General features: G+C 41.8%; 7 protein-coding genes and 1 non-coding gene across 12 annotated transcripts; 3 read left to right on the top strand and 5 right to left on the bottom strand.

The window, feature by feature from the left end:
- Positions 1–6,447: 6,447 nt before the first annotated feature.
- On the bottom strand, positions 6,448–8,956 carry LOC108872472 (bifunctional protein GlmU). The gene is made up of 3 exons (XM_018660155.2): positions 8,826–8,956; positions 7,132–7,326; positions 6,448–6,821 (listed from the first exon to the last, which is right to left on the bottom strand). Exons 1-3 carry the CDS (start codon positions 8,826–8,828, stop codon positions 6,573–6,575), a joined length of 447 nt encoding a protein of 148 aa, XP_018515671.1. The 5' UTR covers positions 8,829–8,956; the 3' UTR covers positions 6,448–6,572.
- A 30,515-nt stretch (positions 8,957–39,471) lies between these two features.
- On the bottom strand, positions 39,472–45,024 carry insm1a (insulinoma-associated 1a). Its single transcript, XM_018660138.2, has one exon. It carries the CDS (start codon positions 42,161–42,163, stop codon positions 40,787–40,789), a length of 1,377 nt encoding a protein of 458 aa, XP_018515654.1. The 5' UTR covers positions 42,164–45,024; the 3' UTR covers positions 39,472–40,786.
- Positions 45,025–45,036: 12 nt separating this feature from the next.
- cfap61 (cilia and flagella associated protein 61) lies at positions 45,037–72,729 on the bottom strand. Of its 2 annotated transcripts, none has more exons than XM_018660144.2 (25): positions 72,590–72,729; positions 72,323–72,465; positions 71,745–71,895; positions 71,468–71,544; positions 71,171–71,238; positions 70,971–71,091; positions 70,536–70,668; positions 69,507–69,701; positions 69,264–69,361; positions 67,749–67,788; positions 67,336–67,472; positions 66,721–66,847; positions 65,672–65,749; positions 64,604–64,810; positions 63,439–63,567; positions 60,274–60,401; positions 57,020–57,112; positions 56,658–56,826; positions 55,850–56,027; positions 53,330–53,622; positions 52,221–52,548; positions 50,513–50,595; positions 49,909–50,120; positions 45,810–45,903; positions 45,037–45,271 (listed from the first exon to the last, which is right to left on the bottom strand). In XM_018660144.2, the coding sequence occupies exons 2-25, from the start codon at positions 72,463–72,465 to the stop codon at positions 45,092–45,094; spliced, it is 3,462 nt and encodes a 1,153-aa protein (XP_018515660.1). In that variant the 5' UTR covers positions 72,590–72,729; the 3' UTR covers positions 45,037–45,091. The 2 variants fall into 2 exon arrangements, with proteins under 2 accessions (XP_018515660.1, XP_050927611.1); XM_051071654.1 differs by having other exon boundaries at positions 69,264–69,358.
- Positions 72,730–72,786: 57 nt separating this feature from the next.
- On the top strand, positions 72,787–82,000 carry crnkl1 (crooked neck pre-mRNA splicing factor 1). Of its 4 annotated transcripts, none has more exons than XM_051071657.1 (14): positions 72,787–72,959; positions 73,644–73,796; positions 73,966–74,057; positions 74,153–74,311; positions 74,419–74,585; positions 74,743–74,921; positions 75,069–75,239; positions 75,320–75,511; positions 75,602–75,661; positions 75,773–75,853; positions 75,993–76,232; positions 80,774–80,875; positions 81,085–81,333; positions 81,456–82,000. In XM_051071657.1, the coding sequence occupies exons 1-14, from the start codon at positions 72,912–72,914 to the stop codon at positions 81,843–81,845; spliced, it is 2,283 nt and encodes a 760-aa protein (XP_050927614.1). In that variant the 5' UTR covers positions 72,787–72,911; the 3' UTR covers positions 81,846–82,000. The 4 variants fall into 4 exon arrangements, with proteins under 4 accessions (XP_050927614.1, XP_050927613.1, XP_050927612.1 ...); XM_051071656.1 differs by lacking the exon at positions 80,774–80,875 and adding an exon at positions 76,476–76,577; XM_051071655.1 differs by lacking the exons at positions 80,774–80,875; positions 81,085–81,333 and adding exons at positions 76,476–76,577; positions 76,787–77,035.
- On the bottom strand, positions 77,629–80,436 carry naa20 (N-alpha-acetyltransferase 20, NatB catalytic subunit). Its single transcript, XM_018660149.2, has 6 exons — positions 80,340–80,436; positions 79,648–79,672; positions 79,255–79,345; positions 78,833–78,968; positions 78,463–78,608; positions 77,629–78,048 (listed from the first exon to the last, which is right to left on the bottom strand). Exons 1-6 carry the CDS (start codon positions 80,390–80,392, stop codon positions 77,963–77,965), a joined length of 537 nt encoding a protein of 178 aa, XP_018515665.1. The 5' UTR covers positions 80,393–80,436; the 3' UTR covers positions 77,629–77,962.
- Positions 81,927–84,734, bottom strand: LOC108872466 (N-alpha-acetyltransferase 20). The gene is made up of 6 exons (XM_018660148.2): positions 84,638–84,734; positions 83,946–83,970; positions 83,553–83,643; positions 83,131–83,266; positions 82,761–82,906; positions 81,927–82,346 (listed from the first exon to the last, which is right to left on the bottom strand). The coding sequence occupies exons 1-6, from the start codon at positions 84,688–84,690 to the stop codon at positions 82,261–82,263; spliced, it is 537 nt and encodes a 178-aa protein (XP_018515664.1). The 5' UTR covers positions 84,691–84,734; the 3' UTR covers positions 81,927–82,260.
- A 662-nt stretch (positions 84,735–85,396) lies between these two features.
- trnag-ucc (transfer RNA glycine (anticodon UCC)) lies at positions 85,397–85,468 on the top strand. Its single transcript has one exon. It is a non-coding gene; the product is annotated as a tRNA-Gly (tRNA).
- Positions 85,469–86,961: 1,493 nt separating this feature from the next.
- On the top strand, positions 86,962–107,675 carry cd109 (CD109 molecule). The gene is made up of 33 exons (XM_051072064.1): positions 86,962–87,032; positions 87,579–87,745; positions 87,840–87,868; positions 89,694–89,957; positions 90,207–90,332; positions 90,728–90,767; positions 90,893–90,974; positions 91,079–91,172; positions 91,349–91,490; positions 92,238–92,347; positions 92,620–92,898; positions 94,033–94,134; positions 94,210–94,272; positions 94,593–94,766; positions 95,121–95,273; positions 95,784–95,873; positions 96,060–96,129; positions 96,242–96,359; positions 97,049–97,166; positions 97,330–97,443; positions 98,787–99,005; positions 99,985–100,126; positions 101,459–101,635; positions 101,812–101,893; positions 101,975–102,203; positions 102,728–102,899; positions 103,138–103,328; positions 104,215–104,370; positions 104,545–104,610; positions 105,320–105,453; positions 105,583–105,739; positions 105,819–105,921; positions 106,721–107,675. The coding sequence occupies exons 1-33, from the start codon at positions 86,962–86,964 to the stop codon at positions 106,906–106,908; spliced, it is 4,422 nt and encodes a 1,473-aa protein (XP_050928021.1). The 3' UTR covers positions 106,909–107,675.
- Positions 107,676–128,051: the final 20,376 nt, after the last annotated feature.

Here is a 128,051-nt window from a genome sequence, read left to right as displayed (position 1 = left end):
GCTGCACCTTCTGTATCTTTACAGGCAAGTCTCTCGCATTTTCATGTTCTATATTCGCCAGTAATGCCATGAATGTGGGAACAAAGGAAAGCTTCCTTCTGATGCTTTTGCACCTTTTGCACATAATTTGCTCGTCGATCATCTTGTTAAGATAAACTTGTCTTTGTCGTCCTTCAAAAAGACTGGTTGTTTCTGCTGTAATAAGTGAAATATCTGCTGTTCCTCCACCACGTATCAGCTCTATTAACACGTCCATGTAACAAACCCTTATTTGGCAGCGACTCAGCCTTTTGTCTGGTGCCTCCATTAGGACAAATTTTTTGTTTGCTCCATTATCAGACTGTGTCCTGAGCAATCAAAAGAGTTCTAGAGAATGAGTTAACAGATCGGTCATACTTCAGACTATACTAGAATTTCTTCTCATAAATGTAAGAATTGAATTTATTTCACGACCTTGAGCGCGCTACGTTTAACATTCTCTCCATTTCCCAGAACTCATTTCATCGCTCTGCCCTTGGAAACATCGGCAGCAGAGTCGATTCGATGTCCTTTTGTCCCTTTTTTTTCTGTTGGCATTGCTCAAAATAACTGCCTACAGGATTTAATGATGAAAAGTAATTTAGAGCTGACGGCACTTCAATCTACATCCCATTGATAACAGTTTGCCAAACAGCAGAGCTGCTCAGACCTTGGAAATACAGTTAAAGAGGAGCAAGGGAAGGCCACTTGAAGAAAGTGTTTTCATAAAAAACATCGGAGAGTTAGTTTTTATTTGTTAATACTTGGATTTGTATGCACTCAGTCTGCCCTGGTTATCTTATTAAAGACGTACACTCTCCAGCCTGTATAGAAAAAGAAATCATACAGCAAAAAAATACACATTTAAAAAAGACTAGGAGATATTTTTCATATTTTTTAAAACAGTGTGCAACCATTATGTGGATTGGAAAAAAAGTTGGTACAGAAATTCATGGTCCACAGAGGACGAACCCTGCCAGCTTTGGTGGTTCCCTGACTTTTCATCAAAAGGTCAAAATCTTCCTCTTCCAGTGTCTCCTCTGCTAAAGGAGATGAGATAGGAAACACTGAAGCTCTTTTCCTTAACATTTAGAGACCTGGACCAGCTCTGATCATGGCTGACACTCAGATACTTCAGGGTCACTTCACTCAGTCAGGAACCTTCCTAAGCAAAATAAACTATAATAATTAAATTTGCTGATGAAAAAAGTCGCCGGCTCAGATTTGATCATCTGGCTGCTTGTATTCTGTGTCCCATGTTTCAGTCAGTGTCTGGTGTTTTATGTTTGCACCACAGAGTGTTAGCTTTTATTTAGTTGTACGCACCTACATTGACAATAAAGGCATTTCTTAAAGTTCAGTTTGGTCATTTATTTATCCAACATGGTTAAGTTGGATTGCAGTCAGGTGATGATGATAAAAGACGTGGTGGTCATTATTACCACCTGTCCATGTCCTTGGGCAGGTAAATCTCCACAGGTGCTCTCCTCACTGCAAACACTGGTTTTACTCTGCACAGGGTCAAAGCTCTGAAATCTCAGAGAGACTGATGAGAGCTGAGTCAGCTCTTCCTCTGGCTCCACCCTGAGGATAAACAAGATCTGAGACGTCTCTTCACTTTTCATCCATAGATTTTGTTGCCTGATAAGTGATGGATGTCGACGAATGTTGAATAAAATAAACATGTTCCATATGATCTGACCCCCATACAGTTAAGTTTTATATTTCCCATTAATTCCCATCAATTTCCATATATTCCTGTTAATTCCTCTGGAATTTTGCAGCCCCATCCTCAGATAAGATTACACTTGCTCATGCACGATCTGTTTCCACTGTGTCACTGCTGGAGTGTGATATGAACAGTGTTTATTGAGTTAAAATGTAAATTCCCTGTCACTACAGAAACATTACCTCCTGCTCTCCTCTTCCTCTGAGACTTCTTGACTCATGCTGCCCCCTGGTGGTGAAAAGCAGCAGGACCAGAGACCCAGAGGCCCAGAGGCTGCTCTGGATCTGTCCCCAAACGTCATAAATCTAGAGCTGAGTCAGACGGATTTGGTGTTTTTATCAGTCAGCTGGTTGGACATGACTTTGTTTGAACGGAAGCTTGTGTTCCTGTCAGTTCTGGTATGTTCTCGGTACATTTCAGAAATTTGGCTGAATAATATATATATATATATATATATATATATATGAACCTGTGCATGTTTGTTTCCTCTTTAACAGTGAGAGAAATGAGATGCAACAGTTGTGGTTTTTGTGGTTATGTAACCCCACGTTTATCCTCTTGTTTATCCATGAGTTTATGTTCAACCTTCTCTACCAATATTCAGCTGCAGTGACGAGACGTTGTGGAGTTAACTCCTTTTATCAGGCTGTCCTGATGTAACTGTATAAATGGGTGATAATAACTATACTGTACTATAAACAACAGATGAAGTCTGGGAAAGTCTCTTATTTAAGCTGCATTACAACACACTCACATATTGGCCATTAATACATGTAAACTGCTTCATAAAGATCCTTTAAATGATTTCACCCCCATTTTTTCTTCCTCCGCCTCCTTTTCTTTTCTTTCAGTCATTTGATGAAAACCTTGTAACAGAGTATTTTTGTTGTTGTATTGACACTTTAGTAAAAGATGTGTTTTTTTTTCTTACGTCTGAAGAGAAACTTTCTCATTTGGAAACAGATCTGAGCGGAGTCAGTCTGATCCTGTATGTGGGTCTCAGTGTCTCTGCGTGTCTCTAAATGTTAAAACCAGCACATTGTTGGTAGAAAAACTCACTGAACTTGTGATAACTTCCCTCGGCAGCGACAGCCGAGGCTCTGATGTTTTCATCTGTGTGTATTATTCGTCCGGCCCTCTGCCTCATGCTGCGACATTCAAACAGAGCTCCATGTCATTAGCCTGAGAGATCTTTGGCTGCCACATGAAAGCTGGGTGAACGGCAGTGGCGGCTCCCCGGGGGGGCCGGAGGACGTCGCCGAGCTTCTCTTGTTTAACCCAAACAGGAGGCCGTTTAGCAGCCGACTCACAAATGACCTGGGCTGGTCTCGTTAGAAGTGAGGCGGAGAGGGGGCGGCTTAACAACAGCAGAGTCCCTGCGCCGCTCACACGGCTCATTACTCAAACGGATGATACAGCCAGAGGGACGACAGGCGACAGGGGGAGGTCACTAATGAGAAAAAGAGCAGATACTACAGGGAGGAATTATGAGCCTCCTCAGCAGCGTTTCTGCTCTAATGCTGCAGGAGGAGGTTCACCTGAGCAGAGAGGAAACAGACCTGCCTCACTCAAAGGTGGAGTTAAACGCTGGCTGTCAGAGACAGCCGGGGGATGAGATCTAGATAATAACTGCACACATTTCCACACAGTCTCTCCTGGAAGACATTTCACTCTGCTGTTCACATGAAAATGAAAGAAACAGTTGTGTACAGAGTGAAAAACACAGCAAAGACCAGAAGACCACGTCAGGTTCCACTCGACCAAGAGCAGAAATCTGAGGCTGCACAGGCTCAACAAGTCTGGTCTGATGGATCTGGATTTCTGCTGAGGCAGCAGATAGTCGGGTCAGAAACATGCCTTGTATCAACAGTCCAGGCTGGTTGTGGTGTAATGGTGTGGAGTCAACAGATCTGAACCCAGTGGAAGACCTGGATGTGGTAGAACAGGAGATCTGTGCATCTGATAAATCAGCAGAAATGATGAGAATCTCAGAGGAAAGTTTCCAACATCTGGAGGAAGCCAGAGCAAACAAGAACTATCCAGTCAGTAAAAAAACTCTAATTCAGCTCGACAGTCAACGCAACAAGTTTATCAGTCACTGCTGATCAAAACAAATCTGCTCCACCTGAAGAACACCTCAGTGGTTAACGATAGATTTTAATGTAAAAACTTCAGAACTTTGTTAAAAACTTTTTCAAATTTAACTGTTCAAGAAAAAAACATAATGTGAACGTGAACCGATTCGAACGTATCCCAGACTAGCCGTTGTCATTCTAATCATTGTTAGCAATACCAGTTGATAACAACGCTCTACAAACAGCGTAGCAACATGTCCACAGGTAAAAACTGAACAGTACTATGTGTATGACTGACTTAATGTGAAACTAATAAGACAGAACTGCTATAAACAGTAACACTGGCAGAGTGTTCACTACTATTAATGTGAGTAGCAGCCATCTTGAATTCCTATGTTGGGGTTGCTTCAACTGTAAATCCGACTTCAAGGGTCGTTCCAGTTGAAACTTCCAACTAAGAACTCGGAAATCCTGACTTTTGAGTATGACTGGAACGCACCATTAGATCAGGCCACTGTGTTATATTACAAATATTTGTCTCATAATATGAAATCAAATCAGAAAGAGGAAGATTTTATTACTGTGAACATTTCTATTTTCATGTTTGTTTCATATGAAACCTCAGAGCAGGGACTCACTGAGCAGCCACTGGGGTCTTTAACTCTACAGCTGTACAGAGTTTAAAGTCAACTCTTTGTCAAGCAAAGAGCTTCACAGTAAAACATAATTGGTGCCTCACAGCAGGACGTCGACTGCAGACGCTGCTGTGAAACATTAATAAACAACAAACATTACTTCTACACTTGTTATTCACACACATTTCAAATGAGGACAACTCACATGTTTACTGTGAGAATCTAAAAGTGTATGTGAGCGCAGGAAAACCAGCACTGTGAAAACTGTGTTTAATTACCTCTGCTTGACGAATATGTCATTTAAAGAGAAGAAGGGAAAAAAAAGATGAGAGTTGAGAATGGTCTTTAGATCAAAAGCTACATTTCAAATCCAGAACATCCGCTTTGGGCTGCTGCGTTTCCTTCTAATTTGTCAGGAACGAGAACTGAGACGCTTTGGTTGGATGTCTAAAACTGCCTCCCAGGAGGCACTGGGGCAGACCACCAACGCTTTTCGGCCACCATGCTGCGTCAACACAACAAAACAAAAGCACAAAGCTGCAGCGGGGACGCTTTGTAGCTCAGCTTTAATGTGGCGGCCGGGCCGGCTGCCCCGCTGACGTGCGGCCTCGTCCTCCTGGAGGCAACACAAACACCGCAAAGACCCGCAAAGCTTCACTGTGCTGAGGCAGAAACCAGCAGTCGAGTTTCATTGTTTTTACCACACGGTTTTCCACCATCTGAGTTTTAACTGAAGCTTCTTTAATAACATCTTGCTGCTGTGTTCTGAACTCCAGCAACTTTTTATCTTGATGTCCTCAACTTCTAATTTTCTCATAGTTGATTGAAAACTGTATTAATTTGCTTTTTCTTTTATAGATTTTATGGAAATTTGGTTAAAATTAATTCTACATTTGGATGAAAACTTTTTTTTATTAACAATATTTAAATCTTTAGACCTTGATCAAGTGAATCTTGAAGCCTGTTGATATCATGATATATTGTGGTGCTGGAAAACACTTTAAATTACCTTGCGTTGAGTAATGACACTTTGACACTTTCCCCAGTCTTGCAGGCTGGAAACAGTCAGTCAGGAGGTCCCGTCGAACTCCATTAGAAGGCTGTTAACACTTCCCCACCCCACCCCCTTCCTTTTCTTCACCGTGGTCATGGTTAATCCTCAGGAGGGGTTCTCGCTTTGTTGTGTCACAACCGGGGGGGGTCAGAGGCTCAGTTTAACATCAATTAGCAGAAAGCTGCGACCCCGCAGAGTAAACGATAAACGAGGCTGCACTTTACACTTTTATTGATATACTGCACGTTTTAATGTAGTTCTCAGACGTAGAAGTAAAAACTGAAGCTCAGCTGAATTTATCTGCTGACAGTTTGACGCAGGGTTTTGAGAAAAAAGAATTCAACATCAATTTCTGGCCGCTAATGTAGCTGCTAATGCTAATGTGCAGCTAGCTGCTTCTGATCAATATTTATCTTGCCATAAACTTGTGTGGTTGTAAATATTGCTTTTGGTGTTGTTCACTTACAACAAATAACGTTGCATCACAGAAGTTGCAGTGTTGTATTGAAGATTATGTGTTTTTTGTGTAGTTAGTTGTAGCTTTGGGAAGCTCAGAGCTAAAGCTAACGAACTGGTGACTCCGTATAAATTCCTCTTTATGTGTTGTGTTGTGTTGTTGTGATCAGGACAGACACGTGTCTGTGCAGCTTCCAAACAAAAACAAATAACTCACAAAGAACATAATACAGTGTCTGTAGCCTGATAAGATGCTATGATGCTAACAAGGCTACGGATAAACAGGCTAGTTGTCGGTTTGTTCTTTCATTTGTAACACGACTGTAAATTCATTCTTATGAACGCGATAGCTCAAAGGTCAAAGGTCAGCCTCACTGTGGCATCATAATGTTTTATTATACGTTATATTTAACGCCATAACTCAGGGACAGAGGTGGTAACTCTGCAGCAGGTTGGTTTATCATAGAAGACACAGGCAGCTTTATGGTGAATCTGTTTTTACTCCCTCAGCTCTCTGACATTTTTTTAAAGATCAAACAACCACAGAAGGTAACAAACCATCACTTTAACTAACAGGCTCCATGAGGCAGGTGTGGTCACTGACATCAGGCTGACTTTTCCACCTGAACCACAAGCTCAGGGAAACCCGTGTCCTCGTCCATCTCTCTGGTGAACCGCAGGTCGACCGCCTCGCCGACCACCACCTCGGCTGTGGTGAACACCTCCAGGTCCCCCAGCACGTGACCACCGACTGTCCTGCCCGTCGCATCCGACAGGCAGATGTGGAGGTGGGCGTCCGGGTTCAGCGTGCCGACCAAGGAGACGATCTCAAAGCGCCCACTGAGGTGGATCACCTGAGGGAGAAAAATGAATTATGTATATTTTCAGTGATTAATAGTCACATACAAACTCTTTACATTTCTTAATATTTTCCGCTGGATTTGTGTGTTTAAACAGTGAAACAATGATTTTTAGACCTGTGCATGAATCTATAATAATATTTTGATGGGTTACCTTAAGTATTTCACACCCTGCATAAAGGTGCTGAACAAGAACAAAAATCAATGCACAGAAACTCTGCCAAAGAACCTGGACTCTGAGTCCGGACTAATCATCTCTCTTTCATCTGCAGTGACACATCTCAGGCCTTCCTGCTCTAAGCACCTCGTTTGTGTTTGTTGCCGTGGCGTTTGCCAGCCGGAGCGTTGCCTTGGTGACGCTGCCCACGCAGGTGATGATGAACGGCGCTCGCAGGCGTCTCTCCTCCACGAACGCCTGCAGAGATCCCAGCAGCTCCTGACCTGGACTGAACCGGACTGCGTGGACCTGCAGCGCTGACCCTCCTCCTCCAGCTGAACTCTGGAGAAAAAACAGATTTAATATGTTAGTTTGAGCTCTTTGTTTTTTTTTTTTTAAATCCTTCTTTATTTAAGTTTCTTTAACTATTCAGTTTTAGCCTGTTCTCAAATCTGAGTCCAGTCCCAGTTTGTCCTGGTTCTGCTCGAGAAGCACAAACTGGTTCTGTGTAAAACTGGTTGCAGCAAAGTAACACAAACGTGTGTTGTTGTTCCCGTCTTTTTTGTTCAGTGTGTGTGTGTGTGTGTGTGTGTGTGTGTGTGTGTGTGTGTGTGTGTGTGGTCCATTCAGATCTCTAACAGGATCACTGTGCTAAACCAAACACCAGCCTGACCTCTGACCCCATGGGAGGGGGGAGAGGAGGGAGTCATGTGACCCGACATTAATGGAGCTCAAACTGATCCGCAGTTTGAAAAAGAGCTTTTAGAAAACGGAGAACAGGAGGAGGAGAGGAGGAGGAGGAGGAGGAGGAGGAGGAGAGGAGGAGGAGAGGAGGAGGAGCAAACATCACATCACTCTACATGAATTAACTCCACATGTTGAGTCAATGTCTGAACTAACAGCTTTAATAATCAAAACATTTGATCACTGAAAGAGTCAGATATCAGTATATATCTCTACCAGACTCCACTGAGAAAAACAGGAATTTAACACAAGAGCTGCTGGAATAACAACGGCCTCCATCTGTTAGTTTGCTGGTGTTGTTGTGTGGTATTTTTACTTCTGAAAAGTATCTGAATACTTCCTCCACCACTGAAAGTCACACAGTAGGGCAGAGGTATTCCAGCAACTACTGTGTTCTGCTCAGTAAAATTCTGTCTGATAAAACAGCGGTTTCTGGTTTGACAGATTTTTCAGTCATTTACACCAAAAACATGGGGAAATAAGGCCCAGGTTAAAAAACACCAGAGTTATTCTTTAAGTAAACATATACCCAAACACAGTGTAACAGTCCTGCGTCCAAGTATCACCAGAGTTTTAAAGACTGTGCTGTGGAAACCAGAAACCTTTTGGCAGCAGGTTCACTCTGAAAACTCTCAGCAACTGGATGAGAGACTTCACCTCGATGACACTGTAATTATATTAATGGGCTGCATGAAATGAAAGTGAACAAGGTCTAATTTCTGTGTTTGTGAGCGGTGCAGGTGGCTGCAGGTCTTTAGTTAAAACGGCTCGTGAGACACTTCACAGTCATTTGTCAGAGATTGGTTGTAGAGTCAGTCTGAGCGTCTGAACAGCTCTCTGACAGGACAAAGACCCAGCAATAAATCAGCTTTAATGGGATCTTCATTGTTTCCTCTGCTAACACTGCATTCTTCCTCAGGTTTATTGTTTATGTTGAATGCAGCACAGAAAACGAAAGAAAGTCTTTTTAAATGTCTCTCTGTAAGTCAGAGGGAAACAAACCTGCAGAGTGGATTCCTAACGTGTTTTCTGTCTCTGCTGTGAACATGGTGTAAATGTTCTTTTTAAAAATCAAAAGGAACAAAGTGTAAACTCACCATCGTGCATGAGGTTCCTGAAGAACTAAAGTCTGACAAACACAAACACAGAGTTAAACATTTACAGTACAAACTGACACTTCCTGCAGTTGTCTGGGTTCTTTATTCCTGGTCTCTTACTGCCGCCTGCTGGTGATTTAAAACTCTGCAACTGTGTTATACGTGTGTACAACAGCAAAATAATAATAATGTATATATAAATACAGTCATTATAAAAGATGTTATATGTGTACAAACAGATGCATTAATTTTTCTCTCTGATTATGTATCTGACCTTGTGTTGCTCATGTATCTGTTTTTTCTTTTCGTGTTAGGTCCTTTGTGACTTTGTTTTTAAAATAAACTCATTCATTTATCAGGAAGTTTAGGGTGTTTTTTTTTTAGGTTAAAGTTAAGATTAAAACATTAAATACAGATTAGATATGTTCACATTAATCCACACTGATAAAACCTGCAGTTATCTTTAGACAAGAAGATGATGAATAATTAATATTAATCAATGTGTGCAGCAACAGAAACCTGAGACTTCATGATAAACAATAATGTTGTTAGTCTGTGATTAACACCAAAGATGTTTGTTGTTAAACACATTTGAAATAAAGTTTTCTTTCACCCTTTTCGATTCTTTTGTTCTTCAGACAAAGTTTTGTAGTTTTTGGAATCTTGTGATGTGTGGGCTAATTATTTTCATATTTTTTGAAGGGGTAGTGCAGTAAATTAGTGTCACACTTTGATAGTTAAAGAAACTCTAAAGAAACAGAGACAGACCTGATTTAAGAGTCAATCACCAAAACTGAGATATTTTCTCAGATGTTAGAAAACTGATTAAAAGGCCTCAGAAGACAAAAAGTCAACCATGACACATTATCCACCAGCTCAAGAAACCTGTGAAGAAAACTATTAATTAAAGATCAAACCTGAAGATATTTGACCTCTGACCTTCTGCTGAGGACCAAATCTCTTTCCATGAACTTCCATGTTTTGAACTCCAGGTGGCGCTGTGGTGTGAAAAATGAGTTTCATCCCTGACATCACCTGCTGGCTGCAGCATAACTACACACAGAGTTAAAGATCCACAGAACAAACAACATGTTGATCCAAACATCACATCACTGTGTTAAAGTTTTTAACAAAAATCTACGTTTGACATTGAACCATTTATTACAACAAACATGTTTGTATAAATTAGACAGGATTATAACATTTTTTATGTTCATTTGAAAAGTAGTGGATGAAAAACAGATGATAGATGAAGATATTTCCAGTCAGAATGATGGACTTAAAGACATCGACAGATGTCTGTTGTTGTTTTGGTTTTTTGTTGAAATGAAAACCATCAGCTCAGTGATGATCTCCTCCCTCTTTATTTATTCACCCGCCTGGAAACTAATTTAACCTCCAGGTGCAGAAAGACGACCTGATGTTGACTCACTGAAGAAGCTGTTGAGGAATTTAAACTTGTGTTTACAGAGGAACTGCAGTGACTCCACCCGTCAGATACAGAGATAAATCACCAACTAAATCCTGCAGGGACTCGGGTTTTCTTCACAATCCTCTCAGGGTTTTGTACAAAGATTAATTAAGACACAGTCACAGACTTGACCACTGAGTTGGAGAGTGACTTTCCATCAGAGAAACAACGGAAAAACAAAAATAATCCAACAAACACTGAAGGAAAATTAAGAAAAATGTAGAAGTTTTCACCACTATAGAATAGAAAAGTCATGTGTTTTCATTCAACCACCAGAGTTGTGTGTTTTTTTAAATAGCTGACAGGTGAAGCGTGTATTTTCCAGAGGGGGTTTTAAAAAGCAGAATGCAAATCATCCAGATAAATCCCAGACCTGCTGATGTATTTTTGTCAGTATTTTTCCGTGTAATAATGAGCAGATTAAATCAGGGCTGTGGCGGAGTCGAGGCTCCTGGGAGCCAACGAGGCCACGCTCTGGCGATTATTTCGAGTAGAGGCGCTCGCAGGTATTCCCCCTGCGAAGCCCTGATTATTATCAGGTTACAGCGTCCATGACGACGGCCTGCAGCTTAAAGCAACAGGACTTCACTGAGAGGGAGTTCAGAGCAGGAGATCAGTCAAATTCAGCAGCGATAAGTTGATTCAGCTCATTTTGTTCGGTGCATTTTCTGATCAGAACTTCCAGTTTAATTTTATTAAAAAAGAAGAGTTCAAACATGTTGAAACGTGTGTTCACAGCCTGGTTACGTCTTTTATCAGTGGAGTAGAAGCTATTTCTGTCTCAGTTTTTGTGTTTTAAAACGCAGATATGCATCATCAGTGAACAGTTTTTAAACCTCTGAGGAGGAGGTTGCATTTAAGAAGTGATCCTCCACAGCTCGTCCTCGTCCATGAAGCCTCTTCTCTTGTAAAAGTGAAACATAACTCAGTGTGGAGGTTCATTTGTACGGAGCCTGTGAATGGACATGGAGGAAAAAAACATCTGAAGGTTGAGATAAAAAGATGTACTTTTGCGAGATCACGAGGATCTCAAGAAAGTTTCTCCAGCTCTCGTTAAAGTACATCTTTTTATTCAACCTTCAGATTTTTGTTTCCTCCATGTCCCCTCCCAGGCTCCGTACATTTGTAACTCTGGGAAACACATCTGTGATTAAATATTCTCAACTCAAAGTTCATCCGCAGCTTTTTCTTCCTCTGAGCTTTTGACCAAATCCCATGATCTTCAGGTGGCTCAGACATTAAACCCGGGGGATCAGCTCACTGCAGAGGACTGATGGATGCAACCACACAAAGTAACTGTTACAAGACACGTAACAGAACAGAAACTTTACTTTTGTGCAGTTTCCAATAATGTTTTCGACTGTGGCCTCAACACCAGATCTGATCCCTGAGGCACAGAGGCAGTGGAAGCACCAGGCAGCGTTTGTGTTTTTAGTATAATTAGCAATTTAATTTGACTCAAGAACCCACTTACGTGCTTTTTCTGCAGCTTTAAACAGCATCTCCTGGTCTTCATCAGCAGGTGGAGTTTGCTCAGTTGAGGTCACGTGATCACAGGTGCAGCGTGTCAGGTGGAGGTGTTACAGTCTCGATATGCAGATGATGTAATGAACAGTCGTCCCCCCATTAACAGGCTGGACTGGAGGAGTTGCAGCAGGGGCTGCTGGGAGTCTGACAGCTCCGGGAGGAGGTGGGGGTTGAAGGGAGGGCGGGGTGGGGGTGGAGGGTTGCTAAGGCTGAGGCAGCAGGGGCTGCTGGGAGCTGCCGGTGCCGTGGAACGATGCCTGAGCTGCCAGCAGCGCTCCTCCACTTCTACTGCATCGGACACAAGCTGACCCCCCCCCCAACACACACACACACACACACACACACACGCTCGGCCAGCCGTGCCTTTGTCTGGCATGTCCACATGCATCTGTTATGCATGGCAGCGCTGGCACTGACAGCCTGCTATTGTTGCCCCCCACCCCCACCCAAAAACCCCTCCGTTCAACACCCCCCCTCAGCAGGAGACACAGCCACAGTTTGGGGTAATTGCTGGTCCTAATTAGTTCACACACATAAGGACACACACACACACACACTCACATAAACACACACATATTTGCCAAAAACACTGATTAAAAGCCTGAATCCTATTAAATGGAAGCTTCACTAAAACAATGAAATCTCTAAAGCGTCATTGTTCATTTCTACAGTGATACAGGAGGAAGATTTATGTCTTAACTCTGTATTTAACAGCACCGCTCTGATGATGAGAGGCTGGACACACACTTTCCTTCACTCTGCTGAGGTCAGTAAACAAAGCAACTGTTCAGTTTTGACTAATTATGAAAATACAAACACTGATTATTAGAAGATGTGGAGCGATAACAGATTTAATTATGAATTTAAAATCCGGCTGTGACATTACTTGACTTTGCAGTAAATTAAAAATGCATGTATTCGCATCAACAACTTGTAAAACTAATTCTGGAACTTTTAAGCTGCTGTAAGTGACATTTTAAAGGCGTGGTGTTTCTGTAGTCCAATGAAGTTTTTCATTGTTTTGGATTATTCCACAAAATAAAACCTTCAGGTTTAGTTGATCAGATCATCTTCACAGATGAACACCACTGTTCTGATGTTTGAAGCCTAAATCCAACCTCCAGTTTGTTCATAGTTTGAATAGAAACACTTGGAGAAAACAATCATTAATTTCCACTTGTAGAAATGATCTAAAATAATGACTCTGATCATGTGTGAATCCTCAAAGGTCACTGTTTCCCTCTAAGATAAACAAATAAACCAACAACATGCCAAGCACACACACACACACACACCACACACACCAAGTCCTTAATTGGGTTGGAGTTTATTCAACAAGCTCATTAGTGCTTTCGGCCAGAATCTGTCCCCCTGCTGCTTCTTGTTAATTCAACTCGTCCTGGCACGGTTCGGCCTCAGTCGTTAACTTTTTCTAATGATAGTGGAATTAGATCTGAATGATCTAATTAAAAGAAACGGTTTGTTTATTTCAAGGTCAACATCACATCATCAGACGCTGCTCAGAGAGATCAGCAGCGACGCGTTAAACATAAAAAAACAACGTACAACACATGAAGAAGAAAGATGGAGGTATAAGAGGAGGTTGTGGTCGTGGACCTTCACATTTTACCTGCACATTATTTCAGGTTCACACCTGAGAATCAGCGTCATTACAGAGAAGGTTTCTGTCTGAGCTGCTGAAGGTCGATGAGCTGAGATGTTTCCACATGCAGCAGTGTGTGTGTGTGTGTGTGTGTGTGTGTGTGTGTTGCCACTCAGCAGCATGTTGGAATGACATGTAAGAACATGTCAGAGCCACAGGCAGCTGCATGTGTCAGGTGCCTCATGGGAAATGTGTGTGTGTGTGTGTGTGTGCCTATACAGTGTGTGAAGTAATTAGAACAGGTCTGCAGGAGTGTGTAGTGTATGTGCATGTACATGTATGTATAGTATCTGTGGAGATGTACATGTGTTGATGTTCTCTATCTTTCTGAGGACATAACTGAGCTCAGTTTATTTTGTCAAGTCAGGACAAAGTGTAAAGACATTTTGAAAAGTGAGGACATTTTGAAAAGTGAGGACATTTTTAAGAGACAGGAGAAATGTGCATATTTTTTACAGTGAGATTTTTTTTTGTGGAGACATTTTGGACAGTGAATATATTATTGAAAAGATGGCATTTGTTGGAGAATGAGCACAGTTTCATAGTGAGAGAAAAATTTTAAAAGTGGGGACATTTTTTCACAGTGAGGACATTTTCTAAAGTTCAGGAGAATTTTGAAAAATGATGATATTTTTGGAAAGTGAGGACGTTGTTGGAGACTGATGAGAAAATTTAGGATTTAATGACATTTTTGGACGGCGAAGACGTTTTATTAATTTTTTTGGGGGCCATTTTTCTGCTTTATTTTCATAGCAAGAGAGGCAGGAAAAGCAGGGGAGAGAGAGGTTAAAAAAAAATCTAACATTGATTGGAAAGTTAGGGGAAATATTTCTGAGGTGAATATCCAGACTGTTATTGAAAATCTGGGATTTTTTTTTTATGGCAGAATGTTTTTGGAAGGTGAGAATGTTTTGAGCAATTTTGGAAAATTAGGACATTTTTTGAGTGTGTGCAGCTTTTAGACACTTTTTGTTGAACTTTTAATCCAACACCAGGACAAAACTGTTGGTTTTAAAGCTTTAAAATGTAACTTTCACATATTTAGAACAGTTTTCAGTCCATCACCAAGACAGATCCTTGAGGAATCTATTGCTCTCAGTCCCTCCTGAAATGTCTCTTATTTTGAAATTTCAGTTGGCTTCAGATTCTTTTGAGGAGGGCCAAAGGCTGCCGGACGAATCTCAGTTCTGATTAAAGACTGGGGTTAAGGAGCGGTGACCTTTTTGTTATCATGGATTCATCCTGCATGTCATCTGAAATCAATAGGCAGCTCTGTAGGCTTTCACACATCCATCTACTCTCACAGATCAATCCCCCTGCAATCCTCTCCAGCCCTCAGCAGGAGTGTCGGGGGCTTTTAGGGGCGAAATTACGTGATAGTACTTCTGCTGCTGCTGCTGCTGCTGCTGGTGGTTTAGAGGAAGTAATATGTCGACTTCAGGGCTTTCTCATCACACCAAAATTGCTGTTCGTATTGATGCCGCTATTAGCGCTCCCCTCGGCAAAGACTTCAGCCATTAAAGCCTGCGGTCGGCGCAGCACAAGATGAAGCTGCAAGCTAGCGAGATTGGCTATGATAATAGAGCTGCTGCGAGCCTATTAGAGCCCAGTGTGGTTCAACCGCCTCCACTGCAGGTGAGCTGAGGGGTGGAGAGTGCACGCTGCAAAAAATATCTGAACTGACAGAGAAAAGAGTGAAGGAGGAGTTTGACTGAGAGAAAGCTTTAAATAACCTGGATCACTTCACTTTCTTAAGAACAATGTTTAACAAATTAACTATGAAGTGAAGCTGCTTTTTGGTGAGGAACACCAACGCTCAAAAAAGAAAAGATCCAACTGTAATTGTAATTTATTTATTCAAACAGGGACAGCGCACAATAAAACAAAGAGAGATGCTTTGTTTCAGGTTTTAGAAATGGCTAACTTCCACCTGTAGTCTCTGAGCAGGTTGACAGAACAATAAATTAATGATAGAAAAAGATGCAAACAGAGAACAAAACACCAGGTCGTAAAATATTACAAACATATTACGACCTGGTGCAAAGAACTCTCTCGATAAAAAGTTAAAAAGACTTTAATCAGACAATGATGAAAAAAGTGCTTTCACAAGATTCCGAAAAACTTTCTCGAGAACGTGAGAAAGTTTCGCAAGCTGTACGAGATGTTGTGAGATCTTGAGAAATTTTTGTGAGAAAGCTCGAAAAACATTTTATTGCTTCTGTCACTGTCCTCGCACTCACTGCAGCTGAGCAGCGTCCCTCCGTCTCTGCTGCTTCTGTTATTTTACCTGTAGTTTTAAAACAGGAAACTAACTTCCTGAATGAGAGGTTTTAAACTGGAAAACTTTATAATCACGGCTCAATCAGACTGAACTCTGGGCAAAGTGAAAACCATTACTCTGCTGATTAACTCCTGCCAATGCTGTTTAAATGTAATTTTAAATGTGCATGATGTACAGACTGAAAAAAGGACCTCGAGACAATCAATAAATATAATTTGTGGGTGACAGGATATCATCAGAACGTCTGCTCTGCTGTGATTTGAACATTGATTGTCTTGACGTGTAACATTCATTTTTAAACAGGCGCCTTGAAATAGAAAAGAAACTCATCTGGCTCTGCTGAAAGCTTTGCTGTGCTGATCTTAGCGTGACCAATTCTCCTCCATTCATCTGCTAAATGCTGATAAGAAGAAGAAGAAACTTGACTGACATACCTGCAGTATCCAGACCCTGCAGAGTGCAGTTATGGGTTTCAGGATTTTTCTGGGGTTTAAGTGAATCCTGTGTTGTGTGTTTACAGTGGCGATTGCCCCCCCCCCCCCCCCCCCCTGCAATAACTGCCCACTCCTCCCTTCACCCCCCCACTCCTCCCCTCTCTGCTTTCTCTGCTGCCTGGCTTAAGCTAATCCCATTATCAGTGAGGCGGCCTGACGCTGATGTGGCCTGCTAACTGACCAGCTGCTCCGAGTCTGGCCACCACACACACACTGCAAAAAATGTCGGCTAAAATCACATCTTCAGTCACAGAGCTGCAGAGACCTGTAAAAAATACAAAAGTGTTAGTTTTCATAGTACAATTAAAATTTATGAGTCTGGTTTTGAGATGCAGCGCTGATGGGAAGTACTGAGGTGACTTCTGTGCCTAAATATTGCAGTTTTTCTAAATGCAATAAAGTTTTTTTTCAAAGAGTGCATACATTTATTTGGACTTGGCGCCTGGAAAAGAAAGATTTGCTTGATTATCGCTGGAAAACAAAGTCCCAGTGAGCAAAATCAAATCCAAAAACCAAATGTTTCTACAAAGCCTATTTGGCAAAACCACTTATAAATATATAAATGTAACTGGAGACAGGGTTTGCTGCAGGATGTGGGTTGCATCCCCATGAGGCTCTGACTATAATACATTATTAAAAAGGAGAAAATTCCTCTTGGAAGCCTCCTGAATGTGATGTGTTCATGTAGAAAATACATTCACACTCACTGGGAGAAATTTCTGTTCTGAGCATTATCTGTCAAAACTGAAAATAATTGCATCTTATTTCATTTTCTTGTATTTTCCTTCACTTTTCCAGTGTGTTATTTTTTACAGTGTGCCCTGGCTCTGAAGCCCAGCAGCCTGCCAGCCTATCAGCCTCCACACCGGCTCTGCTGCCTGCTAGCTAGTGCGCTAGCCTGGACAGCATGTGGCGTGGATCCCTGTGGAAAGTCGGCGTTGGAGTTCCACAACGCAACACAATAATGCCGAGTCACTCGGAGCGACGCTAATCCAGCTTCACCAAACAATGTGAGAGGCCCTGCAGAGTCTGAGGGCAGGTAGAGGGAGATTAGTGCAACCTGGAGACGTCTCTTTGTGTTCAGTGTGACAAACGAGCAGGAAAGAGTCTGTTTTAATGAGCAATTTCATCTTAATTTCATTCTCAGACAAGTGAGAGGCACCGAGGGGATGACTGAGCATTTTTAAGACGTTTGAATTTATTTGTTTTCTTTTTCACAGATTTTCTTCAGAGCAGAGAACATAATGAACACAAACTGGGTTCAATTTGCTCAGTTTGTTCGCCGAGAAAAAAAAAGTGTTTGAGACGTTTTGAGACAAATCTGAGAAAAGGCAGATTAGAGGCAGATGGACAGTTTCACTTAAAGTTTCCTCAGTGTCCTGTTGCATCTCGTTACTTTTTAGCCTCTTAAACTCCACTGATCCTCTAGTGAGTTTATTGTGTTGTTTAAAGAAACCAAACACCTCATGCTGAGAAATGTATATAAAATGATGCAGAAGGCAGCATAAAGTCTTCTGTTTGAATATTTCTCTCTCAGTGTAAATATTACCTGAGGTGATTTTTCCAACGTCAAAGCTGCTTAAAGGGAAATAAAAAGAGGAAAATTGGATGTTTCAAAACTAAAACCCCAAAAATCCCAGTTTCATCTGATGCTTCTTCTGCATTATAAGAGGCTACACCACATCACAACAGTGAAAGTGAACATTATCATTCATGTGAGTGGTGTTTGTGTCTCTTTTAGCTCTGTTTTTGGTCTCCACCACCTCCTGAGGGAAATATCTTCAGCTGCTAAATGTTCACCAGCTGGACTCTAACTGTGTCTGTCACTGGGTAGGAAGGTCTTTTTAACTGATTGATTTGTTTATGCAAAAATATTGTTTTCACATCTGTATCCATGACTTTTTTCACTGTGATGAAATCATTAGGAAATTGATTTTTAATTACTTGTTAGATTAAGATTACTATGGAAGGCACAGGAATTATTTTCTTCTATTTTCGTCTGATAAATTCTTTATAAAAAAAGACAGTTATTGCATTATAACCTCCTGACTGTGTGTCCTCTGTCTTCTGATACCCTTGTTAATAAAACAATAATCTTAAAACATTTTTACCAAATCTTGTTAAAACTCATTTAAAGATGAAAAAACTAAAACAAATCTGTGTATTTTTACAGTTCTGTTTGTTAACTTTTCTTTCTGCAGTAACGTGTGTTTTCTGTCGACAGCAGGAGGAAAAAAAATCATTTCTTCGTCGGGTTTCTTGTGCAGCAGTGATGTCAGCCGTCCTCTGGGTTCAGCTCTAAACCAACACTGATTAATAATTTATGGATCATCCCATTATGCCACTTTACACAGTTCAAAGGCTGCACATTTGCATCCCAATTTGTTCACTCTGGTATAAAGACACGCTCAGCCTTTTTGCATCAGTATTTCTCTTATAAATGGAATTTGGGACGGTCTGTCCTCACATCAGCGGATAAAGAAGATTAAAGTGTGGGCATCCTGCGCTCCCTCCCTCCTCCTCCTCCTCACCTCCTCCTCCTCCTCCTCTCTCCTTCCATCTCCAGCTCAGCCTCGGGGCTTTGATGTGTCTCGTGATGCTTCTGAGAAAGACAGACATGAAATACAGTCGAGTAACATCCAGGGAAAATACGTGTAGCATCAGGGTTTTTATTCTGCTGATGACAAAGAAACAAACAAAAGGCTGACAGCAGGTTTTAACAGATGGTTTTTACAAATCGTTTCTTTATTTTAACACAAAACTCTCGGCCAGTGGCTTTTTATACTCTGAGTAATGTAGGAATTTTTAGATTAGCTTCTAACATGGATGAGCGTTATTATGACTCACAATTAAATTATCTAATATATAATAAATACATTTCACCAGAGGGGAATTGGAGACAATAAGAAATAAATTTTGTACGTTTCCTGTTGCATCTTACAACCAAAAAAAAAAAAACAACAAAAAAGAAAGTTTGTTGTTAGTTTTTAGCCTCATAAACTCCACTGATCCTCTCATGAGTTTCAAACTCTGCTGTTTAAAAAATGTTAGAAATTGTTGAATCTTAAAGTTTCCAATGATATAAGTATGAAATGATGCAGAAGGCAGCATAAAGTCTTGGGTTGATATTTGATATTGATATTTTACTCAAAGTAAACATTATATATCTTCATTTTAGAGAATATATATACGACTGTCAGACCGTTTTCTAACATCAAAGCTGCTTACAGGGAAGAAAAAATGAAAAAACTGTATGTTAAAGGGCTAAAAACCTCAAAATCCCAGTTTCTTCTGATGCCTCAGCCTTAACTTCAACACTAAACGTATATTTGAGTTTTTTAACTCAAACACATAAAGTAGCTGTAACAAACGTGTTGCCCAAACCTGCAGACATCAGTTTTTTTGTGAACGAACAAACAAAAGGCGTCTTCCTTTGCTGAGAGAAAACAGTAAAAGTGAAAAGGACAAAACTTTTTCCCCTGAAAGTAAGAAAATCAACAACAACAACAAAGCAACAGGAGGTAAGTTGAGAAACGTACCATTAACATCCCGCTGAAAGGAGGCTGAGCTGCTTTAAATGTCACCGCATACATCTGCTTTCTGTGCTTACAAATGACTATTGATTGTGAGCCTGACACATTCGGCCCCAACTCCTTTATTTACAGGTTTTGGTTTTCAAGCTGTTTTTAGTGTGATAACGCTTCGAGCGGCGGGGGACAAACAAAAGCTGAGCGGAGCCGCCACCGCCGTCGCTCGCTCGCTGCTGCTGCTGCTGTTGGCTCGCCACTTGTTTTTGTTGAATCCCTCCACATTCGCCAGTATCTGGGCAGATATGTACAGTCTCCCTGCCTGTCTCATTTCAATTGGCCTCCATCTGTTTTGTCTATCCATGAAAAGGTCTATTATGATCCTCTGCTCTTTGTACAAATGGACTACTAAGCGGATAGGGACCCCCACCACCACCACCACCACCTCCCACTCCCTCCCTATCATGGCTCCCCCTTCCTGAAACATTAGCCCCGGATTCCAAGGAGCTCGTCCTGCCCCTGCTTTAATTACCCAGCGCCGGCGGAGGGATCTTAATTTTAACGAGTTTTAAAATGCTCCATCTTTAGATTTGCTGCAGAAAAGAAGCAGAGAGGGTGGAGGGAAGGGCGAGCAGGCTCTTTATTAACCCTACAGTGACTAGCTAATGTGATTGAAGTGGAACCACCTGGCAGGGGGAACTGTATAGTCAGCTGCCACTGAAGGCCAGCGAACTGGGAGGACCAGGTGCTGCGCTCCAGCCTCTTAATTGGTGCCATGTAATAGCTTGCTTCAGTGCACAGTACGGCTTGGGGCTAGGATTAAAAAAAGCTGTTGCTGCTAGCAAGCACACAGAAGTCCATTTTCTTTCACTACAGCTCACCCCCTCCCCCACCCTCTCACACCCACTACAACACACACAGACACACACACACACACACACACACACTCATTCAGTTGTAGAGGAGGCCAGGAGGGCTATTTTTATTTGGTTACGTGGCTTGAGGAGGCTATCTGAGGTGAACAGCCACCGTCTCCAGGGGTTTTTGGATGCATCTCTATCTGTTCCTGGATGACAGTGAAGCTCGAGAGCTGCTGGATGGAGCAAAAATCAGCCTTCAGCGACTCTTGAAGCCTGGGAAGCAGCAACAGCGGCGGCAGCCTGAGCCACTGGGGTTCGAATCTCAGCCAGGAAAGTGCAAAACAAGATCATCCAAACCTCTGCCAAGCCGGGACCATCGTATGAATTGTTTTTCTTTTAATAACTCAAGAAAGTTTAGAATAAAAAGAGTTTCTGAATCTGGTCTGCATTAAAATACACACAGAAAAACACCTTCTTCATTCTAGATCGTATAATTTATGTATGTAATCTGCACTAAAAGATAATCACTTCCTTCTTGATTTATGGCCAAATTCTTCTGAAATCTCATAAGTAGCTTTTTTTAAAACAACTTAAGAAACAGAACCGGAGACTCAGAGTTTAGCGCTGTGCTAAAGATCCTGCGTTTGGAGCCTTTTTCATGAGGCGTTTATATAATTTACCCTGTCGTTATGGGGTACTGGTTCCTGTTTCCTATGACCTTTGAGCAAAGACGTGGACTGAACACTGGAGAAAGTCGTTGGGTACTCCTACGTAGTTCAGACGGCTTAAATCCATCTATATTCACCAAATAATATACAGGATTCTTTATCTGCTGTCCTATTGATGATTGTTCTGATGCACATCCACATAACGTACATTTCGAGTCCACAACAGCTCGAAATTCGTGACCTAATCAACTGTAGGTGCTACAGTCAATCAGCCACAACTTTAAAACCAGTTACCGTCGGTCGTGTGAATGAAGAGGTGTAAAATAAGATCAGAGAGAAAAAGGAAGAGCAGATAGAGAGAGCCAGTCCGAAGCATCACAACTACATCGGTTTAGGAAAATCAGAGCAGTTTAAAGCGGTGTCGTCGACGTCTTCTTCATCATCAGCTGTCACCTCGTTAATAAACTACATTTACAAATAAAGATTAAAATCTCTTCGCCAGAGGTAAAACTTTTACAGACGTCAGCTTCAAGAACAAAAACAAAGCTTTGAACTTCGTACTCTAATTTCCTTCTCTTGTTATTTTATTCACTCCTGCACCTCACAGGCCACAGCACCGACATCCCTCCCATTTAAAAGTCATCATATATTTTTAACCGCTACCTTTATGAATCAGTGAATCTCCTCTTTGAGCTGAGATTCGTCCTCGTTAGTCTCTGAAACACGAGTGAGTTGTGAGACAGACTGTAGCTGCAACATAATCTCCCTCTGTGTGACGGTGGCCACAGATGGAGGCGAAGCAAAGAGGAGGATCAGTGAGGAGGAGGCTGAGTGCTGCTGCGTTCAGGGACCTCCAGCCTCCCCCCGCTGCACCGGCTGCCAGGTAACCGTCCACAGGGCCTGACCGCCTGATCTCCTCCTGGGCCCGGGGGCCGGGAGGAGCTGGCAGGCGGCTGGGACTGAAGCAGCAGCAGGATTATTGTACTTAGAGACAACAGAACAACACACTGGATGTTAGCCTGCATGTTGTGAAAGAGTAGAATAGTTTATGTCATTTAATCACAGTGATTGAGCAGCTTTTCCATGTGTTTGTACTTCCTAAACTTTAAGATCGTGTCGTCGCCGTAACAAACACCAAACTCTGCTTCTAATTCTTGATATTTCCGTCAGTTTCCTGGCTGGATGTCAGAGATGAACGATCGTATTTTTAACTGATCTACAGTTCAGTGTTACTCTGAACTCTCTGGGCCTGATTAGAGGGAGATTGAACCTGAAAAACCAAAGATACACAGAGCAACAACAGGTGATCAGGGAGCAGAGAGGGAAAATGATTCTGAAGCTGTTTGAGATAAAATAGTCGCATAAACATGATAACTGCAGCTGAAAAAGAGCCATGTTTTACTCAAGTCCAGTGTTTTCTCCTTGTTGAGAAATATTTAAATCACTGAAACACTGGTATGAAAACGTGGTGAGCCTTGACGGAGCAGAAGATGAAAATGTCAGCCTGACACACAAAACTGCATTTCAAATTTAACGCAGCTCTTTTTCAGAGCAGCTCTCCTCCTGAGGAACATTTACAGAACCAAAACTCTGAAGTTTTAAGTGCTCTCCGAACCGACTCTGTCGTGTCGCGCCAAAGAGTAATAAGGAATTAATTCCCTCGTCTGCTGTATCTTTGTACGACACACGTGAGAGCATTTAATCAGAAAGAGCAGGAAAACCCAGGAGAGGAGGGAGAACTGAAAGAACAAAGAACAAGAACAAGGATGAAACTGAACTTCAAATCCTCTCGTACGACCTCTGAGTCGTCCGTCAGTCATATCCGTCCATGTTTACAAATGGATGAATGGGATACTTGCAGCTTTAATACTCTCTGAGCCCGCTTCATCCTGCCGGTGCTCAGCTGCCTTTGAGGGGAATGTATCTATAAAATGTCTCAGGGAGCTGTCTCTCCATTTGACAGCCCTTCGGGAGAACAAAGGCTCAGCACTAATGCAGCACAGATCAACCGCCTGCTTTTCTATTGAGCAAGGTGCCAAGATGCACAGGCTTTTAATGCCGGAGCGCCCGACGCCGGCCACCAGGGACCGTCCTCAAAGCCTAATGCAAAGTGAGTCATCCACCACCCGTCTCATAATAAGTCCCCCTTTAATTCAGCCCCCTTTGGTTAATTATTTGCCATTGTGTGTTATCCATCTGAGCCTATGTCAACAATCAAAAAATTAGTTTAAAAAAGGGCGGTTTAGTGATTGCAGACGACCTAGAAGCACAGCAGCCCCAGAAAAATGTGGGGCAGTGTTGGGGGGGGAGTGTGGCCATCTGTGACCCCCGCGCCTCGCCAAACATTGACAACTAGCAGGTCCCATATGGCCGACCGGGTTCTGCCGGGTGTCACCCTCTTGTTGCTATTTTGTTGTTGTTATTTATTTACAGAAGCAGTCAGATGAGATGAGTGAGGAGAGAGCTCTGCCAGGGACTCACTGGAGGCGAGTTTTTTTTTTCTTTTTTTTTCCTGGAGATGATTTGGCACCGACGTGGCGTCCAGCGGAGAGTCGGTCGAGCCAGCGGACAGAGGGAGAGCGGGGCCGGGCCATCTGTGGGACAGACATGGTAGACGTCCCCCCAGCTTGTCTGTCTCTGTCTCTAGCGGTGCCAGGAAGTGATGGCACCGACGCTCATTTCCATCTTGACCGGATCCACATTTAGTCACACGTTGGTTCACACCTATTCTCCTGAATACCTTTTCCACCACTGAAAGTCGCACAACACAAACACACTAACAGATGGAGGCAGTGGTATTCCAGCAGCTCCCAGTAAAATTCCTGCTTTTGTTCATTGGATTACACTGCAGCAGCTGTTTGTGGTGGCCAGGTACATTGTTCTTTATCAATCAGTTACACACAAAAAGATGTGACGTTTCAAAAATACCAGAGTTATCCTTTAAACAGCACCTGGATGAGGTGCTTACAGGCCACCGTAGCTCCATTTCTGTCCAAGCACTACAGCCTGAACATCCAGGTTTTTCAAACCCAGGATAAGATGGTAACAAGACTATATTCTGGAAACCCTGATCATAACCAGAATACTCATGTGCAGGTAAATAAACTCACCGATTGTTTTGTTTGCTGCATCCAAGTCTACGGAAGTAAAGGTTAAAATATCTGCATTTTATTGGGGCTGTCAACATCATCACATTTATGCTCGCAATTCATCCAGAAACTGTTTTTGTTTTTAAACGTAAATTAACCATATTAACAAGTTTGATCACAACAACAACAACTAAGCTAACTGATGCTATCGCACAATGGATCGCCAGAGGATACAGACCCATCAACACCTTAGATCATTATATCCCCACATAGTACAAGTAAATTCTAGTATTTTACACTTTAATCATGAATCGTGATTTTTTTCATGTAATCTGATCCCTGTGGAACGAGCATCGGAAACAAGAAGTCAAAGCCCAGGAGCTGAAATGTGATAAATGAGCTTCTTCCACTGTCACCAGTTTATGGAGTCAACACGTCTCTTACATTTCACATTTACTTTAAGACAAAAATCAAGATCGTCTGCATCTTCATTTTCCTACAGTTTTATGCGTCACCGTTGCTGTTGAGTTCGTGACCACGTCACATTCAGTCAACTGTGAGGCGATCCCCTCCCCACAAAGCAACACAGTGCCTTTGTCCTGCACATTAACCAGTCCCTGAGCAGCAGTATGAAAGTGAGTGTAACTTCAGGAGAGCAGAATGCTGATGTAGAGTGAGAGAATGTCCCCGAGGTTCAATTACTGAGCCGCCACAGGTCCTCTCAGCCTTCATTAGCTGCCTGCTGGAGCAGACACTCCTTCCACAGACCCGGTGTGGTTGTTGCATTGTGTCGAACCTCGGGGAGATGCCTTTCTCTCCTCCCTGCTCTCTAATGATCACACGAAAAAGCTTTCTCAGAACTCGGAGGTGCTGCTGTGTGCTGTTATGTGGTTTGTTAATGCAGCGGGGAGGGGTCTCGTCAGCCACCTCTGCGTCGTCCTGCCGCCTCGGCACACACTGTTCCTGCCGCTCCCACCAGAACAGTTAACTAGACGCTCGGGTGTTGGCATGCCCAGACAGGGTGGAGGCTGATCAGCGCTCAGCAGGAAAGAGACAATCACACACTCCTCAGCTCTAAGTCTCAGATTTTGTTTTTGAAAAGAGAGAAAGAACAAATTCACAGCTGAATACATCAGAAGTCCAGTAGTTCCTCCTGGTGATCATTTTGTAACACCCTCTTGTGGCTGGTGGTTCTGCTGCCGGTGAAGTGATGAACATTTCTGTTGACTTTTGCATCATCTCTACTCTGTTGTTACTGGGAGTTTTATTCTCCTGGAACCTGATTTAAAAGTGAAACAACAAAGAGGCAGCAGCAGACTGACAGCATGTTACAAACAACCTGAGCAAAAGGAGCAAACATTTAGATTTAGTTCTTCTTTCAGTGTCACAAAACATAATGTAGTTTTTTCCATCTTTACAGTTGTGATCTCTGCTTTCTAAAGCCGCTCTGTCCACAGCTTCTATCACAAACACGTCTGAACTAACGTCCACTCACTTCGCTCATGGACTCACTTCTTCGAGAACAGAATTGTATTCACATTCACATTCACACTCACACTCATAAACAGACGCATAGTTAAAAACACAAAACACATTTTAAACCCAGAGCAGCTCTGAAGTGCAAGGTCGTTTACATTAAATAAGAAATGTAGTTTTAGCCTCATTTCAGATGGCAAGAGTTCAAGCTCGAGCTAATGACATTTATTCGTTCCAGTTTCTAGCTCTAGTTTTACTCAGAAGTTGGACTTTCCAAGTTACTAGTCAGACGTTTCAACTGGAACGTCCCCTTCTAACTCAGAGTGGGAGCAACCCCACCAACCCTGACACAAGAATTCAAGACGGTTGATGTTGCATGTTTTTTTTATCCTCCAAAAGAGCAACAGAAAGAAAGACTTTCCTGTGAGCATCCATGTTTTTCCGACTTCTCAACTGGAACGCAGTCAATTCGGAGGTGACGTCGCTCTCAGTTCCGACCTCCGATGTAAATGAAATGCACCATTAACTCGCAAACTTTAAGGGCTTATGGGAAAGGGTGTTTGTTAAAGCTATAAAACACTGCTTCCATGCATCAGTAATAATAATAATTTGATAATATAACACTGAGAAAGGTCCATTCGGCATGAGTACTCTTAAGTTATAGTACATTTAGCTGAATGTAGTTTTAGGATTCTTAATCGTAGTCGTAGTAGTGTCTCATGACCAAACAGTAAACATTATTCTTTGTTCTCAGTCATGTCTGAATGTATCTGGCTGCTAACTGACTGAACAATATGAAAGATAAAATTAAGTCTTACTTGAAGAGCTGCTTCTTCAAATCCCACCTAAAAATCGGATTTTATTTTCTCATTTCTTACTTTCAAAGATAGTTTTATCTTTTAACTCATCTCACTTTTCTTCCAGAATATAACTAGTGAAGCACTTTGTGGATGATATAAAAAATATTCTTAATTTTCACCATCACTGAATATCATCCATGAGAAACGTCGCCCTGACAATCACATTAGCAGCAATCAAGCCTCATCTCTGTTACAGCACCGTCTTAATTTCCTAAACCCTAGATGCAGAAGAAAATTTAATCTGCTCACTTATTTGGGTAATGGAGATGGAAATTAGATTACACCGTATCTCAGCGCCGAGCCATCTGGGACGAGACTGATGCTCGTAACTTTCAGGACCTCAGCTTTTTTTTTTTTTTTTTTTTAGAGTTTTCTGGATCCCAGAGTTTAGTGAGAACAACAGTAAGAGGATTGATGGACCAGATTTTAACAATCTGGAGAATAAACTGTAAAGACGTGTGAGTGGTCGGTTTCTTACCGCTCCAGGGTTTAATTGTTTTAAGATTAGCATCCAGTCGAATTTATGGGATTTCTGATTTTTGACGATGATGATGTTGTATTTTAAAAAACAACAGCACGTGAAAAGACTCTGCCACGTTATGATTTTCAACTAGCAACATAAATTATATAACTTAAAGGTGCTATATGTACGTTTTTAGTATGTCTACATAGCTAGCATTAGCATTAGCAGCTGTTTATTTACCAATCTAGAAAGAACAAACTTCATTTCCTTTACTCACTGAGAGCTGCATTATAAACTCTCCTAGAAAAGAATGAGATTGTGTTGAATTTGTAGCTTATGTGCAGATAAGTAAATCACAGCCAGTGATTTTCACCCGTTTTAGCTTAAATTGGTAAAATTACAGAGATAATGGGCACCATTTTTTCTTAATATGCTAAAATACAAACTGTAAATTAAAGAGATTTCATGTGTTAAGTGTATTTTTGAACTCTGGATTTCCCTATTTTTATGCTAAGTTAGGCAGTCTTCTTATTTTACTTTAAGAAATAATTAAATAAGCATATTTCCCCAGATTTCACCCAAACAGTCCCTGGAGATGCTGTAAAACCAAAGGTCCAGGGTGCATACTGATCCTCCTTTACTATCATGACCTTGTTAACGTCATAATGAACAAATCTTCCTCTGCAAGTGATTGTTGACATCCAGGTGTATTGATTCAGGCAGGAAGGCAGATGCTTGGCCCGTCTGTGGCTGCGTGCCTCGATAACCGCACTACACTGAGCCCTCTGTGAACGGTTTCATATTTACAAGCCAATTACCTCTCTGAGGGACGGTCGGCGTGACCGCAGGCCTCTCAAACACGTTACAGGAAGGTCAGCGCCGTTGATGGCGGCTAATTAAGCAACTATTGCTGAAGAGGCGGTCGAGTGTGAGTCACCCGGTACTCTACCCATCAGAGGAATGTCTTGTTTCTTGAATTGAAGGACATATCTGCGTCTCAAAGCCGAGGCAGTTTCCGCAAGCGTGCTTGACCCTCTTCGCGAGCACTTAAAAACCCCCCTGGTGGAATCTTCTCCTTGTTTGGGATCATTTCTTTTCACTCGTGTTGCAGGGAGTTCAGGATAATTCAAGGTTAAAGAAAACAGAAGCATCACTCCCTCCCATCGGATGATTGTCTCAACCACTGGTGCAGGATAATGACCTGTCAAAGGCCAGAAGACTTTGTGCCCTTACATCATCTTTGAGGTGAGAGACTTCTCGTCATGGTCTGCCATTGCAATAATCCCCTCGCCTGCAGCTCCATTAGGCAATGAAACAAGTTGTCCAACTGTGGGGTTGGAGGGGGTTAATCCCGGCAGCAGCTCCTCTGTAAAAGGCCTCAGCTGCCACAGTCCAAACCTTTTGAAACCTCTGTCAGTTTATGGGGACTTCAGACGACCCTTTCTCCCTGACCCTTATTGATTCAGGTCTGCACCACACCCTCTTCAACTCCCCAACCACACACACACACACACACACATGCCATCTCCAAAGAGCCCAGGCCCTCGAGCTACAACACTGGGGTGCCGTAATGTTTCAATTACTGATGCCAGTCATTGTTCAGGCGTGACAGGAGAGATCCACAGTCTGCCTCCACAATTATACATTTTAGAAAAGAAAAAAAAAAATCATTTTGTTTTTACGATAGAATTCAACCTAAACTCATCAATATTTCTGTTGCTAATGTTGAATCAATCATCAATCATGAAACAGAGACTTAAACTTTACAAAAAGGCCCATCGCGATAAAAACAAACAAACACTAAGTTGATTGTATTGAATTTCCACCGTCAGGATAATCGTGAATATCCTGTCTAGCTGTCTAGCGAACATTCAGTCCTATATTGGTTTATTTTGAATCGCCACAAGGGGGAGCTGCATCTCTTCAGTCATTCCAAAATGCTAAGCCTGTTAGTATGGCTGAAAGCTCGGCTCGTCTGTTGCTAAGGAAAACTAAATCAGATGTGTGGAAATACTTTGGATTCCAAAACAAAGAACTAACGTTACTGTCAGTTACAGAATTTTCATAAAGAAACTTATTTACTTCATGTGGGAAATTTTAACTTTACACGCAGATATTTAATTCACATGCAAATATTAACTTTAACTATTATAGGAAATGTCACATGTTCATAGTCAACATGATTCTAGAAAGCACATGCTTTTAAAATCACATGGAAATTTGCCATGTGACTGTCACTGTAATGAAAACATAGTTCTACTCATCTCTGCAGAAGGGTCAGAGGTCACGGATGGAGGTTCAGTGTTTGGTTCAGGGTGATGAAGACGAGGAGTGGGATGTTTTCTACCAACATGGGCACCTTGAATATAAAATATAAGCAAACCCTCACAAGGTCTTTAACTGTTCCTTCTCTGGTTCTTTGAGTCCCACGCAGATGTACATGACGTGAATGCCTTTGTCTCCGATCAATACTCGTCTGAGGGAGCATGCCAGGTCTCCTCACTCCTCTTGAGTTCATGTAACTGACCGGCTGCTCAGCAATCAGCGGCTCATTTCAGCGAAACTGAATCTGAAAAGCTCCGTTCCTATGGAGATCAAGGACCTGGGTTCATTCTAAAGTGAATTACTGCGGTGGACATGCAGGCATTTGGGAAAATTGTTCTGCTAATTGAAGTTCAGCTGTTGTTATTTTTAAAATAGAGACGGCACAATACAAAAAATTGTTTGTTTTTTTTAAAACAAAGCTGTTTGGATGACTCATAACATAAAAGCAGCCCTGTGTTTCAGTTCAATGCCGGTGATCATTTTGTTTGGAGTGGGTGTCAATTTTCTGAAAATGGCAGTAGTTAAAAGTCCTCATTTAGGCTTTTTATATAACTGACATAAAATGTTGTGAAAGTGCTGTGTACTGGACTTCTGTGGTGGGGTTTTGGTTGCTGTAGCAACTGAACTATTCATCCCGAAACATCCAAAACCACGATGGAGCCTGAAACTGTCCAGGAAGAAACCCAACAAGACATTTGGGTTCTCAACATTTCGGATTAGTTCGGATTATTTGAAGTGAGGTTGTATCCTCAGTTTATTACCTGCAGTAGATTTGGGTTGGTGTGCTCAGTTTCTTCTTCCTCTCTAGAAGCAGGTTTTGCTGTTTCCATTAATCGTTACACTGCCTCCAGTTGTATTTACGTTGTTGAGTGGTAGAACTCGGGACACAGGTGAAGGAACCAAACAGGCATGAAAGACAAACCAAAGAAAGAAACTTCAAAATAAAACAGGAAGTACCAGACCAAAAACTCGAGGGAAAGGGATACAAAAATCAAACCCTTAAACCAGACACACAAAATCAAACGGAAACCAAAAAACACAAGATAAATAATCATTTCAAATCCTGGGCATGTTCAACTGGGAGGAGACCACAGGGTTGATTACAAATCCTGTTTGACCTTGGAACATCGTGAGGTGAAAAATGGATGGATGTACTCACAAAGATTAACTGCTGACATCCTGAAACACCCAGACAGATGTGTGTGCACAGTTTTCCTGAAATACTCAAAAGGTAAATTCTGTGCAACGAATATATTTGAACTGCTGTCCTGGTTTGTAAAAAACTGGGTCTAATTTTTATAATTTGACCTGTGCTCATCGATGTAACTGCTGAGTTGTGGACCACAGTCCAGTGAGTCGAGGAACCCAAGAGCTTAGACGATCAGACAGGTTGGAAACAAAAGTCCAAGTCGGCCAAACGGTAAAACTCGTGACCCAAACTGTCTGTTGTAAACATCCATCACACGAAGTGAACTCACTGTAAACAAACTTTTCCTTTTGGTGATGATGGCAGGAACCAGGAAAACAACGGCTCAGTGGTGATAAACCTAAAGGTGACATTTGTGTTTGTTCTCTATTAAAATAAAACACTTCATCAGTGTCTGTAGCCCCCCCCCGCTCTGTGGCTCAGGTGTTCCTGTGTGCGGCCTTGCCGAGGTTTCTTTCAGTGATTCGTCATGCCTCGGCCCGGGCTGCTGCGCCAGCGCGTGCCAGCTCACCGAGGAGGGCCGGGCCTGCTCGCCAGACGGCCACTCGGCCCGACAGCCTGCCGCTGTCAGCCAGAGGCCCGGGAGTCACCGTCGGCCCTGGCAACCGCCCCCCCCATCCAGAGACAAGAATAGGCAGCGACCCCCGCACAACTCCTCCTTCTCTGCAGGCTTTTCATTATCTGCAGTCATCAGGAGGTTAGGGCTGAATGAGACAAGTGGAGGGGTTTGAACACACACACACACACACACACACATACACTCTGAGTGTTTAACTGAACTGACCAGTGATTAAAGTCAAGTCGTGTTGTGAAGGTCAGGGAAACCAGCAGATCAACACATCATCAGGCAGGATTGACAAACCTTCAGTCCTGAACCTGCTCAGCAGCAAACTGCACTCAGACACAGAGTTGATGCTTTGCCTCAGTGCTTCTCCTTCACAGCCCTGCAGTGCAAACAATGTGCAACACCAGCTAACATCAACGAATGACCAGCTCCCAGCACAACACACACTCCACATAAGCCCAACTAATAAATAGCTGTTGCTCGCTACCAGTGTTGTGGAGCTGTTAGCTTAGCTTCACAGCTGCTTCTTTAAATACAGTTATTTGTAGTTTACAGACGCTCATCACTCAAGCACAGTTTGCCTTTCACTGTGGTGTTCTTTTCTTTTTCACCGACATATTCAAAATGATGAACTTATTTCCTTGAGTAAAGGCCGTCCTCTCTGCCGTCTCGCTAGCTTTTGGTTTTGTTGTAACTGTAACTCATTTGAAAACGCTGGTAACTGATGAATACCTCAATTGTAAAACTAGTGCGTCACGTTGCTTTTAGCACTTCCTGTTCCCTCGTCCCAAAGTCAATGAGTATTAATTCAGATGTCTGAAATAATCTGAAATCTGTGGTTTTAACACAAGATTAAGAATCTTGTGAATTTTTGGATCAACCAAAGGTGAAAACAATTGAATCTATGTGTGATCATTGCTCAGGTTGTCGGCCTTTGTCCGTCTCCCTCAGTTCGACTGCGTCCTGTTCGCTGTTGTTTGACCAGCGCTACTGGTTCGTCAGAGAACATGCACATCTCTGCGTCGATGCTAAACAGCCATATTTGTTTCACGGCTGACTGTGAAGCGGGATTTCTCCTGAACCAGAATCGGGTTTCCAATGGCGAGAAGCTTCAGTGTGCTCATTAGAAATTCATTCTGAACAGCTTGTTATTATCTTTGGCCTCTGGATGTGTGAATAGATTTACAAGCATTAGGGCTGGGGTATTGTGTTGGGCATGTGTGGAGGAGGTCCTGGCCCCTTTGTGTTTGCCAGGGCCCTCAAATCAGCTGCCCCCCCCACCTCCAAACACACACACACACACCATCCCCCTGCCCCACCCATTACCTCAACCCTCTGAACAAAAGCTTACAGAACACACTGATGTTTTGCAGATTTTTAGGAATTACAGAACAGACGTGCGCTTTCAACCACGGCAGATGCAAAAAGCTGTTTCCATCACAGGCTCGTCTGACAGAGTGAATACATCCGCTGTGTAAACACACTCAGTATCAACCCAATTATAAATGACTTTCTACAATCACTTGTAACTGATACATTGAGTAAATACTTTCTGGTTTAGACAAAAAGACGACCACAGAGGAGCTGACGGAGGTAACCTTTTTAGAGGACTACAGAGATTTCCTTGGACTTGGTTTCTGTCCTGGCATGCAGTGTTATCTGTGGGACCTTACATATACATGTGTGTGTCTTTCTAAACTCTAAACTACGTCCAGTTAACTCAGTTTACCACAGGTGGACTCCAGTCAAGCTCCAGACACATCTCGAGGATAATTAAAGCAAACAGGATGCACCTGACCACAGTTTGGAGCCACAGCAAACAGTCTCACACAGTCTTTGTAAATGAGAGAATTCAGCTTTTGATTTTTAATGAATTTGAAAAGAAGTTACATTATCACATAGATTATTGAGAGTAGAGCGATGGATGGAAATAGGCTAAAATTTAAATCTGCGACACCAAAAGGTGAAGGGGTCTGAATACTTTTTGAATTTACACAGTGGCCAGGTAATTCAAGGGAATCAAGTTGTTGTATTATTTCATTTTTTACATTTATAATGGAAAAATGAATAAAATTCTTCATTGTCTGTGCTGCTGGGTAGAGTTAATTAGCTTTCCCACTTTGAGAGCCTCTTAAGTCAACAAGGCGATTAAGGTTTTACTTGAGCCGCTCTAATCAGAGGGGAGATGGGTATCACAGCAGCTGTATCCTGGTCTGTAAAGCCGATCAGCAGCCATCCAAAGACCCTGACCTTGGAGATGACGTCACGGGTCCAAACAGACTGGATGTACTGATATAGTCTGTTCTCTGTCTTCAGTTTACTTCTGCTGCTGCTAATGTTTCCACAGGAAGTTTTCCTGATCTACGCTGTTAGAAATCATCCACCAAGGAGGTCATCTGTTCACCTGTGTGTGTTTGTTTAATTGTCAGCAGGATTACGCAAAAACTACTAAACCGATTAGCACCAAACTTGATGAAGGGATGGTTTGGATCTGGTTAAAATCTGGGTCTTATCACTTTGATTAATGTTGTGAGGTTCCGTCAGTTTCTCAGAAAATAACGCTTGGATGTTGCTGCAATTCTTCTGCTGTGTGATAGTGTGTTGAACTGTTGAGCCTAACATTACAGGAAACAGCATTATTATAATAAAAACTAGAATGGCACTCAGTGGAGAACATACCTCCACCAAAGCCACCTCACTACACCACAACAAAAATCATGTCAGCACCCCAGACAAAGCCCATACGAGATGTACTTGACGTAGAATCTTAAAAAGTCAGCTGTAGACTGTTTAAAGGCTTTACAGCAACAACAGAAGCCATAATAAACATTGTCTGATAATGGTGGATCTTAGTCAATTTCCAGGTCACATGAACGCTGACTTTAAATCTAACAAACAAAAGAAACACCAGGATTTACCACTTTAACTTTAGCAGCCACATGTCAAGTGAACAAAGGACAGCAAACACTCTGAGCAACAACAGCTAAAGTTTAATCTGCACTTGAAACACCCTGTCCCTGTGTTTGTTGTCGGCCTTTCGCTGCTTGTTTCTCTCCACTTGTTGACTCTCGATGCCACGCTCGCCTGCCTCTGACACCAACACCTGCCGGTCTGGAAAATGCCCCCAAGGTTTGTTTGACTTACCTCGGCCTACGCAGAGAGGCAGGGAGGCCATGTTTACTCTGTCTGCTCCTGCTTTTTATTTCTTTTTCTTTTTTTTGTTTCCTCTTTGTTTGAGTGTGTTGGAGATAAGAGGAGAGGAGCAGCAGCTGAGAGAGGGTGGAGAGGAGGAGGAGGTGGAAAGATACAAGGTGATGCAAGAGAAGATTTTAAAATCTGAGGGAGCTGGTGTGATGTAACTCGCCCACCCACTCATCTCCAAACACAAAGAAAAGAAGAATTAATTTAGATAAAATGTTTTTCACTGTGTATGTCTGAATAAACTGTCTGCAAGACAAAGCAAAATAGGAGCTGAAGAATTATGTACCAGGATCATTAGGATGAATGATGGATGCATGAATGGATAGATTAATACTAGCACGGGTGGATGAATGATGGATGGGTGGATGTATATTAGCCGGGATGAATGGTTGATGAATTAATGCATGATGATTGATAATGATTTAATAGATACATGAATTATGGATGGATGGTTTGATGATTGATGGGTCATAGGTGAATGAATGATTGGTTAATTGGTTGGGTGATGATCAGTGGTTAGTTAGTTGGTTTGTTGATTGGATGGATGATTGGATGGTTGGTTGGTTGGTTGGTTGGTTTGTTGATTGGATGGATGATTGGATGGTTGGTTGGTTGGTTAGTTGGTTTGTTGATTGGATGGATGATTGGATGGTTGGTTGGTTGGTTGGTTGGTTTGTTGATTGGATGGTTGATTGGTTGGTTGGTTGGTTAATGGATGGAAGATTAGATGGATGGTTGGTTGATTATCATGGTTGGTTGGTTTATTTGATGAATGGATGGTTGGTTGACTGCATGAATGAATGGTTTGTTGTTTTCATGGTTGTTTGGTTGGTTGTTTGGATGGTTGGATGGCCTGGAAGTGATGGGGCTGATGGGATTTGTAGTCATAACACTGAGAAACATGAGCACTGATGCCACTTGAGTGAGTAAGAGTGAATTTTTGTTTGATTGTTAATGACGTTTTCATCCAAATGACAATAAAAGACAAGAATAAAAACTTTAAATTTTACTGATTATGTTGTTTATCATTTATGTGTAGGTGCAGACTCTGCAGGTAAACACACATACATTCATTTATCCACACACACACTCAGACAGGGTGTAACATTACTCCCTGTGCTGGCCTAACAGCATTAGAGAGCAGTGGATGTCTGATTAAACCAGACAAATTGAATCACATCGTGTCGCTTTCATGTCTGATAACAAGTCGTCTGACGTGAAGAAAAAAACACGAGCAGCAGCAGAAAGAAGCGAAGCCACGACAGCAGATCTGATGAGGAAACACATTAAATCTGACTGACAGCAGAGCATCTGAGACATGAGCAGGCGCGCTTAAAGGAATCATCTGTAACAGATTTACATAATTAAATAAATATCTGTTTTTCTTCTCCGTCACTGTGATGATTTAACCTATAGTCATTGGTAAAAGGCCTCTCTGCCTGGTGGAAGTGAATGTCTGAGGCAGATTTAATGACGATTCATCCAATAGTTGTTGAGATATTTCACTAAAAACCAGAAATGTGAACCTTAAAGTGGCACAAAACAAAAATCAGCAGCAAAGTTAAAGACACAAGGACACAGGTTGAAATTAGAGGCTCTTCAAAAAACAACAAGTATGTACAAGTAAAATAAATATTAATTAATATAATTCTATATTGTCTAGCAAATGATAAGTTAAGATTAAACTGGTTTCTGCCTTGTACAATAATGTTACGGCGGAAAAAGCCACATTAAATACATTATAATGAACTAACCTAATTTGAGACCTGAAACTTAAAGTGAAAAACTTTTAAAAAGTTAATAATGCTTTATTTCCATATTCACTGTAAACTGCACTGTTTTTGTCGACATTATTGTTGACTGATATTTAATTTTCTCTTTGGAGGAGAAACATCCATAAATAAAAACAGAGAAATGTAGAATTGGAGGAGTTTTTTCAGCCCTGAGTCGTGTGTGCAGTGTTGTTGTGACGACTCAGTTTAGTGAATAAATAAAACTGAAACTGTAACAGTTGAGTGGGTGGATTCGTCCTCTGGGGACCATGACTGTCTGCACAAAGGTCCATTGAGATGTTGTTGATAGAAGTGACACTGAAACATTTCATTACAGGATGTTTAGATGTTTAAGTTCTGCAGATCTGAGAGCTGCTGCTTCCTCCGCCGACCCTGCTCTCTTTATTTCTGTCTTAGAGTGTGTATGAGTGTGTGTGTGTGTGTGTGTGTGTGTGTGTGTGTGTGTGTGTGTGTGTTATCTGTGGCTGTTATCTGCAGTCTGCTCCCCAGCTGGCTTACACCTGTCAGAGCCACACAGGGAGGGAGACGCAGACTGATGGCCTGCCTTTGTGTGTGCTGAAGTGTGTGTGTGTTGAGTGAAAGTGTGTGTGCTAAAAGCAGCTAGAGACAGGGAGAAAGTGCCACAGTGTGTGTGTGTGTGTGTGTGTGTGTGTGTGTGTGTGTGTGTGTGTGTGTGTGTGTGTGTGATAGAGGGGTTAAGGTGAGGTGAGACAAAAGGTTTCAGTCCAGATGTTGTTCGTTGTTTCCTTGGATCGTGTGAAAATAAAACGACACTTTCATTTTCACGTGTCAAGATTTTTCCACCGTGAAGAGACGGAGCATGATGATGATGATAAGACAGTAGAGACTAAATGTTGGAGCATGAAAAAGAAAAAATGTGCAGTAAGAAGTCATTTTTATCAACATTTGTTCAGGCAGTAACTCTAAGTCAGAGCAGAGTATTTCTAAACTAATCTATGAATTATTTAATTAAAAAATGCTTTTAAATTATTCAGTTTTAAAGATTATTGACAAAAAAAGAGACAAGTCTTCATGTTTAACAGCAGTGGGTGGAAACACACTTTAACCAATGAGAGATCAGACGCTGCAGCTGGAGACAAATAAACTCTGAGATCTGAGATCTGATCATACGACACATCAGTAAGTGGAATAAATAAAAGTAAAAAGCCTTTTAATAATTCAGAGGCTGTTTTAAAAGGCATCCATCCTTATTGTGAATCCATTAAAACAGTTAATTTATTCAGGACAGAATGATAAAATGGAATTATTAATTGGCTCATTTAATAATCATGTAAATGCAAATGTGTTACTTCATAAACAGTTTTCAAAGTATAAAGAAAACAACTGATTTATTTTGTTCAAAGTTCAGAAACAGATGTTAACAGTGTGATGGAATTAAATATGTTCAATTATAAAAGTTAAACTGAACATTTATAATTCTACGATACGTCCGATACTAACGCAGGTTTTAACTAAATTTGACGAAAGAAAATGCAAATTAACGTGCGTTTCCATCAACTGTTGTTAGAGGAACATTAGGAGTCGGTTTGTTGAGATAAGACGACGACGAAACAGAACAAGACGCAACAAGAAAGAGCAGCGACCGAAAACAGAGAAAACATGATGGAAATACGACGTTTATGTTTCGTGTTTTCATTTAGAGAATTCAGACACAAATTTTTCCACCTCAGTCAAACAAAAACTTTTAAACATTTGTCTGTGATGACGTCTTTTGCCTTTTGCTGAAACCGCCTGTCCTTAAGGGTTGTAGGAGGGTTGGAGCTAATCCCAGCTGACACTGGGCGAGAGGTGGGTAAACCCTGGACAGGTCACCTCCAAATCCATACTGGAAAGGTGTAAGAGGAGGAGGAGGAGGCGGACTGTCGGATAACCTTCTAGGTCCGGGCCAGAGACAGTCCAGTCGACTCTGAGTCAAAGGAGGCTGACACGAGTTTAGGAGGACACAGAGAAGACAAAGACAGACTGACTCTGACCTTTATACAATCAAACTCTGCTCCTTCATCTTAGAAAACAACCTTACGTCACCTGCGTCAGGCTGAGTCTTACATCTGGTCTTTCAAGCCTCGCCCAGCAAAATGTTATCTATACCTTTATCGCCTAGTTTCCCCACTCACATCCACACAGGTAAACAGGATCTACTACAGGATCTCTAAAGCTGTCCGACCATTAGACAAGAAGTTTGGATGGAGTTTTAGTGACAACAACAGCAGTTTACTTGTTTAATAAAAGCTTTGTTACTGTGGCTGCTCTCTGTAGAGCGTCCAATGAGTCGATCACACACACATCATGGCTGCATGGAGCACAGTGTCCTACACTACTGATGAAACTAAGGTTGAAGTGTTTGGTATCTTGCGGGATAATTTCAGGGTGATGCAGCAGAACAGTGAGGATAAACAATGTGTGACAGAATGACTTCTGACAAAGAAAATCCACCTTTTAGAATTAGAGCTCAGACCTGAACCCGACAGAGCTGCTGAGGACCGAGCTCAGAGACAAACTGAGAACATGTCTCCCTCCCACCAAACTCTTTCCTGAATGAAGCTGACGCCTTAAATCTGCTGAAGAACTCTGACTGTGTGTGAGAGCTGACAGCTGTACATCAGAGTTATAGAGAGAAAGAGTTGGAGGAGGAGGAGGAGGAACTACAGGAATGTCTTTCAGATGCAGAAATGTTTTGTGTGTGTTGACCTGCAGCTGACCTCTGACCTCTGCTATACACAGTGCACACGCTCCCTGTTACTTTGTGTAGAGGTCAAACTCTCCTCTCTGCACGTTTGACCTTTTAAACCATAATCTACCTCCTGTATGTCCTCTGAAAAAGGAAATACTCGAGTGCATGTACCTCAGAGTAAATGTACTTAGTTACATTCCACCACTGGCAACACGTATTAGACCAAGTATCTTATACTTTTGACTGTTTTTAGCCTGAAAACGTCATTAAATAAACATTAATTAAGGTGTTTCATTGTCTTCAAACAGCATTTCTGAAGCTAGAGAAAATCTGAGAGGAGTTTTTTGGCCTCATTGTTTCTAAAAACAGGATTTAGGTCATGTTTTCTGTCACAAAAGCTGTAAATTAATCACCTCTGTAAACATATTTTTATCTGTTTGTGTCGTCTGCTTGTTAAAAAAAAAAAAGAAGGAAAACAAACCTGTTTCTCAGTTTGGTTTTTATTATTTTTTGGACATTTAGCAAAATACTGCAGAAACATCCAAAGCAGTATAAGAGCTATGGGTAACAAAGAAACCATAACGAAAAATTCAATATAAATAAAATCATGATTGCATTCAGTTATTATTCAAGAGCGGCTGATAGAAGTCGTTGATTGCTATAATGTCACTTGAACGCACCGTCCTCACACCATTTTAATATAAGTTAAAGAAAAATAAAAACAATTTGGCTACATCATGAAAAGACACAGCAACAGATCACAGGTTTGACCACACACAGCAATAATTTACACAAATAATTTAATAAATACATAAATAAATAGAAAAAAATGAGTTAGATATACTGTATAGTGGTAATACAGAAGGCTTTGTAGAAAATAACTGTATCATACCCAGCCAGTGATAAATAAGTCATCAAAAAACAATCAGATCAGTTGAGTTTAAGGCAGTTTTACAGCAGGAGTTTCTAATCCAAAGGCATTACCGGCTACACTAGTTTTAACTCTTTTTTGTTTTTAGGCAACAGCTACTGATCCACAGATCCACAAGCTATGTTAAAGCTAATCAGAGTGATGAGATAAGGTCTGTTCAGGCCTGTGAATTCTGGTCTTTAACGGCTACAGGTCGCCCCCTCTCTTAGGTCTAGAAGCTAATAGCACTTGTGCAGAGATGCTAGAAAAATAAATTAACAGTCTAACGCTTTTTAAGTGTCTGAAACATGATGTCGAAGATCCTTTAAGGGAGGGAGGGATTCAAACACACACACACGCACACACACAGAACCTGCTGAAGTGTCCTCAAGCAAGGCACTGAATCCCTGCCTGCTGCAGGTGAGCGGCTGACCTCTGACCTTTATAATGAGACATCATTATTACATTTTTTTTTTTTTTGACATTTTCTGTTTGCTGCAGGAGTTACACTGCAAAAATAACTCACACCAAACAACATTATTTCACTGGATTCTTCTGTAATTTGTGCTTTTGTCTTTTAAATTAACATCAATAATAAAACAAAAGCTGCAGCAGTGTTGAGTGAAATGAAACTTCAGTCTGTTAAAATGCTTAAAATAGAAAACAGTTTGAGAACATGATGATTTTGTTACAAATAGTTGCATTAAAAACACTGAAGTCGACCAGAATTACTCTCCCTCACCACTGCCACATGTTTTCACTTGATTTTAGGAGCTCTGCTCTGTCAGCGTGATATTTTTTGCAGTGTAACCCTGACATCCTCTCAGGAACAAGGCTGGACTCGGTGGTCTTGTTTTCTGATAGTGTGAAAGTCGCCTAAAGTCCCGGATCAGCAGGCGGGGCGCAGCGGCATCTGCAGCAGGATCACCTGCCGGTTCTCGGACGGATGGCATTTGTTGATGTGTCTGGTGAGTCCCGGGGAGCTGTAGAAGATGGCGGGGCAGTACTTGCACGAGTAGACCTGTGAGGAGTGCAGCAGGCGGATGTGCCGCTCCTGGCTGCCTCTGTTGGTAAAGTTCTCCCCGCAGACCGGGCACAGGTGGCAGGTGGACGAGCTCAGGTTGAGCGGCGCCGCGCTCTGCTCGCAGGCCGACGCGTCCTCCTCCTCCGCCGGCTTCGGGGAGCCGTGCTGCGACGCCAGGTGTTTCCGCAGGTACGCTTGGCGCTTAAACTTTTTCCCACAGTGATTACAATCGTAGAGCCCTTCCTCTGAGCCGGACTCGGACGGTCCGGGGCTGGGTGTGTCCCTGTCACTAGAATCCTTCGCTTCATCCGGCGCCGTTTTACCGGACGCGGTCGCCTTGTCGCTCTCCGCAGTTTGCGCCCCGGTGGCACCGCTCTGTTGCTTCGGTTTGTGCCACCGCCGGTGCGAGGCGAGGTTGGCCGGGCAGCTGAACACCTTGTCGCACTCGGGACACCTGTACTCGACCCGGACTATCCTGGAGCACTTGTGCTGCGCCAGAGCGAACGGGTCTGCGTACGCCTCCCGGCACAGCTGGCAGACGAACTCGCCCAGCGGGTTGTTGTCTCCTCCGGTGGACTGGGGTCTGGGAGGCTTCTGGTCCACCGGCGCCTCTTTAATCTTGAGCCCGAGGACCGGGGATGTGGTGACATCATCCTCAAAGTGCAGTTTCCGGATAGCTTTGGTTTTCTTGGACGGCGGTTTGCCTTTGCGCTCGGTGTCACCGGACGGCCGTTTGGCGGCGGTGGGGTGCGTCCCGGTGGATGTGGCGCTGGTGTCGGTGCGGCTGCTGTTGCTGGAGCCGATTTTCAGGTCCACGGGGGCGAAGAGGTGATCCAAAGCGGTGAGCGCTGCTGGTGTGGGGAACGACTCCGCGGAAACTGGCGATCCGAGGTTGAAGCGTCTCTCGAAGTAGGAGCGGTCGTGGTCCTGGCTGACGGGGCGGGTGGGGCTGTAGAGCGCCTGGTACACCGCCTCCGGGTTCCCAAATTGAACCGGTTTAGCGTCCTGCTCCGGGGCTGTGGCCGCCGCCCCGCAGGTGGGCGTCGGCGTCTGAGCGCGCACCGGGACGGAGGCGAGAGGCGCGGAGGAGGAGGAGGAGGTGGAGGAGGTGGAGGGGGAGGACGGCGGCGGCAGCGGCGCAGCTTCAGCCGCTGTTTGCTCCGCGTCCTCCTCGTCTGACCGAACCCGGTAGGACACCGGGTTGGTTTTCTTGTTCCTTTTCACCAGAAATCCTCTCGGCATGTTCGCGCTGGACGGAGAGCTGAAGGCACTTTGGACGCTGCTGCTGCTGCGGGGAGAACAAATCCACTTTCAGCCGCTCGCGGACAGAAACATCTGATGCGTCCTGTTTTTTGTTGTTTGTTTCCTCCTGCTATTGATCCTCTGTTCTCCTCCCGAGGTGCTTTCACCACAACATAGCTGCACTCTTTTTAAGGCGACATGATGACATTGTTCCCGTGCCCCCTTGTTGCCTCATCCCCGACCAATCAGAAGGAGCCGTGGGCCCCTGTGGATTTGGGGAGTGGGTGTGGGAGGATGGAGAGGCTGGTGGAGGGGAGGGAGGGGGAGGTGGAGAGGAGGGGGGTGGATTTGCAGATTGCAAAGCAGATGTACCTGAGGGTTTTATTGTATTTCACCCCCCCTCTACACACACACACACACACACACACACACACACTCTCTCTCTCTCTCCTCCCCCCTCCTCCTCCTCGTCTCGACCCGGGCACACGCCAGGAGCCTCCTGCTTTTACGGTCTGATGAGTTTGTATAGAAATCTACACGTGCCTCGGCTTTATGTGTCTCCTTTGGGTGGTGGAGGTGGTGGTGGTGGTGGTGGGGGCTCTGATTTGTCCAGAAAGGAGAGGAGACATCCGTCCAAGAAGAGGTGTCCGGAAAAAACAAGAGGAAGGAAAAGTGGAGAAGAGCAAAGTGAAACTGAAGCAGCTCGAGAGGAGAATGTAAAAACCAGGATCAGACATGAAACTAAAGTGAAAACGAACACGGATTTAAATCAGATTTTCCTGGAGAAACAGCCGGAACAGCTTCTCCAAACCTGCTTCAATCTCTTTAATCGTCTGTTTCAGGGCCTTGGATTCAGATTTTTATAAATAAAGACAAAGACTTTACAGGAAAACCGAACAAAAACCAGACTCGTGCAGCGGTTTTACGCGCCGGACAATGAGCTCAAATTCGACCACAAACATAAAAAATAAGCAAATAAGACAACCATGGTTTCTAACCACCGTGGCCGAGCAGCATGTGCGCTGGCGTGACAGTTAACTCCGGACGTATGAATCCGTCATTTTGCGCATACATAATTAATAACGAGAGGAGGGTTTCCTGCTTTGCATCACAATGGCAGCGCTTGTGCAAGCTGTAGACCCGCCGTGATTGAAAAGGAAATTGCAGAGTTGAAAAAAAGAAGGGAGTGTGGTGGTAGCGGGGCCCCCAGAAGCAATCTGGCCCCCAGATACCGCCGGCGCGTGCTGTGCGTAATCAGTGCGCTCTTTCTGTGTCTCCAAATGGGGCAAACCGAGATTATCTGCGGGTTAAAAAACATCAAACCCCAATTCCCGTACGTCACATCTGACCCGGGTCAGTCGGATACGAGGGCCTGGTGTCCACCGCGAGGGATGACGGGATGTGACAGGGGTCGGTGATGAGAGCTTTGGTTTTGGTCTCAGGAGCGTTGGTGTGTCCAGACTGAGAGCTGATATATGATCAATAACCAATCAGATGCTTTAAAGATTTGATTTAGTCTGAACTAAAAACAGCTTTGTCTCCATCTTACCAGCGTCTCTGTGTCCATCAGTAAAAATCCAGAGTGAACCAGCTGGTATGGCGCTGCTTCCTCCTCCTCTCTGGTTTTTCAGGATACAAACTCTCATTTAGTTCATTAAGTTGATCTGTTTTGGAAACAGGTTGAAATAAAATCAACGTTCTGACAAATTCTGTCAGATGTTTTTCAGAAATCACGACTTTACGACTCAGAAACGCAGAAAAACACTTTGTGAAAGATGGAGATTTGCCTTGTTTTCAAACAGAAGCTGGAGAATGTGAAATCTGATGTAGCTCCAACATGAGAGAAGAAATCCATCTGTAAACCACCAGAACGTCCTTGTGTAAAATTTAAAGTGCGTACATTAATAACTTTGTTTAAACTCTACGAACGGTCTATTTACCACCAGGGACACTCGACAAAGCAGCTGTATTAGAACACAATAACAAGGTTACTGGAAGTTTGAACCTGATTAAATCAGTGTATAAAGTGTTGAGCAGCACAGGAACAGTGTGTAACCCTGGACGAACCAGAGAAATGTTCCAGGAGATTAAAAAGTCTCTCAAACTGAAATCTTTGACTTTACATCTCGACACCAGCAGCGTGTTTTCTCAGCCTGAGGGTTGTTTGCAGGACATATGTCGATGGTGTGTGTGTGTGTGTGCGGTTATTTTCCTGACAGACTTCAGTTCAGCCTCATTAGCATACAGCTGTAGAGTGACACCCTCCTCCCCCCTCCTTCCCCCTCCTCCTCCTCCCTCCTCCTCCAAAAAGCCACACATCCACTTTCATCTCCGGCCGCTATACGGGCCGTGTGATTGGTCACGCTGCTGCAGAGTCACCGAGGGCAGAGGTCAGACTCAGTTACAGTTGGCACATCATGGAGGAAACAGAAAATCTTGTTTGTTTACTTGTTTTAAAAATATTTAATGTGCTTCATATTTAAAGGATAACTGGTGTTTTTGAACCTGGGCTTCAGAGCTTTTTATTAAAGAGGAAGATCCTTTCAGTTTAACCAGAAACATCTCTATATATCTCTACCAGACTCCATTGATAAAAACAGGGATTTAACCAGGAGCTGCTGGAATACCACTGCCTCCATCTGTTAGTGTGTCTGTGTTACTGTGTGGTACTTTTCTTCATGTAAAGTATCTGATTACTTCTTCCACCACTGAAAGTCACACAGTAACACAGACACACTAACAGATGGAGGCAGTGGTATTCTGTATTCTGCTTTGTAAAATTCCTGTTTTTCTCAATGGAGTCTAGTACTGATATATAGTGATGTTTCTGGTTAAACCTACTCTCAAAACTTCTCAGTTGGAATGTGTGCGTGTTTCAGTTCAGCAGTTTATTGTGCAGTTAAAAACCTTGTTGATGATGTTGTAAAGTCACAGCTGTCCTGGGCAGGCGAACATGGGCAGCAGGTTCCTGTTGTAGCTCAGATATTTCACGGCGCTGCTTCTCAGAGCTGCTCGACTCTCAGCGTCAGTAAACCTGTCCTGAGGGAGGACGTTCGATTCCTCATCGTCGTCGTCGTCCATCGTCACCTGCTGCTTCGACTCCTCGTCCTGCAGAGACACAGAATCTGACTGATGATTCAGACACAGCAGGCGTTTAAAAACAACATGTTGCACTGTTGTGGTATTAATGTGTGTGTTAAAGGACGTTATTCTTGTTTGTCGTCTTGAAATTCACACTTGTTTCCACCTGCTTAGATAAATCAGTGTTTGATCCTTAAATCTATGAAAGTAAGTGAGACAGAGAGATGGAAGGAAGGAGAGGGTGAAAAAGAAGGCAGGAAATGAGAGAGAAAAAGAAAGAAGGGATAAAAAAGATAGAAAAGAAAAAGAAATAAACAAACAGAAAATGAAAAAACAGACAAAACAAAGGAAGAGAGGGAAGAAAGAAAAACAAAGAAAAAAATAAATTTTTCATTATATTTTTGTACCATTAGCATATGATTATTTTATGAATCTATAAAAAAGAAAGAATAAAAAGAAGACAAAGATAAAAGAGGAAGGAAAACAAACAACGAAGGAAAGAAAGAACAGGAGGAAAAAGACACAAAAAGGATGAATGAAAGACGAGAAAGAAAAAGAAACAAACCTTGGGTGTAGCGGAGGAGATCTGCTGAAGCTCCTGCTCAAAGTCAGAGAATCTGTCGTGATAAACGGCCAAACACCAGCTCTGTCTGAAGAAACTGGAGAATGACACACATGAAAACATGAATCCTTTGCTGCGTTAATCAATGGAAACCTGCTGTTAACGAGCTCCTGAACGTCACATCGCTCTGTGGATGAAGATACAGAAGAAAACACCTCATTGCTGCTGGAAAATACAAAGTGTGTGACGAGATCTCAAGATATTAAAACATGAAGATATGTGAGCACTGAGAGAACAGAGCCGAACACACGAGCAGCAAACACACACAGGATTTGACTATTGTTTGCGCTTAAAATTAAAATATAGTTTTATTTATTTTTGTTATACTGTTTTTATTTTTCATGTTCCATTTGAGTAAGTTGAGTTAGAAACTCAGAGACATTTCAAAATGATCCTGTATTGTTTAATGGGGTTAAAAAATATGTCTTTGTGCTTTATGTCTATGTTTATGTTTATGTCTATGTTTATGTCTGTGTTTATGTTTATGTTTATGTCTATGTTTATGTTTATATCTATGTTTATGTCTATGTTTATGTCTATGTTTATGTTTATGTCTATGTTTATGTCTGTGTTTATGTTTATATCTATGTTTATATCTATGTTTATGTCTATGTTTATATCTATGTTTATATCTATGTTTATGTCTATGTTTATGTCTGTGTTTATGTCTATGTTTATATCTATGTTTATGTCTATGTTTATGTCTGTGTTTATGTTTATGTCTATGTCTATGTCTGTGTTTATGTTTATATCTGTGTTTATGTTTATATCTATGTTTATGTCTATGTTTATATCTATGTTTATGTCTATGTTTATGTCTGTGTTTATGTTTATGTCTATGTCTATGTCTGTGTTTATGTTTATATCTATGTTTATGTCTATGTTTATGTCTATGTCTATGTCTATGTTTATGTCTATGTCTATGTTTATGTCTGTGTTTATGTCTGTGTTTATGTTTATGTCTATGTTTATGTCTATGTTTATGTCTATGTTTATGTTTATGTCTGTGTTTATGTTTATATCTATGTTTATATCTATGTTTATGTCTATGTTTATATCTATGTTTATGTCTGTGTTTATGTTTATATCTATGTTTATATCTATGTTTATGTCTATGTTTATGTCTGTGTTTATGTTTATGTCTATGTCTATGTCTGTGTTTATGTTTATATCTGTGTTTATGTTTATATCTATGTTTATGTCTATGTTTATATCTATGTTTATGTTATGTCTATGTTTATGTCTGTGTTTATGTTTATGTCTATGTCTATGTCTGTGTTTATGTTTATATCTGTGTTTATGTTTATATCTATGTTTATGTCTATGTTTATGTCTATGTCTATGTCTATGTTTATGTCTATGTCTATGTTTATGTCTATGTTTATGTCTATGTTTATGTTTATGTCTGTGTTTATGTTTATATCTATGTTTATATCTATGTTTATGTCTATGTTTATATCTATGTTTATGTCTGTGTTTATGTTTATATCTATGTTTATGTCTATGTTTATGTCTGTGTTTATGTTTATGTCTATGTCTGTGTTTATGTTTATATCTGTGTTTATGTTTATATCTATGTTTATGTCTATGTTTATATCTATGTTTATGTCTATGTTTATGTCTGTGTTTATGTTTATGTCTATGTCTATGTCTGTGTTTATGTTTATATCTGTGTTTATGTTTATATCTATGTTTATGTCTATGTTTATGTCTATGTCTATGTCTATGTTTATGTCTATGTCTATGTTTATGTCTGTGTTTATGTCTGTGTTTATGTTTATGTTTATGTTTATGTCTATGTTTATGTCTATGTTTATGTCTGTGTTTATGTTTATGTCTATGTCTATGTCTGTGTTTATGTTTATATCTGTGTTTATGTTTATATCTATGTTTATGTCTATGTTTATGTCTATGTCTATGTCTATGTTTATGTCTATATCTATGTTTATGTCTATGTCTATGTTTATGTCTATGTCTATGTTTATGTCTGTGTTTATGTCTGTGTTTATGTTTATGTCTGTGTTTATGTTTATGTTTATGTCTATGTTTATGTCTATGTTTATGTTTATGTCTATGTTTATGTCTGTGTTTATGTCTATGTCTGTGTTTATGTCTATGTTTATGTTTATGTCTGTGTTTATGTTTATGTTTATGTCTATGTTTATGTTTATGTTTATGTTTATGTTTATGTCGATGTGCACACCGTCTATGTTTAATTCAGCTTTATTAAACTAGGCTAGCTGGCTAATGTTAGCACCCACTGGCTAGTAAATAGCTAGCACAGTTTAAAGTAGACTTATATATGATATATTTTTATGTCATATAATATTAAATGACATAAAAATAGACAACAAACACACAGATGTAGACATCAACGTATTTCTGGCACAAATGAAATCCCTTTCAGTCAAATAAAAACAGTTTTTATCAGTGAAGTTTTCTTTAAAATAGTGTATCCTCACACCCCACATGTACTCATACTACCTCCTGAGTACTTTTACTTGAGTAAAATATCCAAGAGTCCCCTCTACCACTGTTTACCACTGGCTTTCTACCAGAGGAAAATCTTTCCTCATGAACTGGGTGAACTGACCCTTTAAATAACAGCTCAGTATCCCCCCCCACCTCCAGCCGCCACACGGTCAATCAATTATTTTAACGGCTCATGATGCTCCGTCAGCCTCCACAATGACTTTACGAGTCAGCTGAGTGAGTGGCGTAGCGAGGAATCGGCCTCTGCAGCGGGGAGGCTCCGGCTTTGTCTCGTCCTCGAACCGGCCACAAAGACAGATTGGGGAGCTGCATAAACAGATTAGGAGGCGGGAGGGGAGGTGGGCTGGAGGGGGAGGGGGTGGGGGGACAATAGACGTCCATGTCTGGGGGTCATTTGTGTTGAAACCTCAGAAGCAGGTCACCCGCTGTTTGACAAACACACACACACTCTAACACACCGCAAAGTCACACCAGCAAACACACAGAGATGACGTGAGGACAAAGGACAGTGCAGGGTCTCTCTCCTCATGTGTCGTCTTGTTGTGCAGGGTCGTCGATCAGCGGACACGTGACGAGACGTTTCTCTACCTGCAGCTCTCTGAAAACACCTCCTCTCTCAGCTTTGATTCACTAACTGTGAAGAACTCGGTGATAAAAACAGCTATTTTAAAAACCTGTCATCTGCAACATGTTCTACAATCACTGACATAAACTACATAAATCTGATTATATTCCTGCAGAAACACCACATGAAACAACAACAGAGCAGAAAATACCAGTTTGGTGGCGACAACAACCTGAAAACAGACATCACATGTTTGACCACCTGCTTATTTCAGCCTCAGGTCTATTGTACTGTAAGTGTCTGACGTTTGTTCACCTCCTGAGCTACTGAAGCTAAAATTCAGCAAAAGATAATAATAAAGAAAAATGTCTCTTCTTACATGGTTATTTATAATGCAGTATTCTCTTCTCTCACGAGGAACTGTAATTCATATTTATGACCTGACTTTACTTCACTTAGAGATTGATTCTGTGTCCTGATGTAAACAGCCTGTAGAGGACAAATGAAAGTGTAGGCATGATAATTATTTTCATCATTTCTAACTCTAACAGTTTGTAAACAAACCTCCAGGTGAGACAAACAGGACCGACGTCCAGCTTCATTGTATTTACCACATCAGTTTTCCTGTGCGATGTCGGATCATAGCACATCATCAGTTTGACGTCCAAATAAAGAGCTGGAGATAACGTGGATAAACTGCTGTTTTGTTTAAAACATCACAGCTGACTGAGGATCTGTTCACTCCAACAGCCTCGTGGAAGAGTTCAACAGTTAGAAGGACGTTTTTAACGATGCTGAAAACGTCTCTTAAAAAATTATTTCCCTTGTCGTCTTGTGATTATTCACCTCATAACACGAAACAAGATGGAAACAGCAGCTGGATGCTTAATATCGTAGAAGTAGCTAAATATTAATGTTGATGTTCTTCCCTCGGACGTCTGTAGATGTTAGTAAACATACGGTAACTGTCTGTGTGGGTCTCACCTGTACAGGTCGTGGATCAGGGCCTGGTGGTAGCGGGTCAACAGCTGGCCCAGCAGCTGCTGGTGTTTCCCGTACAGACTCAGGTAATTGGAGACGGGGAGGGGCTTCAGAGAGAAGCAGGTGAGCGTCTCCACCAGCTCGTAGCAGTCGAGGTGCAAACAGAAGTAGTTCCCTGTCTCCACCCGTCCGGTCACGATCCCTCTGTCCTGCAACTGCTCACAGACGAACACAGACGTTAGTGAGAGAACAGCGGCCATTTTGTTTCACTTCATTCGTGCTCCTCATCAGTTAAAACAGATTAACAAAACAGTTAATGTTTGTCATGTTCATTCAAGAAAATGTCAGTTTGAAGAGCTGTTATTTGAGTGAGTCGATATGTGACAGCTGGGAGAATAAAACCAGATCTGTCTGAACTGCTGATAAAATCAAAGCGGAGGGCTCTGGAAACTCAGCTGGGATAGATTTTCAAAAACAAAGAATTAATGTGTCACTTCCTGTGTACTGCTCTGACAACGTTCATACAATTTTCACTAGAATGAAACTTCCCCTGTTGTTGTTGTCCCCTGCTTAGCACTGAAAATAAACACTGACAGTAAAAACTTACGGGTTTAACGTGAGGAGCTGTCAGGTCGGTGGCAGACGGTTTAGTAACGTGCAGGTAGTTATATCCTCCAGGAAGCTTCCCTCCTGAGGAGAGAAGGAAAACACATGACAAAGGTTCACGTGTGATATGGTTTATATAATTCATATTGTAACAGAGCACATGAATCCATCAGTACAAACTCAAAAACAGGGAGAGCAGCAGTCATCTGAAAGAAAACTGACAGGGATTCTCTGGTTCTGAAATGTGAGGATTTGCTGCTTTTCTCAGTTTGATATCGTTGGGTTTGAACTGTTGTTTGAAAAAAAAAATCTAAACTAAAACTAAATGAATAACCTGAAAAATACCCATTAGTTGCAGTCCTACTTGATGATAATGACAGGTGAGAACAGTTAAAAAGACCAAACATGGGGTCAATGTTGAGAGAAGACGCTTTTATCAGAAGAAAAAATTCAAATAAGATTCGATTCAGAAATGAAATATTCACTGCAGCCAAAAACTGGGACAACAGCAGATAAATTATAACGAACATTTCACTGTGAGCATCCACCCACAGAGGAAAACAGAGCTGAGGCAATGAACTCAGATAGCAGGCGGTGATATGGCATCTCCGCTCTCCCTGAACACTGAAATCCCTCTGAAAAGTTCACGTGTGTTTCATCTCTGTGAGAAGGGCGAAGCAGAGTGGCTGTTGTGTTTATGTAACCTGTGGAGTGGCCTTGGTTCGTCTGTGAATACATGGCGGCACAATGCGGCATTGTTACGCCCCGCTGTGGTTCGAGTGTCCGCCACAATAACATCGACGGTGGGTGGGCGGGTGAAAGATTGGAAAATGTTTCACAAAAACATAATGAAAAAATACTGGCAGCGCAAATTCTCTCAGATAAAAGCAGACAAAAACACAGATGGACGGGAGGAAGGACACAGACGAGAGCATCGAGGTAAACTGACAAACCATGAAAATATATGGAAATAAGAGATCTGCTCCTGAATGTGAAGGAATTTGTGTTTATGATAAACTTAAATATATAAAAATGTAGTTTTTTTCCAGTCACATTCAGATAATGTTTTGTGACTCGCACTTGGAGCCGTTCAAGTTCTGGATGAACATGAAACTGATTGAGTCTGAGTGAATCATCGATACAAAAGAATAAATGTATTAGAAGATGTCTTGTTCGATAAAAACTCAAGACTGTGGACATAAAAGCTGAAGGAGAAACCTTAAATATAACTTCCCAGGGGCATCTCTGCAGGAAATCAATGTCAGATTTTAAACTTAACTGGCAGATAAAGCTGAAAGACTACACTTTATAGAAGTCTGTAGTTTAAATCAGTTCCTATCAGATTCTGGTTCAGCAGTGATAAACAGCACGTTACCTCCTCTGGAAGTTTACTGAACGACAGGAAAAGTCACATCAACAAACATAAGATTATTCTGCAGATTGTTGGCTGCTGATCGATTAACCTTATAAATAAGACTCCTTCTGAAGTTGATGTTAAAAGGAATTGCTGGGCCTCTCAGTCTAGACCTGCTCTATATGAAATGTAGCTTGGGATAACTTCTGTTGGTGTATATAAGTGTAACGACATAAGGGAATTATAATTTATAATAAAGAAATGGTTCCAGACTTCACTGTAAAACTCCTCATTAACTCTGTTTTTCTAGAATTCCTCCAACAATCAAAATCTAAACCACTCATTGAAATCAGACCTTGAATCTTGGCCTGTTTGTAAAGCGGCACGAGACGATCCGTTTCAGACGGCGGCTCGTCCGCGGGCTCCAGCGTCGGGTCGAACAGGGGCAGCATCGCAGCCGCCAGGTCCTGGCCCACCTCCTTGGAGTTGAAGTTGGCGTGCGACCACTCGTCTGTGTAGTAGCAGCGGGAGAACCTGGTGAGAGGTCCGGCGCCGCAAATGGCCGAGTCGCTGGTTTGGAAAGTGGCGTTTATGACGAGTCTGCTGTCGAAGACCAGGAAGGAGCTGTTGATGCTCCTGAAGGCGTCGTAGTCGACTCCTTTACTGGAGAGGTTGATGAACACCTGAGAGAGGGAATGAATGATGCTGATGAGGATTGTTTTATTCAAAGTTCAGACTGCTGATTGGAGGCTGATGGTAGATTCTTGGCAGCAGACAATCTCAACTCAAAGTCCACTTACGGGCTTGTTCTGGAGATTTCACTCACATCACACAGTCTTTACCAGCAGATGTAGTTTGCTCATGAATAGATGCTCAAACCTTCCAGGGTTTAACTTTGTTAGGAAGAACAAGAGCGAACCACGAGATACAGTCGAAAACAAGTAAGAGAACATTGAGTTGAGACTGTGAAGTCAGCTGGATTGATGAAAACCAACAGCACACCTTGAAAACTGATAACGTGCTCTTAGAACAAAATTAAACTTATTAAGTGGAAACAGTTTAGATTCAGTGGAGGTCAAACAAATCCTCAAAAAACATTTGTCAAATATTTTGAATATTCTGAACCTGAATTGTCTCAGTAGACAGGTCTTACGCAGAGAATAAAGGGAACCAGGCCTCATCCACAGTGTGTTTCTGTTTTAGAGTAAAATGACAGTAGAGGATTCTGCTGCCCCATTTCCAACAATGAAAATGGGAAACACACCAACATCATTTTGTGCTTGACAAACACAGTCTGCTTCCAGGAGAGAAATTAACATCCGACCGACAGCCACAGGCTGCTGATTTCCTGCTCGACCAGATGCCTTGGCTGCTAACCCACCATTGTTTGGAGAACATTTTCTTTTGTACAAACTAATAACTGGTTTGGTAAAATCTTCCACTGGAATTTGTAAGCAGACTTACACCACAGTGCAGGTGGAGAGGCTCAGCATCGGTGGTGAAGGACGCTGATGTGAGGGGGTCAGGGTGTTCGCCATTGTTCATCTGAGCCAGCAGGCAGTTGTGGTGGACCTGGACCTCGGCCTTCTCCATGGCCGACACCACGGCTCTCTCCACAGCTGGATCACTGAAGCAGGAGACAGCAGGTTCAGGAGGCGGGAGGACGAGATGGATACGAGATCCACGGACACCAAGGCTGAGCAGAGTCTCCACTGTGGTGTAGACATCGATGTTGTTTCCGTACACGATGGCGTTATCTGGGGGAACGGCGAGAAAGAAACAGAGCAGTGTTTTCATGGCGGTCAGTTCGGATCCATGTTTCTCAGTTTCTTGTGTTTGTTTGCAATTGTACAACAGATGTTTATCTCACAAAATTATAATACTCCAAACACAAAGCTCCACGATTAGAGAGACTGAGCAGTGACCATGAAGCACTGGTTTCTAAAAGAAAGACACTGTTTTGCAAAGGAGCTCTTTATGTTCACTATAGAGGCACAGATAATTTCCTTTTTTCAGTCTGGGATTTTTCCAGTCTACAGTAGTTGGAAGCCTTGAAGAAAAGCTGCACATGTTCAGATTCCTGAACCATGTGGTTAATGCATGGACCTTCCAGGGTCCATACATAAAGTAGATATGAACCTTGAAATGAGTTTTTCCTGATAGAATCCGTCCTGTGATGCACGCATCCGAGCCTTTCGACATTTTACAGAGCATACAGTCTCCTATATAATAACTCAGTGCTGCTCATCTAGAAGCACAATGCCTGAAGCATCAGGGTCAGTCTAAAGGTCTGAGAGGACAAAGACAACATGAACTCAGAGTTTGTATGTGCATTCAGACTGTACTATGTGCTTTTTCTGTTTGTGCTGGAGTTCATTGTTGTATAATGTTGGTTATAGAACAGATCATTTTATCACTAACTGACACAACAACAAACATGTTCTGATAAAACCTGTAATGGTAACGTATCGAGTAGAGAATAAATTAGTGGAGAAATATTCCACGCTGCAAAAACAACAAAACAATCTCTAAAATACAAGCTGCTAAAAATCATTTTCAAAACATGCTAAAATGTTTAATTCATATTGAATTACATGTTCAAATTCAGCAAAGATCAAAGGAGTTTTTACTCCTATTGCACTTGAATGTTTCTGGCTGATTAATGAACTCGTCTTATTTTATTTGTTGATTCACAGTACTGGTTTTTGTGATGAAGGAAGAACTGAAATCAGACTTTAAAGTGAAAGTCAGTCTAACGTTATGTCAGGAGTGGAGTTAATGATGGTGATGAACACAGCTGCTGTTCACCGTCTCTGTCCAAGGTGCTGAAAGAGAGCAGAACTGCTGCTACTGCTAATGTTACTAATGCTACTACTACTGCTACTGCTGCTGCTAATGCTACTGTTACCACTACTACTGCTGACACCAGAACATGAAGAATCTCCACTGTGATCAATAAATCTGTTTGTTCTCCTGCTGTTCTTCTGTTTACTCCTTTTATTACTGGAGCAACTCAAGGAGACAAGTTTTTTCTTTTTCCTGTATCTTTATCTTTATTTTTACTGTTACATTAAAGGAAACGTTTGGTGATATTCTACATGTTTGTAGCTCATCAACAAATCCAAAGAGAAGGCGCCAAAATAATCCCTCAGACAGTGTTTTCCTCCTCACCTTTGTCCCATCTGTTGAATCAGAGCTACAGTCACTGTGGATGCTTTCATTATACTCTTATAACTCACTTTACTTTTCATCTTATGAAATGTGGATGATATATATTCTCTCCAGAAAGGTGAAGTATATGTTTTTCTATTCTGTCTTGTCTTTGTTATAACTAATTTTTTAAGTTCTGAAAATAGCTCCCAACAAACAATTTCGTCCTGACTGTTAAAAACTGCAGTTTTTGGAAAACTGAAAATGAAACATCCTCAGTAGAAACTAATGGGCTTAGAGAGACGGACTTTGCTGGTTTTTGTCTTTTCATGGGATTTATTGTCAATAAGAAAAACATCCCTGAAAGCTCAGACAGAACAGAAATAACTGTCTAATGCTAAAATCTACAGCCACACTCTGTTTCCTTTTGTTGTTGTTATTAAAATATGGAAATAAACATGGTATCTGCTGGAGTCTGCTGTCGCAATTTGCATTTATTAATGGTTTTCCTTTATGACTGGGATCAACTAATTAGTATGTATAAAAGCCTCACTCTAGATCACTGCACAATTCCTTCAGAGAGCAGATTAATTTTGCTTAATGACACTGTGTATTTTCTCCTGCTCTGAAAAGCCTGGCTCTCAGAAAGTGATATGATAATGGAAAATGGATGGAAGAGGCCAACCTGATTCACAGAGATGAAAGATTTCTCTGCAGCTAATTAGCTGCTAATTATACCGGGGCACTTCAGCACTGACTGGCTGAGTAATGACATACTACTACAGATTCATTTTAGGCTCAGTGTGTGTGTGTGTGGAGGAGGCGTTCACTTACCCTCCAGCTCCACAAAGTTGGCACAGAGCCAGCGGCGAGCAGCCATGCAGTCACAGAGGTCGTTGAGGGTGAAGAGGTTGGAGGGAAGGGGCCCGGTGTATCTGTGGCGAGTGGACTGAAGCTGCAGCTGGCTGTTTGTGACCGGCTGGCTCAGGTCCACACCAGAGGGACAGGGCACCTACAGCATCACATGACACCAGTGGACCAGTTTTACGTCTGTGGTTTTAACACAAGCTCAAGACATTTTCAGGTTTTATTCTCCGACATAAAATGGGTCAGTAAATCCCCCACTCCTGATGTTTGAAGCTTTTACGTGTCTTAAAAAAGGCGGTTGCTAACGAGTGTCTAAATGAGACTACAGAGGTTGTCGGGGACGTTAACATGAAAACCCATCTACTCACCAGTCCACCTTTACAGCCTCGTTGTGTTTCTACTCACGCTCTTTCAAACTCTCACTAACTTTCTAAGAAGAAAGGCTTTTGTAGAAGAGCTCAGAGCTAAATGAAATGACCAGTTGGAAGCTTAGTGGTGGAGACGTTGACGTCATGTGACCGTGGTGTAGTTGGTTTATAGCCTAACATTAGCTTCTTACTTCAAACATCAGAACAGTGGTGTTCATCTGTGAAGATGATCTGATCAACTAAACCTGAAGGATCAGAAACTTTAGCTGCTCACTGTTTATTTTCTGGAATAATCCTCAGTGGAGTGGACACTTCAGTCACATGTTTTATGATCAGCTAAGATTGTATCACACAGATGAAATGTTGTGTTCTCTGCTGTGTGGAAGCTGCACACCAGCTCGTCTCACCTGGTACTGGAGGCCTGTGCAGAGGATGAGGTGGTCGTACGGCACCTTCTCACCACCAGACACCAGGACGTGTTTGGACTTCCTGTTAATGCCCACCATCTTCTTACTCACCACACGGACGCAGGAGTGCAGAGGGAGCTGGGCCAAGTCTCTGCTGCTGTATGCATGACTGCAGGAAACACAAATAGGTACAATTAGGTACAACTGATTCATCAGTACTGAATAAAAACTTGAAATGAAATGACGACTTGAGCTGAATTCCACACAGGTTATGAATTTTCATGCTCTGTTGAAAAGTATCACCACAGGATGCCAAAACGTGCTTTTCTATTTTCATGTCCTACATCGCTGCACTCACTCACCTTGTGGACAGAAATCCGGCGTCCTCGTGGGAGTAGTCGCCGGGGAAACCGTGTGTTGAGATGAGGGTCAGGTTGTTGAACCTCAGGTGAGGGCTGCGAGAGAACAAACAACACAGAGAAGCGTGAGTGCTTTTCACAGAGTACAGTGAAAACATACAGGACACAGAGCGAGAGGAATGTTCTCTAAGGGAGGGACAAGATTAATTTCTGCAGCAGCTAAACTCTTCACCCAGAGATGTACGACGACCTTTAGACAGCCTGACTAACGTCAGCCACGTCAAGAGGAAAATGAAGAGTAAATAAAACTCTTAACTTTGCTTTAAGTGTCAGGACAGTCTGTATCACACACAGACTCTGATACATCTGCAGAGATGTTTGGCTCTTGCACTCCTCAAACATTAGCTGCTGCTGCTAATATCATTAGCGGTGAATATAAATAAAGAAATATGAGCTCAGATAAAAATCTTCAGCGAGGAGTTCAGTGAGGTCAAGGATTGGCTTTTACACAAGACGCCGTCTCTTCATATGGGCAAAACAAATTTTTTTTTTTTTAATCAAAACCTGAGTTAATGTCCTTGGCGGTTATTTTCCATTCGCTCAGTGTTAGTCGGACATCAGTCCAGATGGAGAGAGGACAGAACTGTTACAGATACTGGGCAGAGAAAATTACAGAGGAGTGAGAAAAGCTAAAATAACAGGAAAGCTTAAAGGCTCTGTTCGCCTGTGGTTCACCCACACAGGTGATTTGACTCATTCTGGATAATTAGAGCTCTCCTCAGGACTGTGTACTGACTGATATCTCCCTCACTACCCTGTTAGCTTTGTTGTTCTTTGTTAGAGAGGGACAAATTACTCCTTTATCTTTGCTGTTCAAGGAATCCAGAGAGCATGAAAAATCCTGAACTGCCTTCCTACCTCTTGTGTGTTTACGGTCCACAATAAAAAAAAAAAAAAAACATCTGTTGTGATGCAAATGACCTCCTTTGTGGCGGCCTACAGGACATCACACAGCTGATAACAGCAGCTCCAGCTCCTACGTTTGGTGAATAGCAGAGTGTGTCCGGCCTTATCACACCGACGCCTCTGATCACCTCCTGCTCTGTTCTTATCTCTGCTTCCTGCTAAATTAACGCCCACCGGCACAGATCTACAGCACCAGACACCAAAACACTGGTGAACTGACTGGATACACACAAGGACACACAATGGTGATGTGACTGGACGATACGGGTAAATGTGTGAGAGAGGATGGAAATTTGTGAACCAGTAGAGACAGTTCTTTAACATGGATTTATCTGGTATTTTATTCACTAGATCAAACAAAAACAAACGTTCCCACCTGGTTATTTTTCCTGTAAGTGATTTCTTAATTAAATATGGAGAGAATGTGCTGTATGATAAGTATCGACAGCACAATATAGAATTACATATATCACATCTTCCACTGTTATTCTAAAGGAGAGAACGTGTATTTATGAATATGAGAATGTTGCAAATTAGATTTGTAATAAATTACTGTTTTCTTTTGGAATTAATGTGTTGATTTTTTTATTTATTGATTAATTGTTTAGTCGATAGAGAGCCAGAGCCAGAATCTTTAGTCGTCGTTCTTCAGCTTTGTGTCATCTTCATCCTTGATTCTGATGTGAACATGCAAATAATAATAATCAGGACAAACATCAGACAATGACTGCAGTCAAACTTTCCTTGTTAATCTGTGCCAGAAGGTGGATTTATGGCGCAGCACTGAGGCATTAAGGCCAATTATTGGTGTCTGGATGTGCCTGAATCAGCGGCTCTGGATTTGTTCTGTTATCAGCCGGTGACAGACGGCCGTGGTGACCCTGCAGCCTGACCGCGGCGAGCAGAGGGCCGAGCCGCCGCAGAGCTCTTTATCTGTCTGACCCCGTCCCTGTCAGTAATGGAGTTGGGTGGGGGTGGGTGGTGGTGCTGGTGCTGCTGGGCTGGATTCAATGAGCACATGGAAAGCTGTGTTGGGGTGGAGGAGGTGTGGTGGGGGTGGGGGTTGGACGTTTGGGCAGGGCTGATAAGGGGGGCCCCAGCAGGCCGAAACTGACCCATCATTCAGCCTCTGAATGCGTCGCCGCCTCACCATTAGTTCAGTGGACACTAACTGTCTCATTAGTCAACTCATTAGTGACAGCAAACACAGATCGCTGCAGCAGATCCCTGACGAGGGGGGGGGGCAGTGGAGTGGCTAATTAAAGGGGGCCAGCGCTGGTCCTCCTGAATGCCAGGCCTCAGACAGCTGCGTGCGCCCACCCCCGGCACCGGTGCCGTGCCAGCCTCTGCGAGCTGCGAGATCTCTCTCGCACAAAACAACGACCCCGGTTGCCTGGCAGCTATCGACAGGTTCTGAGTCAGCAGCCCTCTGCTTCTTATTATTTTCCAGAGCAGTTAATCTCACAAAGCAGGGACAGAGGCAAACATGTAAGACGTCCGACCCGGAGTCAAGTGACATTTCCAGAGATTGGATTCCTGGAATAAACGACGATAAAGAAATGAAAGAGAGGCTTTAGTGTGGGACTGCTCTCCTCGGGTTCAGGGTTTCACACTGTGGAGTATTTCTCCACAGACACGTCAGCATCGGTGATAAACCTGTGTGAATACAGATGTCTCATATTATACCTCCTGAGCTGTCTCTTTATAGGAGGCTTTTTTTGCAGGAAGCAGCAGAAAAGACCAAAACCAACAATACGACGTACATCTTTAAAAATGTAAAACAAGAACAAAAGGCTGAGTATTTTCCTAAATAAACATTACATGGGGACTATTTTCAGCAGTGGATTAATCCACATTTGGTGCGCTGGTGAATATTTGGGGCAGCAGGAGGGTGTATGGGGGACTGAGTCAAAATAAACTACAGTGTGTTGTGTGTTTTTGGGGCAACAATGGGCCTCAGGAACAACAGCTAAATAAGATCAGGCACACAGCACTTGTTAGTCGGATTAATTCATTGTTTGTTTTTGAGTATTACTGAAAACCTCGGGACCAGGTGATTTAATTCCAGCATGGAGCTGCCATGTGTAGCTGGTTGTGTGCACTGTTGTAGATGGGATCTTGGTGGTGACAGGTTACATACACAATGCACAGATGGTGAGAGGTGAGTGTGAGGAAGGGGGGTGGGGGGGTTCCCTAACAGGTTAATCCAGCCGTGTTTAATCCAGCAGGGGAAACATTATCGGTCTCTGCTGCTGCTAATCCAGAGGATTCTGATTCTGAGGCAAACTCACCAGAAACAAAGCACCTCGAGGAAAGATAAACCTGCGTCCGACGCCCCCACCACCACTATCCGGGCATTAACGGTAACCTTTGGCTCCAGGGTTAACTTCCTGCTGATGAGGCTGAGAGCGAACGGTGCCTGGGAGAGGAGGAGAGACAGGACAGGCAGTCAGATTCACTTCAGTTTGGACACCGTTTCTCATTCCCAGAATATCTGGTGCCATTTTCTGAAGATGAAATAATCACTGAATGCATGTACCTGTAATTATTAACCCACTAAAAGCATCCCATAATGATGTGTCCAATTTTTCCCATTTGAATTTCATGGGATGAAGCAGGAAACCAGCTTTCATCAAGGCACTTAATCTGCTGCTGAAGAGACAGTCTAATCTTTCAGCCTGAAACATTTATAGTTCATCACACTTACGTCTGTGCCAAATCGTACATTTAGAAAATCTGTGTCGAGAGAAACGTTTTGAAATCAAGCAACCGCCCTTTTACAGGTGGTCGGCAAATTCACATCTTTAATTGTCCACATCACAGTGTGTCCAGTAACACAGACTGACTCAGATTGTTATTCTAAGTGTAAGAGTCAGATCCTTTTAGGGATTTAACTGAGCAGAACTGGAATACCACTGCCTCTATCTGTTAGTGTGTTTGTGTTGTTGTGTGATCTGATTACTTCTTCCACCGCTGAAAGTCACACAATAACACAAACTAATAGAGGCAGTGTTATTCCAGCTGTATTATTCAGTTGTTTGCTCTGCATTCGTGTGCAAACACAGGTAGAAAAATATACAAATTTCAATAACTGCAGCTTCACATTCTAATGAGATGAAAGCACTGGGGTCAGACATGTGACCTGACAGTTAAGAAACACTTTTCTACAACAATTATCAAACAGTCCCGCAGGAATTACGAGAACACAGCGTTCTAATTTCCCCAATTCCTCCACCGCCAGGCGTCTGTGGTCCTCGCCCGGTGATCTGAGGCAGCTAATGGCTCCTTCATCATCTATAATTAGGCAGATTGGCCCCACAATGCACCTTGCTGGATCAAAACAGCATCGAGCAAAAAAAAAAAAAAAAAAAAGGGGAAACCTGAGGGTCGAATTAACCTTTGTGTAATATTCAAATAATTTCCATGAAGGCCTGCGTTCCCAACAAACAGAGAGATGATGTGGCTCAGGGTTTGACTACAGCAGGAAAATAAAGGAGTATATAATGTTTAATAAATGTGTGTGCACACATCAGACAAATAAGTTTTATGGAATTTTAATTGTAGCAATGAAACAAAAGCAGCGATTTAGAGCCTAAATATTCCATCCATTCTGAATTTAAACATCTTTCTTGTTTTTCAAACTTTTCTTAAGTTTCTTGAGTTTTGGGAAATATTTTTGAGCTGTGATACTGGAGATATTTTTGGAGCACAGGATGGTGGATCTACTTTGATTCTTTATAACGTGGATGATTCAGCAACATATTTTGTTCTGCGCTCAACAAGGAAATGCTCTGAATTTGTTTGTTTATCAGGAATAAGCAGAGAAGCTGTCAGACAGCAGCAGAGATACAGAGATATTTATATGAAAATGTTGACATTACTTCCTGTAATTAAAATACTTTCATCAGAACAATAATTTATAAACAGATTAGATCAAGTTAAATCTTTGTGTCCTGCAGATGCTGTATTTTTTATTCATGCCACATGTGAGTATTAAAACCCTGTATTTGTTGTTGCATGTGAGCTTATTAGATGCCTACATGCATCTATCTGAATACTGCAGGAATTAACCAGATGAGGTCATGAGGAGAACAAAGCTCCTGTCTCATCTGCATGTGCAGGTGGAGCAGGTGCAGCAGCTCTTATCACTGGAGATGCCTCACCTTTCCCACACACAATGACTGCAGCTCTGTTTCATATGATCCTGTATTGACAGAGAGGGAACAGGTGCTTTAAATTAGATTAATCTTCCCCGGGCCGACATCAGGAGGCAGAGACAAAGCTCGGAGGCGAAGCTCTTATCTGCACAGTCGCCTGGAAATCATGACCGCCGTGTTACCGAGGCGAGGGTGGGCGGGGTGGGTTTGATGGAGTGAAATGAACATGTGAGTGTACACGGTGACACCTCGGGTTTGAAGAGCGCTGACGTACATATTTGAAGAGCAGGACGTTAAAATAAATCACAGCCACATTGAGATCAGCCTGGAAGATTTAGGAGCAGAACACATGACTCAAAGAACAAACGAGGAAACATCCAGAGCTGAGCTCATCAGTAAATCAAGTATAAAAACATGCATGTAAAGGCTGGAGTCTGCTCAGAAAGAACCTGTTCACACAAAGTGTCGCTGTGTACGAGGGTGAAAGTGTGTGGTTGTTCCAAACAGCCAAGTTTTTATTTTTCTCTCTGTTTACACTTCAACTCTTGAACCAACACAAATTCCTTTCATCAGTCACTCCTCTGCTGGTACGACTTCAATTTCAACTTGTCTGTTCAGCTTCTTTCAGCGTTTACTCTTCACCTGATATTTCACCTCACACACTCTTTTACTGCTTCAGCTTCAGCTACATCTTTAATTCCTTTGAGTTCATCTGTTACTCACAGATAAATCATTTCTAAAGCTCAAACATTTCAACATTTTAAAATCTATCCTCTGCAGTTTTCATTGGAGCCGAGCATTTTTACATTTTCTTCAGAAAATGTTTCCTTTTCTACTTAAAAATCCTGTTGTGCAGCCATTGTTCAAAACAACATAAATTTTAACTTTGTGAAAAAAATGTCTCTGAGATCTGAGTTCAGCCTTGTGTGAGGAATGACAAACATGGGAGGATTTTGTCAGTTTACTATGATTTAGTTTGAAGTTTGGCACAAAATTCAGATGTTTAATGTTTCTGTTAATGTGACACAACTGTGAGAAAAAGTTTCAACTACTTGGAAACAGCGTCTGTGGATAATTGTTATATTGTTTGTTCATTCCATCGTACTGTGTTTTATATCCGTCTGTGCTGGAGTTTCTCCTCTACACCTGTGAGTGAACCATGTTCTGTCACTATAAACTTTTCCCTTTTGAAACAGCTCCGCCCAGTGGCCACAGTAACACCCTGCTGCGTTCCCTCTGTCAGTTAATCTACATTCCCTGGCAGGCTGCTCCCTGTCAGCCAGCTGCTGCTGTGCCCACCTGGTCCTCGGTGATCCGCCTGGACGGGGCGTTGATGCCAAGCTCCTCCAGCGGGTAGATGATCTGGCGTCGCGGGCGGACAGGAACGGCACAGTTGAGGACAAAATCCAGATGGTGGACGCAGGAATTCTGAGTGCAGGAGAAGAGGGCACAGAGTCAGTGAGCTCAGAGAGAGATTCCCCTCGGAGGTTAAACAGCATCAGTGAGGGGGCTCGGGAGGCGAAGTGATAATGAGCTCCGGTGGAAAGGTTAGATGATGCAAGGTTTACACCACTGATAGAAGCTGATTATGATCGGGAGACGTCACCCAGAGCCTCATCCACTGAATGAGCAGAGCTAATTCGCTGGTTATCTTCTGCCATTATTCTGTTTGCAAATCATCATCTCCCACTCTGGTGCTTGTTTGTGGATGGTAATTAGCAGAGGAAGTGGAGGCCTCTACATGTTGAGGAAATGTCTTATTATGGTGTGGAGAGGTGGAGCTGGCAGCGCTGTCGGCACCTGCTGCCCTGACCCCGGGGACAGCAGTCTGCCGAGGGCCACCCTCTGCAAAAAATCCCCTGATTAAAGCGACAACGTTTTTACAAGGACCGATCTGTCGGATTTAAAGTGCTACACAACAGTTTGATGCGGTGTCTGAGCTGCTGTATCGCAAGAAATCACTGACAAAATGGAAGCAAAATTTTTTTTTTTTAAAAACAACCTGAATCTGATTTCAATCTGATAGATTCTATTTTTTAGATTTTAATCTGCAGAACACTGATGTACCCGTAGAGACATCTTTAAAGCTTTACACCAACCAGTGGTAAATAATTAATAATCTCACAAAGGCTCATCTTTGTTTTAGCCAGTGATGGGAAACATCTGGGTTGACAAACAGAAAACCTGAGAGAACTTATCCAATTACAACCTATTATCATGAATTAAACGATGGATTAGTAGAAGAATCAATCCTCATTTTCCTGAATGAGAATCTATTCTCCTGGAGTTTCCTGCTCATTTTATTTTCCTGTGAAGAAACTTCTCATGGAGGATATTTTTTGCAGTGTATGAACTGAGGCTCATTACACTAATGACAACGAGCATCTGAGCAGACATGCACAGAGGCTGGAAGGGGCCCGGTGATGAGGGGCCAGTAAGGGCCTGAAGGTCCCTATGCACCCACCTCCTGGCTGTGACGGGGGGGGTAGGCTCTGTGGTACAGGCAGGATGTGTGAGCCAGCCGGAGGACCTCCTTAAACAAGTGTCTGGTGAAGTGGTGGAAGGAGGGTCTGAGGACAAAGTGGCGTATCTGAGCGTGCTCCTCGTAGCCGTGGTGGCTGAAATAGATGAAGTTCTCGATGTTGTAGTGGGCGCGGATGAACTCGATGTCCTGACAAAGACAGAGTCACGTCAGTGCTCAGAGGAACATTTCAGGACAAACATTTATATTCGATTATTTTCTTTTTACATTTTCTTCTGTTTTTCTGCCATTAAAATGAAAACAAAAAAACCTGATAATAACTGTGGCATAAAATTATCACAGCATCCTGTCCATGTTTTTAAACATGTTTTTCTTGAATGAGATTATGTCTATTTATGTAAATGGTGTTAAAATACAACACTGCTGACAAAAGAACCGACTTCACTTCAACACAAGAACAAACCTCCCTCTAAAGTAAAATACTAATGTCAGTCTGATGCACAAGAAATATTCAAATTACACACAATTATAAAAATGTCCTTTCTTAGTTTTTGTGTGATATAGCCTCAAAACAATGAACAAGTTGACTGGGGCAGCAACTAATAATTATTTTGTTATTGATCACTCTCTTGAATATATTTAATAATTTTATGTGTAAAAGATTCAAACCCCAGGTAAAAATTCTGTTTTGCTGTTTTCTCCAACCAACAATCTGAAAAAAAATCAAACAAATGTAATTTACAATAAGTTAAAGAGAAAAGCAGGAACTCTGTAATGTTTGGTATTTTTTGCTTGATAAAGGACGAAAATCAAGCTGTTATCAAAACTGTTGTTGATTGTGTTTCTGTTGATTGTCTAATCGAGCCCTTGACTGAACTAAAGGAGATACTGAATATGGGCGGGGTTTACATTTTTTAAAACTCAACACATGCATGAAAAAATCTATATATTTTAATTGTGTGGTGAAGAGATTTTGTGATATTAATCTGTCAGTCCTCACCGGACACTTCCAGGTTCACCTGAGGACACTGACTGAAGAACTGCACCTACCTGCTCGTCTCTGATGATCAGGACCCCGACGACCCGACTGTCCACCTGAGCCACGAAGGCCTGCAGCGGCACCCCGTCCTGAGGAAACCACACGACCAGACAGATATGTGGAAATTCACGTGTGTGTATTGAGAGTTGACTGTGAGCTGAATGCACCTTCTGAGTTTCAAGTGCAAGCTGAGTCCGGTGCCATGAATACACATGAAGTGGCTGCATTCTCATTTGAGAAGTAATTATCAGTTTTGGAGCTGCAGCAGTGACAGCTGGGGTGTCAGTCAGAGAGGAAAATCCGTTCAACTGAATTCTCACCAATCTGTTCCCTGGCATACGTGCGATATTCCTCGTTATTCCAAGACAATCATCATTATACCAGCTCGAGTCACACTCGATGGTCCAAAACAATCATCATTTCATTTTATAGTTAAAGGGGGTTAACCCTGATACTTTCTCTATTTACAGTTCTAAAATCTTTTTAGACACAGACTGTGTTATGGTCCAGTTTGTGTTTAGGAGAAGACTGGTTAATATTTAATACAGTTTATTGAAATGTTTAGATATTTTAGCAGTGGTGGCTAAGTTAGCTGGAACTCTAGTTACTCTACCTAAAATCATATTTAGTTCATTTTTAACTTTGTAATGATGATGTTCACTCAGCTAAAACTAACAGAGTCCAATACATCAAGACTGTAATAAACCCTCTCTCATGAAGGTTTTAATGTTCAGTCTTTGTTGAAACTGTGTTAACGAGGTGTTGATTCAACTGTGTGATCATGTTGGAGGCTGCAGTCTGAGGTGCTGATGAACGCCATTGAATTATAGAAAGTGTCTGTTGTTTAGCCTTCCCTTATTGATTTGAGTGCAGTGGACAGAATAAAGGGAACACCTGTACCACAGACTACACTGGAAAAACACTCAGAGGCAGAAATCTTTTCAGCTGTGAGCAGTGGTGGCAGACAGCAGCATCTTTCATAACAGCAGTCTGAGGACAGTGCGTGTAAAGTGGCTGAAGGTGAAGACCGGAGTGTGTTGGTGCGAGTGTGTTGACTGACTCGGCCGCTGCGGGTCTCGTAGAAGCAGTCCAGGTCCTGCAGCAGGGACTCGTTCAGTCTCAGACCCTTTACCAGATCAGAGACGGCAGGCCGGTCTGCAGCCACAGCTGGCCTCACCTCCACAGGCCTGCAAGAACCACAACAGGAACACAAACTGAGAGGATAGTATAGTATATATTTAGTAGTATCATTAAACTGGATCAACAGGTAGACTAGTTTCTTGCAGCCTCTTGTCTTTCATGCTCTGCTGTGATCCATGGGAGTTTTTAATCACAGACAAACTGGCCGCTCGGTGTCACAGCTGAGGTCTGGAGCACAGGGTGCAGTGAAGCAGCAGCAGTAAGAATGAGCAGGGCTTACAGGCAGGTGAGGTGACAAATCCACAGCATGAACAGCAAGAAGGAAACACTCTGAAACACAGTCTGTCAGAGAGCAGGTGGATCAGGCAGGTTTAGATACAGGCTGACAGTATGTGAGTCAGATGACTGGGACAGGAGGGAAAGTCTGAGGGCACCTGGTGGACAGCTGAGGAATGACACTTAAGAAAAGATGGTGGCTTTGTGTGAGAACCTCCTCTCTGAGTTTTACATGTGCTGTCTTTATGGGATGACCCACCTCAGCCCAGCGCGGTGGAAGATGTAGAGTTCACGCAGCAGCGAGCTGGTGGCTCGAGGCGGCACCCTGAGGAAACTCTGCAGCAACGGAAACTCAGGGGAGAGAGTCGGGACTGTGATGATGCAGAAATCCAGGTCCTGACAGACACAAGGACAAACACCAACACACTGCAGACACTTCACTGAGCAGATATATCCAATAGGTTCTAAAAAGGTCATTTTGTAAAGACTCTGAAATCAAATTCCCTCCTGATGTGTGAAGGAATCCAGTTCTTTAGGATTATTTTTTTACCTAGAACTTCTAAAGAGACAGGAGTATTATCTTTTCTCCTGCTGAGGCACAGTGGTCTTTGACATTAACAAAAACATACTGTCTGGTTGAGAACAAATATAAAATGCAAAGATGATACTCACAGGGAAAAGATTGAATATGTATGGAATAAAATCCGCTGATCTGGAAGAGAAGGAGGAGGAGGAGGAGAGGGGGAAGTTAAATGAAAATATGCACCTGTGCCAACTTCAGGAATCAAAGCCAAGTTGGTGATCAGTGTGGTGGAACAACTGGCCGACCAATCTGCCCGCCGCTTCCAGCTCAACTTCTCGCCTTCGCTGTCGCTTTAAGCGCAGCTCTCATTAATAACATGCTCACTCTCGGCAGGAAGCGAATGGACTCCATATTCAGTAACAGCTGGGAGGTAAGGTGGTGGTGAGAGGAGCTCAGCAGGAGCCAACTAACAGTCACTCTGCCTGCGTTAACACAGCATATGACTGATGTAACGCTGGACGGCTGCCACCGGAGCTGCACCAGCACCGCCTCCAACATTTACAAAAGTGAGAAAAACTGGAAACTTACTTCCATTAAAATGGATTTATGGATATCTGACTGACTTCTCAAATAATCTCATTTACTCTGCAGACAGCACTTATCTTCTTTCACTCTTATGTTGTAAACCTCAACTTTTTAAATACAAACTAACTCTTCTGTCCAGCATGTTTCAGTATTTTCTTTTTCTTTTATCATGGCTGATGCTTTTCTTACTGAAAACAAATCTCATGAAAAGACAAAAACCAACAGTGTGTTGGTGATGTGACTTCCCTACCCAGCTCATTAGTTCCTACTAAATATATACATTTTTAAAAATGGCTCGTGAATATATAGTTCATTCATTCATTTCATTTTTTAAAAGAAAAGTCTCAGTAACAGCTGCTCGCTGACTGTTTTTAGTAAACAAACTGTCACGGTTCAGGATTTCATTGCCCCAGTGCAGACACACACACCGAGGCAGAAAGGTGTGATGAAGGTTTAATTAATGATCAGAACTGGTTTAAAAGCAGATGGGTAAGAAGCAGGAGAACACAAAACCAGGAACACTCAGAAAAGTCACAGTAAAAACCAAACAGCAGAAGGTAACTCAAGGAAACTTAAACAAACTGACAAAGGAACAATGGAAAGGTGCTGGTATATAGACGATGGAGTGAGGTACAGGTGTGGAGGTGACTGCAGGGCTGAGTGAGAAGGTGGGAACAGGTGAGAAACACTGGAGGGGAAAACACACAAGGACGGGAAGCAAAACTATAACACACACAACAAGGAAAGTAATTTTTAAAATGAAACAAGAAGCAACACAAAGTCCAGGGAGTAAATTGTGCATTTGTTGTGGACTATTTTCAGAGGTGGGGCAGCAGACCAGTGAGTTTGGGATGGAGTTAAAATAAAGTACAGTGTGGGTGTTCATGATGATGAAGGAACATGTTTTTGGACAAACACTGAAGCTCCATAACACAGAGGAATAAAATACATCAGGCTGAGGATGCACACATCATCACATATTGCTCGTAACTAGGATGCATTCATTGGTTTTAGTCTTTTCATGGAATTTGTTGGCAATAAGAGAAATATTGATTATTGTCAGCTTTTAGAAACCTCACCTCATTTCATAATTCTTGTCAATAACAAAGAGCTGAACAGAGAAAGCGTTGGGTTTCTCTGAAATCCCTCCTGCTCCAGCTGACTGTGTCTCCTCCTGCTGAGACGACAGTGACAATCACAGCCAACATAAAGGAGAAGGTGGAGACTAAAGACTTTCTGGTTTATATCTGCTGCACTTTATATTTCATCATGTCTTCATTTATCTAACACATGTGACATTAGTACATTTACAGCTCAGTTACCTGGTGTGAAGCAGAGGTTTGTGTTTGTGTTGTTTCCTCTTCGTCTTCTCTCGGTTCGGTCAGAGCAGAAGCGTCATGTTTCGTTTGCTGCAGTTTGTACAAATTGTTGAATTCACTGAGCTCAAAGTTGTGGTGCAGCTGTTTCAAATCGACATCAGCAGTAACACTGATGAAGCCGACAGTGGCTCCGTCGACCTGTGGAGAGAACACAGTCACACTCACATCACACTTTTAAAACTTAAACTCTTACTGTTTAAAAGAAGAAGAACGCTGCATGTAGCATGAACAGCGATAGCTAATGAAAGAGGAATCAGCAGAGGGAGAAAATTTCATGATGTGGATCTGGGTTTGTAAAAAGCTTTAAATTTGGGTTTGGACTGAAGTCATGCTGTTGACACATAAAGCAGGAGTAGACATGTTGTTTCTGTAATAAATCATCATCCAGAAGAAGGAAATAACAGAGAAAACCTCTTTATTTTTAATGACATCTAACAGAAATAGTTGATGGCACTCAGCTGAATGAACAGGCTCAACCCTCCTGGGCAATGTCGGACTGTTTGTTCTCTGGGTGCTGAACATATTCAGACAAAAAGCCCAAAATGCTTCAGATGTCTGGACACAATATGTTCAGTGAGAGCATGTCTTGGCCAAATATCAGCTCCTATCTGCCATATGCTGCCATGAACACATGTCAGCCCGACTGTCGGGGAGGAGGGAGAAAAGATCTGTTGTCTCCCAGGTCCCGAGGGAACAGACCCCAGCAGGGTTTCTGACAATCAGTCAAAGCGTCGTCAGATAGCTGCTACATTATTTTTAGACTGGAAGAGTGGATCAGAAATGACTGGGAACAAATCACATAACTCACATTAAAACCACACAGAGCGGATGTCACGAACTTAATCATTTCTCAGTTTAACAGCTGCTGATTTCTTTTCAAAACCATCAAGTTTAGATAAAAAAATGAACTGACAATTAAGAAAAAAGACATGGAATTCTGCCTGTGTAAGAAAGGATTAAATCTGAACAAACCTGACAAACAGCTGTGTGAGTTTCCTCATTCTGAGCTTCGATGAGTTCTGCCAGGAAGTACGGCTGATCGATGACTGACAGCAGCTTTGTGTGCTGTTCAAATATGCTCATAATGTCATCATGATCTTCAACCCTGTAACATACAAAGAGAGCAGCAGCCAACACATTAAAGCTCCAGCAATCAGATAACTGTCTCCAACGTTTTAGCTTCTTTTAGCTCATAGTTTTGGTTTTATGGCTAATTCACTGTACAGTTCAAACAGACAGACACAGTTAGAGACAAACTCAAGATCCATGTCTTCCCAAATTCACTGTTAAATCTTCCAATGAAACTTGGGCACAATATTAGACTGTTAAAGTACATGTTTGATTTTTGAGTAAGGACACTCCAGCCAGAGCTACACATACATGCACTACACACACGTTTAAAATCACCTGGAGGGGCGGATATGAAGCCTCGGACAGTGCTCCTGTCTGTGGCAGATCAGAGCTAAGCACTGAGGCCCCGGGTCAGTCAGACGCTGCATCGGCTCAAACACGTCACCCAGCGCCAACTCTACACACAGAGAAGTTACAAGGCTGAGATTCATGAAATGGAAGGTCAATTTAACAATGAATGAGAAGCAGTTCTTCACCTATGTCGCTGATGTTTGGGCTGACCAGGCAGATGTATTCAAGCTCTGTGACGGCACTGAAGACAGCTCTGTAAAAAGATACATAACAGCAAAGGAATTATTATTTAGTATAGATGAGATAAACCTTTATGTGTCTACAGTCTGTGGTTGCTTCTAACCAAAGCACCTTGTTGTAACTATCATTTTTAATATTCATGACATCTGAGAGTTGAGTTCCAGATGAATCCTGACAAACTGCACAGATTCTCCTCAACTTTAAAAAGAGAGCATGTGAAACCTGACCTCATCTTTTCATACCTCATTATCTCCTTTGCACTTGCTGCAGCAAAATTCGGCTGTGCCACGAAAAGGTGGAGGAAGAGTGTGTTCAGAGGCTGCAGAGAGGGAACAAGATAACCAATTTTCTCCAGAACAAGAGTCAGATCACTTTTATGTCATCTGATCTAAGAAGTAGCTTTGACTGATGAAAAGGTGTGAGTGTGCTCATGTGGCTGGGTTAGTTCTGCAGGGGCCGAAGTTTAGACTCTATAAACAGATTGATAAACAGTATTAATCTTTTAAAAATGATACACACGGTGCAGTTTTCAGCACTGAAGTGTTTCTGCAGGAAAGGTTCCCAGTGAGCCTGATCCACCAAATCTCCAACAGGGTGATCGAAGAAGGAGGCGTGGGCCAGGATGTCGTCCTTTTCATTGGCCAACGTCACGGCCAGGTTGGCTTTCTCTCTGAGAGCCAAGAGAAGCAGAAAATCAAGTACAACATGTACTTGTACAACAGCAGCTATGATTATGATATGATTGTTTGTTTTGCGAAGAAGCAAATTACCAACGTTGCGTTTATTTTTTGCCATCTTTACTAAATTAAAACAGCAAAAGTAATACCATTAGATTAAATTAAACTTTGATGTCATTGCAAAGAGGAAATAACTACAGTCTGGAAACAAACCAGAAACTGTACCAAACTGCATATAAATATATATATTATTATAAATTAATTACACTGGAGAATGTTAACAGAATGAGCAATAAGCAACTATGGCAGATAGATGTGTGTAACTTTGTACGGTATGGCAAAAAACAAACAAACTGTAAAATGAATGCGACTATTACTAGAGTATGATTAGAGATACTACAAAAGGAGGGATTTTCTTACAGCAGATGAATAACATTCACCCTTCCAAAAACCGCCTGAGCTGAGAGGCTGATGAGGCTGTCGATGCCCTGAGCGTCCGCTGATTCACTTCTTCTCACGGTCACAGTTTCCTCTTCACCGCTGTTTGAGGTTATGGTCCTCATCTTCATTTAAACCGGGTTTTAACGGAAAGACAACAACAAACAACAACAACGACGAGGAGTTTTTTAGTTAAACAGTTAAAAAAAACAATACAAAACAAAGACACGTTTAACGGTTGTTACTTACCTTTCGCAGATTTATTTCTGACAAACTACAAAACTTAATTCACAGGCTAACTTTCTGTCGCTTCTGAGTGAAACTACAAACAATATTGTCAGTAATGTTAGCTTCGCCGTTGCTAGTTGACCCAAACTTTGTTACCATAGTAACAGAACGCTGCACTAGAGGTTCACGGTAACTCGCAAGGCCTTATGGGTATTTTAATGGCGGCTGGCGCTGGATGGGATCTAAACGTTTCGTCGGCTGTCAGTTTTTTTTGTCGTTGTCGAAACATCTTTAAACCGCTTTGATAGTCTGATCTTTGCTTTAAGACAAACCTGCCAGCAAAATGGCGTCCACAGCGGCAGGCAAACAGCGGATACCGAAGGTGGCGAAGGTAAAAAAACAAAACACAAACCAGAAGAGCCATGAGTTGACTTCGGCTAAGCTAATGCTAACCCACAGCGGTAAACTTGAAGAATGAAGCATTCTTCTCCATGCCGCCAGATAGAGCTCATGATTACTTTTAAGTTCATTTCTTACACATTTAAATACATTCACCAAAGTATAATTATACGAGGGGTAACGTTAGCTTAACGATAATCTCATTAACCGCAAAAACAGTTAAGCTAACTCTCCTGTTCATGCTAACTGATTATACTGTGCGTTGTTTGGGTTCCCGACATCTTATTATTATCATATTTTATATTGTACTGCAAAGCTTACTCATGTTTTTGCTCCATGAGTTAAATGCTGGAAGTTCTTGCCTTACTCCTACATAAACTTAAAGTATTTACAAAGCGTCATAAACATTTAAAAGTACAGTCAGAAGGGTTGAATGCAAGCTATATATATTAATGATAGCCGTAGGAGTATTTATGTGTGTACATGTGCGTGCTAAGCCTACATGGATTTACAAGACACCCACTGTGTATAAACTGTGGCAGTGTTGAAACAAACACGTGTAAAGATAAATGAAACCTTAAATTGCACGCAGTGCATTGTGTCCTGGATAAGTTGGATGAGCAAAGTCACCATGTTTTGTCAAGGGCGTTTTGCTCACCTCCTTCCTGTGTTTCAGGTGAAGAATAAAGCTCCTGCAGAGGTTCAGATCACTGCAGAGCAGCTGCTGAGAGAAGCCAAAGAGAGGGAGCTTGAACTTCTGCCACCACCGCCAAAACAGAAGATCACTGATGAGGAGGAGCTGAATGATTACAAACTGAGGAAGAGGAAGGTAAATACACACAACCAGTGAAATGACTGGTGCATCAGTTCATCGTGTGCTGCATTTTTCTGACAAGTCTGCAGTCTTAAACACAGACATTCTTAGTTTATTTTTCACTTTAACACTGTAAACCCAAGATGAGTAAAGGAAGACTAACCTTTTGTGTCTTTTCTTTCAGGGGTTTGAGGACAACATAAGGAAAAATCGCACTGTCATCAGTAACTGGATTAAATATGCACAATGGGAGGAAAGCCTGAAGGAGATCCAGAGGTACTGTGCTTGTTTAACAGTCTTATATTATCACATACCTAGAGGAGAATCCTCTACATACTCACTGTGTGATTGTTTCTCATCTCTGGTTTCAGAGCTCGTTCCATTTACGAGCGAGCGCTGGATGTCGATCACCGCAACATCACACTGTGGCTGAAATATGCCGAGATGGAGATGAAGAGCCGGCAGGTGAATCACGCCCGCAACATCTGGGACAGAGCCATCACCATCCTCCCACGAGTCAACCAGTTCTGGTCAGAATCACACTTAATTACCTGCTGATAGACCAGGGTTTCTGGTGGTGATGACAGGTTTACCTTGCTGTATTTATTTAATGTCTGACTATTGGTCCTTTACACAGGTACAAGTACACTTACATGGAGGAGATGCTGGGGAACGTCGCCGGCTGCAGGCAGGTGTTTGAGCGCTGGATGGAGTGGGAGCCCGATGAACAGGCCTGGCACTCCTACATCAACTTTGAGCTGCGCTACAAGGAGGTGGACAAAGCTCGCACCATTTATGAGCGATATATCCTTTTGTTGGTGTTGACTGTTAATCCACTGCAAAGAGCAGAATTTACCACTGCACAGGTATACTCACCCGTCTCACAGGATCTGGTTGTATATTTCTAGAACACTTGATGATTAGTTGTTTGTCGTCTGAAAACTCCTTAACTCCGCTGCACTTGTCATCGTTCACCCCGAAGTGAAGAACTGGATCAAATATGCTCGTTTTGAGGAGAAGCACGGCTACATCGCTCACAGCAGGAAGGTGTATGAGAGGGCGGTGGAGTTCTTCGGAGAGGAGCATGTGGATGAAAACCTGTTTGTGGCCTTTGCCAAGTTCGAGGAGACACAGAAAGAGGTTTGTGCAGCTCAGTATAGAAAAAAATCCATCCTCTAACAGACTTAAGGGTTTGTTTTCTCCTATGAGTTTAAGGTAGGTACTGGAGAGCTATAAGAAGCATTGGTGCCCATAACAAACTTGTTGATTGATTGTCTTTTCTCTCAGTTTGAACGAGTTCGGGTGATGTATAAGTACGCTTTGGACAGAATCCCTAAACACCAGGCACAGGAGCTCTTCAAGAACTACACGATGTTTGAGAAGAAGTTTGGAGACCGCAGGGGAATTGAGGACGTCATCGTCAGCAAACGAAGGTTCCAGTACGAGGAGGAGGTCAAGGTATTAACCATGAAAACGGGCGCCTGAACCACCATCCACTTCTTGTCCTTGTGACTTAACATTTCTCTGTTTGTATCCAGGCGAACCCACACAACTATGACGCTTGGTTCGATTACCTGCGTCTGGTGGAGAGCGACGCCGACCCCGACACAGTGAGGGAGGTTTACGAGAGAGCCATCGCCAACATCCCCCCCATCCAGGAGAAGAGACACTGGAGACGATACATCTACCTGTGGATCAATTACGCTCTGTATGAAGAGCTGGAGGTCAAGGTGAGTTCACACACTTTACATCATCTTCTCAGCTGTCAGTAACGAGCTCTGCAAATTATGCTCAAATCATTTTTATTCTTTCTTTGTCAGGATCCTGAGAGAACGAGACAGGTGTACCAGGCCTGTCTGGATCTCATCCCTCATAAAAAGGTAATTTAGATTTTTACTCTGATTTTCTGTTACAAATATTAGTAAGTTATAGTCCTAAATAAATTGTGGTACTAAAACAGAAGGGTTTGTGATCTTATGTTTTTGTTTCAGTTCACTTTTGCTAAGATCTGGCTGCTGTACTCTCAGTTTGAGATCCGACAGAAGAACCTGCAGGGAGCTAGAAAGGTCATGGTAAGATTCAACATCCGACATTATTTAATCAGTCTAAAGAAAAGAAGTAAAAGAGGTAAATTTAGAAGCAAACATGTTACTTTGCAATGCTAAAAAAGCGGTCTGTGTGATTTCAACTCATCATCATTTCTCTCTTCAGGGCACAGCGATCGGTAAATGTCCGAAGAACAAACTGCTGAAGGGCTACATCGAGCTCGAGCTGCAGCTGCGTGAGTTTGACCGCTGCAGGAAACTGTACGAGAAATACCTGGAGTTCAGTCCGGAGAACTGCACCACCTGGATCAAGTTTGCAGAACTGGAGACAATCCTGGGAGACATCGACAGAGCCCGCGCCATCTTTGAACTCGCCATTGGACAACCGCGACTGGACATGCCAGAGGTAACAATTATGACTTTTACAAGTTCAGAACAAATTTCTTTTTGATTGAAATGCTTTGAACAGGGAGAGTGAAGCAGATCAGCACTGAAAGATCAGATTGTTTTCACCTCCTGACTCTAGTGAGGGTCTGTAACTTTTGACCAGATTTGTCTCTCTGAGGGCGTAGGTTGGTCTGCACAGAAAACATTACAAACATAAACATATCATTTCATTTCCAAGCATCTGTGTCTGCTCTGATTTCAGGTTCTGTGGAAGTCCTACATTGACTTTGAGATTGAGCAGGAGGAGTTTGGAAACACAAGGAACCTTTACAAACGGCTGCTGCAGCGCACCCAACACGTCAAGGTGAGAACAACCTCCTGAACCCAGAAAACACCTGGAAAAGTTGTGAATGTGACGTTATGTTAGTTACTCAGAGTTCTAATGAAATCATTAATCTGGAAGTGTGAGGGGGGAGTAAACAAAAGCCAGTACTAGGAACCACAACAGACAGATTTACCAGCTCTGTGATTACCTGTCTGACACCGTATGACCTTTGTCGTCTTCTCGTGCAGGTTTGGATCAGCTACGCCAAGTTCGAGCTGTCGATCGACAGCCCCGACAGGCTGCAGAAGTGCCGGCAGATCTACGAGGAGGCCAACAAGAGCATGAGGAGCTGCGAGGAGAAGGAGGAGCGGCTGATGCTGCTCGAGTCCTGGAGGGAATTTGAGAGGGAGTTTGGCTCCGACAGCACCAGGGAGAGAGTCAGGAAGCTGCTGCCAGAGAAGGTGAAGAAGAGGAGGAAGCTGACAGCAGAGGACGGGGTAAGAACTGGATGTCAAACAGTAAACTGGTTTCTAACAGAGAATCTAATTAACAGATCGTTAATCAACAACAATTCTGCTTCTTTTCCATTAATCATAATCTCTGTCCCTGGTTCCCTCAGTCGGACGCAGGCTGGGAGGAGTACTACGACTACATCTTCCCAGAGGACGCCGCCAACCAACCCAACCTCAAGCTGCTGGCCATGGCCAAGATGTGGAAGAAGCAGCAGCAGCAGGCAACAGACGACGACGACGACGGGGAGGTGGTTCCAGAAAAAGGTCCAGCGGCTGAGGAGACGACATCGCTGCGCTCTCAGGAACCTGTAGCTTCTCCTGAAAACGACCAGCTGGAGAACGGCTCCGACAGGAATACTGTGACTGAAACAGAGCAGAAGACGTACGACGACCGAGACGACGACGACAGCAGCAGCAGTGACAGTGAGAGTGAGGATAATGATGGTGGAGAGAAGAAGGAGAAGGAGAGCAGGAGCAGTGAAGAAGATAAAGAGTAGATTCACTCAGGGACACGAGCGGAGTAAACGACCAGGATTCATTTTTCTACTGTTTTGTTTTTTATGAAAGTAACAACCAGCTCATGAGCAGTCTTTATTGTTTGACCATGTTTTCTTTGCCACTGTGCCATTACACACACGTCAATTCAAACCGGCTTCTTGTGTCATTTCTTAAGCAAATTTAGAATTTACAGGAAATGAAGCTGAATTTAGAATTTCAGATTTTTAAATATCAAAATTTGTACAAGCGTGGCTCTCTGACTATTATTAAGCTTTGACAAATGGGGAAGCAGCATCTGTGACAGTTTATCTATGTACAATGTAACTGAGCAGGTCCTGTAGTTATTACACATATTTCACATCTGATTATGAGGATAAAGGCAGTGTGAGAGTGTCAGAGAGCCACAGTCTACTGTTATTCAATGTCCTCTGGTCTGACAGGATGTGGCAGCGGGATGATCGACTTCTTCTCTGTGTCTCTGGACAGAGCTTTCCTCATATCTGCAAAAAGAAAAAAGTTAAATCAGGATTTTTTCAAACCTAGTTTCAGCCTCCGCAGGTCAGGTTTGTGTCATAAAGCCAAACAGACTTCACCTGTTGGATCTCAAGGAGAAAGGGAGGACAGAGGTTTTGTTTGTAACCTCCAGAGTTTGTGTGGTTACGTCATTAAAGGGTAAATTCAACCAAAATATGAAAAAAGAAACTCCTAGATTTCCTCCATCCCCAGTGCAGTGGAGATGTTCCTTTCATTGTAGCTGGGTTGGAGACAAATCTCAGAGACACATCTCAAAGCCTGGTCAAATAAAACCCTGAAACACCTGTATCATCAAAAATCAGTCAACACTTTCTCAACCCCAGATTTTAATGTATTTCTGTCTGGTAACCTGGTGGTTTCAGTTTTTAAACTCATCTCACCATAAGCGTCTTCGTCAGGTTCTCCGTTGCTGGCTGAGTAATATTCTATCACCGTCCTGTAGACGCTGTAGCCCAGACGTTTGTACATGTTCACCGCCACTTGGTTGGAGACTCGCACAAAGAGGTCAACAAAGAATCCACCTTTCCTACAAGATGACACAACAACGCAATATTAAACACAAGCAAACACAGTAAAACCTCCATCATAAGGAGGTAACATCAGTCATTACAACATCTTATCAGACAGGTTGTTTCTCAGAAATAAACTGAAACATTCACAAGGCAGAGAGACAATCCAAGTCTGACACTGCTGTAGTACTGGCTGATGTCTGACACGTCGCAGGCCCTCGAGTGTAATGACCATACAAACCTCTCTGAGATCTCCTCCAGCATCTCCATGAGTTTGGCTGCGAGGCCGAGTCTCCTGAACTCCGGAGCGACGGACAGAGCAGTGACGTGACCGTGCCACTCCTCACGAGCCACAGATCCCTCCGCCTTCCCCATGACTGCAAGAAAACATGGAACTGCCATGAGCTCAGTGTTGGTGGTTACTCAGTTCAGATTTAGTAGCATGGACAGGCAAGGCTTTTATGGTTGGTTGTTGAATTTTTGGTTTACTGCTGTGACATACCAACATATTACGGAGAATTTAAAGAGGAAAAGTCAGACAATGACATTCAGTTCATTCATTTAAATCATAAATGTGTACGTGAGTACATGAACTTAAAAAGTAGAACTAGTTTTTAAACAATCTTACTGTGACTGAAAACCTGACAGAGCAGGGGAACTTACTGTAGCCCATCAGTTCACCACCAGGAGCCTCTGCAACGATGAAGTACTCCGGCCAGTGAGCCAGATACTGGAGGTAAAATGGGATCCCATACTGAAGGTCAAAGGTTAAAGAAACAGTTTCTACACAAACTGAACATCATAACCTTCATGAAAGTAGATTTTGTTACAGGACAGTTGTATTATACTATATTATATCCAGTGATGTGGACCTATTCAATTAACAGCCGAAAGTATACAGTATATTAAATGCTGTTAGCTGGAATAAATATGACCAAGAGATATAAACCATCTGAAATGTGTCGTTTAAATTTAAATAACACGGAAACACACCTGTAAGTAAGCTAACGTGTAAGCTAAGCTAACGTGGCTAGCTAACATGAAAATGAAGGATACAGTTTCTGTCAAAGGATCCAAGTTGCTGTTAAACAAAAAGGAGACAAACATTAGTTAGTCTGAAACATGTTACTTACCGGTTTCATGCCCAATTGATAACAAGTGCTGTACGAGATAACCACACCAAACTCAATCCAGTAATTTTAGGTTTTTGTTTAACATTATTGTTATTTAACAGGTTTAGTCTCAAAACGTCTGACTTGGTATTATTTACATTCGTTCGGCATACCAGTGCCCGACCAAAACCCATTAACTTCGTATAAAATTAAACATTAACAACTGATTTGGACTGCTAAAGCCCGCTGGGAGCTCGTTATGGCTAGCTAATTTGCTAGCAAGGCAACGGTTTCCAACCTAAAACGACAGGTTTTTGACGAATTATGTGTAGGCCGATTTTTCATACAAGATGCAACAATTCACAGCATTTTAAAATCAGGTGTTAAAAACTGTCTGTGTTGTCAATAATAGAGAAATCACTTAATTGTATGTTTTTTTGTATGGAGATCCGCAACGTTCTCTCCGTCAGTGGAGAACGGGCTGGGAGTCGATCTGTGATCACACTGCCTAGCTTGCTAACGTTGCTGCACACAGAAACACAGGATGTGAGGACGTCCCTGTCACACAAACACCAGATACCTGTGTAATAACGTTAAATACACCTGGAGTCGTAAAACTGACACAATTTCACTCACATATTGTTGAATTTAAACAAATCATCGCAGGTAAACGGTCGTAATGTTGTCATCTTGGCTGTTGCTGTGTGTCCTTTCACCTCAGGGGGGCAAAGAGGCAGCGTCTTATTTTAAAAGGTAACGAGAAAAAGAGCAGCGCCCCCTGCCGACGGGGATGTATTACAGCGTGGGGGAATGCTTTCTACAGACGGTATTACATGTGTGATGTGTATTTATATTTTTAAAGTTTGAGTTTTTTCTTTTCTTTTCTCCAAAACACATTTACGTTTTCTTGTCAACTAAGTATTGTGCATTTTCTATACTGTAACTGTAACTATACTGTAACTTTTGACCAGATTTGTCTCTCTGAGGGCGTAGGTTGGTCTGCACAGAAAACATTACAAACATAAACATATCATTTCATTTCCAAGCATCTGTGTCTGCTCTGATTTCAGGTTCTGTGGAAGTCCTACATTGACTTTGAGATTGAGCAGGAGGAGTTTGGAAACACAAGGAACCTTTACAAACGGCTGCTGCAGCGCACCCAACACGTCAAGGTGAGAACAACCTCCTGAACCCAGAAAACACCTGGAAAAGTTGTGAATGTGACGTTATGTTAGTTACTCAGAGTTCTAATGAAATCATTAATCTGGAAGTGTGAGGGGGGAGTAAACAAAAGCCAGTACTAGGAACCACAACAGACAGATTTACCAGCTCTGTGATTACCTGTCTGACACCGTATGACCTTTGTCGTCTTCTCGTGCAGGTTTGGATCAGCTACGCCAAGTTCGAGCTGTCGATCGACAGCCCCGACAGGCTGCAGAAGTGCCGGCAGATCTACGAGGAGGCCAACAAGAGCATGAGGAGCTGCGAGGAGAAGGAGGAGCGGCTGATGCTGCTCGAGTCCTGGAGGGAATTTGAGAGGGAGTTTGGCTCCGACAGCACCAGGGAGAGAGTCAGGAAGCTGCTGCCAGAGAAGGTGAAGAAGAGGAGGAAGCTGACAGCAGAGGACGGGGTAAGAACTGGATGTCAAACAGTAAACTGGTTTCTAACAGAGAATCTAATTAACAGATCGTTAATCAACAACAATTCTGCTTCTTTTCCATTAATCATAATCTCTGTCCCTGGTTCCCTCAGTCGGACGCAGGCTGGGAGGAGTACTACGACTACATCTTCCCAGAGGACGCCGCCAACCAACCCAACCTCAAGCTGCTGGCCATGGCCAAGATGTGGAAGAAGCAGCAGCAGCAGGCAACAGACGACGACGACGACGGGGAGGTGGTTCCAGAAAAAGGTCCAGCGGCTGAGGAGACATCGCTGCGCTCTCAGGAACCTGTAGCTTCTCCTGAAAACAACCAGCTGGAGAACGGCTCCGACAGGAATACTGTGACTGAAACAGAGCAGGAGAAGACGTACGACGACCGAGACGACGACGACAGCAGCAGCAGTGACAGTGAGAGTGAGGATAATGATGGTGGAGAGAAGAAGGAGAAGGAGAGCAGGAGCAGTGAAGAAGATAAAGAGTAGATTCACTCAGGGACACGAGCGGAGTAAACAACCAGGATTCATTTTTCTACTGTTTTGTTTTTTATGAAAGTAACAACCAGCTCATGAGCAGTCTTTATTGTTTGACCATGTTTTCTTTGCCACTGTGCCATTACACACACGTCAATTCAAACCGGCTTCTTGTGTCATTTCTTAAGCAAATTTAGAATTTACAGGAAATGAAGCTGAATTTAGAATTTCAGATTTTTAAATATCAAAATTTGTACAAGCGTGGCTCTCTGACTATTATTAAGCTTTGACAAATGGGGAAGCAGCATCTGTGACAGTTTATCTATGTACAATGTAACTGAGCAGGTCCTGTAGTTATTACACATATTTCACATCTGATTATGAGGATAAAGGCAGTGTGAGAGTGTCAGAGAGCCACAGTCTACTGTTATTCAATGTCCTCTGGTCTGACAGGATGTGGCAGCGGGATGATCGACTTCTTCTCTGTGTCTCTGGACAGAGCTTTCCTCATATCTGCAAAAAGAAAAAAGTTAAATCAGGATTTTTTCAAACCTAGTTTCAGCCTCCGCAGGTCAGGTTTGTGTCATAAAGCCAAACAGACTTCACCTGTTGGATCTCAAGGAGAAAGGGAGGACAGAGGTTTTGTTTGTAACCTCCAGAGTTTGTGTGGTTACGTCATTAAAGGGTAAATTCAACCAAAATATGAAAAAAGAAACTCCTAGATTTCCTCCATCCCCAGTGCAGTGGAGATGTTCCTTTCATTGTAGCTGGGTTGGAGACAAATCTCAGAGACACATCTCAAAGCCTGGTCAAATAAAACCCTGAAACACCTGTATCATCAAAAATCAGTCAACACTTTCTCAACCCCAGATTTTAATGTATTTCTGTCTGGTAACCTGGTGGTTTCAGTTTTTAAACTCATCTCACCATAAGCGTCTTCGTCAGGTTCTCCGTTGCTGGCTGAGTAATATTCTATCACCGTCCTGTAGACGCTGTAGCCCAGACGTTTGTACATGTTCACCGCCACTTGGTTGGAGACTCGCACAAAGAGGTCAACAAAGAATCCACCTTTCCTACAAGATGACACAACAACGCAATATTAAACACAAGCAAACACAGTAAAACCTCCATCATAAGGAGGTAACATCAGTCATTACAACATCTTATCAGACAGGTTGTTTCTCAGAAATAAACTGAAACATTCACAAGGCAGAGAGACAATCCAAGTCTGACACTGCTGTAGTACTGGCTGATGTCTGACACGTCGCAGGCCCTCGAGTGTAATGACCATACAAACCTCTCTGAGATCTCCTCCAGCATCTCCATGAGTTTGGCTGCGAGGCCGAGTCTCCTGAACTCCGGAGCGACGGACAGAGCAGTGACGTGACCGTGCCACTCCTCACGAGCCACAGATCCCTCCGCCTTCCCCATGACTGCAAGAAAACATGGAACTGCCATGAGCTCAGTGTTGGTGGTTACTCAGTTCAGATTTAGTAGCATGGACAGGCAAGGCTTTTATGGTTGGTTGTTGAATTTTTGGTTTACTGCTGTGACATACCAACATATTACGGAGAATTTAAAGAGGAAAAGTCAGACAATGACATTCAGTTCATTCATTTAAATCATAAATGTGTACGTGAGTACATGAACTTAAAAAGTAGAACTAGTTTTTAAACAATCTTACTGTGACTGAAAACCTGACAGAGCAGGGGAACTTACTGTAGCCCATCAGTTCACCACCAGGAGCCTCTGCAACGATGAAGTACTCCGGCCAGTGAGCCAGATACTGGAGGTAAAATGGGATCCCATACTGAAGGTCAAAGGTTAAAGAAACAGTTTCTACACAAACTGAACATCATAACCTTCATGAAAGTAGATTTTGTTACAGGACAGTTGTATTATACTATATTATATCCAGTGATGTGGACCTATTCAATTAACAGCCGAAAGTATACAGTATATTAAATGCTGTTAGCTGGAATAAATATGACCAAGAGATATAAACCATCTGAAATGTGTCGTTTAAATTTAAATAACACGGAAACACACCTGTAAGTAAGCTAACGTGTAAGCTAAGCTAACGTGGCTAGCTAACATGAAAATGAAGGATACAGTTTCTGTCAAAGGATCCAAGTTGCTGTTAAACAAAAAGGAGACAAACATTAGTTAGTCTGAAACATGTTACTTACCGGTTTCATGCCCAATTGATAACAAGTGCTGTACGAGATAACCACACCAAACTCAATCCAGTAATTTTAGGTTTTTGTTTAACATTATTGTTATTTAACAGGTTTAGTCTCAAAACGTCTGACTTGGTATTATTTACATTCGTTCGGCATACCAGTGCCCGACCAAAACCCATTAACTTCGTATAAAATTAAACATTAACAACTGATTTGGACTGCTAAAGCCCGCTGGGAGCTCGTTATGGCTAGCTAATTTGCTAGCAAGGCAACGGTTTCCAACCTAAAACGACAGGTTTTTGACGAATTATGTGTAGGCCGATTTTTCATACAAGATGCAACAATTCACAGCATTTTAAAATCAGGTGTTAAAAACTGTCTGTGTTGTCAATAATAGAGAAATCACTTAATTGTATGTTTTTTTGTATGGAGATCCGCAACGTTCTCTCCGTCAGTGGAGAACGGGCTGGGAGTCGATCTGTGATCACACTGCCTAGCTTGCTAACGTTGCTGCACACAGAAACACAGGATGTGAGGACGTCCCTGTCACACAAACACCAGATACCTGTGTAATAACGTTAAATACACCTGGAGTCGTAAAACTGACACAATTTCACTCACATATTGTTGAATTTAAACAAATCATCGCAGGTAAACGGTCGTAATGTTGTCATCTTGGCTGTTGCTGTGTGTCCTTTCACCTCAGGGGGGCAAAGAGGCAGCGGCTTATTTTAAAAGGTAACGAGAAAAAGAGCAGCGCCCCCTGCCGACGGGGATGTATTACAGCGTGGGGGAATGCTTTCTACAGACGGTATTACATGTGTGATGTGTATTTATATTTTTAAAGTTTGAGTTTTTTCTTTTCTTTTCTCCAAAACACATTTACGTTTTCTTGTCAACTAAGTATTGTGCATTTTCATTCCTCTCAGTTGCCTCCAGTGATAATTGAGTCACCACCACCATCTGCTGTTGAAATGATGAACAACACCACCTCCTTCTTCTGAAGGATTTCACACCATCACCAAGATTAAATCTCATGGTTTGCCTGGATGTGGAAAACGACGGAAGCTCTGCACGTACTGACGACTACTTTGTGTTTTTGTGTGTGGTTTTAAACAGATGACTGTTCTTATTTCACTCTCATGACATTAACTAGTTGCACTTTAAGGTAGTTTCAGTCTAAACAATTCATGGCATGCTTCAGAAAATGGTTGACAGCAACAAGCATGCAAAAAAACTGTCTAACCTTTTGGGCTAATGGCCCCTTAAAACAAAGCAATGCCTACTTTCAACCTCTTGTTATATCTGTCTAGTCTAAAAGTCTAAAATTATGGTCCAGAAAACTGCAAGAAAATAAGGGCAGATGTCAGGGACATGTGTGCATTGGTGGTATAGTGGTTAGCATAGCTGCCTTCCAAGCAGTTGACCCGGGTTCGATTCCCGGCCAATGCAAGTGAAACATAACACATGTCACTTTTCTGGGTCTGCCACCTACCTCAACCTGGCCACTCCAAGGACCATCGTCTGGTTCCCTGATGGTAGAACCAGGTCCCAAATACTATATAACTTAGTGCTTACTCCAAGTTCTCAGACTCTACTGAGGCGTTATTCCTCACACAAATGAGAGTATTAAATAAAATTATTTAGTACAACAAAAGCAAGCAAGTTTAGGCTTTTCTATCTGATGAACAAGGACAGTGTGGATTAATACTGTCTTGTGTATTTGGCAATGGAAGACAACGCAGTGGCTGAAAACAAGCACTGATTGATTGCTGTTCTTAAATGGTTCCTTGCATTGGCTGGGAATCGAACCCAGGTCAGCTGCTTGGAAGGCAGCTATGCTAACCACTATACCACCAATGCACAGAGCTTCTCCTGATCTTTCCTAATTTTCTTGTGAATTGCTGGACGATCGTTTTACCTCAGAGAATTAAGACAAGACTTGATTCTGTCCTGTTAATGGATTTGCCTCGTGGCTCTGTATGTTGTGAGGATATTTAAATAGTTTGGTTGTATTTATCCAGTTTTTAGCCGAGCTACCACCATAGGATGGCAGTATTGGTTGGTTGGAACATCACTTTGGTCCAGACTAAAATAACTCAACAACATCTGCTGGATTTCCATGAAATTCTCTCCAGATGTTCACAGTTCCCAGATGACGAATCCTGTTTTTTTTGGTGATTCTCTGACTTTTCTTTGAGCACAACCATGAGCTAGACATTTGTGGTCTTGACTGAAATTTCTCAACCCCTGTTGGATGCATTGTCATTTGCCACATTCAAACGCCTATCAGGATGAAATGTAATCACTTTAGTGATCCTCTGAATTTTAATCTAAAATTATCATCAGGTCAAAATTTTTATTTGTCAATTGCTTTGGTTCATGAGATATGGATTTTCCAGGATTTCTGCCTGCACTTCAGTCCAATGGAGGTGAATGGAATTTCATATGTGGTGTTCAAAAAACAGCCTCAATACCTCCTGGGAATAGATTTCATATGGACTTTGTTCCAGTGAAATCTCAGTCTATCTGATGCTCAAGGAACTGGGATAGTTTGGGCCCTGGGGTGTCAGGTCTCTTGGGGGGCCGTCTACTTTTCATGAGGTTTTCATCTTTTTCCAGTTCCATGCAGAAGCTGTGAGGCAGCAGGACGAAGAATCCTGTGACTGTTTGACTCAGACTGAACCAGAGCTCACTAAGACTTAAATAAAATGACAGGAACGTGTTCCTCTGTGGGATGAGTGTAAATATCCTCAATGTGGGAACACCCAGTCTCTGCTCTCAAACAAAGCTTCCCTGGGGGGAGATTTGGGTGAACTGACACTGGTTCAGTTAATGAGGTGGGGAGGTGTGGTCGCTGTCTTCCTCAGGTATAAACTCTGTCACTGACATCACCTGCTCCCAGCGCTGAACAAGACTTTGTGGAACAAGGTTTATTCATACAAATGGAGCGTCTCCAGGTGTGGGGATTCTTCAGCCTCATCTTCGTCACCACCGCCCAGAACACTACACACAGGTAAAGGAGACAGGTACAGGTGGAGACAGGGACTATCTCAGCTTCCTTTAATATCAAAACTGAGATATTATGTTTTATTTGTTGATTTTAAACAAATTATCACAGGTCAACATCTTAATATTGACCAGAAAAAAGGATTGTTTTGTTCAATATGTAGCGTTAAATAAACATACAAGCGTTCTTATGAAATAAGATTAATCATAAATGAACCAATAATTAGTGAAACATGATGATATGATAATAAAAAATCTAACTGTGATGTTATTTATTTCCAAATCAACAGTTTTATTCTAATCTTATTGATTCCAAAATTATTTTATATAATTTTAATTCAGAATGGCATATTTTCCCCAGTAATACTTTAATGTCATAATGTCAGTTTTCATTTGTGATTTGCAGAGATATGAGGGGGTGGTGACTGAAGACAACAACATCAGAACTGATATTATGAGATAAAAAAATAGCTTGAAATAATAGTAAGAGAGAATTTTTAGGTTTGCGTTTGTGTGTTTAACCAGATAGTTTAACCTGTCGTTGGTGTTTCAGCCCTGACCCTCGACTGTCCTACCTGCTGCTGACTCCCAGTGTCCTTTACCCTGGAGTCCCACTGTCGGTGTCGGTCACTATCCTCACCACCTCAGAGGTCACTGTGTCTGCTCACATCGTTCATGGAAACCAGACCGTGGCTTCAAACTCAGACACAGTCAAAGCGGGTAATTTATTTGTTTCCCTTTAACAAAAGATTCTCTGATTCAAACATCACAGTGTAAACTGATTTAACACTGATGTTAATTTCTCTGTTTAAAGGTTCAACTAAGCTGCTGACTTTGCCTCCTGTAAGTCTAACATATATCTCTTTAATCTTTGTAGAATACACACACACACACACACACACATATATATATATAGTCTGTGGTGTCTAAGTAATAGCCTAAAGGCCTAAAATAAAATTTGAATTTCAATTAAACTTATTTTAAATACAACAGCAACATGTGATTTAGTGGTATGGGGCCCCCTTGTGGCCGCTGGGGGGAAGCACAGGCACAGACCCGCCGTTTTACCTCCCAGACAGAAAGTGCGCCCTCAAATAAATATATAAATAAATTCCTGTTTTCATGCAGCCTACTTTGGTTCCCAATTAATATATAAAAATAATAAAATTTTTAAAAAATCGTTACAAAAAAAAATCCCTCTTTTCCCGCCACAACAGCAAACACTGTGGGGATACAATGCGCATGCTCAGTGTGAGACGGTCAGTGTGAGGAGTTACTTTGACGTAAACCGCCAAAACGAAATATAAACTTACTGTTTGTTTTGGTTTTATATTGATATTGACGCGCTTTAGGAATTTTACTCTACATAACCGTATAAAACCAGTAAGTCCGGTCTATTTATGCTTGAACTATTTAGCAGATGGAAATGTGCTAGCTAGCTAACGTTAGCATTGACAGTTTTTGCTAGTAATGTGGGAATCTGTGGAACATGGCGGAGTTCCTCCCTCTCAGTCTAGTAGGCTGTATGCTGACTGGGCTCTTCTTCCAGGCTTTCAGGCTAATGGACGTAGACAGTACCTGCATAATTTTGATAGTAAGCTTCCAGATTAATAGCCATAAATTCTACTGGATTGTAGAAGCAGTAGTGTAGTAGTAACGGTAGTAGTTTTATTTGGTATTTCAACTCTATACAGGTACAACAGAGCAATGAAATACTTGCAGGAAAACTAATTTGTTGGAACATAGAATATATATATATATATATAATAGCTAATAGTATCTTAGCCATACAATATCAGCATCTTCTTGTTGTTGCCCGTTATCACTGAAGCAGTTACACCTGTGGAGAGGTGGTGAGAGACAGATATGGAGGTGAGAGAGGAGCCATGCAGCCACATGAAGTGCATCTGTGTCAGTGGTATTAAGATTAGCTACTGCAAGTCAGGATGTTATTCAGAGGTCTGGGAAAGAGTTGAATTGCTTAATGTGAGGAGAATTTACTGAAATACACTTCAGTGTTTTACATGTATCATTAATAAGCTGTCATGTAACAGAGTTTTAACCAGCCGCAGTCATGGGTTTTGTTTGGTTTAACTATTTGCAAAAATTGCCTTTTATGGATTTGTGCCCCTGCTCTTCTAACATCCTCTGCACATCAGGACAGAAATAAGTACAAATAAATGGAGAAAGTAGAAGAACAAAGAACAAATAGGAAGTACTAAGCAGCTTCATTGTTGGTTCCATTTCTTTTCGTCAGTGGTGAAAAGTTTCTTGCTAAATGAGCCCAGAACAAACACAGATTGTCTGTTTTCACAGCTGAGAGGAGAGGCTTTTCTTTGAAGTGTAAACTGATGCTTTTGGACTGAACAGATATAATCAAGTAAAATTCAGGCAGATGTTGAGCAGATCCGACGCTAAAGCCTCAACCTTTAGTTTACAGACACCTGAGAAGCTTTAAATTCAGACAGGAGCAGCTTCAAAAACATTTTCACAAACAAGATCAGTCAGGTTTGTCAGTATCTCAGATTTGCATTTTTAAGAGAATAAATCATACTTTGGTTTACTACTTACATACTTTCTCCTTCTCTGGCTTTTGCAGAATTTCATCACTGGTGTTGAGTGTCAAGTGCCGATGAAAAGACCAGATTTATAATTAAATTCCTCTATCACTGGCCTCCATGTTGTGTCCCTCCAGGTCCAGGAGAACGAGTCCAGCTACTGGCTTCCCTACAGCCTGGAGGTCAAAGGTCATGTGGGTAGAATCCAAGTTTTCTCCAACTCTACAGAGCTGCACCTTGAACCCAAACACCTCTCCACCTTCATTCAAACAGACAAGCTAAACTATCTGCCTGGGCAGGAGGTGAATATCAGAGCGGTGTCCATTCACCCTGATGGGAAACCCTACATCAGCCCAGTGGATATTATCATCAGAGTGAGTCTGATATCACTATGATATTGATGATTATCTGCTCATTATTTATGTGAACTACCCCTTTAATGGCAAATCAAGCACTGTTAGCTTAATCTTCCTGTAGTTAAAAATAAAAAATACCAACAGAACGTTTTCCTACACAGCATTACAATACAAAATGCTGAAAATGCCTTTGTGTTGGTTGCTTGATTGTAGCTCTAAACTTTGAACTGACTGACCTTTCCCTGGTCTGTGTTCTCCCTGATCCAGGATCCAAGAGGAAACCTGCTCAGACAGTGGTTGTCTGTAGAAAGTGTCCTCGGGGTCGTGACCAGAAAGTTTCAGCTGTCTGAAAACCCTCCTCTGGGTCAATGGAATATTGTCACTACAGTCAGTGTAAGTCTGTGACATCTCACCCTCTGCATTAAATGTGCTGTATGGGGCTTTTATATGGACTGTATAAACCCGTCTGGGTACTTCTTGAGTGAAACATGTATGAACTCTTACAAGGCAAAATATATTGTAATTTTCTTGCCTTATTACCAGATTCTTTAACTTAATCAGACACTGAATCTTATTTTCTACCAGAGCTGGAAACTTGAAACTTGGATTCAAGTCATATGTGAAATTTGTGATCTGGACTTGTAATTACTCTGTAATGCTCAGCTCAAGGTTCCACCAAGCACCATTTTCGTTTTGGAAACAAGAGCGCTGTTCTCTGCTTTGGTTGTGCAGGATGATAAACCAGGTAGAAAAGGGTTTATCTTCTTAATCTTGTGTTTGTTTTACAGGGTGTTTCAACGGGGAGGCATTTCCATGTGCTTCATTATGGTTTGTACACCATCACTTCATACCCATGTGTTTATTATCAGTCTTATCTGCAGAAAACATGGTTGTATTTAAATTTGTCAGAATCACCCAACTGTGAAAATCATTCATTGTGTGTCTGGTTTCAGTTTTGCCAAAGTTTGAGGTTGTAATCCGAGCTCCAGATGTCATTTATTACAAAGATACTCTGCGGGGCTCCGTCACAGCAAAGTGAGGCCATTGTTTAATGCTTTAATTTACATGTTTGTATATTAATTATCTTGTTTGTGAATGAGACTTCAGATTATTTAGATTAATTGTGTTTTCATCCTCAGGTACTTGTATGGGAAACCTGTTCAGGGACACATGACTATAACGTTCCTTCATCATTTTCATGGTATTATAGAGGATTATAACAAAGATGCAGAGGTATGTAATTCTATTTAAAGGTGTGATTTGAAGGCAAATTGATAAATATAGATGGAAATTAAACATAATTTTTTAACGTTTTCTTGACTAAACAATGAATCATTGAACAAAAAAAATATGATTAACACATGAACTGGTAATAAAAGACATTCTTGATTGTTATTACTTTGATTTAGATTAATGGCACCGAGGACTTCACGTTTAATGTTCCTGACTACCGTTACATGAACAAAAGAGCTGTGGAAAAGCTCTTCTATGACGAATACATGGACGACCAGAGTCTAATGATTGTTGTTAATGTGACTGAACACCTCACAGGTAATCTGTTTTTACCACACATCACCTCCAGGCTACACTTAATTATATGACTCCCTGTGCATTGTTCCTCTCAAAAAGCTGATTTATAGACGACAGTTAAAACTGAATAATTCAGGCTTTGCCTTATACAGGGCTGTAGCTGCCACTGAAGACACTGAGGTCATGTCCTCAGTATTTTTCTTGTGAGTTTATGTTCTATAATAGAAAACACTCCGAGGTTGATTATTGATTATGTTTTCGCTTTGAATTTGACATGAATTTGAGTTCATTCCAGGTCACTGCCACAACTCTCTAAGTAAATCTGCACAAATGTCCAATATTGATCTGATCTGCAAAGAACTAGAGAGAGGAAAATTGATGCTTATTTGCACCATCCACTTTTATTTAACCTCCATGTTTAAACTGCTTCATAACAGAGACATGATTCACACACAGTTATGGTACAATGGTACAAATAGGACTTTTGAATAAACTGAAGTTGATCTCTTGTTAGCAACCAAGCTAACTGATAGATAGATGACTTGTTAGCTCAAAGAGCTTTTATCCCAGAAGCTAATACGACTGATTAGCGCTTGTATGTCGTTGCTGGCTAGCATGTTAGCAGTTAGCTTGCTAGGTACAGTATTCACCAACCAGCTCTGTGAGTAGTCAGTTTGTGTGACAATATCAGTTAATTAGTTTGAATTTTAATAAGATATTACTAATGCTGTGTCTCACTGACCATTGTGAATGTTTCCCATCTTTCAGGTCTCACATATAACAGTACGGCAAAGGTTTCTTTGGCAAGACAGAAATATAAACTTACTTTTGATGGCTATCCCAAAATATTGAGGCCCTCATTAAACTTTGTTGCTCGGGTAAGGAAAGTGACTTTTTTTTATAGATATACCCAAATGTATTTATGAAGAATTTTCATTGTTTGTCTATTTAAGAATTTACATTTATGCCTATGCAAAAGGGCAAAAATCAATAAGCACATCTGTCTATAAATAATTAAACAAGTCTTTAAGATAATTTCAGATAAAATGTTCTAATAAGTCAAACTTTATTCAGTCTTTGCCACCACAAGCATTTCACTTAAAACATATATTGGCAATAATTAACAGTGAATAATTTCTTGATTTTATAGCTGAAAATATCAACATATGATGATAAACCACTGTCATTGGAGGATCAGCAAAAGACTGTTCAAGTGTCAGTGATGCAAGGAAAGCAAAGTCCATGGAGTTGGAAAACGGACCACATGGAACAAATGAGGCCTCGAGCATTAAACATGTCGGGTCCTTCAGGAATGTATCCCCATCCGCAGGAGATGCCACCTAAAGACATGGAGTTCCCTGTCCCTGCAGATGGAGTCATACCCATCTACGTCCAGATCATGAATGAAACTGAAACACTCAGTATTGATGTAAGTGACAAAACAGTATCTTCTCACTGTAAAATTACAAATAACATAGAAATGCCAGCAAGATTTTTTTGTGTGATTTTTACCACCACTGGTGTCTCTAGCAGGAACAGAGGAGGAACTCACAGTGAGAGATAGTGAGCGAATTTTATTGCAGTGGATTCAATGACAGACTTGAAAAAATAGAGTAATAAATAATAATAAATCCTCAAAAACATATACTAGCTTTTGTGAACTTGCAAAATTGGTGATACTGTATTTTACATTTTACAGTTATGAGGAAAACTAAGATGGTTCTCAACTGGAACAGCTCTAGTTTATTAATCCTATCGAACTTCTACCATAACCTAGAGCCTACAAAATTACAAAAAAACTTTACCAGTAAGCATGCAGAATGTTAATGAATATTTACCTGGATTTCAACTGAGTGTTTTTTCCACTGATATTTATTTTTTGCCTTTAATACGGTCCAGTGGAATAGGTAATTGTCTGGAAATGTCCTTCAAAATTATGATTAAATTTTGGACCTGTAAAATATCATCAAATTTTGAATTTGCATTAGCATTAGAAAGCCACAGTATGACTGATGTTCTGCGTACATTTTCTCTATCATTTCCTATGGCTACAAAATGGTGAAGTATATTACTGTCTCGTACCATGATGCACTGTTAAGATTAAAACATAATTTTAATAATTTTATACAGTGAATATTTATGTTCATCTTGAGGTGATTCACTGAAATGCAAAGTGGTGTATCATCTGCATAGAAGGGAAACCAAGAGCCATTTCCAGAGCTGATTGAGACCAATCAACCCTGTGTTTTTACGTTGGAAAACATAACAACTGGATGAAACTTAATAGCAACAGGTGCCCAATATTACAGCACAGAGGGGCAGAGGGACAACCTACTGGATGATGCTACTGTGTTTGATTGTTATGGAGAAGATTTTAGAGTGACTGAAACTGAACAATGGGAAGTGAAAAGGATGTAAAGATGACATGAGTTTTAACCATGTCCAAAAACAAACTGAGATTTTCAAGTCAGCAGCAGATACTGAAGGTTTTCTGTAAGATTATTCAAGACATAAAACTCAAGCCTTTTTCATATATTTATCTGTTTGTTTTTTATGTTTTCAGGCTTCTTTTGAGGACAGCCAAAGGACTCTTCAGCTCTACAGAAGCTACACATCACCCAGTAACTCCTACCTGCAGATTCAGAAACCCAAAGCACCTGCAGAGGTAAACACATGAAAAAACCACTAAACACATTTTGTCTTTGGTGGAATAAAATATCAGCATCATCTCTTCCTTCAGGTGGGTTTATCCCTGCTGCTGGACATTCAGGCGAATTTTCCAATGACTGAGATTCACTACATAGTAAGAAACTCACTTTTAATTGATGTACTTTTTTCACTCTGCTTGGGCCTTTCATATATAATGACTTACATTAAGTGCAGCTATGGAATAAATGTGAATTTATCACATTATCTAGACTAGATTTTAGTGTTTTTACATTGCGTATGTTCAAAATCTTGTGCAACACTTTGTCAACATATATTTTTAATAATTACGACTCATTTCAATAAAGTTTGTTATGTGATATGTTGCTGTAATAAACCATTTTAGATCTCAGACATTTTAAAACATCAAACCATGCACTTTGAATAATGCCTTACGCCTGTTTTCTGTATGTGAAGGTGAAGTCCAAAGGTCAGGTGGTTTCTGCTGGGAAAAGCTCTGGTAATCTAGAACTGGTCCCAGAAGTCTCCTGGGCTCCTCTGGCCTGCATCATCGTCTACTGTGTGCATCCCGATGGAGAGATCGTTAACAATGTGCTGCACCTGCCCATCACCAAAATCTTACAGAATCAGGTGGTTTATTGTTTGAGCTGTTTTGAATAAGTTTGTCATGTTTTCATGTGAGCATGATGATAATTAAGCAATTCAGAAAAAGCACTGAACAGTGAAAATAGAGTACACGTTAGCTAATGTGACCTTGTTGATCTGCATAAATTGTGAGTCAGAGGTTTGTGAAACATTTGGAAAAAGGAGATGTTTGTGGATAAGACTGACCATCTTTAATCACAGCAGTCAGCTACCTGAACAGAACAGGGGGTGGATCTCCATCACAGACCTTCAGAAAGATAAATAAATATATTTAAATTATTTGTGCATGTGTGATGTGTGAGTATGTAATGATGATATCTGACAGACTGTGACTGACAGGTGTCTCTGAGCTGGAGCGACAGTAAGAGGATGCCAGGTGACATGGCCACACTGAAGGTAGCGGTGGCGGAGCCCGGCTCTCTGGTCGGGATCCTGGTGGTCGACAAGGCGACACAGTTGAAGGGATCACACAATGACATCACCAAGGAGAGGGTGAGAACAACCGCTGACTCAGAATAAACTACACGTTTCAAACTGTCTGTGATAGAATGCACATGCAGTATGTTGCTGTCATTTCACAGGGACAGCTTAAGGTCCTGTACAGTCACAGTGACACTTACTGTTAAACCTTAGTCAAAGACATAAACCTCACACTCGTCCTGTTTTGTAAAGACACTTGTTGGTCATATAACATGCTTTGTTGTTTACAATAGTCCATCCTGATCTGTGAAGAAGCTTCCATAACTCCCCAGGGTCTTCTCTAGTTTAACATTCACCAAACTAACAGGTGTTAGTCAGCTAAAAGTCGTTCACCCTCACACCCATATTCTCCCTGGTATAACATCCCCTGCAGTTACACCTATGAAACTCAATCCACTGCTGCCCCCCCGTCAAACTGGTTTTAAACAATAAGTGCTCTTTCTATGTCCCGCTTAGTGTTGGTGGTCTTTGTGGGCTGTAACAATAGCAGCTCTGAGGATGTTGTTGGTGTGGCTTTCACAGGTGATGGAGGAGATTAAGGGGTACAGCGTTTCCAGGATGGATGCCTACTCTGACATGTTGACAATGGGAGATCCATACTCTGTCTTCAAGGTTAGTTTCAGAAGTCTTGATTAAAAATGTTCCCTGTTTGTAAAAGTTGATAAAGGTACTGTTAGTATTTAAACTCCTTAATTCTGAAATTTCTTCAGTGTGCTCTTAATTTATTTACTTTTTTCTTTATAAAGTAATGTGAAACTGAAGGGAAATGTGTTTCTTCTCTTCCTTTTCTTTGCGCAGACATGTGAACTTGTGGCGCTGACTGATGCTAGTTTACATGTTGTAGAACATCCGCTGAGGCCTGTATTTCGTAAGTTTTAAAAATCAGCGTTACTCAAAATCTTGCCTTTCACACTCACTTAACTATTATGATTATTCCAACCATTCAAAACTAATATAACTGACACGCATCTTCTAAACAGCAGGGGAGGCAATATATTACCTGTCCGGGACAGACGGGCCACTTATGCAGCAACAACAGGAGCCACGAGAGCGCTCAAACTTTCCGGAGACCTGGATATGGATGGATACCAACACAGGGTGAAGCTTCAGAAAAATAATAGTACAATGTTCAGCCTGTTTGCTGAATTAGAATGACCCACATTTGTCTGTAGTTTTTTTGTAACTATTGAAGCAGGTCTCAAAGGATATCAAGAGAGGCCTGAGAACGAGAAATATCTGTAGTTAGTATGCAGGTTTTGTGGTTGTCTAAGTTTATGATGAAGTAAATTTAATAACAGGATATATTGTTTGTTAGAGGAGAGGGTTTCATTCAGTGGCAGAAATTTGAGTGGTGACACAGGAACGTCTACAGATCTATGGTAGGGACAAGATGAATTGCAAAATGCGTCTGTACGCAGATGATACCCCTTTTTATTCTTATTAGCAAGCAAACAAAGAGGTTTAATTTCCTCATACAATTTGTGCCAGTTGAAACTGTGTCTAAAACTGGAATTATACAGTGAGAGAATTGCAAATCTTATGACATTAGGAGTAAACTGTTTGAAAACTACAAAGAAACTACAACTAAACAGCAGTAGGTAACTGTTTTGGGGGTGATAGACGAAGCTGTGCACTTTGTCTGGATGTTACTTACAGTGCTTCTTCGTGGTTGTGATTTTGATGTTTTGATGTAGATCTAACTGACATTTCATATGATTTATTTACATGTTGTTTCCTATTTTTTTTACCATTGTTTTATGTTTAAAAAAAAAATTTCTTTGTCACAGTGATTCAGACACAGCAGAGCTAACTCTACCAGTACCAGACAGCATCACAACCTGGACAGCCACCGCCTTCGTCATGTCTGAGAACCTGGGTCTGGGCGTCGTAGAAAGCCCTGCAGAGGTATTTCTATCACTTCAGTAACTTCCCATAAAGACAGAATAATAATATCTATCCAGTCTCCTTGGATTTAAAACACTTTTTAGCATTAGTGTCATTTATTGTCCTGTTAGTGTTAGTGTTAGTTCACACCTGCTGAGACAGTTTCCATGTGACGTTCCTGCAGCTCACAGTGTTCCAGGATTTCTTCCTGTCCTTGAATCTGCCGGCCTACATCATCCGAGGAGAGGAGCTGCTGTTGGAGATCATTCTGTTCAACTACCTCCCACACAACCTGGAGGTCAGCCTGCAGCTTCTCACACAGCTGGGCTGCATGAGAAGCAATTAGAAAATTCAGAAAATTAGGAGCCACTATGTCCTTTTGTTCTGACCTTTAACACAGGGAATGCTTAAAACAATACTCTGTCTCCTTAGCATCAGATACCAATCACCTGTTGGCTACAGGGAAGCAAAAACTTCTACAGATTCAAAAAGAAGATGTTGAAACATCTCCAGTAGATTCATTTAGCCCTGGTTATAATGTTTTTTTAAAGCTCCTCCACTAAGAGAATCAGGGTTATTCCCACACAATTATAGTGTTTGCTTACGCACGATTCCTCAATGCCATGTCTCAGAGGATCAATTGAGATAGAGATGCTGGATGGTGAAGGAATAGAGGCTGGCTATAAAAGGGAAACAGGAAAAGTTGAAGAGAATTGTGAGGAGTCTTTGGGGATTAGACCACATCACGGCATCATACTTTCTACGAGGGGTTAGTTACAGCATGAGTCATAGAGGAATATCCTGCAATGGAGTCTAGACAGTCTGACGGTGGTAAGTGCTGGATGTCTCCACTTATTTACTCACTCTACATAAATAAGATTCATTCATGCTGATGGTACTATAATTTATTATTTCCATAACAAACACAGTGTATACATTATAAATACAATACAAAACAGAAATATCAACAACTCCACATCCCCTGACAACAACACAAACAATGCATGAAACTTACCAAAGACGAGAAAACAAAAAGGAGAGTGTTCAGATCCACCATGCTACCCGATGATTAAATAATATGCATTTCTTTGTGCAAATTTGGCAAGTTTATTGCACAAGGAACAATGACTGGATCTGAGCTTGTGTTAGTTTCTGATCGTGGTGCAGACAACATACATGCATAATGTAATCCAGTTTTTAAAATGTAGGTCACTGTGAACATAAAAGACAGAAATGAAAGTGATGTTGCATTTCTCAGACCAGTCTTTTTTTACATGTCACTGTGTACCAAAAGTAGAACACAGCAGGTGTTGGATTACAGGTGACTTGTGAAATAAATGTGGTCACAGGGTTAGAGCAGTTGTTTTAGGCGTCAGGTTGCTATAATCTAATCTGGAATCACTGGTTTTAACATCGTCTGTGGTTACCTCTGAGGATATGATACAGACATGACCTGGGCCACTCTGTAGTCTCTAAAAGCTGCATAAAAAGATCACATCAAATCCTCAGAGAGCAATTGTTCTTATGATAATTTTTTTATTTGATATTTGGTTACAACACCATGCGTCTTTTGTTTCCTCCCCCACTCTTTGTGTTTTGTTTAACGTGATCTGGGTGGATTCTCCTCGTCTTTGTTGTCAGGTCATGGTGATTGTAGCAGAGAGCGACACCTTTGAGTTCATCTTCCCGGACAATGAGGTGCTCTCCATGCCCAGTGTTCGTCATTTGTCTGTGGGGAGCAACAGTGGGAAGTCCGTCCTCATTCCCATCAAGCCGCTGGTCCTCGGAGAGATCCCCATCTCTGTGAAAGCCATGTCGTCGGCAGCGTCTGACTTAGTTCGCAGGATGGTGCTCGTCAAGGTGCTTTGAGAAAATCACTAACTGGGAGGTTTATGTAATGTGGCTGCAATGGAGGAGTTCAGTTAGAACAATGAGAGCAATTTAGGTAGAATACAAACACATAATGTTACGACACATAATGTAGTTGTAGGAACAGTTTGGGAAATACAAGGCCAAAAGACGGTTAGCTTAGCTCGGCATAAAGGATGGAAACACGTAGCCTGGCTCTGTCTAGATGTGACAAAATATCCTCCTTTCAGCACCTCTAAAGCTCACTGATTAACATAAGCAGTATCTTTTTCTAAATCCATACAAACACAAACATGTAAAACCAAGACATTGTGGTTTACTTGGAGCTATGGGTCGTAACTATTGCTTGATATGAAAGTGGAATCAGTCCTCTCATCTAAATCTTGATAAGAAAGTGAACAAGCGGTGCTGAACTTGATTATTGAGCCTTTAAAACTAGTGCAGGTTAAAAAATACATGATATAATAGAAATGTAAAGATGTTTTGGAGATACATGGTTTCACAGGAAAGCCACAACACAGAAAATCTTTGACCAAATGATATTTGTACAAAAAAGCCTCTGTTGGCTAATCCTAAAACAGAACAATAACCAGTGAGTGAAATGATCCTCTCATATTATTTAATTTTGATATTTTATAGAGTCCTGAAGAGTCTAAACTGATCGGTATTTCACAAAGATTTATCGAATCAGCCTGTGAAGTTAGAAGTCAGAGGTTCAGCATCTTGCTCAACAAAACATCGTCGCCAGTGAGAGTTGAACTTGTCAGATTGTGTTTATCAGAGCTTTCGTCAAACTGCTGCAGCTCCAAAACAAACACGAGGGAAACTCTTTTAATGAAATGGAACCATCATCTGCTGCTGCACTGTAACCCAAGAAATCTTGATCTTGTTTTACAGCTCTGCCTTTCCCAGAAATATTACTCACCGTGTTTGTTTGCGTGTTGTGTGACCATTTTTCATGGGTCTGCAGGCCGAGGGACTCGAGCAGTCGTTCTCCACCTCCCTTCTGTTTGAGGTTTCTCCATCGCAGCCGAGCCTTTCCAAACACATTACGTTCACCTTCCCAGCAGATGTTGTGGAGGGCAGCAAGAGAGCTTCAGTGACAGCCGTCGGTATGTAAACACACCGAGGAAAAATCTTGACTCAACACCTAAACAGATTCAGGCTCCCATGAGGCCTCAGGCTGATTCGTCCTGTAACAATAAAACAATAGAAAACAATTGATTTATAACGAACGGTAGGATTTAAAATATATACAAAAACAGTCCACATTATCCAATGTTGACCTTATTTTTCCACTAGGCTATACTGTGTATAACTACTAGCCCATTTGTTTATTGTACTGTATGTATCATATATGTTTGAATTTTAGATCAACATCAAATGCACTGTCATCTGCATAGAAAGAAAGAATCAGGAATCTAATAAATAAAATTTTTTTAACAAGGAATTTTTAATTTAAAACAGTCTACAGACGTGTTAGCAGCTCCTTAAAGGTGTACTTAGCACAGTGGTGCTTAAAGCAGAATGCTCATTTTAAATATAAGACTTTTTAATAGAACAGAGGATGCATTTTAATACCTGTTTCACCAGCCACAGGATAAAAGATATCAGTGTTAACCAGTAGAGATTCACAGTGAGTGCACTATACTTCCCAGCTGTATGCAGTATAAATATAATTTATATATAATGATAGAATCACTTATCATGACCTGGACCTGGATAATCAGCAGAAAACTGATGGATGAGTGAACTGACAGATTAACCAATATGCAAAAACTCGTTATGGCTAATACTTGAAAACCTGCTATTACATAGAAAACCTGATCACATCTTAAAAATTAGGGTGTGGTCACAGGCTTCAGTGTTAAAGAATGTGTTTCACAGATTTCACATCCAAGCATCAGAAGTTGTTTCTCCTGCTGCAAGAAAACACTGATCAGCACAGTTTACCAGAAACTCCGTGAGCTCAGCTCAGGAAATACTTGTGGTTCAACACACTTAATGTAAGCTAAGCTAGTTTTCATGACAGTGATGATTTTATAAACTTTCTGGAATAAATTTTTACAAACTGTGTGTAAGACGTTTTCATGGTTTCCCATAACATTTAAAATGCAATAAAAGGTTTAGTTTTCAAAGGAAAAACAACTCAAGTGGAAACAAATAGAGGTTGAGGCTAAGATTACTCTCATTGTAATTCATCCACTGCTACTGTGACTCATTAACTATATCCACCGAGGTATAATTGAACCAATGGGATTGTTTCTGGTCCCAGATCAACACCAGTCTGCTGCTGCAGTGAGGCGTCGTGTTAATCACAGCTCCTCCACCCAGCCCCATGATGTGATGTGACTGTTTAGTTTGGCTCAGTGAACCGTAAACATTACTCCTCTCCCTTGTGTTTCTCATCATGTCCGATTTGTCTGGTTTCTGTGGCGACGAAGGTGACATCCTTGGCCCGTCCATCAGCGGCCTGGACTCTCTGATCCAGATGCCTCACGGCTGCGGTGAGCAGAACATGATCAACTTCGCTCCAAACATCTACGTCCTCCAGTATCTGAGCGCTACGGGACAGGCTGACCAGGAAGTGACGGACCGAGCCACAGACTACATGACGAAAGGTACGAGGACATGGATTATGTCACAGTATCAGTGGCACTGCTCAGGATTACAGTTATAAAGTGGTCGTGTGACGGGGACTGGATACAGAAAGATCTGTGAAATACAAAGAGCACCTTATCATCCCGTTTGTTTAAGATAAACCAGACGATGAGGTGAATGCTGTGCTTTCCGTCAGGTTATGAGCGAGAGCTGTCCTATCAGAGAGCAGACGGCTCCTTCAGTGCATTCGGAGACCAGGACCAATCTGGAAGCACCTGGTGTGTTGTCAAGTTGTTCCCAGTTTAAACAGAAAACACCAGAAACTTGTTTCACTGATGAAAGAAACTCCCTCTCCGCAGGCTGACCGCGTTCGTGCTGAAGTGTTTCCTGCAGGCGCGGCCCTACATCAGCATCGAAGCTCAGGTGCTGCACAGAGCGGTGACCTGGTTAGTTTCCCAGCAGGGGGATGATGGGAGGTTTGTGGAGCCTGGCCGGGTCATCCACACCGAGCTGCAAGGAGGCCTGGACGGACCCGTCTCCCTCACAGCCTACGTCCTCATCGCCCTGCTGGAAGACAGTGAGATCAGGGTGAGAGTCGATAAATACATCAAACTGTTTGTGCAGCACCTTCTGTACAGGTTACTGCAAGGTTTGTGTGATGTATCAATGTTTCTCAAACAAGTGGAAATAGTGAATTTGTTAGGGACGATTTTCAGCAGAAATATCCTGCAGCCACAGGACAGACTGGGTTTTCTATCAGGAGTCACGCCCACTTTACAGAAGACTCTCCTTTTGCATCACATGTAACACAAAGGCCAGTTGTTTGACTTGATTTTGGCTCTTTGGTGTGTGTGTGTGTGTTTCCCCCACAGGGATCAATAAAGTCTGATATTAACAAGCAGTCTGTAAAAACATGAAGAGTGAGAGCTGGACAAACTAACGTGGCCACAGATGTGTTTAAAACAACGTCCTAACAAGAGCAGCGTTTTCATTCTCAGGTCCAAAGACGTTGCCTCATCAAGGCTGCGTCTTTATGATCTGATCTCATACATGCCATTGAGCTGAACCGAACTGACGTGTAACGCGCTGCCGCCCCGTTCTCTGTCTGTCAGGCTCAGTATGGGAGCCAGGTGTCTGAAGCCCTGATGTTCCTGGAGACCCGCCTGGCTCTGAGTGTCCCCAGTAACTACAGCCTGAGCGTGCTCCTCTACGCTCTGGCTCTGTCCGGCAGCTCCAACACCAACACAGCGCTTAGCGAGCTGACTGGACGAGCCGAGATGAGAGGTACGATGACAGCTGAGTGTGTGAAATGGGTGGGTGGGGAACTTTGACTAGTTTAAAGGAGTAGTTCTGCATTTTCAATATCATGTCTGTCTGACAACGAACAGGGAAAAACAACACATAAGAAAGTATGTCGAACTTGGGTATAGACTTTTTTATTCTTACTCAAGTAACAATACTTTTACTTGAGTACTGTTTTTGTTTACTCTCTCCACCACTGCATCTCTCTGACCGTGATTAGACGGCGTGCCGATGTGGTCCTCCCCAGACGCCGGCCTGTCGTCGTCGTGGCAGCCTCGCTCCGCAGACATCGAGATGGCGTCCTACCTGCTGCTCGCTCTGCACAAACTGGGTCACATCGAGGGAGGTCTGAGCCTCATGAAGTGGCTCAGTCAGCAGCGGAATGACAGGGGAGGGTTTGGAAGCACTCAGGTCAGATTTCAAAATTAATAAAAACAGAAATAAATCAACACAGGCTCATAAAACACACTGAAAATAGTCCCTGACAAATGCATTATTTTTGGTAAGAACCAGTTTTTTCAGGCACATTTCTGGGTTGTACAACGTTTTCATGAGCTGTTTTTATGCAACAGTCAAGGCCAGAGGCATTATGTTTTCAGGTTGTCCATCCATCCAAAATTCACTTTTCCTCGACCCCAATGAAAAACGTCATGAGGTCAAGGAAAGACGCAAAGGAGAATTGATAAGGATTTATAAAAAGAGAGCTGCAATATTTAGAGAATCTGACCACACTTACCCCAGGCGTTTTTTAAATCCAACTTTATTTATAACACATGGAAGACATGTACAACGACGGCTGTCAAAGGTCAAGGTCACTGTGACCTCCCAAATTGTGCCGCAGGTATGGTTGATGGAGGCGGATTAAATACGAAGCAGCTGGATTTACGCAAAAGGAGAGATTCCCATCATGCACCGTTTTATCTTTAAAATGTGGTGAGGGGGTGGGCTGTGGCCGTCTGGGCATGTGGTGACTAAAGGATAATTAACCCTGTAGCACGCATGGACACTCACACATGCACAGACATGACAGATGCTACAAGGAAACAAAAAACATCTAGATATTGTGTAAATTCAATGACTAAACGACGGCAAGGTTTTTCTCATGTGGGAGAAAATCCCTTTATTTATCCACAGATATAGGAACAGATGCACAGACTCAGACACACAAACATACACAGCTGTAAACAGGAAATCATCACAGACTGAACTGTAACACAATCCTCCGGATCAGATGTGTGAGGCTGCAGCAGAGACACACAGATGAATGAGTGTAATGGATCTTATTCCTGTCTCTCAGGACACAGTCGTGGCTCTGCAGGCTCTGTCCACGTTCGCAGCTCTCGGCAGGTCTCAAGACTTCGACGTCACCATCTCAGTGAACACGGACGCGTCAACCAAGGTCGCCTCCTTCCACATCCACCAGAACAACTACCTGCTCCTGCAGAGTCAGCAGGTACACCCAGACCAGCTGGAATGATTATCTGCTCACCCACTGCAGATAAAATGAACCAGACCAGATAACAGATGGCTGTTGAAAGAGAAAAATGAATTTAATATTGTAAATTAACGGTATGATGTGGAGGGATACAGTAATCTGGAATGTACAGTTTGTCTCATCTTGTTTCAGATCAACCCAGAGCAGGAGCTGAACCTCCAGGTGACTGCAGAGGGTCGAGGACTCGCTCTGTTCCAGGTACCAGGACAGAAATCTTTACAGAAACTGCTGTTTTTCAGCAAAAACTCCAAACCTCTGAAACATCCCCCACATCTCAGATTTGTTCAGTAATTCAAAGCAGCTTACGTGCTGACTGAAATTACTTGTCACTGCTTCTTCGTGCTTTTCAGAATTTAAGTCCTTGAGGTCTTAAGAAAACAAAAATGAAATAAGAGCAGATATCAACTTGCCTCCAGTGTTTCTCTAAAATCTGGTTTAATTTTCTGTTCCATTCCAAAAACCTTGCTCACTGAGTCACATGTTTGTGTTTATTATTTTATTTGGGTGATTCTGTCACTGAAAAGTGAGAAGAAAGAAAAGTGTTACTGAATCAGCAAATTCATCTGCAGGAAACTGAGACTGTTTCAAAACAGTTTGGAGCTGGTTTTAAAACTTAATGCACTAAATATGAAGTTGTAATGAAAATATCAAGAATTAGAAACAGAGTTTGTTTCCTGCAACACTTCTTGCTCCAGAAGCCGGGGATCATGGGTATTAGACATACATTCAGTCATGTTTTCTGTACATTAAAGCTGCGTATACGCTCAGACTCAGAGCCAAACAGAATTAATAACCACTTGTGCTGCAGAGGGCGCTGCTGCTCAGCAAAGTTACACTGTGTTGGCAATATCGTACAACTTCAGCTTTCCCCTCTTGTCCTGATAAAACACCTCTTCTCATCCCTCAGCTGAACGTGTTTTACAACGTCAGGCATAGAGAGCTGATGAGGAGACGAGACGCCGGCAAACACAACGCGTTTTATCTGCACGTCGAGCTGTTTGACATGGATATATACACAGCACACCTGTACATCTGCACCAGGTAAGCTCAGATGATGATATCTAGTCTGTTCCTGCAGTGAGTTATTGTAACAGAAGAATAAAATGTCCCACATTCAAGTGATGTGCAGCAGCTTTCTAATGTCTTCATGTTGTCATGTTGCCTTCACAGCCTGTCAGAGAGTCTGGGTCTGACTGCAACCGGCATGGCCATCCTGGACGTTGGTCTGCTGAGCGGCTTCAGTCTGGCACCAGAAGGCTTCCCGACCGATGAGGTCGTAAAGAAAGTGGAAGCAGAGCCGGGGAAAGTCATCATGTACCTGGACTCTGTACGTGTTAACTGAAATGTACTGTGCTGTGTCTGTTTGAAGAGAAAGACTGGAATATAAAATGTAAATGTGTTTCTAGGTGACGACAGAGGAGCTGTGTCTCACGATCCCTCTGGTCATGGAATATAAAGTCACCAAAGTCCAGGAGGCGACTGTTTCCATCTATGATTATTATGAACCAAGTAAGGACAGCTTGTTGTGCACTTATTAGTACCAGAACACAGAGTTAGTTTCACCTTCTGGTATATGCAACCATAATCTTCACAGATGAACACCACTGTTCTGATGTTTGAAGTAAGAAGCTAATGTTAGGCTATAAACCAACTCCACCACGGTCACATGACGTCAACGTCTCCACCACTAAGCTTCCAACTGGTCATTTCATTTAGCTCTGAGCTCTTCTACAAAAGCCTTTCTTCTTAGAAAGTTAGTGAGAGTTTGAAAGAGCGCGAGTAGAAACACAACGAGGCTGTAAAGGTGGACTGGTGAGTAGATGGGTTTTCATGTTAACGTCCCCGACAACCTCTGTAGTCTCATTTAGACACTCGTTAGCAACCGCCTTTTTTAAGACACGTAAAAGCTTCAAACATCAGGAGTGGGGGATTTACTGACCCATTTTATGTCGGAGAATCAAACCTGAAAATGTCTTGAGCTTGTGTTAAAACCACAGACCTTATTTCAGACATTTAACCAGAAACACACTGACAACAGGAAGAGCTAACATGCTAACATGCTAACATACTTCCTGGTTTTAGGATCAGTCCTGCACCATTCTATACTGCTAAATACCAGAGGATGTAAATTGTCTCATAAACAATGTTAAATGGTTAATAAAAACCTTTACATTGACTCAATGTTTGGCAATACATCCACTAGAGGGCAGCTCAGAGTCAAAGGTTTCAACAACAACAAACAATTGAAGGAGGTTGTAATAATTAATCTTTCAACCTTTGACCTCTGACCTTTGTTCCTTTCTTCCAGGACGGAGGACGGTGAGGACGTATACATCAGAGTGGAGGAGTGAAATGTCCACCTGCTCCTTCTGTGGTGACGACTGCAGCGACTGCCAAGCCGACGACTATTATGAGCTCAGTTCTGCGTCACGCAGCAGCAGAAATGTTCTGTCGATCAGTTTACTACCTGCTCTGCTCCTCATCTTCAGTTTGTAAATAAAATCAAACAAACACTAGTTCAGATTTAGATGTATAAATTTGTCAGCACCAACTTTTTGTGAAAGGTGTAACATTTCTACATGCTCAGTGACATGACTGAGTTTGTTTTCATTGCTGAAAATCAATGTAAAAACTCATCTGTGATCTTAGTTTAACACTTGGACGTACAAACTAGATTTGTAATAGTTTGGAGTTAATATGAAACTTAAAAAGTTGTGACGTCACTTGTACCTGGTACTGGTACCTGTGTATTCGTAGATTCTTGATTTTTTTAATGAGGCAGAAGGAGTAGACGTAGTTTCTGTGGAAAAATCTTCAAACATGACTGGAGCCTCAGGTTTAAGTCGCCAGGAAACTTTATTTTAATGGTGTTTTAGATCTGTAAACTGGCATGTTTACATTCATACATTCCTGTTCCTAAGATTATAATGAACCAGTAACAAGCTGGTTGGATTAAAGCAGCTGGATCAGAGCTGGAATAAAAAACAAAGAGCTTTACACAGCTTTAAGTAAATCAATAAATCTATTAACTTGTTATAAAGTCAAAGCTTTGCTTGTAGTACTGAACTCACTGAGAATCAACAGCTCTGTGAAGCTTTTTAGCCTCATTTCGCTCATATTTCTGGTTTTACAGGACATTTCCTGTATGGTTCAGCCTCAGCATCCTTGCTTCCAGCAGCTCTGATAAACCCAACACCAAACAGCTGTCAGGCAAAGTTATCCAGGTAGTTCCCTCAGTAGCTGGAGGAGACCAAAACAGAGCTAAAGGGTCAGCAATGGCAGTGCCACCAGTAGCTGTGACGTTATTCATGAAATAAAAATATTACTTGTGTAGAATCTAAATGTTTCTTTTGAATTTTCTTCAAAGGAAGCAAAGAGCACAGTTAATGCTGCGTTCCAATGACATCACAGGTCTGAGCTCGGAGTGACGAGTTAACGTCGGAAAAACTTTAAAACAAATATAACACCTCAGTTGTTAACGTTAGATTTTAATGCAAACACTAGAATTTTCTTCAAATTTAACTGTTCGAGAAAAATAAAAAACATTAAGCCATGAACCGATTTAAACGTATCCCAGACTAGCGATTGTCACTGCTAGCCGTTGTTAGCAATACCAGTTGATAACAATGCTCATACTTCATGCAGCAACATGTCCACAGATAAAAACTGAACAGTATTGTGTGTATGACTGACTTAATGTGGAAAAAAATAAGACTGAACTGCTATAAACAGTAGAATAAGCAGAGTGTTCACTACTACTAATGTGAGTAGCAGCCATCTTGAACTCTCATGTCATGGTTGGTTATCGACTTGGTTACTCATAATGCAATGCAACCACCGACAGTTGGGTCAGAGACTCATTAGCCTCATTAGCCACATTAGCCAGTGCTAGCTGTGTTATGCTAGCAGTGGCTAATGTAGCCTGCAGCCTCAAAAAGGAATCAGGACAGAGAGCTGTGCGATGAAAAACTCTTCATTCTTGTATATTACATGTAAATTCCTCTTGAATTCTTTTGTCTTGTGATGCCTGGAGGGATCCTGACCTCCAGGTGGAGAACCAGCTGTGACAGAGGACAGTATCAGCCTCACAGCTTCTCCCTGTCCTCATCAGATTAATGACAGAAGGTAAAACAATCAATTTGAAAGATTTACTGTGTGGACATTAACCTCGGCTGGCCGAGTCACTTTCATCAGACTGTGACCGTGACAAGAAAAGCGTCGAAACACGAGCAGGAGCTTGAACAGCACTTGAAGGCCTCCCATAAATCTGCATACTAAAGCAGGTATGCTGCCTAATGGTGCAGGAGCACAGTAAATCCCTGCGACAATCAAAGTGACAGAGGCATAAACGTTAACGACATGGCGTCATAACTTCAAAGACCCTGCGATGATGGACAGCTTGAACTTTTCCAGTTAAGAGCGAGCAGAGCTGAGAATATCTGACCCACATGTGGACGCGAGAAGCAGGTGGGATCGATACGTTTATCTGCCCTCTGGCTTTTTATGGCCTCAAACGTTCTGCCTCATTACAGCTGACCTCCGCCCTCCAGGACTCCGTCTCTGAGGAAAAGAAGGCACGAGCAGGGTGAGAGTTCGGTACCAGTTCAGGATCTGTACTTTGCCCCATGGAGGGAAGTTATCATTGTCCTCACCTGCTGAGCTGAGCTTGATGCTTTGGCTGACTGAACTTTGTACAGAAACACACTGACATTCACCTGATAATGACTCACAGATCCTTCCTGTTTCCAGAGCTATCGGACCATTGGACCATGCTGTTCTGATGGAGCTCACTGGCAGCTTTAAAATGAGCTCTGCTTTTACAACTGGAACACATTAAAATGAACATTCATTAGCACCAGCGCAGAAGCGGAATCTTGATTCATTCGATTGACAGAAAATTCAGAGTTTTCATAATTCACTGATGATTTAACCATTTATAAAGCAAACATTTGACGAATCCAGCATCTAACACACTAGGATTTTCCTCATTATGTCAGTATAAACTGTGTATCTCTGGATTTTTCAAATATGGATAATTTTGACTTGATTTCATTTTATTTTAACCTTGGAATGAGTTACAATGACATTTCAGCCACTCACCATCAGGCATGGAGTGATTATTAGCAACAGACACTGAATGTATATATTTTTCCTTCAGGTGTCACCAGAGGGCCTCCGTAGCTCTGTGATGCTGTGCTTTGAGCTAAATGCTAACATCAACATGCTAACATGCTAATGTTTAGCAGGTATAACATTTACTAAATCCTCCATCTTGGTTCAGTGTGTTAGCATGACAACATTAAACAGCTGAGGCTGAAGAGTGTCATCACTGCTGCAGGTTTCTGGTCATAAACCAAAGTGCTGGACTGAAATCTGACCTGATGGTGGCGCTAGATGAAAGGTTCAACCTGAGAGGACAAACACAAGCTTTTGCTGCGTTAGCTAGAAAAACAGCAGTGTGAAACTCTCACTTTCACTGTGAGAAAGAAGTGAGTGTGGATTATTTTGGACGGAGCAGATCCCACAGCCAACACAGATGAAAACCACCATGCTGGACCAGCGTCCTCATCGCTCAGCCTTGAGAGTGTGTATCAGATCCTGTCAGAGTATAAACACGACCGCAGAGGCAAAATATTTCCTCCTAAAAGCTCCTAACTCCAAACACCGGCCTCTCGATGCATCATCTGTCAGGGAGCCGTGTTGCACCACACGTACGGTACGCTCCGTCAACACATGCACTGCAGACCACTCCGCTCTCTCTCATGGACATCAAACAATGCAAGAATGTCACAATTACACAGCGCTGGCGCTACCATATTTCAAGAGAGCGCCTCGGATGAAGGAGGTGAGTCACCAGAACCTGCATCTGGGTTCAATCAGCAGCTCAAGCTGGACCAGAGGAGCTGTTTCTGTTGGAGAAAAATCTGACGATGCATTCAAAAGCAGGAAAAGAGACTTTTCGTCCTCAGTGAAAGAAATGACTGAAGCCTCAGACTCTCACAGTCCTTCAGATAACCCTCACGTTTACATTAATCTCTCCTTAATTCACCCCAAACCCCCTTAAAATCACTAAAGGGACATCAGGATGGTGGAGGACATGGATTCATTCCATATTATTTTCTAAACAAACCTGCATTTGATTACATTTTTGTACAATATTACAATGTAGAGAACCAGTAAAATGAAGATTTAATAAACTGCCACAGTCCACTCCCCCAGGTGTTTTCACTCATTGTCTGATTAAACCTCTCCTCAGGACTCTGTGGGTGGGTCTGTGTCTCGCACCTGTTCAGCCTCAGTAACTTTCACCTTTTTCATTCTGACCTATGATTACCATCAAAGCTCTGCCTTAATTAGAATAACTGAAAGCACCGGACGGACTTTCAGGACGCTCATGGTCTTTTCAGTTTAAGTGAAAAGGCAATGTACATCATTAAATGAATTAACTCAGCATAGAATCAAACAGAATTTGAATTTAAGTCGGTGGAACTAGAACTATTTAAGAAAAAGAAGCAATCGTGTAGAAATACTGCTACAAATCTACTTAAAAGTAAAAAATACCAAAGTTAAACTACTAATTATGCAGAATGACCCATTTCAGAATCATAAACACATGATATAGTCCAGTCAGTGAGCACTTTATTAGGAACACCACACGAACACTGCATCACATCATTTCTTTCATTCAAACGATGACTGATTGGGATCAAGGCGCCTAAACTGTGCCAAGAAACATTCCTCAACCTGTTACGCCACCAGCACCACCAGCCTGGACTGTTGACACCAGGCAGGATCCAGATTCCAACCCGACCATCTGCTGCCTCGGCAGAAATCCAGATCCATCAGACCAGGCTACGTGTTTCCAGTCTTCAGCTGTCCATGGAGCAGGTTTTAGGACATTTCTCTCAGTGGATTTGTCCTGAAACCATCACCAGCAGCTGTGTCACTCTTTTCTCTACGTATCTACAGTCTGTGGTGAATTTGAAATTTCATCATCATCATTTGGCAAAACCACAGGAGTAGAATTTACACTGTGGGAGTTTCTGAGGTGATAAAGTGCAGAAATGTGATTATTTTAAATTCTCAGATAAACCTTGTTCAGCTTTATGTCTTGTGTTTCTTATTGGGATTTTATGCACTTTGTGTATGAAATGTTCTTATTCATCAATTCATTCAATTTGTTCTAATTATAGAAATGGATGTGATTACTTTGTGTGCTTTCAGACCAAGAATTCCTCCAGATATTTTCCTCGTTTTGTAAATATTTCAAATCAAACTCTGGTGATAACCTGACTTCTGTACCTTTCTCTCTGTGTTGAATTAGGCTGAATGTGGTTTTTGGGAGTAGATTGTTTCAGAAATGAGATATTTACCTTTGGAAAAAGTGATGCAAAATCATAAACATTAGGGTAACAGAGATGACTGAACTCAGCTTCACTGTCTAATTAGTAATAACATGTCTACATGACAGATGGTGACAGATAAAGTCCAGTTTTTCACCGTCACCTGAACACTTCCACTGGTCCTGCCGCTGTTCCCAGCTCTGCCACTAGGTGGCAGGCTTGCTTTAGGAAAAAGAAACCTGGTATGAACCCCTCCAAACGACAACTTTCCATGACACAAAGGTAACAACGGGAAACTTTTTATAGAGGCTTTCACATGGGCTGCGTAAGTTGAGGCTGTGTGAGAGTCGAGCCTCTCTGGCTGCCACTGTTAATGGGAGGCAGATGGACCTGGCCCTGCACGCTGCAGACTAATGAGGGAAATATGGAATCAGTGGAGGTTTCACACAAGCAGGCAGACTGGATGCTGATTGTATATTTTGCTCTGTCACTGTCAAATAGAGAGGAGGGGCTGATCCAGTTATTCTACTCAGGTTAATGCAGTTTGACATTTAGAGACTATGAAAAAGAAAGTTTAGGATTCATATCAAAGAGTCAAACTTTAAATATCTGCAGAAGATTGAAAAAGTGATAATCCTGCTTTTAAGCACTACAGGCACATTATCAGCCACCACTTTATAACAGATTTTTTCATGTGTGTATTTCCAAGAAAAAAAAAGCTTTCACGTGGTTTATAATAATATGGAAACAAGCTGATGTTGTCTGTAAGCCGAGCTGCTTCTTTACAGCCTACTTTGCAGTTTGAATGTGGATTTAACTGAGCCACATTCAAAAGGCAGAGCTCCATAAAGCGGCCCCCGGAGAGGATGAGGTCAAAGCCCAGAAACTCGTTACACAAGTCTGAAAGATTCAGTTTGAGATGGTGACGAAGACGACAGAAGACGAAACGACCTGTAAAACCAATGAGGCTCCCATCAGCCTCAGCTGTTCTTAGAATTTAGGGCTAATTAGCAAATGTTAGCATACTAACATGCTAAACTAAGATGGTGGACATGCTAACTGCAGTACCTGGTCTAGTCAGAAATATTACATCCTGTTTCTTTTTCTAAACATTTTTCCTTGACCTTGATTGAAAACATAATGAGGTAAAGGAAAGATGTGAGGAAGAACTGATAAATATTTTTGCAGTGCTTAGGGTTCGATGACGCTTGTACTAGCCTCTGTAATTATGTGACAGCAGATGTTATTGATGCAGGTCGTTTTAAATGTCGTTGCTGCAAGAAATTGTAAGACGGGATTGTGTCCTTTGTTTCATAAAGGATGGGTCTTGTCTATCCAATGCTAAAGGAGCTAGCAAAAGACGCACTGAAGCACATTTCCTTAACATTTCGAGAGTTCAACCAGCTCCTGTCATGGCTGCCACTAAGATACTTCTGGGTTATTTCAGTCAGTAATGAACCTTTCTAAGACTTTATCAAAAGACAAAACAAAAAAAACTTTTTTACTTTATTCAAGTATCTAAATTAAAAGTACTGACCGTGGAGAAGAGTTTAGTTTACATTTGGCGTGTATTCTTAATAATTTAGCAACACTGTGCTTCTGATCCAACTCTGGCATCTGTCTGTAGAAGTGACCTTGTTTTATCATTTCAGTAAAAGACAGAACAAACCTGTCACGCCAAGTTTTCATTGATGATTGGTCCAGCTGACGGTTACATGTTTGTTGGTGTTGGCTTTGTGTTCAGGAGTAAATCTGTAACCTCAGACACCCGAGTGGCTCTTTACTCTCAATGTTGTGTTTCTGAATTGAACTCCAGCAGCTGTGATGTTATCTCAGAGGGACGATCAACAGATCTGCTCCGGTGGCAGCGGTTTTAATAAGACCTGGATCTGTCCGACAGCTGATGCAGACTCAGAGAGGCTGATGATGAAGATCCTCCACAGGTGTGCTCTCAGCAGGAGTCCACTGATCACATTAAACACAGGTGTGCTGCTTCTCCACTGGAAAGAAGTCAATGAAGGGGGAGAGAGAGAAAACCAGAACACACCAGGCACACAGCATTTGTACGAAAAAGGAGGCTTAAAAAATAAATAATACACACTCATACAGGACTCACGGGGCTCACAGGGTTCGCAGCATTGGGACTGTGTCCAACACTGATGATTGTCAGGATGTGATCACCTCTTTCAGTTTGTTTTCTTTGGTCTAAATCAGAATGGAACAGTTAGATTTTTTTGTTGTTTGGCTCTTTCAGCTTCACACTGACCAATTAGAAAGAGACCAGCTTGTAAATCAAAGTCACATTTTATTTATTGGACAGAGTTTTGGTAAGACGTCACCCTGCCTGGTTGGACTTTTTGGTGGTTTGATGGAGTCAGAAACAATCTGATTCTTGTCACTTCGGCTCTGGATGTTGTAATTTATCTTCTCTGGTGAAACACATGAGTGCTGAAACACACTGAGTGCTTTTGCTCTACTTGGCTTTCCAAACATGATGAGTAGCCCTGTGAGACCTGTAGGGCCTTTATTCTGTAGAATAGAATATTATTTACTTCTTTACCTTTGTGTTAGGACGAGGTGATTTACAGGATCTCTGTGACTTAGTGTAGTGATATTGACTTGGATCCATGACAATCAGTGTAAATCTGAATGTTTGCCACGCAGCAGTCTGCTGATGACGACAATGACGACGACTGATAGTAACCAAAACATTTCCTTCCTTAAATACTAAAGTTTATTCTTGACCTTGGTAAGAAACTGTAAGATGTGACTGGAAAGATGAACCTTTGAAACAGCGTTCAGAAACTATTCTGGATTCTACATGATCATCAGCAAATGGTGTTTGACCAGTTGTCATGGAACTGTGGATGTTCACATTTGGCTTTTTTCTGAGCTCTTTAGACAGCTCTTGTCACTGTTGACTTAAGCTTGGAAATATTGAGCATGTGTAATATTTATCGGGGTGTCTCTGATCGTTTTCGATGCACATCAGGGAGGGTAAAATCACTCTGAACACACCTCACACCACAGGAGAATTTGACAAGATCATCTTTACAACCATCAGGACTTTGCTGTTTTTGATCTGGAGGTCGGACTCGGGCCTAAAATCAGCCTGATTATCTTAGGTAGTACCCTGCTTTAGAAGCTCACCACAAGGTCCATTTAATAGCTTCTCTAGAGCTTTCAAAGTTTTCTGTGCTGTTTTCATCCATGTTTACTAGCTGGTGCACTCCAAATCTGCACTGTACAGACGACCTCAAAGCTGAGAATAAACTGAACTGAATTTCAGATTTCTTCGCCTCTTACTGCTCTGAGATAAGCTCCACTCGTCTGGCATCTGAGGTGACAACAACAGACCACAAAGATACAGTATTTGCAGATAGTTTGTTGTCTGGTTTGAGTTTAGACTGAACTGATCTATGAGGCCTCGGAGCGTCTGCAGCACATTCAGTCTGTTCTACATGCTGCAATACAACATAGTATAAGTAATCTGATGGCTGAGGATGTGTTTCAGTTGTGGCGGTGGTGATTATTCTGGCAGCTCTCCAGGAACTAAAGAGCCAGTTATCAATGTTTCATGCATGTAAACCATGTATGAGTCGGCCCAGACAGTTTGGATCAAAGTAAAAACTTGGCTGACCCTGATTCTTATTGCATCACTGTGGAGCCTGTAACCACAGCAAAGGCTCTTATTACTTTCCTATTTATGTCACAGTGATGTAAAGCACGCTGTCGTTGCCCTTTTCATTGAAATTTCATGAAACATTTATGATTTTGGAGCGACTCTTGTATGTTTCCTTATGTAAAAACAGCATAGAGGTTCTTTTCTCTTCATGTTTTCCGAGAACATTTGACCGAAGAGCACAATGAATCAGACGTGGCAGCAGAGACGTTGATGTGTTCGTCCAGGCCTCCTCCTTCTCCACCAAAGAAAAGAGATTTAGGATGGAGAACACGTAAACATGGGAGAAGTGTTTCAATGTGCTGGAGCTCAGACATGGACCGATACGCTCAGACAGGCTGGATGGAGAGTGTCTATAATGATTTATGTAGTTACTGTTTGGGAAATGATTAAATTGCATTATGTTACATAAGACTGCAGGGGAAAGATTTTTGTCTGCAGGCTGTGGAGCTGAAGCACAAGAACAGAAATGTTTCTTCACCTGCCAAACTGCTGCTGCTGCTGGTTGTTTAACCCGACATGTCGCTGTATGGAATCTCGTTAGGAGAGATTCAGATGGCCTGTGTTAAAATCTGACTCTAAAACTTTTATTTTTGCTCTTATTACACATGCAGGTGCACAGTTATACAGCAAGCTAAACCTCCTGTACTTCACATAAAGGCTGAGGACAAGAGTTTTGATTAATACTGGATAAAACAAAATTAATTCAGTGATTACAAAACACAAAAAAAGATGAAATACCTTAATGAGTGTCATCCACTGTAGTTTTATTTCATCGATATCAGACTCACTGTTTACTGTTCACTCTCCTTCAGCTGAGTCTGAACTGGATTAAACATGAGTTTGTTTGGTTGCACTGTAAACACACACAGCCACTCAACCAGAGTTTACTGTGGTTACTTTGCTCACATGTATTTTTATCCATTCATGATATCCTCTCTGCTTTTGAATGAGGTACATCTGTCACGAAATGGGGCTTGGGGATGCAGGAGGAAGGACCCAGATACAAACACTGAGACAGACCAGCTGCTCAGGAGATTTATTCAAACAAAAAACAAGACTCACTGGATATGATGGGAGCTGAGGCTTGGAGGCTTGTACCAGTTCGTTTTCAGTGCCGGTTTCTTGATAAAAGCATCGTAGATACCCGGCACCTAACAGATTGTTACCAGTCGTCAGTGTAGTAGTAGGTGAGGTTGGCAGAAAATGTATTATTATTTTTATTGTTCATTATTAATATTTGTAATAGTCGTAGTAGTTGTTGTTCTGTTTAATCTTCATGAAGCATCGAGTAATGAACCTTTGAGTGAACCAATGGGCCAGAAAGCCTTACAGCTTCAGGAAGCACATTAGATAAAACCAGGAAAGTAACTTCAACATAAAACAGGAAGTACCAGAACACTGGAGGGTGAAGGAATACTAAAATAAAACCAAGAGGCCAGAAACATGAAAACAAACACAAAACTAAAACACAAGAAATGGAGGATTAGTAATAATGTCAAACCAAAACCAAGAAACCAGAGATAAGCTAGGGTGGTCGTGACAACATCTTTACATTTCAGCTTAACGCTACTTGCATTTGACTTTGTCTTTGTACTTGGAAGAACAAAGCTGCCCAGCAAGCAGCTTATTATGACCTGTAGTTACACTTTATTGTCAGACGCTATTTCTGGAGACACTCTTAGAGTTTGTAACAAACCATTGGTTGGAGGACTTGTTGGACGAACGCAATTTCATTCCCCTCCATATTACGAATTAGGGGTGTAATGTTTCTGAAACCGTGACAAAAATGTCCACAATCTTGTGTCATGATACCAGAGGACAATGAACCAAAGCATAGGTCAAAAATCAAGGAGAAGCAGAATCTGCATTATTGTGTATGGAGAAGATGACGATAAATCCTACCTTGAGTTTTAAAGGTTAACTACACCCCTGTGTGCTCCTCATGTTTCTCTGTTTCAAATTTATTTCAGAAATTGACAGCAAATCGATTGCAATTGTACTGAAAATCTGTTTCACATACTTCTTTAAATGAATTCCAGTTTAAACACATAAAAAAATACAGTTTAACTTGTATGAAATGTTTTCTGACGATCTCATGTTTTTGGCCACAAACTGAATTCTCCAAACACATTTTCTCTGCATGTGGGCCACTTCTCAACTCTTCTTTACTTCAAAACAACAAAGTTTCCATTGTTGTGTGAGGAGACATCAGGGCGATAACATCTACCAAACCTGCAATAAACCTCACACGGAAAAATCTTTGTTTTGGTCGGAGACCAGGTGCGATGTCATGAGTGCAAACAGCCGATCCTGACTGAGTGCTGGCTGATGTGAAGGCTGCCCTGACCCGGCAGGAAGCGCTTGTCTCATCACAAAGAGTCATGGAAAAGTCTGCTCGGTCGTCGTCCCACCGCTCTCTCTGCTTTTAACCCAGCTTACTCATAATAACAGAGTCTGGGGTTAATGATTCAAAGGAGCCCGAATACATTACAGCATTTGGTTTCCACTACAGTTCCCTATTGGTTGACAAACCTTGTATCTCCAGTTTAGTTTTAAGTTTCATTACAATAATCACGACATCAGAGAAGGATTTCTCACCTTGCTAAGTAGAAACACTTTGTATTTTCAGTTCATCTGACAGCATCAAAAAGTTTTTAGAGCCTGTTTAGTTGAGAAGAAAGTTATATCTCTTGCTTTAATGGAGGGAGAAGGATTCAGGTTCTTCAGGTTTATTTGGATCAGCTAGAGGATTGGGTGAGAGTCGTGTTTGATGGGATGACAGGGGTCGATGAAGTGGATGACAGGGGGGTCGAATGCCAAGGGGATCAACAGGGTGGAAGGTCAGTCAGAGGTGTGTGCAGTGCGATGGTAAGGGTCGAAAGAATGGAAAAGGCAGCTGATTGCATGGGGATGAACAGAGCCATGATGAGACCGGAACATCTCGGAACCCAGGGGAAGAGACTGAGGGTCTCAATTGGCTCCATGACCCTGCTGTGGTTCCTGGGACGGCCAGGTTTCGATCCAGGACCTACCTACAGTGATTCAACAATGCTGAGTATTGAGCCAAACTGCTGCTTTACTGAGGAGAAGAATGAGTTGCACACACCTGTATACAGTTGGCACAGGTATACAGTTATAATAGCTTCACTTGAGGCAGCAACTCTCCCCCCACCTGGAGGGAACAATCCGCCATTTTCCAGCAGAGAACCACGGCCTCAGAGGTGCTGACTCTCATCCCGACCGCTTCGCACTCAGCTGCAAACCGTCGCAGTTTGTGCTGGAGGTCGTGGTCTGATGAAGCCAACAGAATCACATCATCTGCAAAGACACAAAACCTCGCACAAACCAGACACACTGTCCATCCTGTCCATGAGTATCACAAACAGGATCCGAGACAAATTGAAACCCTGGCGGACCAACACCACTGTAAAAGTAACTAGTAACTTCAGATGAAATGTAGTGAAGTTTGTACAGGCATATGCAGTTTCCTGAGGATGAACCCTAGACTTTTCTTCTAGTCTCAACATAAGGTCGACTTTTTGTGGCTATTCAGTGCATTGCCATGAAATTTGCCGCACACATCATATCACGTCAGGAGGAAGCTGACATTTAGAAACAACATTTTTTATGAGTTTAAAACATGCTGAATGTAAAATCTCATGCTATAGCCTGTAATCTGCCTGTGGACTGTTCACCAGCTCAGTGGAAAAGCAGCACGAGCAGCTGCAGGCAGAGCTGCAGGGAACCCGGCGTCACAGCGACCGATGGAAGCACGAGCCTGGTATCCATCCACCCGACAATGAGCTCAGGGAAGGATTAATGTGTTTAAAAGTGGGAACGTCACCTTCCCAAGAATGTTCATTGATTGCAGTTAATGGTGATGTAAGCAGAAGGCTGAGCAGTGATTTATGAATGGAGCCATAAAGGCAGGAGAGGATCGTCTATAATCCGTCGACTTAAGTGGAGAAAGAAAGAAAAGAGGGAGACAAGGTGAAAGGTCAAACTGTTGGGTTCCTGTTTAGTGTCGGCCAGAGGAATGAGGATTGTCAGAGAGAGCAGACAGTCGGCTGGAAGTCATCCTCCTCCTCCATGTTACACAAGGAGGGTTTATAGTGAAAGTGTGTGAGGGTTTCTCAGGATCTGATCCCAGGTCTGATTCTGACCAGCAGGGGAAAAAAAAAATGCAGCGTCATGAAAGTTTAATGGTCAGAGGAGAGCTGAAACTAACACATCTACTGTGTAATCCTTGTACTTTTGTTTAAACACAAAACAGGGCATATTTATGTTGTTTTAAACCCAGAAAATTATAAGTTACACTTGTGTCAATCAGTTTAGTGTTTGTTTATTGAGAATATTTTAATATTTTATTTAATCACTCATCTATTTCCTGTTTTCTCTGTGCAACTTTTCACATTTTCCTAATGTTTCCTGCCACTTTTGTTGTAGTTCAAACATCATTTTAATGTTTGCTGTGTTTCTTGTAATGAACAGAGTGATTATTTAATGTAGGAGGTCAAAAGAGGTAAAGATAAATTAGAAGAGACAGATGTGTATTTGTGTGGGAGCAGCAAAGTGAGTTTGGGCAGCTTTATTCTATGAATATTAATTGTCATTACGGCAGGTGTGTTTTGTTAGGCTGCAGTGTGTAATAGACAGCAGTCATCAGATGAACCTGGCTGAAACTGAAAATGAATCAAACAGAAAACATTAGTCAACAGTAAATTACAGCTACGTCTTAATCAACACAGACTTTCTGCTGGAAAGAATTCACACACACGTCAACTATTGAGAGATTTAATGATTAACACATGTTTGCAGTTTGCAAATTTACAATTTTACAGTCCAGTGCAAGATAGGAAACTTTCTTTAACCCAAAAGTCAGTGAATACGTGAGGGGAGTCAGTCCACCTCCTGCAGGCAGCGGCACCTGAAGTGTGTTGAAGGACAGGACTTGGCTGATGGACGATGATTGGTGGAGGGAGTCTGCAGTAAGTCATCCTCCTCCATGAGAAAGCTCCTGATCCACATCTGTTGTAGCTGCAGGGGAAAAACTGCAGCATCGTGATTGTGCATTTCTTGTTATTTGAGGGATCAAGTGTGTTTATCAGAGTTTACTCCGTCACCAGCACGTACGACAACACCAGCAGATTTATTTGACAAACAAAGATCTTAGTTTTATTTAAACCTTTTAAGCCTGATCTAAAGAAACTGCTGCATAATTAAGAGAAATCCTGTTGTGTGGGGGAAACACAGAGGAAAGCTGAGCACACTCTCTGTGGAATGTCATGTGGAACGGAGCGATAGCCAATCAGGAAGCAGCTGACAGAAGACAGACAGAAGCACAACAAACCAGAGACGTTGGCGTCCGCCATATTTGTTTCCTCTGAAGTCATCAGATTTGGAGAACTGTGAAATCTGACATTATCTGTCATCGTGTGTGGTCTGTCACATTTTCTAGAGTTGGTTAAGATTTGATTGATTGATAAAAATGATGAATGATCATATCAGCTGTTACTAATCAATGTTAACTTTGAGTATCTTCATGACTTGTCTGTTGTTGGGTTGGATTTCTACAACCTACAATTTTTTCTACAATTTTTGTGCTTCCATCAACTCAAACAGAGTGAGACGTCTTCCCTCCAGTGGATCCTGGAGTCACATTCTCCTGTTAAACTTTCATATCACGTCAATAATTTAAACTTTTAAATTTAATAGTTTTAAGCCTCTTTGACATGAAACTTTACTGTGACGCCTCCTGATGATGGTTTAATCTAAATGAGACTCTGACCTGGTTAAATACAGAAAATAAAAGAAAGAATTCAGTCAGTAAATATTGTGATACTGTGCTGCCAAACCTCTCTGTACCTGTGTGTCTGAGAATTTGTTGATCATTTTGAAAAGTACAAACCACACTGGAGGGTGAATAGTAAAAATAACTATTATACCCATTTCCACCAAACTTCCCTTCATTCTTTTTAAACAAGATAAAGGACAGTTACATCAGATCCTGTGCATCGGTAAAAGGCAGAACTGTGTTTATGACATTACTTCAGGACAGATTATCTCTCCTATTTGTCAAAATCCTGCTCACTGCCAGATAACGGAAACTGCTGGAGTGCTTCAGTTAAAGCCAGATTCCTATTAACGGAAGAGCTGGCGTTTATATTCAGCCTGAGCCCAGCATGGGTTTATATGTAGTCAGCTGCCACAGACTTACTAAATCACCAATTAGAGTAATGAGAAGCAGGCATCGATGTTTATTTCTAGAGTCACGTGTCACCAGGGTACATGTGAGTGTGAAGAACAAATGGACGAACGTGGAAAAAGTGAATGGCACAAAATCTGCTGAATTAAGCTCATCTCGTAGAGTTCAGTGTCATCGAATGCCTCAGGAGAGAAAATCCTCAAATGAAAGTTGTTGACTGGGTCGGTGTGAGCTGAGTGGCTGCAGACAGGCCTGTATCCGAGGACACATTAATAACCCGGACCAATAAATATACAGGATTTTGCCAGGTTGACACAATACTAGCTACTGGGTTCCCAGAACCAGCATTAAAAGATAAATGCCTCCATTTATCTCGAGTGCCTCGTACAGCTCTTTGCCCAGGGAATCAATTAAAAGCCAAGTGCTCGGTCTGGTTCTCTGGGTAGTGATAACCACCCAAACTGAAAAGCAATAAATCAAATCATAGTGCCATCACTGCAGAAAAATGTCTGCGCTCTTCAGACGCAAAAAGTGAATAATTTAGATTGTGTTAAAAATGTGACACAAGGTGGAAAAAATGTGGAATAAAGGTGAAGTCAGAGAATCAGTAACGACCAACCAGGAAACAGGTGGTTGGAGGCAGAAGGTGTTTTCAACAAGTTCGTCAACTAGTTGTGTTTGGTCAAGAAGAACCGCTGGGGTATGAGGAGGAATATGTAGGTCCAGAGACATTAATGTGGACAGTAACAAGTGAAGCTGATATTTCAGATTGTATGTATTTTAATTAGAGTTTTTTGTTCTGTGTTAATAAGTAAAAAAGTGTTAGATGTCACCATCCTGCCATAACGAGACAGACAAGTAAAGAAAGGTCATGGTGTTGGGTAAAATCTCCTCCTGTCAACACCTTTTATGCGATAAATTCCTCTGTCAGTTCTCCTGTTGAGCAGAGTCCTTAGTTTTGGACTTTTGGGAAGTGTGCTGAAAGCACTGATTTCACAGCGATGCAGTCATGAAACACTTGTGGTGAGGAGAACGCATCAAAAGGTAGACTTTAGATTGGACCATAGACACTGCAGGAACCAGGAACCAGAGACATTACGCCTGAATTCTCCTCTGACCTGTAGCACCTTGGGACTTTGCAGGATATATTGGAGGAAACAATTCATCACTGGGCCCCAATGAAGGATGCATCATAACCATGAGTTCTGCTCGTTTGGACATTTTTGAACTTCAAATTGGATTTAGCCAAGAGTTTAGAAAACTAGACATATAAAAAATTAGACAAAATGGAAAATGAATGTTGCAAAGTAAAATTACTTTCCAAATCACCACTGGGATACAGCTCCTGGGCACGTCACTCCAAACTTTTCCAGATGTAGAGTATTGTGCTGGTCAGCTCCTGATTGGAATCTATATTTAAAATTAAGCCTGAAAACAAAATGCCTGCTCACCTGCCTGTACCAGATTGAATAAACATCAAATAAAAGTACTTGAAAAAGACTGGTTGTATATAATTACATCAGTTTAATGTGATTTACGGCGTCTCTCTGTCCTGATGCAGGCGGGATTCACACGGGTTTCCGTCATAAAATATCAATTTCTTACAGAATAACCCAAATTAGCTCCTTTCAAGTAACACAATCAGTGCTGTGGTTGCATAAGCATCAAATTAAATGATTTGTTATGTCAGTGTAAGCATACAATATCATTTTATTCTTTCATGTAACTATAGCTTCATGACCTCCTGACTGTTGGCTGCTGCCAGAAACAAATCTAGTCTTATTCAGTGACTGCACACACTGTAAGCTCCCCTGGTTAAATGTGATATAAATGTGGATCCTGAATGATGAACCTCAGGCAGTGATTGTAAAATGAATACACAGCATTGTGGAAACGAGCTCCTCATTTTAAACAAACATGCTGTAAGACCAATTAGTTTTCATTGGGTATGTGTGACCTTTTAAAAGCTGTAATTGAAACAGCATCTTCCACAAATGGTATCAATAAACAGACACGTTTTGTTGTTTAATTTTTTAAGGGATTGAGCACATGCGGAAGAACTCCTTTTTTTTTCTTTCTTTTTTAAACACATGGTGTCTACATGAGGAAATAATAAGTCATTACAATTAATTAAAAGAACTGCAGTAATGGTTTGTACCTAAATAAAAGTAACATTAAAGTGAGGACAGTTTCTTTTGGTGACTTTCATTCAGATTTGCTGAAGAAGGGAGAAAAGAAGTAAGGTAGTACGCTGTCCAAATACTTATGGTCTGGTTGAGATGTTTCAGTCTAGACCAGAGGTTGGACCGACTGATGCTACTACCCTGCTGCTAGCATGCATGCTAGTTAGCATGGCTAACAAGGAGTGGAAACATCTCCCAACAACAACAACCATCAAAAGAATATTTAAAAGGGCTATTTGTAAGTTTTCTCTGCGGGTGGCGGTCACCTGCTAATGCTAATGCTATTATTGGAAAGTAACAAGCCAGGCCTGGGCTAGCTGGTTAGCATGCTAACTTCAGTGGCAAAACACTGGCATTGACTTAGACCACTGGAGACAGTCCTTGGTGAGTAAAGGAATGAAGTTTGATGCTGAACTTGTGACATTTCCTCTAGACTGGTGAGTAAACAGCTGTTAATGCTAATGTTAGCTATGTGGCGATAGCAAAAGCTTACATATAACGCTTTTAAGTTTTTAAGTATTTATAAAATGGTCTGTAGTTACATTGGCAGGAGTTCTCACATCTAAAGCAAGACCAAAATAGAGTAAAGAAGACAAACTAATGCCATGATATTTATATGCACTTTCAGTTCAAACCACCTGTTAATACGTCTGCTTTTTTAAAGGTGCCCAGGCCATCAGCTCCTCTCCTGATCTGTTAATCCAAGGGCACAGAGCTGCTGTTGGACAGAAACTACAAAGCATTGCCACAGTATTTTTCTTCTCCACACTTAAACTGAAAAATGATCGGGTCATCAGTGTGCTGAGTGAGCTTCGTGAGAGAGAAAAGTGCCAGTTGTGAAATTTCAAAAACACATGCATGCTGTGTGAAAGGATCAAATTCCTCCTCTCTGAATAACTTTGCTTTTTGTGTATAAAATGTTTTTTGTCCGTCAGCAGTGATCTGAGGAAAACTGCAGGGCAGCACATGGTCAACCCCGCAGCCAACTACAGATCAAGTAATTCTCCTATAGATGACACGTGGACGGCCAGGTGATCCAGACATTCCTGTGTCTCAATTTACAGAGAGCAGAGTGACATTTATCAGGTGGATTTACTGTATGTGCTGCGGTATGTCAGACAGGAGATCTGAGAGAAACCACGAGGTCTTTGTTGTTTTTATCATCTATCTTTACATTAACAGGAGAATTTGTGGTTGCAAAGAAAGTCATGTCCTCCACTCTGTCCACACAGCACAGGGTCGGCTGAAACCTGATGATATTCTATAATTTTCTTATTGTCAACAAACTTCATAAAAAGATCAAAAGACCAACACTGAATACATCTTATTAAAAACACATCAGTGTTGCACTGGGTAACATGTTCCTTCATTACCATGAAAACAAAAACTCTATTTTGACTCAGTCCCATGCACACTGCCCTGCTGCCCCTAGATACTGTGGATTAATCCGCCATGCAAAATAGTTCCAGAAAATGCTCTATTTACTCCTGTTTGTTTGATAAAAACAAGGTGTGCTGCTGTTTTTTAATGTAACTATGTAGAGTCCAAGAGTCCCAATGGGAAAGTGATCTCAGACTTATGACCCCGGTTTTGATCTGAGTGAGTTTGAGTGTTTTGAAATGCTGTTTAATTCTCCTCATGTGCCTCAAGGTGTTGTCAGGTAGTGTCAGCTTCAAAGCAAGTCCATCTAAATTAAAATACTTCTCTCCAACACACCTTGTCATCAGGGTGAATGGTAGTCTGACTACTAGTCTTTCAATGTGGTGAACAACAACAACCTCCTCCTCATAACTACAAACTGACCTGCTGAGAATGGCAAGATGAAGATATGGATCATAAACTCAGACAGGCCTCCTTGGGTCTTGGTTCTTGCAAGTAATCAGCTATTTTGTCACTGCATCCTGGACTTTGGTGGATCTACTGTCTTTACTGTTTGGGATTACCTACGATTCCAACACCTAAGGAGCGTCATCTACAATTCAGCATTTACTTGTAACAAGCAAAAGTTGTGCTAACCTTAATTTGGCCTTCAGATGTTCCTCAAGGGGAGCTGATAAGAAAAAGTGTTAAAGTGTGTATGGGGAAAATAGCCAAGTGGAGCCAGCACCTGTAGAAATGTAATAGAAAGTTTGTAGGATTCATAAAAACAAGTTCAAGCTCAGAAACAGTCCGAATCTGATTCTATTACACAAATTCACTGACATGTACTGTATGCTTGTGCAGAACTTTGACAGAAAAATATCCAGTTGTTACAAAAAAAGCACATTTAGTTTAGTTTCATGAACAGTCTCTAGACACACATGCTTCACATGGCAAACATGAGCACATTGCTCTGCAGCCTGTGCACAGATCTGTCCTGAGGTTACAAACGTACAAATCTGAGCAGTCAGGCCCACCTTGTATTTATGGGAGGTTTAAGATGATTTGTGACGTCTGGATGGCTCCTCAAACATCCATCAGCTGCCCACTTTGACTCCGGGGCGAGATTATCGAGTGTCAGAGAATCCTCAAAGACAGAAAATTGGACCCACGTATTTTCCGAGGAGGCTTTGCGTCCTTATACGACGTGCCACATGGAGCAGGACGCCAGATTTGCCAGAGTTATGTTCTCTGAGGAATTTGCATCAGATGGCTCGCTACGAACATCTGAGCTCCACATGACAGGTGCTGTCTGCAGACGTATGCCTTCAAAATACAGTACAACAGAATCAACGGCACCTTGGTGTGACAACTAAGAGCCATCCTTATGAAAACTGTGAACCATGAGAACTTATCATGGGGACAGAAGGTGCTTCAGCTGTTTTTTTCATTGTGGTATAGCTGCTTTTACTTGAATAAAAGGTCTTACTGCTTGTTGAACCACTGCTTTTCTGATTTTCATTTGAAAACAAACCCACTGTTTTCCCTCTCTTTTGATTCACACTGATGAATAAATCCCCTCGGTTACTGTGGATCCTGCTGTTTACACTCATCACAATGACTGCGAATGAACTATGCACGCATCAGTTATTTACCGAGAACACAACACAAGCACTGGTTCTCTGGAAGTACGAGTAAACATATAAAGTCAGTTGACCCTTTAGTGCTTAGATCGACTCTCATATCTTTCAGGAGTGTGATTGTATGAGAAAAGACACAACAGCAGGTTTGGTCGAGCTGAGCTGCTGCTAACGTTAGCTCAGCTTGTTTCTCTGATAATGTCTGACGACTAAAATCCTTCATCCTGTTAAAATATAAAGTTAAAAACAACCAATATCTTTAAGGTGTATTTTAAAAAATGAGACTTAAAACTGGATTAAAAAGTCGATTCTGGCAACCACAACGCTGAATAGGATATGATGCCATGACAGGTGACCAAATGAAACGAACCATTGCCTTGATTAAAGTTTGGGAACAAAGGTCAAGTCACTTTTAGATATTTTGAAGAAGAAAAGCTGCGTATTATACCTTTAACTGAGAATCTGAAAAATGTAGTAAAATATGAGGAGGGTGAGGAAAGTTTAAAGTGAGGATGCTTTAGAGGTCTCTTGTGGTTTCGAGGTGATGGATGTGTCTACATAGTTTTCCTCACTTTCATATAAACACTGTTGTGATGTTTTGACCTTTTCTTGCAGAGTGACTCATTGAGTCACAGTGACTCAGTTTTCAAGACAAGATGGAGAGGAAAATATTTAAAAAGCACAAAGAGTGTTACCACGGCATGACGAGCTGTCATCTGAACGACGAGGCCTGATTTATTGTGCTTTGCGTAACCTCTGGCTGGCTGGCCATCTCCCCTGTCATCAGCAGAAATTCGTGCCACTGGCAGCCAGTAGCAGCTACTCTGAGTCTGTCTGCAGCAGCGAGGACGACGATGAGTGATGCCTCTGAACAAATGCACTTTTAAAAAGCATGTGTCATCTAAACATATCAGTCAGTCAGGCATTGATTACATGATGAGAAAACATCTTAGCTCAAGGGAGGACAGTCTTCAACATATCAGGTGGAAACAGGCAGTGTTCAAACCTGGGAAAAACTAAATATTTGATCGGTAATTATCTGTTTAAAACCCACAATCTCATTAGTTTTACCACAATACGAGTCTTTAGGCCCAAAGCCTTCATTCAGTAGGCCGATGGAAGCAGATAAAGGCGGTGAAATCACAGACATCACACGTTAGTTGTGATTAATCTGAATCATTCAATCCACTAGATGATTTTTTTCCTGCCTTCACTTCTGCTTGT

Source organism: Lates calcarifer, linkage group LG7_1 (assembly GCF_001640805.2).
Source record: "Lates calcarifer isolate ASB-BC8 linkage group LG7_1, TLL_Latcal_v3, whole genome shotgun sequence".
Lineage (NCBI taxonomy): Eukaryota > Metazoa > Chordata > Actinopteri > Centropomidae > Lates > Lates calcarifer.
Note: the sequence above shows the minus strand (reverse complement) of the source record. Positions and strands in the feature narration are given on the sequence as shown.

Coding starts and splice junctions, on each gene's coding strand:
- LOC108872472 (XM_018660155.2), bottom strand. Junction 6,822..7,131: donor CGGCAACAAACACAAACGAG/GTGCTTAGAGCA, acceptor TTTCTCCCTCAG/GTGATCCACCTCAGTGGGCG.
- insm1a (XM_018660138.2), bottom strand. CDS start 42,163: ATGCCGAGAGGATTTCTGGTGAAAAGGAACAAGAAAACCAACCCGGTG.
- cfap61 (XM_018660144.2), bottom strand. CDS start 72,465: ATGAGGACCATAACCTCAAACAGCGGTGAAGAGGAAACTGTGACCGTG. Junction 69,702..70,535: donor CTCACACAGCTGTTTGTCAG/GTTTGTTCAGAT, acceptor TTCTCTCCACAG/GTCGACGGAGCCACTGTCGG. Junction 67,789..69,263: donor GACAAGAATTATGAAATGAG/GTGAGGTTTCTA, acceptor CTTCTCTTCCAG/ATCAGCGGATTTTATTCCAT.
- crnkl1 (XM_051071657.1), top strand. CDS start 72,912: ATGGCGTCCACAGCGGCAGGCAAACAGCGGATACCGAAGGTGGCGAAG. Junction 73,797..73,965: donor ACAAACTGAGGAAGAGGAAG/GTAAATACACAC, acceptor CTTTTCTTTCAG/GGGTTTGAGGACAACATAAG. Junction 76,233..80,773: donor CGCGACTGGACATGCCAGAG/GTAACAATTATG, acceptor CTCTGATTTCAG/GTTCTGTGGAAGTCCTACAT.
- naa20 (XM_018660149.2), bottom strand. CDS start 80,392: ATGACAACATTACGACCGTTTACCTGCGATGATTTGTTTAAATTCAAC. Junction 79,673..80,339: donor TTGTTTAAATTCAACAATAT/GTGAGTGAAATT, acceptor TTTGTTTAACAG/CAACTTGGATCCTTTGACAG. Junction 78,969..79,254: donor TGGTGAACTGATGGGCTACA/GTAAGTTCCCCT, acceptor GTTTTCTTGCAG/TCATGGGGAAGGCGGAGGGA.
- LOC108872466 (XM_018660148.2), bottom strand. CDS start 84,690: ATGACAACATTACGACCGTTTACCTGCGATGATTTGTTTAAATTCAAC. Junction 83,644..83,945: donor TGGATCCTTTGACAGAAACT/GTATCCTTCATT, acceptor TTTGACCTTCAG/TATGGGATCCCATTTTACCT. Junction 83,267..83,552: donor TGGTGAACTGATGGGCTACA/GTAAGTTCCCCT, acceptor GTTTTCTTGCAG/TCATGGGGAAGGCGGAGGGA.
- cd109 (XM_051072064.1), top strand. CDS start 86,962: ATGGAGCGTCTCCAGGTGTGGGGATTCTTCAGCCTCATCTTCGTCACC. Junction 87,869..89,693: donor AGCTGCTGACTTTGCCTCCT/GTAAGTCTAACA, acceptor AATTCCTCTATC/ACTGGCCTCCATGTTGTGTC. Junction 102,204..102,727: donor TGGAAGACAGTGAGATCAGG/GTGAGAGTCGAT, acceptor TCTGTCTGTCAG/GCTCAGTATGGGAGCCAGGT.